Source organism: Dipteris shenzhenensis, chromosome 22 (assembly GCF_047967505.1).
Source record: "Dipteris shenzhenensis isolate YYH24624 ecotype China chromosome 22, Dip_SZ_1.0, whole genome shotgun sequence".
NCBI lineage: Eukaryota > Viridiplantae > Streptophyta > Polypodiopsida > Gleicheniales > Dipteridaceae > Dipteris > Dipteris shenzhenensis.
In genome coordinates, this window is record NC_141617.1 from 33,924,892 (window position 1) to 34,069,070 (window position 144,179).

Sequence of the window (144,179 nt, forward strand, 5' to 3'; positions counted from 1 at the left end):
TCACCTTGAGAGTGATTGGGCAAATCTTTATTGAGAAACTTTCATTATGTCAGGCCTAGTAGAAATGCCAAAGGGAAGAACTACCCCATACTGTCAGCTTTATGCAACCCATAACCTTGCACAACCAAGGGCAGAGTCAATTGTGGAGAACACTATGGCATGCCTTTGAGCAGATAAAAACTCAAATTATATTTATTGGGAAAGGCTCTTTTATGGACAGACCAATTTGGGTTCCTGCAATCAACACCTGGAAGATGGTGATTTTGCTAGAGCTGGTCAGTTATTTAAGAAGTGTATGTAGTGCTTAGATCAACTTTGGGATAAAGATAACCTGAGATGGAAAACACGGTTATAAATCATAAGGGAATTTAGGTTTTCCAATCATAATCAACCTTTGATCATGAGTAGATTACAGCTTTTAAACAATGAGATAATGTGGAAGGGAGGGAGAGTCTTGATCTACTCTAGAGAGTTTAGTTGGGTAGGTAGCCCTCACTTCCTACCAATTCCCACTTCCTCTGACAATATTGAGGGAGGGAGAGTCTTGATCTAGTTGGGTAGGCAGCTCTCAATTCCTACCAATTCCCACTCCGTGACAATATTGAGGAAGTAACATGCATTTTGAATTCCAGATTGAAGCTCTCAGATAACAAACACAAATGGAGGTCCAAGTTCCTTTTAATCCAGGACAAAAGGATACCAAAGAAAATGTCTACCTTGCTCTGGCTACTGTTACACAAAGCTGTCTGGAGAAACTACAGGGGGCTTAAAATAGGAAAGGGTGATGGATTATGTAAAAGATGCCCATGGCTCAAGGAAGACATTGTTCACCTCTTCATCACTTGTCCTAGTGCCAGCAAGTTTGGAAATTCATTCAGTCCAAAATGGGAGAACTAGTCAACTGGAAATCTATTTTGTTGGGAGATGATATCAAAACCCCCTATGCCTTGTGGGTAGTGGTGAGAGCACATCCCTTATGGTTTATCTAGCCTTTCAAAAATACTTTTCCATTTAAAGATGAGTACCTCAGTGCAGAGTAGTTGTTCTCTAACTGGTTTTTAAAAAATGCTTCTTTCTTTAAAAGCTAACATTTATGTTTATGCCTTAGGCTAGATTTCTGCTCAACTAGGACATATACAACTACAATGAGTACATTTATCAGCTGCAGGATGAAGCCTAGGAGCACTTGGCCTCTTACTCTGGTTGTCCCGATATCCCCTAGGATCTACAAATTCAAGCTATACATATTCTTCCTTCTTTGGTGCCAGTCAAAGAAGAACCTTAGTTATTGTACAAATTATCTTGAAGGATTTAATAAAAGTTCCCCTTTTTTTCCCCAAAAAAAAAAAAGAATTTGCAAATTGACTGCTTGATGTAGGCTAACATAACTTGATCTAGTTTGACCAATCCAATGCAAAATATTTTCCAAAGAGGCACTTGATCCGATATGCATTCCTCTTTCATGTTGCTCACACTGTGCAATTTGTAGCAATGCAATAGTCATGTCCCCAACAGAAGCATGATACGTAATATTTGTCTTATGTAACCCTCCGATGCCAACTAGCTTCCATGTTAGATTCTAACAAGTGTGGCATGTTGGCGAGTCCTCGAATTCCATCACCTACAAAAGAAGCCAATGTCAAATGCATTGCAAACCAAAAGAAGACAAACCTCACATGCAAATACATGTTACTTTCTTGAACCATCATGAAGTTACCCCAATGAGCTATCCTATCCTCCCACGAAGACATCCACTGGTCCGAGAATGGAATGTCACTTGATTGGGCATGGTTGTCTCTCCAATATGCTCTAACAATACATGACCGTTCTTTTGCCTCCTCCCTGGTTTTTGCATTTCTCCAAGCTCTAGAATGTTCCAAGTGTGTTTGTCAATGTCTTTGGTATATATGTTTGCTTGCGACTCTTTGCAATCCTTGTTCCCAATGTAAAACACATGATCATTCTTATCCTTCAATGACATTTTTTGGCCCTCCATTAAACACAGTCCACACTACTCGCCAATCACTTGGGCCTCATCTGCCCCACAAACCCATGAAATTTGGGTGGATTGAATCCAAGTTTTTGGACAACTTCATTGGTGGTATGCCAAAAAAACACTTGTGATTCTATGTCGTCTTTCTTGAACTGACATGTGGCAATTGTTAGTAACTCTCACATGCTACAAATAAGAAGTTCACCATTAGAAGATTTTGCAATGCTCAAGCAAGGTAGCAACACTATTTGATAGTCTAGCCTCATACCTTGGGTCATAAACATGGGCTACCATTGTAGTCCATCCATGAACATGGTCAAAGTGCACCCATGTTTTTTCCAAGTCATTTATTGGATGCAGCATTCTATTTACAAGATCAGGTCTTGATCCTTTTTCCTTGGTTGACATTTTCATAACATAACATGGTTGAGAGTCATCAAGGGCTTGACCAATGAATAAACATCCTTAGAAGAAGTCATGACGCAAATGTTCTTTCAAGTAAATAATGGCATCCAATGATTCCCTACTTGGATGCAATCAGTCTAATGCTTCACAAATCCAGTGCCTAGACCTAACAATATTGTATTTGCTAATCAATAAATATTTTCAATAAATATTTGCTAATCACAATAAATATTTTCACTCTAGTAAGAGATTAATATCACATTAGAATCACATGATGCAAACTTACCTCATTAGTTGATGCTTGTAGTTGATGGAAAATGTCCTCCGTCATTTTTGTAGACATTGGATTGGATGTTTAGTCAATCCTTATATCAAATAATAAATTCTTAGAGATGATTTCCTTGGCCAACTCCTCCTCTAATTTTATTGGGCCAAGATTAGGCATTTCCAACAACTTTCATTGACCAATTTTCTTGCAATTACCAATTCCTATCTGCTCTCCACTATGCCAATTGGATGTTCATGGCTATCCAACATGAATGGCCGACCTTGTGAATCTAATATTTGTTGGCTCACAATAATATAGCTTTGCCTGACATCAACCTACATAGGATGGTTGATCTCCAAAATACATGCATTCCAAGCTTACATCTTGAGCTTGAAGCTCACCAATTTCTGGAACATTTAGAATTCTACCTCTCTGTGCTTTGTCATTTGCCATATCATGCCTCAAATAGTAGCCACATAGTGGGTTTGTGCATACAAAATATCCCCCATAGTGACTTAATATGACACTTACAATAATTTCAATGTCGTAATTGAAGTAGAATTTGTTCTAGACCAAGTATGATGATTGTACATATGTTGCATGCCATCCATCCCACTCATGTTAACAACAACTAGTGGCAATTCAAATAATATTTCCATTATAGTAATTGGGCAACTTGTCTACGCAATGATGCTCATCTACTTCTATACAATAATAGAAATAGATGCAAGTTTAAGAACTTTCTCCTTAGACTATTCTCCTCAATGTCTGCAAACATTGGAGTCTCAATATCCTCAACTTATTAGGAAGGTTTTGGCTCATTTCCATCTACTTCTACATTGTCAATTTCACACATCCTTCTATTTTCTATTCTTTTCTTTTCACTTAGCATGATAATTTCGACAAAGCGACCATAGCCCACATCAAGATAGAAAATGCACTCACTATTAAATAACATTGTCATTTGCACCTTTCTATCTTCTATGCACTTTTGGCCTTCAATAATCATTTGGAAAATCTCAAACCCACCATGGGAAATGCCAAAGTGACAACACGATTTTGCCTCTGGCATAATGCAATGTCCATCACAAACTTTTAGTTGCAATCTCTCCTCGAAGCTTTTACCAAAGAATGTGATGTAGCTAGAATACATAGGTGGAATTAAGGCCATTATAGAAACTCGGTACATTGCATGCAACAGTGCTTGTAGTGGAGGAGGCTCCCTTGCAATGTGTCTCTTAATACTTGGAGATAGAAACACCAACTTTGCAAGTGGAGTTTGTGTACCTAAATGCCAAAGGCATACATTGCTTGAGTAGAATGGAAGCCATGTTTGAGTGAATAGAAGCCTGTTAAACTATGTGTGGCACCGCATATAGTAGAAGAGCCACTAGTTGTAAATGACAACGCAGTGTAGAGAGTTTGCTTGAGTAGAACAGGCCATGGAAAGGCCGTGCTTGATTGAAAATCGTCCCATTAAACTACTTGCGGTGCCATTATTTGGAGGTAACGTCGAGTATGCCATGCACGAGTAATGACTTGATGTGCTTTGAATTTCACGGCATAGCGAGTAGTAAAAGACACCATTCGGTTGGTTTAAGCCTCATTTGAGTAAACTACATCAAAGTTAGATCTTCATAGTAGTTTGTAAATTTCTAGTACACCCTAGCTTCTGACCTCGTGGATAGTAGATGATTGAATCGAATTGTTGTTGCTCAATGTATGGTTCTTTGAACTTGAGTTTGCAAGGAATACAAATAGTCATGTTGATCAAGTATTGAGCAATTGCTACCTCTGTCGTGTTGAGCAATCACTTGATAGAAATGTTGGTGCTATAGTTTGTACGGAGTACACATGTTTGGCAAGGAGGTATCATTTGCTATGATGAATTCATGAGATATCATTTGTTGATTCTGTGTGTGGCGCGGCATACACTTGAAGGGGGTCATTGTTCTTCTGTTGTTTCGTTTGCTTGCTTGCTCTCTGGATGCTTCCCCTCTAATTTCAATCTCAAAAGCAAGCACAAGCATGGATAGGTAGAGTTTTGAAGCTGAATGGTTCTAAAAACTTGGTGTGTAAATAAATCCTACAAATTCCAGGAAGGAGAGGAGGACCTCCTTCTAGTGTGTGCAACGCAACACAGTGGTTGGGGACCCCCATCGACTATGCATGGTTGTGAGTTTGTTGGCTCCTTTACCGTCAAACGAGTTGTTAGCTGGAGTAAAGTATAGGAAGGACTATCTACAAACCAAGGGCCTCTCCTGGAGTAAGAGAGACAAAGACAAAGCATGATGAAAGGAGATGAGGCCCCCATTTTTAGAAATTAATAGAACACTGAGGCTCCATTAAGACATAAGTAGGGAGTCGCCTAAGGCCCGTAGCTTTTGTAGTCCCTTTGTGGTATTTAGAATGTAAGGAGAAGGGGCGATGGCTGTCATCCTCAAGAATAGAGTATCATACTATGGTCATAAAACTTGCACACAAATCTTGAATCTTTCATTTTTTGTTTAAATCTTCTTTCTATTGCATTCTAAATCTCAATATAGTTACTAATCCACATAAACTTGTGTTGTTTGATAATGTGAACTTAGAAAATGGTATTGAGAAGGTCCTTGCTAGCCAAATCATCAGCTGAGTTGTCTGAGCCTTATACACCTCCATCTTAAAGAAGGACAAACACCAATCGTCATTGTGGGATGGCTGATTTGGAAATGGGTGTTGAGGAAGAGCATGTTTCAATAGCAAATGCAAAATGTGTTAAAATTACCAAGCTGGCCTCAGCTTCAAAAATAAAGAACAGATAGAGTTTTCCCAAGAGATTTTACAGAGCAAGTTTGAGAAGATTTGACTAGTGAGAAATAGTCCTCCACCTAATGTTCCTCTATGTATAATCCTTACAAATCCACGGATTAGAACCAAAGAAATAAAGAGAGCTTGGATTCAATCTGAGGAGAGATGGATATATTTAGGAGAAAGGAATTTTCATTGTGGCTATGAATACAATGGAGGGCATGTCATTACTAGTGAGAGAGAGGAGAAGGCTTCATGGGATCCCATTTGGAGGGAAAGTAATGATGAGTTTGAGAATTAACTAGACAACACTGAGGAGTGGAATGACATGACTGGGAAAATGTTCATCTGTTGGGATGGAAACCATAGAGTGGTGGGTTGGAAAAAGGATATTGAAGAGAATGTTTTTTGAAAAAGGATATTGAAGGATATTGGAAAAAGGATATGGAAACCACAGAGTGGTGGGTTGGAAAAGGATATTGAATTAACTAGACAACACTGAGGAGTGGAATGACATGACTGGGAAAATGTTCATCTGTTGGGATGGAAACCACAGAGTGGTGGGTTGGAAAAAGGATATTGGTGAGAGCTTCCTTCATTGCACCAACCAGAGATGATGAGTGTCCTCCTTGACCCTTTGTTTGATTGTTTCATGTGCTTGTGGTTATGCATTCCATCTGCTTTATGGTTATACATGAAGGTATGTGAACATGCTAATGGAGAATTGTGTACTCTCAAAGAGACCGAAAATGATAGCAACATGGAGAGACATTGGCAATGATGCAAAAACAATGTACCCTTCCATAGGTAAGTTGGAGTGTGCTGACTATTTGAGTTTCTTTATCTATGGGAGATATGAGCATGACATCAAAAATTGGTTCATGAAGGGAATCTTAATAGCCCACATGGTCCTTGCAAATGGGAGATTGAAAGCTGCCCATGGTGGCTAGGCCCTTATCCCAAAAATGAGAAATAGATGTACATGAGACATAAAGAGGATTTGGAGAAATTCACCAAGGCCTCTAAAGGCAAAGGCCTCAATAAGCCATAGAAAGGAAGAATTGACAGTTTGGGTGGTGAGAAAAAGTGGCTAGGAGGCAAGAGTCCACATACACTTAGGGTATGTTTGGTGAACCTAATTGCATGGGTGATGATTGTTTTTCCAGAGATAGTGTATGTTTGTTCAAATCAAAGTAATTATTGTCTTACTAGCATTACATGGTTTTTGTTAGATAATTTTGGTGAACAAACGATGCCCAAACCTAGTTCCGTAAATTTGATGGAAAATGTGAGAGTTGTATTTGGTGATGTACAAGAGATTAGCAAAGATTTATAGAACAAGAATATGAATGCTGCTTTCAAGTTCATTATAGAGTAATTCTATTCAACAAACATAACAAAGGGAGGATTGAAAGGAAAGCCAAGAACATGGGGTGTGGATTTTGCTATGTTGGACAAGTACCAGGCTTTGGTAGCTCCATATCATTAGGGAATACACTTCCACCGAAGCTTGTGAATGATGCCTTTGTTGTGGCTGATCTTATTATCTATGAAAGTGGTCATGTTATTATATTCCACACGTAGATAATGCACAAGCAAGTTCATGCAATAGCAACTATGAAGGGCCATGAGTTGAGTCTACATGTATACATTTATTGCAATGAGCCTATTGGATTTGTACTAGGGGCCATGTTTGGCAAGGAGGTAATGAATTCATGTTTCCTATTTTCTAATAAATGTTTTTGGTGTTGGTCATTTCATTTTGCTAATGAGATTGTCATAAATTGTTCAAGGTGCATATGGCTCAGATGTTTGTTTATCATCATAAGGGTTATGCACCATTTTCAATCATGCACAAGATGCATGGCCATCCATTCATGAATTTTACACATGAATGCATCGGACACTCCTTTCCTGCAAAATGTAGGTAGTCTTATGATGATGGAAGGCCATGTCATGGTAAGTAATTATTGTAAAAATGTAACTAAATTTTTTTAAGGATCCCATTACTAATAAGTATAATTGGTAGGTGGATTTGAAAAGAAAAGGGGAGTAATAAGTATGGTTGATATGTCAAAACGTGATTCAAATATTTTTAAGGCTACCATCGATAGTAATAAGTATGATTGGTAGGTGGACTTGAAAAGAGTCCTCACATCATGGCAACTTTGGTTGAGGCAATGACATCACCATCAGGTCTTGTGCCCATCAGGTCTTGTGCTGGACTGATGATGGGTTGTGGTGGAACATTGGATGCATATGTTTCAAGTGGATGAAGAGTAATGGGCATGAAAATTATGAGAAAAGCATAGTTTGGGTTTGTTGAGGCAATGCTACATACTCATGATGATGACATGCATACACAAGATGTTGGAAGTGAATTAATTTGACTTGGAAGGAATGTAATGTGGTCTATTGAAGACTTGGCTTTCACTTTTTTTAGCAAATTTTTTGGTATTACTACAAATATTTGTTAATGAATTACTCTCTCTCTCTCTCTCTCTCTCTCTCTCTCTCTCTCTCTCTCTCTCCCTCTCTCTCTCTCTCCCCCCTCTCTCTCTCTCTCTCTCTCTCTCTCTCTCTCTCTCTCCTTCTCTCTCTCTCTCTCTCTCTCTCTCTCTCTCTCTCTCTCCCTCTCTCTCGCTCTCCCTCCCTCCCTCTCTCTCTCTCTCTCTCTCTCTCTCTCTCCCCCCCCTCCCTCCCTCCCTCCCTCTCTCTCTCTCTCTCTCTCTCTCTCTCTCTCTCTCTCTCTCCCCCCTCCCTCTCTCTCTCTCTCTCTCTCTCTCTCTCTCTCTTCCGCCCCCCCTCTCTCTCTCTCTCTTTCTCTCTAAGCTCCATGGATTGAGAGTAATTAGACGACCCTGCGACAAAGCTCTGTCCGCTTCAACAACGCAACTTCTACAACTACGTCCTTGCATCCAAATCACCACAAACCAATCAACAACCCATCCAAGGCGACTTTGATCGCTTCAACATTGTGCCTCCATCAACGAGGCAACAAACCTTCGATGGCTCACCACCTCTCCAACAGGAAGCAACAGGGCTAATTGACCGACTGGCTCACCACCTCAATTGACTAGCTTAACTAACCTTTCCAACAATGACTAGCTCCCTCCAACATAGCTCCACGAATCGTAGTGCAACTCGCATGGCAATGCCTTCTATCCTCCATCACCTCGTCATCCCTTCTCTGCATGCTCCTTATCTCACTAGTCTATCTCCATCTCTCTCTCACTACCTCACATTCAACCACATGCCCTATAGGGGCTAACCAAGGTTAGTAGGTGCAGTTTGCCATTGCTTCTTTTTCATCACTTGATGATATTACTTCTGCCATTCAGGGCCTCTATATTTCAAAGAAGCACAAAAGGTGTAGTATTAGCTTAATTACACATGCCTTGCAGGTAAGGGGTCTAGTTGACCCTAGGTTCAGTGTGTGGTTAGATTTCGGCCATGTGGCCATCTTATCCTCAAAACCACATCATCTACCCACGTGGCACCTCTACTGGGTGTGTTTTTCTTTTAGTAGGCATCCACAAGCAACCCTAATCACCCCATATCTAGCAATCCGTGCTCCAAGTAAGCAACTCTTCCCTTCCTCTCCTTTTAGTTTATGTCATGTCTTATATTGGCCCTTTGCAATGCTTTAAGCATTAGCAAATGAGATGGGTGTAGGATATTTCTCTTTTTTGCATTCCCCTCTCCATCCCTCTTCTCTTTCCCACTCTATCCCTCTTTCCCTCCTTTCTTTTTTTCTCTTTCTTTTTTCTTCTCTCTTTTCATCTCTTTCCTTCCCTCTCTTTTATGCTCTTTCTTTTTCTCTTTCCTTGCCTCTCTCTCCCTTCTCTTTTCTTTTCTTCTCTCTTTTCTTCTCTTTCCTTCCTCTCTTTTCCTTCTCTTTCCTTCCCTCTCTTTCCCTTCTTTTTTCTACATCCTTTTCTTCTCAATTCTTCTATTTCCCTTCCCTTTTTTACATCCTTTCCTTCTCTTTTCTTCTCCAAGAAGCTCTTTCCTTCCCTCTGTTTTCTTCTCTTCTCCTCTCTTGTCTTATCCTTCCCTCTCATTTCTTCACCCTTCTCTTTTCTTCTCTTCCTTCCCTCTTTTTCCCTTCTCTTTCTTTTCTACATCCTTTTCTTCTCCCAAAAACTATTTTCTTCCCTTTTCTTCCCTGTCTGTTCTTCTCTTTCCTTCTCTATTCTTCTCCTTGCATCACTTTTCTACTTCCTATTCTTCTCTTTTCTTCTCCAAAAAACTATTTTCTTCTCTTTCCTTCCCTTGCTTTTCTTCTTCCTACCTCTCTTTTCTTCTCTTTCCTTCCCTTCTTTTGTTCTTCTTCTCCCTCTTTTCTTGTCTCTTTTTGTCTCTTTCCCACATCCCTTCTCTATTCTACATCCCCTCTCTTCTCTTTTCTACATCCCTTCTCTTCTTCTTCCTCTCTTTTCTTCTCTTTTCTTCAGTTTTCCTCTCTTTTGTTCTCTTTTCTTCTCTTTCCTTCCCTGTCTTATGTTGTCCTTCCGTATTTCCACAAAGTTTCTACATTTCTCTTTCTCATTCCAACTTTTTCAGCATTCCTTTCCACATCACTCTTCTCTTCTCTTTCTGTGTTCTGCATTCCACATTCCCTCTTCTCTTCTTTCTCTGCACTATGCGTTTCTTCTTCTTTTCTCTTTTCACATTTTGTCTTTTTTTTGCATTCCACATTATGCATTCCATCCCTATTTCCACATTCCCTCTTTTCTTTTTCCAAACTCCGCATTTTGCATTCCCTCTCTTCTTTTCAGACTCCATCCCTATTTCTGCATTCCATCTGTTTTTCACATTCCCTCTGCTCTCCTCTTTCTGCATTCTTCATTTCAGGCATTGACCATTTTGCAAAAATAAATTAATCAAAAGTTGTTTTTCATCCAATATCTCACTAGGCAGCTAATCTCTCTTAGTAGCATTAAGATCAAGTCTACGGGCAAGGGGATAATCATTTCTTAAGTATGAAGAAAAGAAAACTTCAATGAGATCCTGAGGTATTTTAGCTAATGGTCATATTATTGCTTTGTATTTTTGCATGTAGATATTAACCAATAAAAAGGAAGTAGCAAATAGTGGACAATTGCACAATTGATTTTAGGAAAAAAATCTTAATATATTGGTGAAGTATTTGGAAGGAAGCCATCACATAATGTGATAGATAAACTAGCCTTGAACATAAATTCATGCACTTTCATGGTTATATAAGAAAAATCTTATTGGTGGATAGTTTTTAGGGGTTTGCCAACCCTAGTACAATGGCCAAAATTAATGGAAAGAAAGTGCAAATATATATAATTTATGAGTTGTAGGGAAAATCCTACTAGAAGTCTAGGTATCATTTTACTCATAGGTAGGCCAACTTCTTATGCCTTAAAAATCTAATAAGATCATTGGGAGGTGTATATATATCATGAAGGCTTGGTGCTATTGAGAGAATTCTAGTTTTGAATTTATTATATATAAATAACTCAAAAGAGTAGACAAACCTAAGTCCCATTCTTTGTCTACTCAAAAGAGTAGACAAACCCAAATCCCATACATTGCTTGCAATCATGAAAGAAATATAAAGAAGTGAGAAGTTGTTGCTTGCTACCTAAAATTTATTGTTGCAACGTTAAAAAAGGAGCATGATTGATCCATAAGGTTTGAATGATCAGTATGCCACATTTTCACATGTCCTCTAAGTATCCTACATAGACTTTTTTGAGCCTTGATTTCACAATTCTTAGGTTCTTGATATCACAATTAGATGTACCAAGTGAACTTTGTTAATCTCTTCACATACTATGTAGATGACTCCTTAGGTTTAATAGCCTTGGTTGGGCTTGCATCAAAGTCCGATATCTAGAAATCTTAATAGTTAAGGAAGGAAGATGTCATGCTATGTAAGCTCTTCATAGTAAGATGTTATTACACATAGGCATGCTAGTTATGTCAATGTATTAAGAGTGAAGAGAGACTATTATTCATGAGTAGACGATTTATGAATCTTATATTTAGAATTTTACTTGTCTCATATTGCATGGACGATCAACTCAAATCTAAGCTTGTAGTTTCCTCATGTTTTTTATGCATGTCATTTGCTCCTAAGTTCATTTCTAATAGTACTAAGGAGGGAGGAGGAGGAGGAAGGAGGGAGGAGGAGGAGGAGGGGGGAGGAGGAGAGGGAGAGGGAGGAGGAGGAGGGGGGAGGAGGAGAGAGAGAGAGGGGGGGGGAAGAGAGAAAGAGGAGGGAGGGGGGTGGAGGGGAGGGGGAGGGGGTGTGTGTGGAGAGGGATGGGGGTGGAGGGGGGGGGGGGATGGAGGGGGTGATAGAGAAGGTGGGGCGGGGGGGGGGAGGGGAGGAGATGGAGGTGGTGGTGGAGAGGGGGGTTTGGGGTGGTGGAGGGGATTGAGAGGGTGGAGGGGATGGAGGCGATGGGTGTGGACGGGGAGGGTTGGAGGGGGTGGGGGGGTGGGATGGAAGGAGAACAAAGCAAGGCAAAGGAGAAACAACAAGCTTTATTTCTTGGACCAAAATTAAATCAGGTGACCTCTTACCAAAAGGTTAGTACAAGCTTTTCTTTTGGTATGGCATTAAAAGCTCTTAAAATTTGAGCTTCAATTATAATTTTGCCATGCAAAATCTAGCATTTGAAGCATTAAAGGTGAGGTTCATAGGCATAGGTAGAAGAAAGAACCAATCAACTCCACTAGCTCCATTGGAGAAAAACACATTGCATCAGTGAGGTTATTGCCATGTCTTTTGGTATTTTGACATCTTATTCAAGACAATAAAGACTTGTCAAGGGAATGGAACCTTGCAAATAATGGAAACAGAATCATATTTTAGTCAAGAAATGCCAACCTCAGCTTTATCTCCCTTTTTCTTGTCTTCATTCTGACAGGTATTCATTAGCCTAACATTACTCAACATCTAAAAGTTGGTGATGAAGATTTATTCTTATGAACATTCATCCACTCATTGGAGGAATATCTTGGCTTGATTTGATGAAGAAGACTTGCGCAGTTGAGTGGCCTCAATCTCCAAGCTAGATCCAATCAAGACATTATTTCATGCTTTCTCCAAATGAGTTGCAATCATTGGTGGATCATCTGCAATAGGATAAGCAGTTGCTTCCTTCTTCGATGGGAGGGATAGTTTCTTGCATAGTGTCCTCAACCACTATCAAAGAATGGGCCAAACCCTACTTTAATAGATGACCAACATCTAGGATGATAAGCATAAATGTGATCAAGAAGCTCCTTGGCCTATTCCCATAGGATCCAAGTCCTCTTCAACCTCCAAGCATTGGAGCAATTGTAGAGCTTGTTAGAACCTTACCCAAAGAGGAAATTATCCAATTTAGAAAGAATATCACTCAAAGAGAGGATGGTTGAGGAAAGAAAACATTACAAGGCATTTTGAAAAGATAAACTCTTTGGGGGAGAAGGATGAATTCTAAGATATTAGCAACACCCCCCAAAGGCTAGTGATTTGTGACATAGAACCTCCCTCACTTTCTTTGGTACTACTATTGCAAAGTAAAATACGTTCAAAGGTACGCAAACCATCTCTCTCTATTCTAAAAAGATGGAATAATACCAAAAAAGAAGAGAGAAATTTCAATGCTAGCCTAATCGCATCACCCTTTGATCTCTCAGAGGGGAAACCTACCACAATTGAATATTTCTTTACAAGGGAGTCCAATTTAATGCTCTAAGATATTATCTACACTTCATATCAAGCATAATTAACTTCACAAGCTTACGTATATGAATCTCCTTCCATTGACTATGGGTAAGAGATATTATATATTACACTAAGCTACTATTTTATAAATCCTATCATGTATGTATGTGGCATGTAAGTCCCCCTATTAAAAAATTAGCCCTCTATGCACTAATGGGCTATGTTACATGTTTATGAGTGACCTCCATAAGAAGGGTAGATACCTGTGTGTATATGCACAAATGTTTATATGTGTGTATACATGGATTACAGGGCTAAAAGAACCTCTAATTGTCCTAAGCTAGTATGAATAGTCTATATGGTCTTAGGGGAACACACATTTTGGGTATGTTATATATTATATCATGTCCATTTTGAATGGTGGAGAAGGTACATGTTATATAACACATGATGGCTATTTCTTCTCTCTTACATCGTTGTTGCTTTATGTAGGGCTAAGTGGATGTAAAGTTAGTGATCACATGCTTCATTTCAACTGGTATGAGAGGCCATGTAGGGATACGTGGATGTGAGTTTAGAGATCACATGCTTCTCAATGCATTGCTAAGTAAGCGTGTACTTAGATTAGTAGCAAGTAGGTTCATCTTGTGAGGGTGAGAGATTCTATATCTCCTCCGAGTTTTCTTAGGATTGTGTGTCAAGCTTGGAACGTGAGAAGGATTAATATTTTTTATGGGCTATGTGCTTTAAGTGTGTTAATCTTGGAACGTGAGAAGTTGTTTGTTCTCTAGTGGGAGAGAGACAAGGATGTAATTTCTCCATGTTGAAACTTGGATAGAACATGAAATCAAAGCAAACAATGCCAACAATCTAATGCAAAGAAAAAAGGACCTACAAAGACCAAGGCCAAGAAATTTATGCACATTAAATAGATGTAAAAAACATTTGGCTTCCCATTAATGAAATTGCAAGATGGTTCTGTCTAACCCAAGGAGAATGCTTTTAGAGGGTTAGATAAAGATGATATATCGCATAATATGTGTTGAAACATTTATAAAGGGCCAATAGAGCTAGTATCTCTATACAAAAATACAAGGTGCCCAAAGAGAGCCCTTCTTGTGGAGATATGGTAGGAAAAGATGGATAGTTTGAATATAAAATTGGCTTGTGGAGGTTTAGATATGACATGATTCTCCCATTTTCTATTCCAAAGGGCCAAAGTCTCTTATGTGATTCTCCCATTTGTGGCCTCGCCTTGCCTATAACATTTTTGAAGTGTGGCCTTACCTTCCCTATCACATTTTTGAAGTGTAATCAAACTTGTAAACCAAGACTTGAACAAAACCTCTTGAAATCAAACCCTCCCATCTACCTACTACCTTCTTCCATATCCCACGTTCACCGTCCCTATCCCTCACTATTGGGTGTCCTTTCACCTCTTCCTCTCCAAAGCCTTAATTTTGAGCGTCTGATTTCTTTTGAGTGGAAACCTTCTTTATTTGTCCCTTGCCACCTTTGGATGGACTTTTCTTCCAATTCTTTATTTTGGCCGTGAGTACCTGCCTCTCCATTTTTATTATTTTTTAAAATTCAATAATTTCTAAGCGAGATTTGAGCTACTTAAGTTCCAAGTGTATATTCTTCATAACCTCACCATTGCTTCTCTCATCTATGTTTCCATCTCTTTCTCAAAGTGTTTGGATCAAGATTCACAAGATCTTTGAGGTTCTTTCTCTGGGTTTGTTGCATGGTCAATGTGACTATAGGGAATAATGATTCAGCATGCCTCTAGCTTAGAGGAGTCACTTGAACAAAATTCTTTGAAAGCCAATGGAAAGAGTATTGATCTTCAAAACCCAAACTTATGAGAATCCTCCTTTCATCCATATTTTGACCTTCATAGCATTTGTGTTGCTTCCATGGTTCTATCTTTGGTTTGGTATGAGCATTCCTATTCATTACATTTCAAATACATTTTGGTGGATAGAACAAGTATCTACAAGAATGAGTATGATATTTCCACTAGTTAGTTATAGTGAAAAAAAGGAATCCCTACTTTTCATTTGTAATAATCTCTTTTTAGATTGACAAAGATTTGGATGAACATTTACACTTTACTTTTTCTTATTTGATATGAAAATTGATTCAAATTACTTTCAAAATGTTTTTTAGTAATAAATTTGTTTGTAGGCGAGTTTCACAGAGAAGAGTGGAGTATAACCAAGAAGGAAAGCTTCCTCATAGGGGTCACTACTTCAAAAAAGTATATATCACGTGCCTTCAAGGGTAATTACTAAGCCTCAACTCTTTGTATGTCATAAGTGAAGGATACAAATTTGTCTTTAGACTTAAGAGAGTTAGGCCTATGTTGTGATTTATCATGGGACCCTCTTTGAATAATGGGATGAAATGTTAGAAATGGCATATTGTTGGGTTTGCAAAAGATGAAAGACTTTAAAGGTGAGAATCAAGCTTACCTATACAACTACATGGAGTTGAATCCCATAGCTCAACCTCACATTACTTCAAACTAAGTTTTTGTGTGAATTCTAGGAGTTTATGCTCTCCAATTTATTTTATTATCTTTACATTTTGTGGTCTTTATAGCTATAATTTTTCCATTCTTACTATTATTGTCTCATTATACTTAACATATTTTTACTTATCATTAATTTGTCATCTTTTAGACTGAATATCTTCTATTGAAGTAGAAAAGATAGCCATAAAAAAGTCTCACAAGAGATTTTGGGTTTACCATATAGAAATTGGGGAGTTCTTGTAGGTGGAGTCCTATGCTAAGACTTGCATAGCTACAACAAATGAAGTCATGACCACGATGGGATAGCTTAATAGTTTTATTCTAAGTAAGGAAGACATCAAATTGTAAGCTTGCCTTCCATGACTAATTCAAGAAAAAATAAAAAATTGGTGAACAACATCGGTATATGTAATGATGAGAATATATATGTGCTTGTGAGAATGCTAATTGGTAGCACAAAAGAGTTTGTATCTAGAGAATAGAATGGCACATTAGGGAAGGCTCAAAAGATCTATCCAAGAGGTGAAATGGTATCATATATCCATGAAGTATACCAAGTTGTGCATTTGACCTTCAACGCAAGGAATGCACCATCATTTTGCATGACATTGTCAATTAGAGGCATGATAAGGTGGGATACATAATAATAATGATAATGGTTGGGAAAGGATTTGTGTATGCAAGATTATGATTTTGGGGTTGAGAAAGGGCTTTGGTACATTAATGACCACTGATGGATCCTACAGTAGCCATAGTTCACCTCCAAAGCAAGATAAAGATAAGCCAAAATGGTTGCCAAATGCCAAACCCTATAAGGGGATGGCCTATACGGATCCCACAAAATGGCTACTCTTGCAGAGAAAAGCAAATGACCTATATGGTCATTGTTAAAAGTTATGCATTAACTTGTGATAGACATAACTAAATTGAAAACAAGCCTAAAATTCTAGTTGAAAACTAGAGAGAAAATTTTCAAGAGCATTTAAATAAAATTATGTTCATAAAATCTCACTTATGAAAGATGCTATGCCCGATTGATGCTCACTTTTGAAAGAGAGAGCTAGCATAATGCATTTAATTGCACACAAAGCAATCTTGGTTGAGAGCAATCTTGTAATGTGATGATGTCTCATGTTACCAAGCATTTGGACTTTAGGCAAAAACACATGGTCTCTTCAAGACATGCACTTAAAAGGAATTGATAATTCATAAAATGATTAGTCATGTACTTGTACACAAATATATTTGTGTCATTTTTATTTGCAATTTAACATTATACCAATACTTGATATTGCCAAGCATTTTGACTAGGTTGGCTACTAAGCCAAGATTTAGTGAAATGCTAAGGGATACTTTTATGAGTTTGGCGAAAAAGCAAAAAGACTATTTGCAATGTCCTAACTAATGATAGAGGATGATGCTCATTTAGGCATCACGATGAACTAGCTAATTTCTATTATATAAATCACACAGAGACACGTGAGAGGGTGAGTAGACCCAGAATGAGTAGACCCAGAATGAGCTCTTATACTCATACGAGAGCCTTTAAGCTATGATTAGGGCTAGTAATCCTAACATCTAGTAAATGCTAGATAGTAAAACTCAATAAGTGTGATGATGAAAAGGTGGCTAGAATTGCTAATTAGGACAATAGTGCTAGAGCCATCCACAATAACCTATCAAGGTACTGATTGTGATGATTGCATATGAATCATTAGCAAATACTAAGGCCTGGTAGTTGGGTATAGTGTTAAAGAAGTGGGAGATAATGTTATACGATTCATATGCAAATCTTGGCCATGGGTCAAGGTTAGTATAATGTAAATTGGATCAGGCATCTTTATTCTATTGATTTGTTGGTATGTGGACCATACGCAACTAGTATGGCATTCTCAAGCTCACTTGGAAGGAAATATTAGAGTTAATAAAACCCACTCATGTGAAATCACAACATAAGCGAGGTAGTTTTAAGATGGTTAAGCAAATAAGGCTTGTCTCTTTTACAACTTACAAGATAGTGAGTTTTTGACAAAGTTGGGGTAGTGTGGTAGGTAGTAAAGGCCTTATGTCATGGGACCTAAAAATGTTGGAAATCGACCATTTTGATATGCCTTGTAGTCCGGCCTTTTGAAATATGGAAGAAATACATTTGAAAGTCCCTCCCTTTGTCTGAATTATACTATTAAGAACTTGAGACCTTATGTGCTCTCTCGCTTGCTTTTTTCCCTCTCTTGTTATGTCATTGCCTATGCCATTTGGGATGCTTTTTTATTCCCTAATGAAGAGAAGCCCATTATTTGCCAAGGGAGCCCAACTACTAGAGTTTGTAAGAACATGGCAACAAAGATAAAGTTTCTAAGTCAAACTCACAAATTAAAAGGAATGCAAATTTGCAACTCATAAGACCTCACTATGAATCAACTGAAACAAAGATTCTTGGCCAAAATCCTTGGAATCCTAGAAGGAGGGAGACCCAACAAAGTAGCTAAGAAAAGGGACTAAAAAATAGGACATCGTAGAAAAATTGCCTCCTATTGGTTCCGAGCCGAAAGAAAGACTTGAAAGGGAAGCAAGCTTGGTATAAAAGGGATATAAATAAAAGGGCGAGTAAATTGTTGCTTGTTTTTCTGGTCCTGATTTTTTCGTTGAAGCAAAGGCAGATGCAGCTGCAGCTCGCTAGGTCTCTGATCTGAGTTGCCATCGCCCTTCCCAATCTCCTCTCATGGCCCTTTCCATCAGCGAGGCTGATATCTTCGATGACGCGAATGATGAATTGGCTTCCATGTCCACCGATGACCTAACTCGCGGTAGCCGCCTCCTCGACCACGAAATTCGCATACTCAAGGTATTTTTTTGTGAATCTCTTTTCTTGCAGAGCATTTGTCGTCCTTTTGCCTGCCTTCTGTCGTCGTCATAACGTATTCTGTCGCCTGTGTGCAGGATGAGAGCCAACGCCTCACCTTGGAGCTAGATGCTATCCGAGAGAAGACTAAAGAGAACCAGGAAAAGATAAAGCTTAATAAACAACTTCCTTATCTTGTTGGCAATGTCGTGGAGGTAATTGATCCCAAACCTGTTTATAGGACGGTTCGTACACGATGCTTTATGTGCAAGCGTAACATTTTCACGGTGGCCTGTTTTTTCTTGCTCATCAGATTCTGGACGTGAGTCCCGAAGATGAAGCAGAGGAGGATGGTGCAAACGTCGATCTTGATTCTCAGAGGAAAGGCAAATGTGTAGTGCTGAAAACTTCGACACGTCAAGTAATGACTGCTTTCCCTGAACTGATCATTAGCATATTTAACGTGTATAAAAATCATTCAACTAAGGATTTAAGAAGTATTTCTGGGTATATCGCTCAAGTTGTCAAGATGATTGACCAGTCCAAGCCATGCTCTCATTTTATCACTTTTAAGTCGAATGTGTTTGAAAGCCTATGATGCATCTAAATTCCAGGTGCTTGATTTTTTTGTGTGAGCTTGGTCGTGTGCGTTCATGTCGTTTACTGAATGTAATCTTCCTCTAAATGGTCTTTTTTTGCCTTTACTTTCCTTTAATGTAACTGAAATGCCATTCAAGTGCACTGAATTGCTAAGCTTCTTGAACAATGATCATCCCAACATCTTATAGGTACTTTCCATTGATGTAACTGAAATGCCATTCAAGTTGCACTGAAGTTGCTAAGCTTCTTGAACCATGATTATCTCGAACATTTTTAGCCACTTTACATTGATGTAAATGAAATGCCATTCAAGTGCAGTGAAATTGCTAAGTATCTTGAACCATTATCATCCCCAACATTTTTTAGCTACAAAGGTGGGGGATATTATTGCAAAAAAGGTTTAGCCGAGAAAATAAATTGGGACACATTGCGTAAATCTTTCATTGTAGTGGTCCCAAGTGGAGCCCGATTAACCCTTTATGAGGTGAGGCAAAAGGAGACCGAGTCTTCGAGAGACTATATTGCCTGGATTAAACATATGAACTCGCGATGTGAACCCCACGAGAGGATGAGTGATGCGCAGCTTCTACCACACTTCCTCATAGGGCTAGGGGATGCTAAGTTGAATGATCATTGTTTGCTATAAATCCCACCTCATTCGAGCTATGTAGCAAGACGGCAATACACCTTGGGGATAACATGAGGGAGAAGCTCCAAAAGGAAAAATCCTTAGCTTCTTCTGATATGTCCCAACGACAAAGGATTCAACCTTAGAGGTAACTAAGGATGGAAGCATGATGCCCGAGGTGCTAAACATGGAAGAGTTGGCCACCGATCTATGAAACAAGTTGGGCCAGCAATGGAACACAAAAGCATCAAAACAGGCTTCTAGCAACCCCCATCTATTTCCACATAGCGGATTGACTCCAAGTTAGCTTCTCCAAACTGAAGTACGTTTTTAAATTGTTAAAAGGAAAATTTGAGCATCACAGCTTCATAATTGAAAAAAGACATGATATTCGTACTAGCGAGCAATCTCACATATCTCTAGGGTTTATCGGTGGATACTTCATATTGACAAAATAATCTTGACCTTTTGCAAGTTGAGCTGTAACAATGTAAAGAAAAATATTTGTTTGGATTACTTTATTTTTTTACTGTCCTCAAATAAGTAAAGATTTTAATTATGTATCCAAAGATACATGCTAATGTGCTGAAGGACTCATAATCGTGTCAGAAAAGACCCAACAGAGGGTTTGTACAGCAGAAGACTCATAGTAATGCCAGGAGCTCACACACTGTGGTGTGGGGTGTGTGGAATCACAAACTTCTTTACTTAATGTGCATAAAATAGGTGTGCAGACTCATCAATAGACAATGAACCAGCCAGATAGAGAAACCACCAAAATATATATTTCCGTCCAAAACTATGACAGAATACAAAAGAGATAGATCCAGAGTCCCACCAATGGTGTGGTCCTCTGATCTTACCACAAGGTCCTTCTCCTATCAGCTGGCTATCTCTAGACTCGAGCCCGCGTGCTCCACCTCGAGCGTAAGTAGACTTTCGGTCCAAAGATCTCAGCACCTTGCTGCCCTAGTAGACAGCCTAGGCTCAGCCCCAAGTGAGCTCAGCCTGCAGCAACTCTGGCCCTGCTTTGCCTCCTGGATGTAGGCCCAAAGATCAGGCTTCTGCTGCTCCTGCTGCTCCTCTGTTTGCTGACTTGCTGGATGCTGAAATGAGGCCAAGAGCCTCTCCTTATATAGGCCCTAAGGCCTGCTGAGAAAACTGACCAGCCAGCCTCATACTGGGTGATCAGTCTGCTGCTGGTCCAGCCCTTTAAGGGCTCACAAAACTAGGCCTTTATGGCCCACACTTTTAGGGCTTTTGGCCCTCCAATCTAGGCAAGGGCCCAGCCCCTAGGTCAGCCCTATATAAGGCCTGGTTGGCTGCATCAAAGCAGCCCAACCAGCCTCTCTCCTGGCCGACCCATGTGCTGCTCTGTCCCGCCTCTGCTGCGCCACTCTGATCTGCCCACTTCCAGGCCCACTCCATCATTTGGATGCCCCGCCATCTGCACTGTAGTTCGCGCCATCTGTTGCAGCCTTCTTCTCTTGTGAGGTGCTGCCCATGTGGCAGCCCCCTCTCTTCTCTGGGCATCTTCTGCCCTAGGTCTCCCTCCCCCACGCTCTCCTCATTTGGGGGCTTACATATGGGGAGGCGACCTTTCCAACAAATCGGATATGCGTAGTACTTATTGAGCATAATGAAGTAAAACTTGTCATTACTTATGGATGATATAAGACATGATTAACTCGTGACACGTGGAGTGTATTTCCTTCAATATTTTCAGCTTGGCACTAGAAACACCTACATGAAGGGTGTTTTTAAACATGATTTACTTTTTCTTGGTCTCACACACATGGTCATGGACATCCATGCATGTGAATACTCTCATTTTTAATGCTATCTTCTGCTCATTCTCCCTTTTCTCTCCCTTCCTTTGAACTACTTTCTCGGAACCTTGCCATCTTGTCCTATACCTTCTTAAGGCATTCATTTTTTGTCATGGCTTGTTTTTCAGTATAATGATCAAAGTGATGAATGTTTTTCATGTCATGCGGTCTTGTTCAACTTGAGCTAACAACTTGGTGGGTGTTTGCAGACTATATTTCTACCAGTGGTTGGTCTTGTGGACCCCGATACTCTAAAGCCTGGGGATTTGGTTGGGGTGAATAAGGATAGCTACTTAATCTTAGATACTCTACCTTCCGAGTATGATTCACGAGTGAAAGCTATGGAAGTTGATGAAAAGCCTACAGAGGATTATGGTGATATTGGAGGTCTTGATAAGCAGGTATCTGTTGGTTTGTGTCATTCATATAGTTTGTGTTTGCTTGTTTATCGGTATTTCGTTTATAAGGCTATGTTTGAAACCCCTCTTGTGATGTTTTGGTATATCCTTCAGTTTATAGCATTTGAATGACATAACTCCTTGCCCTCTTCCCTTGTTAAAATGCACAAAAAATTCTTCAATAGAGAACTTCAAAACCTTGGATGGTTTAGAGGATAGATATACATGCATCTAGGTTGTGGCTTTTGGTAATGTGGTGGGTCACGTGATTGAGAGCTAGGGTAATGGATTTATGTGCACACTTAGTTTTTTTTGCTTTAACTTTTTCCACACGTCTATGTTTTGGATCGTTAATCACATTGTATGTCATTTCCATTTTTGGGATAAATTATCAAAAAATAAATATATGTGTCGATAAAAAATGTGGGAATGGTACAATTACTATTTGTAGGGGCATTTTAAGTCATTGGATGCCCTCACTCTTCACCTAAAAGTGCTGCAAGAGTTAGGATGTTCGTGACTAATTTAATCACGTATTAAAGTGTGAAGGTAGTCTGCTTTTGCTATGCATGTTTGTCCCGTGTGCTTTTGTAGGCTGGTAATAGTAACTTTACTTTTTTGTTAAGTTAAAAATGTGTGGAATAAGTAATATTATACATATTTTTTTGGGGCCATGGGTGCTAACTCAGGGTAACCAATTTGAGTAAGAACATCTTACATTGTATTTTTTTCCCGTCAGGGTCCTAAGTTTGAGCCTTGGGTTGACCACTTTCAAGAATTTGTTCACTCTTTGTCATAACGTGTAACAATGGAAACTTTAAAATAAGGAAACCTTCAACCAAGGATACACTTTGTCATACACCTATACGGGGAACCAAATTGGTGGATAATTATAAATGCAAGGGGTGCCCTAAAGAGTCCTTTTCTTGGAATAGCCTTCCTTTTCCAAGAGAATCCCTCTTGGAAGGATCTAGACGGTCCATGCTAGCTCTAGTCCAAACATTGTGTTGTTGCCATCGCTTGGCTAGACTGCATTTGAATTCTTAGATCAATATGGAGTCAAGATTCTTCCGGCCTCAACCCTAAGCCCTACTCGTCTATGTGTCTAGATAAATCCAAGAGCATGCCCAAACTCATCCTCTGAAAACACAAGATAGTGCAGTTTCAGGGTTGAAAACTATAGCATGGACTAGCTACTATGGCATCCCCATCAACGTCATCAATGCCAAAGGGTGGGTGTAGACCACATAAAAAAGATACAGATAATACACCCACTCCATCTTGAACATCCATTTGTGCATATATCTTTGAGCTGAGTTTCTGTCAGTAATCTGGACCTGAAGGCAAATAGTGTTACATCTCGAGTTAGCCATAGGCATTCGGTGTAGGAGTGGGCTGTTTTGGAGCATGGTTTGGGTGGCATTCCTAGCCCAAAGTCACGATTTTTGGTTAGAATATCCCTATCCCCATGCACCCGTAAAAGTAAATATTGGAATTGCTCACTTTTGTCAGATCAACATGGACTTGCATATTTTTGTTCCAAAAAAGTAGCCTTTGCTTGTCATCCAAGCTATTCCATAGCTCCTCACTACAAAAGGCAAGTCACAATTTTAAAACAAAATGTGACCTGGAAACCTAGCTATGACAAGCTTTTGGCTACATGTTTGCTTGCAACCTAAATGAGATAGCTTGGTCATCTAATGAAACATTGCAGCACAAAATTGCAAATCTGAACATGCGGCAATGGCTGCCATGCTATTGGATTAACAAATTGAACCCAAGGCCAATCCATGATTTCCACCCAGCTTTCGGAGATGCTTGTGCAAGCTTCGAGCCCTTAAGTAGCCTTTTGTGATGTGTCCACTTGTCCCAACTCAAGTTGGCACGTGGACATCAATTTTTGTGCAAAATCCAACAAATTCATTGTAGTTGCCAGTTTATTCTTGGAGACACAAACATATCGCTTATATCCGTCAATGTTTTGTCTTTGCAAGATTATACGTCCCAGCTGATCTCCAGTAATGTATTCTCTGCTTATGCTCCATCATATCCAGTACATCCTCTAAATTGAGGGAATTATTGAGTTGTGGGATCAGAACAGTGAGTCTGGAAACCAGTCGAGAAGGCAAGTATTCATTGATTCAGACCCTAGGATGGAGGGAGAAATAGTTGACGACTAAATTAGGGCTGGTGGCATTTCAATGTTGGGATTGGGATCAGTAGTAGGAGAGCAGGCTGAAGCTTCAGTGCTTGAGGGCAACAATCAGGTTTCATCAAGATCAGATTCAGTCAAGTCAGGAGGAGTTAATTTGAAGTTGTTTGGGCCCTATGCTTCAAGAATTTAGGGATTTGGCTAATTAAATCAAGCTCAATGGATCAAACTATGAACAAAGGGCTTGATCATCTTAAGAGAGGCCAAATTCAACAAGGGAAGAGAGCCATAGAGATTGAAGAGACCCATAGAGACTGCCCTTGAAGCAGCTCCTGATTCAGATGATAAATTTGAGCATCTGCCCAATCCTGAGGGATTTAAGGCATCTGCTATTAGGGCTCACTATATATATGGAGAGAGAGTTAATAAAGTGAACGATCCTCCACAGGGAGCAGTTCAAAAATTACGAGTCTTGAAATTGAAGTTCTATGTCAGAGATCTAATGAGTACAAAGGGCTGCCTATTGATTTAATGAGTCCTGAAATTGAAATTCTATGTCAGAGATTTAATGAGTACAAAGGGCTGCCTATTGAAACCGGCCTTCAGTTAACTAAAGGGCAGTAAACCATGACTATCTTAGCATTCCCACCTTCTACAGCCATGTTGCATCATTCCCAATCACTTCATTAATTAACTGCCACCGAAAAACACTTAGAAATAAACTGAAAATAACTGAATGGAGGCTAGAATGCCCTTGCTCAACGAAACATCACACGAGACACCCACTGGCCCCAAATGCCTTGGCGCCACTTTCGGTATTTATTTAATTCTTCTGAGAATGGAAATTGCTTTACAACAAGGGCGCACCCTTATACTGTTCTGCTTGCATTTTTCCACTACCAGAGTCAACACTTGGCCTCAGCCTGCATCCAGTTCCATTGCACCACTGGTACCCCAATGCCAGGGTCAAGGCTAAGGCATAACTCAACAACTGTGTCACTTGACTGTGACAAAGGCATCAGTGCAAATCCCCAGAATTGCTCAAATTACTTCAAGGCACCAATCTGTTCCCCTAGCACCAACCAGGCATACCCTCTGTGACTGGGTATCTACTTACAGTGTGTCATGCCCAGAAAGAACTCCAAACAACAAAATGCAAAGCAATAAGCTTCCATCAAGACCTCTACTCTGCTGAGCCTGAATGAGCCTGTGCCATAGTGGGCTCGAGCTGAAATGCTTCCAGGTAGAGTTGCAATACCCTAGGTGAATCTGCCAGTTCACCTTCCTCCATCCACTTGGCATCGAGTGCTGAGTAGTTTTGAAATTTGACTAGATACCTTCTGGAAACTCTACCTCTGACTGTCCTTTTACGGTGTGCCAGAATCTGTTCCGGAACCAAAATCTCATCAAGTTCCTCCACTTCAGGCTGTTTCTCATCAAGCGTATCTTTTGGCACATCTCCCTGGAAAGGCTTCAACAAACTCACATGAAAGGCATTGTGAATTGTCCAATGGTGTGGTAGCTTCAGCATGTAAGCTACATCATTTATCTTTTGCAAGACTTGGAAAGAGCCATAGTGCCGCATTTTCAGTTTTGTGTATACCTTATCCTTGCCTTTCATCCGCCTAAGTTTTGCTTTCTGAAAACACAGAAACATCCAATCATCGTTTTTAAAGACTAATGCACGTTGGTGCTTATGTATAAACGATGCCGACTAGGGATTGGCGGATGTTACTTCGATGACTCCGCCAGCACCTTATGAGAAATCAAAGTTTTTGGGTTCCGGGGGGAGTATAGTCAGCAAGGCAGTTGCAAAATCCAAGAGATCCAGCGGGTACTTTGGGATCCCGGTAGGGGACCAAACCGGGGAGCAAAGGAAAAGAGAAAAAAGTGAAAAAGTTTAAGGGAAAACTTTGCCCTCGTGACAGCTGCTCTTTAATGCTTCTCCTGACTTTTATGGAGGGCTGTTTTTACCTTTTGATAGGCTGCATCTAAGCTTTCCACAAATCTGTGCGCTTCGAAGATCTTCTCTTTGGTTGCAAAATGGGTGGTACCTTTCGTCAGCCTTCCACAATTTCAAAGGATGCTTTCCTTGTGGAAGAATGCACGGTATTGTTGTAGGCAACTCAATCAGTGGCAAAAATTGCTCCCATTTTGTTTGCTGATCTGAAACATAACATTTGAGAAGATCAAGGGCAGTAGAGTTTGCCTCTTCTGACTGTCCATCTGACTGGGGGTGGAAAGAAGATGAAAAATTCAGCGTAGTGCCCATGTTCTCAAACAAACCTCTCTAGAAAAGGCTGGTCATACGGGTGTTGTGATCACTGACAATAGAATAGATTGAGGCATCCTGTTGTAACTGGCCTTAGAACACTAAGGGCAGTGTATCTGTCTCTACTATCTCACAAAGATGAAAATACAGCCAACTTAATTGATTGCCTTTGTTCACAAACAAAACTCAAAACATAGAACTTCACTGCGCTGCATCATGGAACCATTCAAGCCAAGGGAGGCTAGAATGCTGCCCCTACTTAGAAACATAGAGAGTGACACCTGTTGGCCCCAACACTTGACGCCCCTTGCGTTATTTATTTAAACTGGTTAGCTCAAAGATACAAAGGGACTCCCTTCAAGAGCTCACCCGCAGGTGCAACCGAGTACAACGCCAACCCGTGGCTGTGCTAGTGACCAACTCCCAGTGCTATTACCTTGGTTCCTTTCAGTAGACATGCATAATCACAAGTAGACCAGTGAGAGCTGCAGAAATCCGCCATGAAGAGAATGAGGCTGCTCTCATAGGGGTGAAGTCTCAAAATAGAAAGGAAAGACAAGGAAGGGATCCAGGGCCTTCCAGGGGCTTCCAGGGGTGACACAAGGCAAGCAGATAGGCCACCAGCAGACACCTAGGCAAAATGAGGCGTGGGATTTTTAATGCACCTAGGGGGTCAGATGGCACACCATGACCCTAGTGCAAAGGAACCAATGACCCTATTTTGAAGGATCTCTAGGGGGTCAGTTTTTAAAGGATGACCCCACTGAACCAAACCAATGACCTTAGAAAATGAAACCACTCTAATAGCACCAAGAGTTGCACTTGTTGCACATAAAATCATAGGTACCTTTTGGGCATTAACTAAGCCCCCTAGCCTCGTACCCTAGGCCAAATTCAGTGACAGTTAGTTTAGACACTTCACCATCACCACCACTTCCCCGTGACACCTGTGGTGCTTGAAAATATGAGACATAAATAATCTCACCATCTGATCTGCTGTAATTTTCTTCCGCACTGGAATAAAGTGGGCCTGCTTGCTGAATCTGCAAATTATGGTCCAAATTCCATCATGTCCTGATGGTGTACGAGGTAGATCGAAAATGAAGTCCATTGCAATGCTTTGCCAGGGTCTATCCGGAATGGGCAATGCTGTTAGCTTTTGCCTATCATACTTTACTTTCTGGCAAGTGATGCATGTCTTGACATAAGCCTCTACATCCTTTCTCAAAGTGGGTCAATAGAAGAAGTGCTGCACACTTTTGATTGTGGCTTCAATGCCTCGATGTCCTGCATATGGTGGGGCATGACTCTCCATCAAAACCTTTGGGCTCAATTCCTTTGTGACACAAAGTCATCATCAGAAATCCATCCTTAAGCGTATAGTGCTCATGTTGAGCTCCCTCAACGAGCTGATCTAAATCCTTGCAAAATCATCATCATTGGCATACTGATCCTTCATGGCATCAAGTTCATTGTGGTATGCAATGGTGACAGCTGAAACTTGCAGTTTCTTTGACACTGCATCAGGAGTGGACTTCCTGGAAAGTGCATCTGCAACGACATTCTTCTTGCCAGGCACATGCACAATCTGAAAATGAAACATCGAAAGGAAGTTTGCCCACCGCATGTGCTTTTATGACAGCTTTCTCTAAGTGAGAAAATACCTCAAGGATTGGTAATCCGTCTAGACATAAAAATCAGCACCTAAGAGGTAATGCTTCCAAGTAGATAGAGCATGTATGACAGCTCCCGTATGGCCTCCACTTTGGCAAGATCCATCCTGACTCCATCCTTAGAGATTATGTGCCCCAAAAAGTGGATCTCGTGCATGAAAAATTCACTCTTCTTGGCATTAATCAGCAACTTATGCTTCCTGAGCTTTGCAAAAACAATTGTGAAGTGCTCTTTGTGCTCCGCCTCGTTCTTAGAAAACACTATGATGTCATCAAAGAATGTCCCGACAAAAGCTCTATGCTCTCTGGAGATTGTGTCCATCGTCCGATTGAAGGTGGTAGGTGCATTAGTCAACCCAAATGGAATCACAAGAAATTCATACAAGTCAAATGTGGTCCTTAAAGCTGTCTTATGCACATCCTTAGGTCGTATCCTGATTTGATGGTTGCCACTCTTCAACTCTATGCAACTGAACATACCCCTCCAACCTATCCAAGATATCATCAATCCTGGGTATCGGGAATCTGTTCTTAATGGTTATCTTATTCAGAGCCCTATAATCTATGCACATTCTCCATGAGGCATCCTTCTTTTGCACAAGCAAGACCGGGGAACAATATGACGAGGAATTGGGCTGAATTAACCCCTTCTCCAGGAGATCCTTTACTTGATTCATTATCTCCTCCTGCTAGGCTGCATCAACCCTATAAGGAGGCTTGTTTGGTGGGCTGCTACCTGGAATTACATCTATGGCATGGTACTTAGGTCGTTCTGAGGGTAATTCTTGTGGTAGGGAGTCGGAAAAACATTCATGAAACTGAAAAAGGAAATCTGTCCCCTCTTTATCCAGCTTAGAAAAATTACGATTTTCTTTTGCTTGCTGTTTTTCGGTTGCAAAAACCAAGTACGTAGAAATATGTTTTTTCATTACATTTGAAATGGCCAAAGCCGATACAACTGCAATGGATTCTCCCTTCAATTTAGCATCCAAAACATGAGGCTTCCCTCGGTGAGTCAACGTTGGGCAAGCCATATTTGCGTCACATAGCGGCCCCATCTCATTTGCCCTTATGCCCAATTTTCCAGCCATCTTTGGCGATAGAAAATTGGCTCGCGTGCCTGGATCAAAGAAGAATAAAGCGGTCTGGTCACATATTTTACCCCACGCTTTGCATAACTCCGTGGCATCCACATCCTGTATGGCTCCAGTGACATCTGGAAAACCAGCAATAGGTTTGGGCTTCTTACCTGCTGGTCATCCCTCTTTTCTCCTTTGTTCTCACTCTGATCTGACGAAGGAAACTTTCTCTTTCAGTGTGGGCATTCATGTGCTCGGTGGCCCTCTTCCTTGCATATGAAACATTTGTTAGCATCATAGAGGGCCTTCTTTTCTTCCTCTGACAATTTCTTTCGAGGCGATCCTTGCCTCTGTCGTGCAACAAATCTAGACTTGACGGGCTGTTCAAATCTTTGGAAATGCTTGTGACCTCCCTGCTTGCTGCCCCTAAACTTTTGTGCTTCCTGTTGGCTGCCCTTGAAGCCCGAAGTCTTCCCCTGTAAGAGGGCATAAGCTGTTGTGGCATTTTCTATCAATTGGGACATATTGGAGACTCTGGTTTTGGTGGAGTAGTCCCAAATTTCCTTTGGCAGCCCACAACAATACTTCTCGATGTGTTCGAACAGCTCCACACGCCTATAAGAACTCACGGGCAGCAAGGCTTCCCAAAACTTTTTATTGTACTCTTTGAGGTTCTTACAGTTCGCGGCATCCAGCTTATGCCATGCTGTCATTATATCCACTTCAAAAGTGGTGGTGAGCCAAGCAGATGAGAAAACTTGCTTGAACTCAACCCAAGTGTTAGGGGCTTTACCCTGCAAGAGCAACCATTGAAGTGCATCGCCCTTGAGGAATGTGGCTTCCTTCTTGACCTTGGACTGTGAAGTTCCCACCGGCATAGGTAGCATCAAATTGTTGCACAAAAGTCAATGCTTTCAGCTTGTTCCAAGTCCCATTGAATGTCTCAAATTTTACAGCAGCCCCACCCTCTTTGTAGTCTTTCAATTTGCCCTCGGGTGCAGTGTTGTCATACACAGGTAGCTGCAAATAAGGAGGTGGCATCATCTGGCCCAAACTCTGTGCATTACTGCCAACTCCCATAGCTGGATTGACCATTCTAGGCCCTATTCCTTGCATCTGTGGCATATTCTAAAGATATGACACCTATGACTGTCTTAAGACAGTCTTAGGTGAAAAACCTAATCCTAATAAAACCTATGAGTTTGTGGTGTGGCTCAACACTTCACACCCACATCTTTTGTGTCACCCCTCTCTCTCACTCTCTCTCTCCGTTCTTCTTCTCCCTCATTCTTTCCCTCTCAACTGGTATCAGAGCCTTCACCTCTCCCTCTCCACTCCTGTCTACCTCTCCCTCTACCCCTCCCTATCCCCTCGGGCCTCGAGCCCTCAGCAGCGAGCTCACAGCGGGGCAGCGCAGCGGGTAGCGCAGGCAGAGCATGCGGGTGAGCAGGGCAGCGCGCGCGGGCAGCAGCGGGGCAGCGCGCGGGCTGCAGCGGGGCAGCACGCGGGCTGCAGCGGGGCAGCGCGCAGGCATAGCAAGCAGCGCGGGGCAGTTTTAGCCGCAGCAGCAGCTAGCTGCGCGTGCGCAGCCAGTGTACCTTCGTACAGCCGTTGTACAGGCGTACGGCCGTCCGTACCGTTGTACGGACACCGTACAGGCGGCCGTATTGTACGGACGCCACCGTACGGACTGCGTCGGGAAGCCTGCGTCAGGGAGGTCGCTGCGTCAGGGAAGGTGCATTTCGAATTTCTTTTTTGGGATTTGTACCCTGCAGAGGTACAGCAGGTACAGCAGGTACATCAGGCATTTTTTCTTTACGGGGAAGAAGAAAAAGAGAGAGCACTCTGCTCTTCACATTCCCGAGTGTTCAGTTCTCAAAACTGTGTGTTGAAGGTACAGCAAGTACCCTCGTGTCCCTCGTGCTTGAGGTGACTAGTACCACAGTGTGTGGTGGTTGCACAGTTATCTTGTTTCGGGAAGGTCAAATGCCTTGATTTTGCAGAGGGCTTTTATGCTTTTGCTGAGTGCAAATCTCAGCTTTTGGGTGACATTTTCAAAGGGCTTTTGCCTGGAAGTTCATGCAGTGTATGCCTTGAGGCAGTGTGGAGCCAGGGTGCCCACATTGGTCTTGTTTCCGCAGTGTATTCAGTGACATTTCTGCAGGTCACATTTTGTGTACGACACCTTGAAAAATCTCAGTTGAGCCACGCTTGGCCAGGGCGCATCGAGCTTACTCGGTCCCTAACTGTCCATCGTTGATAGTGCTCAAAAGATTTTCTCTTCAGTGTTTGTACGTTGCGATCTGTGTTGTTACTGTGTACACAGGGCTGTTTATGCATCACATTGTCAGGTGAAAGTACCAGGAAAGCGCTGTATTTTGTATGCTACCTCAGTGTTGAGGTGTTTTTCACTTGGTACAGGTGTCAAATCAAGGGGCTTTTGCCCAGATTTTGCTTGAGTTACTGTTTGAGACCTTCAGATGCCTTTTATCCCCTTGGCAGAAGGGTGATTGCTTGGGATTTGTCCCATTTTCTGTTGCAGGTTTGTGACAGGCTGAAGTGTCTGGAGCCTCTTTTCAATGAACAAAACAGTGTATGACAAGTGGTTTATGCATATAAAATCAGTGCAATACCTCATCTGAGGTGGGAGAAGTGTCCAGGACAGCAGTGTTTTGTGCTTCGTCAGCTGATGATGCACTGATAAAGCACTTGTGGAACAGCTGCAGCATTCTGAAATTACTGTTTTATGCCTATTTGAGCACGGTACAGTGTGTCAGAAGGCACAGTAACTGGAGGGAAATTTTCTGTTTTGCTGCAGATTTTTTTTTGACAGTAAGAACAGCACTATTGTGAGTGCTCCTGGCTCTTGATAGAGCAGGTTTTTCTGAGAAATCAGAATTTTATTCAGTCATTTTTTGACTTACAGGGAGTCAGGTACTTTCCTTATCTGATATGGCATCAGGGGGAAGTGAATCATCAATTCTGAACATAAAGAAATTGGAAGGGGCACACAATTATGCATTATGGGCAGAACAGTGTTTGAATGTACTTCTGCTAAAGAAGATTTCTAAGCCCATCAGGGTGAAGGGTGTCAAGCCATCTGGGATGTCAGATGATGAGTGGGAGGAGCTAGATTTGTCCGCGAGGGCTGCTATTATGCTTACTCTCAGTGATTCTCTTGTGTTCAATGTTCAGGCTGAAAAGACCTCTTATGGCCTATGGCAGAGGCTAGCAGAGTTGTATGCCCAAAAGAGTTCAGCCAGTAAGGTTTATTGGTTGAAGAAGCTGGTTGATCTTCGCATGAAGGAAGGTACAGCTATGACCTCACACTTGAGTGAGTTCAATGCCATCTTTACACAGCTGATTGCATAGGGGTTGAACCTTGATGAGGAGTTCAAGGCTACTTTCTTGTTGTGTACCCTCCCTGAGAGTTGGGACACTTTCAAGACCACCCTGTCTAATTCAAATGTCACTCTTATATATGCTGATGTGGAGAGCTCTCTTGGAGGAGATGAGCAGAAAGAATAATGCGGGCAGCAAGTCTTCAAATGCTTTGCAGGTACAAGAAAGAGGCATGACTCAGCAGAAGGGGAGATCTGCTAGCAAGTCCAAATCCCGCAGTCAGTCCCGTGGCAAAAAGGATATTGAATGCTTTTGCTGTGGCAAGAAGGGACATGTGAAGTCTAAGTGCTTCAAGTTTATACGGGATCAGAAAGCCAAGAAGGCTGAGGCAAAGGATGCAGGCAGTGGAAGCAAAGGAAAAGGCAAGGCCAAGGCAGATGATTTGGATGCAGTGAATGTTGCAGTAGAAGACAGTGAAAGTGACAGGCATGATGTTTTATGCTCTTCTGCTGTAATTGCACATACATTGGTTATTGACGGCCATGACATGCACACCTGGCTCTTGGATTCAGGTGCTTCTTTTCATGTTACTCCTCATAGGGAGTGGTTTACTTCCTACACAGGTACTCATGGAGTTGTTCACCTTGGGAACAACTATGCATGTCAGATTGCAGGGATTGGCAGTATACAGATAGTATTCCCTAATGGACGCATATTTATGCTTGATGGTGTTCGCCATGTGCCGCAAATCAAGAAAAATTTGATTAGCACTGGCTTGTTGGATGACATTGGTTACCACACCACATTTGGGGATTCCAAATGGGTGATTACTGATGGCCAGGTTGTAGTGGCTGAGGGTTATAAGAGTGATACCTTGTACCCTCTTTATGTTTCCAGTGTAGGTAATCATGTTGTTGCCATAACCGAGCTGCCAAAGGTTTCATTGTGGCATAGCCGGTTGGGACACATGTCTGTTAAAGGAATGCAAGAACTGTCACGTTTGGGTTATCTGCCGTCTCTTTCATTTTCAGATTTGCCTACTTGTGATCATTGCATATTTGGCAAGCATTCTATGACTCCTCATAAGAGGAGAACTCCCCAAAATAGAGCACCGCTTGATCTAGTGCACACTGATTTGTGTGAGATGCCACAGCTATCACTAGGGGGTGCAGCACCGCTTGATCTAGTGCACACTGATTTGTGTGAGATGCCACAGCTATCACTAGGGGGTGCAAAGTATTTCATTACTTTTATTGATGATGCCACACGCAAAGTGTGGGTCTATTTCTTGAAGCATAAGAGCGATGCCTTAGATGCTTTCAAGAAGTTTGTCGCTCAGGTTGAGAATCGGACAGGTTGCAGGCTGAAATGCCTCAGATCCGATAATGGGGGTGAGTATGTGTCACATGCTTTTGTACAGTTTTGCGAAGCTAAGGGCATTAAACAGGAACTCACAGCCCCTCATAATGCATCTCAAAATGGTGTGAGTGAGCGGATGAATCGAACTATTCAGGAGAAGGTTCGATGTATGTTGTCTTATGCTGCATTGCCCCATGGCTTTTGGGCAGAAGCCGTGCAAACAGCAGTTCACATAATTAACAGGTCGCCAAACAAGGTTTTGGAGTTGAAAGTGCCAGAGGAGGTGTGGTCTGGCAAGCCACCTTCATATAAGCACTTACGTGTGTTTGGCTGCGAGTGCTTTGCTCATATACGCAAAGAACTGCGCACCAAACTGGAGCCAAAGTCTTCCAGATGCATCTTTATGGGTTATGGTGACGAAGGTGAAATGGGGTACAGGTTATGGGATCCCGTTAAACGGAAGATTATACGCAGCAATGATGTCATCTTAAAAGAGGATAGTGTACACAAAGAACCCGTGCAACCTGTGGAATACAGGAGGGTTGTTTATGATGATGTCGGACAGCAAAGAATGCCCATTAATATGCAGCAGCAGGCTGCTGTAGATAACCCTGTTCAAGAGGGTATACAGGCTGAAAATCAGCCAGATAATTTTGCCAATGATGCACCACTGGATATGCCAGCAAATGGGGCTGTAGAACAGCCGAATATGGTGGTACAGCCACCCGTCATGCATGAGGAACAGGCTAGACAGCAGCCTAATCCAGAACATTTTGTTAGGAGAAGCACTCGTGTACAACGGCCTCCTGACAGGTTTGTTCCAGGAGCCAATAATGTGGCTGATTTTATCATGCTGACAGATTGTGGTGAGCCTTCCAGCTTCAAGGAAGCTATGGGAAGAACAGAGAAAAGGAAGTGGGAGAAAGCCATGCAATCTGAAATGGACTCCCTACTTCAAAATGATACATGGGACTTGGTGCAGCTACCTGCAGGTAGAAAGGTTTTGCCATGCAAGTGGGTTTACAAAGTCAAAGTGGATTCAAATGCTTTACCTTGCCAAGGGATTTAAGCAGGAGAAGGGCATTGACTTTGATGAGATCTTTTCCCCTGTAGTCAAGATGACTACTTTGAGAGCAGTGTTAGCTCTTGTTGCTCATGAGGACATGGATTTATGTCCTCATGAGCAAATTTCACCTTGTGAAGTTTTTGTCCAAGTTGCGGCCTGCTGGTATTGTGATAATTCTTTCTATCTTAAATGGTGCGTTGCCCTATCAGCTAGATTTAGATTTAGATGCTCGTTGAGGAGAGACTAAAATGAAAATGTTTAGACTTCACAAGCAGTTGTAGCTTGAATGAAGAGATTTTGGACTACCTTTTGATTAGCCTTCTCCTTTAGTGCTAGCCTTCATCATGGCTGAGTCTGCCCTTCACCTCCGGAGTGCCGACAGAAACTCAGTACGAAGACTTTGTATAAATGGATGCTCAAGTATGTGTGGGTGTGTGGATTTGTATGTGTGAGAGCATATTTTTATACTATGGTCTACACCCACTGTTGGGCGCTGATGACGTCAGTGGGGATGTCATAGTAGCTAGTCCCTGCTATGCATGATGGAGTTTATGGTTTTCAACCTTGTGAGTGACTCTCATGAGATTGAAACTGCACTATGTCGTGTTTTTAGAGGATGAGTTTGGGAATGTTCCTGGATTCATCTAGGTATATGCTTCTGCCGTATTAGCGGACATGCAAATTTCACCTTGTGAAGTTTTCGTCCAAGTTGCGGCCTGCTGGTATTGTGATAATTCTTTCTATCTTAAATGGTGCGTTGCCCTATCAGCTAGATTTAGATTTAGATGCTCGTTGAGGAGAGACTAAAATGAAAATGTTTAGACTTCACAAGCAGTTGTAGCTTGAATGAAGAGATTTTGGACTACCTTTTGATTAGCCTTCTCCTTTAGTGCTAGCCTTCATCATGGCTGAGTCTGCCCTTCACCTCCGGAGTGCCGACAGAAACTCAGTACGAAGACTTTGTATAAATGGATGCTCAAGTATGTGTGGGTGTGTGGATTTGTATGTGTGAGAGCATATTTTTATACTATGGTCTACACCCACTGTTGGGCGCTGATGACGTCAGTGGGGATGTCATAGTAGCTAGTCCCTGCTATGCATGATGGAGTTTATGGTTTTCAACCTTGTGAGCGACTCTCATGAGATTGAAACTGCACTATGTCGTGTTTTTAGAGGATGAGTTTGGGAATGTTCCTGGATTCATCTAGGTATATATACATGGATTTATGTCAGATGGATGTGAAGACTGCTTTTCTTCACGGAGATCTCCATGATGAGATCTATATGAGTCAGCCAGAGGGATATGCTGTTGAAGGGAAAGAGCTTGTGTGTAAACTCAAGAGGAGCTTGTATGGACTCAAGCAGGCGCCAAGAGAATGGTACAAGAAGTTTTATGCCTTCATGCAGTCCCAAGGGTATCATAGGTGTGAGACCGATCATTGCTTGTACACCAAACGGGCAAAGGATGGGAGTTTGATGCTACTCATTCTATATGTGGATGACATGCTGATTGCCAGTAAATCTCAGCAGGAGATTAGTACTTTGAAGAAACAACTGCATAAGTCTTGTGACATGAAAGACTTGGGTGATGCAAACCATATTCTTGGCATGCGGACTACTCGTGACAGGTCCAAGGGACTTTTGTTTGTGTCACTGAAGGAGTACATTGACAAAGTACTGCAGAGGTTTAAAATGGAGGGGGGGAAGTCTATTAGTACCCCGTTGCCTCCACATTTAAAACTCAGCAGTAAGGACAGCCCCAGATCAGATGATGATAAGGCTGAAGTGGCCAAGGTTCCGTATGCATCTGCAGTTGGTTCTCTGATGTATGCCATGGTTGCCACCCGTCCGGATATTGCTTTTGCGGTGGGAGTCATCAGCAGGTATATGGCAAATCCAGGCAAGCGGCACCGGGAAGCAGTGAAAGGTGTCTTGAGGTATCTCAAGGGTACCAAAGACTTGTGCATATGCTATGGTAGGCAGGATGGATTGGTGCATAGTTTTACAGATTCAGACTATGCAGGGAATGCAGATAACCGGAAGTCTACTACCGGTTATATTTTCACATTTGCAGGAGGTGCTATATCATGGGTGTCTCGGTTGCAGAAATGCGTTGCACTGTCAACCACTGAAGCTGAATATGTTGCAGCCACTGAGGCTTGCAAGGAAGCAATATGGCTTACTCGACTGGTGGGAGATTTGGGCATTACAGGAGATATGCCAGTTTTGCATTGTGATAGTCAGAGTGCTATCATGTTGGCAAAGAATCCGGTCTTTCATCAAAAGACCAAGCACATAGATGTGAAATACCATTTCATCAGGGAAGTACTGGAAGACAAGCGACTTGAGCTTGTGAAGGTGCATACTGATGATAATCCTGCAGATTTGCTCACTAAGAGCTTGCCTACAGAGCGGTTTGCACATTGCCGCCACATCATGGGATTAGGATGAGACCATTCTTATTTTATGGTCTTGTATACAGTAACTGTATATTGCTGTAATTTTTATTCTTTTCTCCCCTTTAGGCACATTGGCTTTTAGGTGGGAGGTTGTTGGGGTAAAGGCACATTGCCACCCTTTTATTAAAGATATGACACCTATATGAGTTTGTGGTGTGGCTCAACACTTCACACCCACATCTTTTGTGTCACCCCTCTCTCTCACTCTCTCTCTCCGTTGTTCTTCTCCCTCATTCTTTCCCTCTCAGGACTTGCTGTCCTTGATTAGTTGAATGAAAATTATTGGCAATACCCGCCATAGGGGTGATTGTGGGCATCTCTGGTGGCTGTCCACTGAAAGATACATGCCTGTGACTCTTCTTATGCTTCTTTTACTTCTTCTGAGCTGTCTTTTTGCTTTGAGGAGGAGCAATATTAGTAGGAGGAGTTTGCATAATTTCTATGAAAGTATGTTGCAACTGTGACATGGCAATTTGCATTCGCACCTGAAAAAGGCATTGGGATCAAGCTCATCTACCTCATCCTGTGAGTCCTTAGTGGCATGTGCAGGAGACATAGGCTGTTCCCCACCCCGCTGATGCTATGGTCCTTCTCAAAACTCTCTGACGCCCTGTCGTCCTCTTGCTCTGAGATAGTCAAGGACCTCCCACGGTGTGACATGCTTGCTGTGTAATTGGGATGCAATGGGGTCTTTCTTCACCCAACCCTACCAGGGCTCACTCTGTAGGAAGATGGTGACGATCCCGGCAATGGAACCACTGAAACTAGTCTTCAGCTAACTAAAGGGCAGTAAACTGTAACTATCTTAGCATTCACACCTTCTACAAGCACGTTGCATCATTCCCAATCACTTCCATTAATTAAATGCCACTGAAAAACACTTAGAAATAAATCGAAAATAATTGAATGGAGGCTAGAATGCCCCTGCTCAATGAAACATCACACGAGACACCCACTGGCCCCAAATGCCTTGGTGCCCATTTCGGTGTTTATTTAATTCTTCTTAGAATGGAAATTGCTTTATAACGAGGGCGCAACCTTATACTGTTTTGCATGCATTTTTCCACTACCAGAGCCAACACTTGGCCTTTGCTTGCATCCAGTTCCAGTGCACCACTAGTGCCCCAATGCCAGGGTGCCCATCCATATACCACTCAACAAAACAGAAAGTTTGATCCTAAACAGTATAACATTGGCAAAATGAGGTTTGCAAACAGGCTGTTATCCTCAACAGGAAGTCTTGGCCAAATACACAATCAGTGCTGTCTTCAGTCCCCAAAGGTGTTGCATCCTACAAAAGCTATGTTGTGTTTCTAATAAAAACCTTCCCTCCTGAAAAGTCAAGGTTACCATTTCCTCTTTCAGGCCTCAAGATCAGTATATTGGTTTTGATTAAGGTTTGAACTATGTCTGCTGTGTGACCATTCAAGCCTTGAATATTTTTATGCTTGCTGTGTGACCGTTGAAGGCATGCACCTTTGAGAGGGTGAATAATTATTTGGAGTGGCTTTAATTATGACTTTTGATGATGCATCTTACCTAGATTCAAGAACTTGAGGAAGCGATTGTTTTACCGATGACACACAAGGAACGATTTCAAAGTCTTGGCATACGCCCGCCGAAAGGTGTACTTCTTTATGGCCCTCCTGGGACTGGCAAGACGTTGATGGCCCGTGCTTGTGCAGCCCAAACAGATGCGACATATCTGAAACTTGCTGGCCCTCAGCTTGTACAGGTAAGCCACTCATCCTTGATATTTAGAAATATGAATCTTTTGTTGGAATTCACTTTATCCTATATTTTTCAAGAAAGTTTTGAGTAAAGGCCACCTAAACTGGTATCTTCTTGCTGACAGATGTTCATTGGAGATGGTGCCAAGCTTGTTAGAGATGCATTTCAGCTTGCCAAAGAGAAGGCTCCTTGCATTATCTTTATTGATGAAGTTGACGCTATTGGAACTAAACGATTTGATAGGTACCATGATTGATTCTCGATTTCTCTTATTCAATGCACTCTTCTTGCCATGTGCAAAAGTCAATTAAGAAAGAAACCGTGCATGGTGAAACAGCCTTATTGGATCATCTGGATGTACTGTCTGTCTTTGAAGAGTGAAACAAATTTGTGCTGGTCTTTACCTTGTGTCATCCTTGTGAGAGCTGAAGATGCAGGAGATTATATGCTTGCATCGCCATCTCTCTCTGAAATTTTTGTGCCTTGAAGCATCACTCTCCCTCTCTAGATGGGTATTAGCATGGATGCCAATGAGTCTGTTTGTGCTCTGATTAAGTTTTAGACCCTTGATCTTAGCTTCAAAAGCATGGGCCAAGTGCCTTCATTCTGGCAGTTATTTTTGTACGATGATTCTGAGTTTTTGTATTTGTTACAGCGAAGTGAGTGGTGATAGAGAGGTGCAGCGAACCATGCTTGAACTTTTGAATCAGCTAGATGGCTTCAGCAGTGACGATCGAATTCGGGTATGTAAACAACAGTGTAGAATATTCTTGTAACCAGTGATAAAAGACAGAAAAAGTAACTTGAGTGTGTAACTAAGTAGGACAATCTTTAATAGTATTGACCCATGCTTCCCATGTGGGTACTAGTAGTACGGAATGGGTTCAATTTGTTTTTTCCATATTTCTATTAAAAAGTTAACTTAGAACATGTAGATAATTTGAACGTACAACACATATAAATTGAAAGAATATAGATCATTACATGAGATAATCCAAGGAAAATGATGAAAAAAGTACGCACAATCTTAGATATGAAGTCTTTTATCTATGGTGTTTCGGCCTTAGGTATGTTTAGAATGATTGAACATAAGTTGAAAACAAAAAGCGGGGAGCTGAATAGCCCGTTTTTCTTTTAGTTTCAAAAGAGAGTTTGATTGAGTATGCTTGTGCTTTCTAAGTAATTTTGCCTCTTTGTAGGAAGCGATACATAAGTGTAAAGGATCCATTTAGCTTTTTATGCTTTAAATGAGAGAGAAAGAAAGAAAGAAAGAAAGATATATTAACGTCCACGGGAGACCTCGCGGGCCTATGGGACAAAGTGCACGGAAAAGCGAACTCATACAAGCCTCAGTGGGCTGAAGCAAAGGGTACGCTAGGGCCCTTGCTGAGTATTAGTCTATGCTAACAGAATCAGAATCATAATCATAATCATAATCATATCAATGAATCTATCCAGGCGCTGGGACGAAACCGAAGCCTGGTACTCTCTGGTGGGCTGCAAAAATGTCTTGTATCTGCGTCTGTCGAGCTGTCTCGAGCTGCAGTGGGGGGCGCAGTCTCCTAGCTCGCTGGACTCTCTGGGCTATGTCTAGGGTGACCCCTCGTCTCTGTCAGTCTCCCCTGAGGAAAGCTGTGATAGGTCGGACCTCAATAGAGTGTACTCTGGGAGCTCTCTGTCGCACATGTGGCCTTTGCGCCGCTCTCTCGGTGGTACTGTGCTGGCTGCTCATCGAGGCTGCTCTCATATCGGCTAGCTCCTCTTCCTCCACTCCACTGTGTCCGGGGACTAACTCAAATGTATAGAAGTCTGTGATGTGCCGCTGTGCACGGTCACCCTCTGTGTCCTGTAGTGGTCTGACCATCCCCTGTTGCTCTCTGATCTGTCTTAGAAGCGCCTCTCTGTGTCGCGGCATCTCCATCAGATAAAGCCCAATATAGACCTGGTCATGGAAATGGATCAGTCGTGACAAAGGACCGAAGCCACTCCCCTCTAGGTAGAGATAGTGGTAGCGTCCCCGAATCTTGTAGTAGGCTAGGCAAACACAAAGAATTCCTCTATCTCAACCGCCCCGAGCGTACATAGCGTGCAGACCCCTTGCTCTCTAGGTATACCTGCTGCTCTCCCTGCCTCAATCCTCAGCTAATGGGATGAAACCCGCATCTGAACAATGGCAATCCTCAGTGCATGAGATACTCCTCTATCCTCGAGATACGGGGGTCTAATCCCTCCTTTGATACTCTCAGGAAGTGGTTGCGATAAAACTGGGTCTTGGTGGGTAGCTCCTGGTCCTTCCTCCAAGTCCGGGATGTGTGAAGCTGGAGGAGGTCTAACTGTATGATACGGTTGATCTCATCTCGCGGGATCGACTCAGGAGGTGCATCCATGCTGTACTGAAAGGGGGGAAGCCTATCCATCTGGATACCATGCCTGGCAAGCCATGTAGATATGCGTGCATACCATGTGTCTGCCCCGCTCTCTGCGAGTCGTCTAGATGACTCAAGGGCCAACCTCAAAAGTTTGCAATGGGGTAAGTCCCAGACTATGTGGGTGAAAGTCACTGTTTGAAAGATGGCATCAACCTGGAGAGGTGTCATGGCGAACTCTGCCTATACTATCTCATGTGGAATTGAGGGCTTACATCGGATCATCGTGGATCCCATCGTCACCTGTAGCCACTCGAAGCTCCTCCAATCTGTCCTCGGAAGATCGCACCCCTAGAAAGGTGCTGCATACATGACAGTCGGCCGCACTAGTTTGTTGAAAAGCTAGCCCTTCGTCGGTGGATCTTGAAAGTGCGCCTGGAAAAACTGCCGCTCTATCCTAGCCAAAGCACTACACCCTTGTGTGAGTCGTGCTGGGGCTGCATGTTTCATTGTGAAGATGGGTCCTGTGAAGGCTGCTCCCAAATATGTGTATGACTGCACTATCTCCATTGGTGCAACTTTTGTGCTGAGCCGCATCATGGGACATTTCAGAGATTGCAGGCTCACTTTTCTCGAACAAAGGGCTTTGGTATTGGCCCTTGTTCTCGTGTGCCAAAGGAGGTGTATGATGGCTTGAAGGCCTGGAAAGCTAAAATGCTAGGGATTCCAATTGATAGAGTCAATGCATGGGATGAGCTTGAATTAAATATCTCAGCTATTCCAGCATCAATGAGGGAGGAGAATGACATTTTGCAGATGTCGCAGTCTTCAGGCTCCATGCCCACAGCTAAAAGAAGTGCCCTTCCCGTGTTTAAGCGAGGAGATATGAAGGCAGCCATGCAAAAGGCAGCTATGAAGGAGGCAACTAGAGAGGTAACAAAGTTGTTTGTGCAATGTGCATTGTCTTTCAATATTACTCGAACCGCCCGTTGGAAGTCTACTATGCGAGCTATCTCGCGTATTGGGTGTGAGTGGGAGGGTCCGAGCTATGAGACATTGCGTACAAAACAGCTTCGCCATGAGAAAGAAGCATTGATGAGAGAGCTAGAGCCTCTGAATGGAACATGGCAGAAGTATGGTTGCACCTTGCTATGTGATGGCTGGTCAGATGTGAGGAAAAGAAATGTCTACAACATTCTAGTTTCCTCTTGCAAAGGAACTATGTTCCTTCGTGCTATAGATGCATCAGCTTCAGGGACAGTGGTGATAGGTGCATATGTATGGTCTCGTTTGCGCACAGCTATTCTTGAGATTGGTGTAGCAAATGTGGTGCAGGTGATCACAGATAATGGCTCCAATTGTGTGTCCATGGGAAGGATGCTTGAGGATGAGTTTCCCACTATTGTTTGGACACCATGTGCTTCTCATAGTTTGGATCTTGCCATTGAGGACATGGCAAAGTTGCCTTGGGTTTCTCATATATTTTCTAAAGCTTTGAGCTTAAATTTTGTAACCAAAAGACCCAAGGTCTTGAGCATGTTCAGGGAAAATAGTGACCTCGAACTTTTAAAGCCCTCAAAGACACGGTTTGCTTATATGTTTGTAATGTTGGAGAGGGTTGTTCAAGTGCGGCATGGCTTGCTGCGTATAGTTGTTTCCCGTGATTGGCAGCAATGGGGGGATAGGAATGCCCAAAGCAATTGGTTTCAGCCACATGGTCATGAGAGATGCATGGTGGGAGGAGGCTGCAGCTCTAGTGAAGACAATGAACCCCATGTACAGCGTTCTCCGATTGACAGATATGGAGGGGAGCACCATTGGGCTTCTCTATGAGTTCATGGACAAAGTGGGGGAAGCCCTTGATGCGTGTACTCACCTATCTGCAGACAGGTATCCCGTACGCATGAGTCATCCTTTGAAGTTTAGCATTTTTCCAATTAGCAAAGTGTCATGCTTAGAATTCCTTTTAATCTATGTTTTCATTTTTTCTAAACATTATTGGTTTTGCCTTTGATTCATAATTTCTTATGAAGGATTGAAGACCTTAAGGAGATCTGGAACACGCGTTGGGATTGGTTTAATAGGCCAATCCATACTGTTGCTCATATCCTTCATCCTCTATGGAGGAATGAGCAGCAATATCTCGATAGAGAATTAGAGGACGGGTGGTCAGCTTATATGAGCAAGATCGTGGGAGATGATGATGATCTGCTTTTGAAGCTGGAGGATGAGCGTCTTCTTTTCCGCAACCGAAGCGGTGTTTTTGGATCACGCAATGCACAGAGAGAGGAGACTCAGCTAGCAGCAGTTTCTTGGTGGGAAAAATATGGCATTGAGGCACCCCACTTGGTAATACTTAACCCTAGAGGCAATACTTTCTTATTACTTGAAAACATGTGGGTATAGCTCAGCAATTGGAAGCTGCCACTAAACTGTAAAGTCTGAGAATGTCTCTTGTTTTGTTTTAGAGACGCATACCGATGCGAGCTCTCACAAGACTGTAGCTCTGGACCTTGTGAGAGAAACTGGAGTACATGGGCCTTACTCCATACCAAGAAGAGGAACAGAAGAGAGGTTGGTCTTTTGCCACTGCAATCTACGATTGCTCGAGCAAACGAACTACCCCATTGAGCCTCGGCAGGTGAATCCCTACAAAATCAACATCACAAATTGCAAGGAGATGCCGGTGATTCCACCTGAGGAGGGGGATATCTACGCCATGTTGTATGAGGAGATCACGGCTTCATCTCACCACACCCAATCCTCCCAGGCAGCTGGTGCCAGTACTTCAATTGCACCTGCATCTCATGAGGATGCTTTTTATGAGTCTTCTGGGAGTTCCAGTAGCAGTGAGGAGGAGGCTGATGAGGACATGGATTTGGTTGAGGAGGAAGATGCTGACATTGATGATGAGGCTTGACTTTTGATTTGTGACTTTGTCACTTGTGACTTATTATTGATAGACAGTACTTTGAATTCCAGTTGTAGTTTGACCTTTTTACCTTCATGGTCCATCACCATGGAGGTCTTAGGAGGTTCATTGATGACTCTAGTTTTTATTATTATCAGTATTCAGTATGATCAAGATTCAATTATCAATATGTATGATCATTCAGTATGTATGTGTGAAGATGATCTTTGAGTACTCTAATATGTATAATGTTGATGGGATATCTCAAGGTGTATGCCTCAGGCACACCTTGGTTTCTATGTGTGAGTGCTAGAGGCACAGTTAGGTGCCCATAAGCATAGTTAGGTGGTGGAAAGCCACATAGGATGATTGAGAGAATCTAGGAGCAGATTGAGGAGATGATTGTGGAGCTCTGAAGTCATCAGTGATGTCAGTGAGCATGTATGAGGTGCCTACTTAAGGACCTCACTCTTCTTCATTCTATAATGCAAGTATTCTGAGTTTGTGTCCACTCTTTGCTTTCCTTTCAGTTTACCAACATGGTATCAGAGCCATTTGAGCCCCCTTGATCCATTTCTGCCACATCATCATCTTCTTCTTCATCTTCTTCTTCACCATCTCTTCCTCTTCTTCCCAAAGTTTGCTTAAGCTTGTTCTCCTCCGGTTCTCCACCATTTTCCACGCCCTTCCTGCTGGAGATCCACCTCGAAGGGGCGAACCCCTAGCTGAAAGGAATTGAAGAAAGACGCCCTCGTTTCGTCGCCATTACACGAAGTTCGTCGACTTTTGCTTCTGCGTTTTCTCTCAGCATACTTCATCTTCCTCTAATTCCTTTCAGGGGTAGATTCTCCATGCCTTGGGCTATCCTGTGCTGAAACCTGAGCAGCAATGGCTGCATATTCAAGGTAAAAACAGAGAAAAACCAGTCGTTTTTGAAGACGCTCCAGCCAGCAAAGTCGTGCGAAATCTCCTCAGACCTTTGCACCAGAAGTTCACCTTTATGTGAGCTTTCTTTTGCTTCAGAAAGCCCCTCTTTCTTTGCTCTGAAGAGTAAGCTACAAGCCCTCCAAGTTCAGTCTTTTGGTTTTGACAGTTTTGACAAGCTTTTTAAAGATGATGCTACATAAGATGCTATTCTAGCATTTCTGTTTTTTTTGAAACTTTCAATAACATTAGTACAACTGTGGCTTCAGTTTTGCTTTGAGTTGCTATACCTGGTTTTGATTGGAAAGCTTTCATCTTATACACCTCTGTGAAGCATGTAAGTGAAAGCATCATTGATTTGTACTATGAAATTTGGTCACAAGACTTTGCTACATTAAATGCTTATATTTTGAAGCATTTCAGTTGTTATTCTAAGCCCTGTAAGAGAGAAGACACTGCCCAATACCTGGGTTAGACCCTCTCATGGCTTGCTTATGCAAAATATGTGAAAAGCCTAAACATAAAGCAATGTCTTGTTATGCTACAAAGGAAGAAAATGCCAACATGGCTTCCTTGTTGAAGATTGCCAAAATAATGGTTGCCAAAAAGGAAGCAACTACAAAGACAGAGATCTACCCTCTCATGGCACCTTCATTTGACTCCAAGTACAAGAAAAAGATGAAGGTCAGATACCTAAGATATGCTTCTCTACACAACTATGGAGATGACAAGATAATTGTTCTCTTGAAGGATATGATTTTCAGATCCACTTGTTCTACTTCTTTTATCACGGTACCATCTTATAAGGCACTAGACACTGCCCATGTGGTAAGACCTTGCCTTGACATGGATATTTTGCCTCCACAAGATGAGGCATCCCATGAAGATTATGCTTTTTGAATCATCTCCATGTATGCTCCAGATCTCTCTTTTTATGTCAAGGTACTCAGCCTGGATAGTCCTCCAAAATGAATGAAATAAACTATTGTGTGTTTTGTAAACACCTCTGGTCACCTTATGATGTAGGCCATGTGTATGTTTTGCTCCATGGTACCTCCTGCAGACATTGTGTGCATGTACATGCAGGGGAGATAACCATTGGAAGGTCTTTTTATCCCTTTCTGTTTACCTTACACCCATGGGAACCCTTGCTAGCTTGAGATCCTAGCCATTGATAGATCCATGACCACCATGAGATGGCATGAGACACCTTGTGCTAGCTGTATCCTTGACATAGCCTGAGGCATTCCCTTGAGGGGGGGTTTGATGGGATATCTCAAGGTGTATGCCTCAGGCACACCTTGGTTTCTATGTGTGAGTGCTAGAGGCACAGTTAGGTGCCCATAAGCACAGTTAGGTGGTGGAAAGCCACATAGGATGATTGAGAGAATCTAGGAGTAGATTGAGGAGATGATTGTGGAGCTCTGAAGTCATCAGTGATGTCAGTGAGCATGTATGAGGTGCCTACTTAAGGACCTCACTCTTCTTCATTCTATAATGCAAGTATTCTGAGTTTGTGTCCACTCTTTGCTTTCCTTTCAGTTTACCAACAAATGTATGATCATTGATGACTAGCTTTTTGTAAAATTGTATGATCAGGACTGAGTATGTATGGTGCTTATACTTATATGTATGTTTTTTGTATCATGTATGCACTATGGAGTCACTTACAATCTTTATTTGCACATTTTTGTATATGGCATGATGCATACCCTAGGTATGAATGCACATATTTTCACATTCCGAATGAAACCCGTTTCATTCATTTTTCGAAACCCGTTTCAAACGTATGAAACCCGTTTGAAACCTCCCGTTTCAGAAACTCCTGGCAACTATGGTGTCAACGGTTGAAAGATCCTGTGTGCCTCATGTGGCGTCAGCTGACCCAAGGCTCGCTCCCATGTGAGGTGGGCTCGCAATCTCTCTGCATTCATCATCAAACCAGGGGTTTTGAGGCATCTTCCCATCTCGTACCCGTGAAGATTGGGTCGTAGGAAAGGATCTGGTGGTAGCATCCTGTATCAGTGTGACAAGGGTGGTTGAGGCGTGGGCGAGGTCTAAATAGCCTCACACATACACTGGATCAAGGGCATAGTCAAAGTGGGTCTGGGTCCGGGTAGCGGTAGGAACTCTCCTTGTGCCTGGTGTAGTAGCAAGAACATCGAAGGCCAGATATGAGTGGTCGGCTCCAAGTTTGGGGGGGGGGGTAATACGGGCGACACTTGCTTGAGTTGGGAGCTGTCCACGACCTCATCAACTTGTGGGATTCACATGCTTCCCACATGGAGGCGGGACCAGCACAGTGGACTACCTACTGGGCCCATTGGCTCTTGTCTCACAGATACATGAACACAAAAACGTGGAGATGTATAGAGAATGCAAGAGCTATGCTACAAGGAATGATCAAAATGAGGAATATACCCGCTCCAAACCTCCTAACTAGAAGGAAAACTGCCCTAAGGGTGTGTTCACACCGCACTACTCATAATCTAACACTTCCTGCAAAAGACAAGTCCATGTTCGCATGCACCCTAAGAAGCAATCCTGTATATGTGGAAGTTATGTCTGGTTTCCTATGTTCGCATGCATCCTAAGGAGCAATCCTGTATACGTGGAAGTCTGTCTGGTTTCCTATGTTCGCATGCACCTAACGAGCAATCGTGAATATGTGGAAGTCATATGTCTGGTTTCAATCTGTGAAGCTTGATGTGAATTTGAATCTAAATTGTAAGATTTTGAATCATGATTTATAAAATGGCGAGTCTACAAATTTCAAACCTGTGGTAAGACTAAGTGCCAACGTTTGTAGCTCTGGTGTCTTCTCCCTAGATTTCTTCCACCAAAACATTGGGAGAGAAGCCTCATGGTTTCTGACCATTGAATGGCCGGGAAGGCCCACCTCGTTTCGAAATGTGAAAAGATGGTCATATACAAGGTTGGCTTGTAACGTCGATCAACATATGCCAAGCAGCTCTTCAGTCATTTCTGCGTTTTGTTCTCCTCTCCAAAGTGGATGTAGAAGATGGGCTATACAATGGATGGACCTTCTTCCTGATGTGACTGAAATATGAGTTTCTTCCTAAATGATGGAGATCTAAAATCCCGCATGTGACATTCCCAAATACATATTGAAGAAACTATATGAAATCCAAATAGAGTCTTGACTAATAATAAATTGTAACAAACTCATTATGTAATACTCAAACCTGTCATGTCTCACAAGGTTCGGGTGTTGGTTTATCCAAGGCCTGTCCTTCACCTCATAAACTTGTATAAGAGACCCACACATGAGCCGTGGGGCTGGAAAACATTCAGTTTATGAGTGCTCAGCAGCAAATGTCCCCAGGTGCAGATCTGGTTGGCCGGACTGCTGGTCTGCAAGGACTGTAGACCCACATACTGGGTTGGCAATCTGTCAAGATCAGTTGGCGAAACTTAGGGGCATATAACCCTGCATGTGGGGAGGGGCCGCATGGTTCCAGCCACTGGAGGGTGCACACCAGGTCCAAGCAAAGGCAGACAGCAGGTTGCAGCAAGGGCGCCAGCAAGCAGCAGCCCCTGGTACATGTTCAGAGCTCAATCCCCAAGCAGAACTCAAAGGTGCTGACAAGGCATTTTTGGTTCATCCCTAAGGCACTGAAGATCTTGTTTGAGAGACACGTGGCAGAAGGAGAGATCAAGGGGTTGGGCAACATGTTTTGGTCTCAGGTCTTGCACTAGTGAGCAGCTGTGAAAGTGCAGCAGAAATGCGAGTAGAAACTGAGAGCAGAACAAGCAAACTGAGACAGGGACAGCTTAGTATTTGGGTGCTTGGGGACGAGATAGGTTTACAGTTTTCCATGTTGAAAGCTGCCAACAGCTCATGAACATGCTGCTGTTGGGGGGAAAACAAACCCCTCTGTGTCTGCCATATCTCCAAGCTCAAAAAGGAAAAGAGAAGACCCAAATTGTTGCGTCAAACTCTTGAGACCACAGCCTTTGTCATGGCAATATGCTCCATATGGCTGCTTGTCAAGATGAGATCATCAACATATAAGATGATGACGGTCACCAAACCTTTCTCCTGCAAGATATACAAGTTTGGATCAGCCACAAATCTCCGAAGCCCCTTCCGAAGAAAGGTTGCGTCAAATTTTTGCTTCCACGTCCAAGGTGCGTGCTTCAGGCCATACAATGCTTGCCTTAATTTGTAGCCCATCCCCTGTGAATTTGGAACTCGAACTCGGTCACCATTCAGAAAAGGTGGCTTAACGCCCATCTGATATATTGGCCATTTTTGATGAGATTGTAGCCATCCTTGCTGTTGGGGAAAAAATATCATTGTAATTGGTCCGTGGCCCTATGCATACCCTTTAACCACAAGTCTGCCTTTTTGTTTCTCCACAACTGCATCCAACATGTATATTGTCTTATAGACCCGCTTGACACTTATCACTGGCCTTCACAAGGGCCTTGGAACCAGCTCCCAAGCTCTGTTCCTCTCAATGGCCTCAAGCTCCACCTGCATGGCTCTCCTCCAAGTCTCCTGAGAGAGAGCTTCTTGGACCGAAGAAGGCTTCTTGTCTTGAAGGAACCAAGACATCGAAGTATGATTCACTTGCAGAGGTGCCTCCTTTGGGGCTTTGTCTTTACCTTGATGCGATCTACGTGGTTCCGTGAGCCATTGTGGAGAGATATGTGTGACTCGAGAATCCCAAAGTGTCTCTATCAACCAATTGGAAACATGATGAGAACCTTGAGCCGCCTCTTGCTGTGGGGGCTCATCGTGAACTTCTAGGTCATCTTCTGGTACCTAAGGGCACGAAGTTTTGGGTCATTGTTTGGTGCTTGCTCTGGCTTAGGGGCTGATCATGAATTTGAGAGGGAAAGAATGGGGGAGTGGAAGACGGAGGCAGAGAGAGAGAAGGGGAGACACAAAAGATGTGGGTGTGAAGTGTTGAGCCACACCACAAACTCATAGGTTTTATTAGGATTAGGCTTTCACCCTATGACTGTCTTAAGACAGTCATAGGTGTCATATCTTTAATAAAAGGGTGGCAATGTGCCTTTACCCCAACAACCTCCCACCTAAAGGCCAATGTGCCTAAAGGGGAGAAAAGAATAAAAATTACAGCAATATACAGTTACTGTATACAAGACCATAAAATAAGAATGGTCTCATTCTAATCCCATGATGTGGCGGCAATGTGCAAACCGCTCTGTAGACAAGCTCTTAGTGAGCAAATCTGTAGGATTATCATCAGTATGCACCTTCACAAGCTCAAGTCGCTTGTCTTCCAGTACCTCCCTGATGAAATGGTATTTCACATCTATGTGCTTGGTCTTTTGATGAAAGACCGGATTCTTTGCCAACATGATAGCACTCTGACTATCACAATGCAAAACTGGCATATCTCCTGTAATGCCCAAATCTCCCACCAACCGAGTAAGCCATATTGCTTCCTTGCAAGCCTCAAGGGCTGCAACATATTCAGCTTCAGTGGTTGACAGTGCAACGCATTTCTGCAACCGAGACACCCATGATATAGCACCTCCTGCAAATGTGAAAATATAACTGGTAGTAGACTTCCGGTTATCTGCATTCCTTGCATAGTCTGAATCTGTAAAACCATGCACCAATGCATCCTGCCTACCATAGCATATGCACAAGTCTTTGGTACCCTTGAGATACCTCAAGACACCTTTCACTGCTTCCCAGTGCCGCTTGCCTGGATTTGCCATATACCTGCTGATGACTCCCACCGCAAAAGCAATATCCGGACGAGTGGCAACCATGGCATACATCAAAGAACCAACTGCAGATGCATACGGAACCTTGGCCATTTCAGCCTTATCATCATCTGATCTGGGGCTGTCCTTACTGCTGAGTTTTAAATGTGGAGGCAACGGGGTACTAATAGACTTCCCCCTCTCCATTTTAAACCTCTGCAGTATTTTGTCAATGTACTCCTTCTGTGACAGAAACAAAAGTCCCTTGGAAATGTCACGAATAATCCGCATGCCAAGAATATGATTTGCATCACCCAAGTCTTTCATGTCAAAAGACTTATGCAGTTGTTTCTTCAAGGCACTAATCTCTTGCTGAGATTTACTGGCAATCAGCATGTCATCCACATATAGAATGAGTAGCATCAAACTGCCATCCTTTGCCCGTTTGGTGTACAAGCAATGATCGGTCTCACACCTATGATACCCTTGGGACTGCATGAAGGCATCAAACTTCTTGTACCATTCTCTTGGCGCCTGCTTGAGTCCATACAAGCTCCTCTTGAGCTTACACACAAGCTGCTCTTTCCCTTTAACAGCATATCCCTCTGGCTGACTCATATAGATCTCATCATGGAGATCTCCGTGAAGAAAAGCAGTCTTCACATCCATCTGACATAAATCCATGTCCTCATGAGCAACAAGAGCTAACACTGCTCTCAAAGTAGTCATCTTGACTACAGGGGAAAAGATCTCATCAAAGTCAATGCCCTTCTCCTGCTTAAATCCCTTGGCAACCAATCTGGCCTTATACCTCGGTAAAGCATTTGAATCCACTTTGACTTTGTAAACCCACTTGCATGGCAAAACCTTTCTGCCTGCAGGTAGCTGCACCAAGTCCCATGTATCATTTTGAAGTAGGGAGTCCATTTCTGACTGCATGGCTTTCTCCCACTTTCTTTTCTCTGTTCTTCCCATAGCTTCCTTGAAGCTGGAAGGCTCACCACAATCTGTCAGCATGATAAAATCAGCCACATTATTGGCTCCTGGAACAAACCTGTCAGGAGGCCGTTGTACACGGGTGCTCCTCCTAACAAAATGTTCCGGATTAGGCTGCTGTCTAGCCTGTTCGTCATGCATGACGGGTGGCTGTACCACCATATTTGGCTGTTCTACAGCCCCATTTGCTGGCATATCCAGTGGTGCATCATTGGCAAAAATGTCTGGCTGATTTTCAGCATGTATACCCTCTTGAACAGGGTTATCTACAGCAGCCTGCTGCTGCATATTGATGGGCATTCTTTGCTGTTCGACATCATCATAAACAACCCTCCTGTATTCCACAGGTTGCATGGGTTCTTTGTGTACACTATCCTCTTTTAAGATGACATCATTGCTGCGTATAATCTTCCGTTTGACGGGATCCCATAACCTGTACCCCATTTCACCTTCGTCACCATAACCCATAAAGATGCATCTGGAAGACTTTGGCTCCAGTTTGGTGCGCAGTTCTTTGTGTATATGAGCAAAGCACTCGCAGCCAAACACACGTAAGTGCTTATATGAAGGTGGCTTGCCAGACCACACCTCCTCTGGCACTTTCAACTCCAAAGCCTTGTTCGGCGACCTGTTAATTATGTGAACTGCTGTTTGCACGGCTTCTGCCCAAAAGCCATGGGGCAATGCAGCATAAGACAACATACATCGAACCTTCTCCTGAATAGTTCGATTCATCCGCTCACTCACACCATTTTGAGATGCATTATGAGGGGCTGTGAGTTCCTGTTTTATGCCCTTAGCTTTGCAAAACTGTACAAAAGCATGTGACACATACTCACCCCCATTATCGGATCTGAGGCATTTCAGCCTGCGACTTGTCCGATTCTCAACCTGAGCGACAAACTTCTTGAAAGCATCTAAGGCAACGCTTTTATGCTTCAAGAAATAGACCCACACTTTGCGTGTGGCATCATCAATAAAAGTAATGAAATACTTTGCACCCCCTAGTGATAGCTGTGGCATCTCACACAAATCAGTGTGCACTAGATCAAGCGGTGCTCTATTTTGGGGAGTTCTCCTCTTATGAGGAGTCATAGAATGCTTGCCAAATATGCAATGATCACAAGTAGGCAAATCTGAAAATGAAAGAGACGGCAGATAACCCAAACGTGACAGTTCTTGCATTCCTTTAACAGACATGTGTCCCAACCGGCTATGCCACAATGAAACCTTTGGCAGCTCGGTTATGGCAACAACATGATTACCTACACTGGAAACATAAAGAGGGTACAAGGTATCACTCTTATAACCCTCAGCCACTACAACCTGGCCATCAGTAATCACCCATTTGGAATCCCCAAATGTGGTGTGGTAACCAATGTCATCCAACAAGCCAGTGCTAATCAGATTTTTCTTGATTTGCGGCACATGGCGAACACCATCAAGCATAAATGTGCGTCCATCAGGGAATACTATCTGTATACTGCCAATCCCTGCAATCTGACATGCATAGTTGTTCCCAAGGTGAACAACTCCATGAGTACCTGTGTAGGAAGTAAACCACTCCCTATGAGGAGTAACATGAAAAGAAGCACCTGAATCCAAGAGCCAGGTGTGCATGTCATGGCCATCAATAACCAATGTATGTGCAATTACAGCAGAAGAGCATAAAACATCATGTCTGTCACTTTCACTGTCCTCTGCTGCAACATTCACTGCATCCAAGTCATCTGCCTTGGCCTTGCCTTTGCCTTTGCTTCCACTGCCTGCATCCTTTGTCTCAGCCTTCTTGGCTTTCTGATCCCGTATAAACTTGAAGCACTTAGACTTCACATGTCCCTTCTTGCCACAGTAAAAGCATTCAATATCCTTTTTGCCACGGGACTGACTGCGGGATTTGGACTTGCCAGCAGATCTCCCCTTCTGCTGAGTCCTGCCTCTTTCTTGTACCTGCAAAGCATTTGAAGACTTGCTGCCCGCATTATTCTTCCTGCTCATCTCCTCCATAAGGAGAGAGCTCTCTACATCAGCATACATAAGAGTGACATTTGAATTAGACAGGGTGGTCTTGAAAGCGTCCTAACTCTCAGGGAGGGTACACAACAAGAAAGTAGCCTTGAACTCCTCATCAAGGTTCAACCCCTGTGCAATCAGCTGTGTAAAGATGGCATTGAACTCACTCAAGTGTGAGGTCATAGCTGTACCTTCCTTCATGCGAAGATCAACCAGCTTCTTCAACCAATAAACCTTACTGGCTCAACTCTTTTGGGCATACAACTCTGCTAGCCTCTGCCATAGGCCATAAGAGGTCTTTTCAGCCTGAACATTGAACACAAGAGAATCACTGAGAGTAAGCATGATAGCAGCCCTAGCGGACAAATCTAGCTCCTCCCACTCATCATCTGACATCCCAGATGGCTTGACACCCTTCACCCTTATGGGCATAGAAATCTTCTTTAGCAGAAGTATATTCAAACACTGTTCTGCCCATAATGCATAATTGTGTGCCCCTTCCAATTTCTTTATGTTCAGAATTGATGATTCACTTCCCCCTGATGCCATATCAGATAAGGAAAGTACCTGACTCCCTGTAAGTTAAAAAAAGGACTAAATAAAATTCTGATTTCTCAGAAAAACCTGCTCTATCAAGAGCCAGGAGCACTCACAATAGTGCTGTTTTTACTGTCAAAAAAAAAATCTGCAGCAAAACAGAAAATTTTCCCTCCAGTTACTGTACCTTCTGACACACTGTACCGTGCTCAAATAGGCATAAAACAGTAATTTCAGAATGCTGCAGCAGAATTTCAGAATGCCTTTACCCCAACAGAATTTTTGGGTCATCGTCTGGTGCTTGCTTTGGCTCATGGTCACCAGGCTCTTCAAGAATTTGTGGCTTCTCACCCGTGAAAACTGGAACCTGCTCCTCAAAGATCACATCCCTTCTGACCACAATCTTATCCCTTAGAAGATTACATCCCTTCTGACCACAATCTCCCTCCTGAAGGGGGCATACAATGTGTAACCTGTTGACAGAGAGTTGTATCCTACAAAGAACATCTTTTGGGATTTGGAGTTCATCTTCCCCCTATGCTTCCTTGGAATGTGAATATAGGCAGTGAAGCTTGACACGCAGAAGTACATTTGGCTTCCTACCAAAGTATGTGTGGATAGGGGTTACCTTTGGGACATAGTCGTTGGTGAATGGTTAAGGATGTGGATTGCCATTGCGACTACCTCTCCCCAAGGAAGATCACGATTCTCTAGCATTGTCCGTGCAATCTCACTATGGTCCACTTCAATCTCGGAAGGAGTCCCTGTGTTTGCAAGATTCCTCATGATGCCTTTCTCCGCACAATAGCTTTCAAAAGCATGGGAACAAAATTCACCTCGTTCGTCAGCCCAAAGGGCTTTCATTGGTAATCCGGATTCCTACCAGAGCACACCAATCAAGGAATCAGACAAATGCTAGATCCTTTTGGGCCAAGAAGCACACCCAGGTGACTGTGCTGGAATCATCAATCAGAGAGGTCGTCTCTGCACAGGTCCACAAAGATTTGATCCTCTTGACATCAATCAGTGTCACGTGGCCCCTAAGTACAACCTATAGAGAGGAGTTAGATGCGCCAGCGATAGATCTCTGTCGGGTCCACATAGAGCTCAGATCATGCACCTCTGACATGACATGATAGATTCTACTCGCGACTTATAGAGGACTCTTAAAGCATATATTCACTCTAGGTTTTTGTGTATCGGTTCATCATTAGTTTTTTACTTGAAGGTATGCTAGACACCTCTAGCCCCCAATCTCACCCCCCCCCCCCCCCCATGGCATGTCTTTCTCATGATGGATTTTAGCATGTTTGTGGCTGCTCCTCTCTGGCTTTCTTTCCTTTCATTTTCTCACATGATTTATAGTCATATGGATGTGTGCACATCTTGAGTAAGATGATAGATCTAGAGTTCTCAGGGGTGATCCTGTGGATGATTCAATTTTTCACTGCGTGCTCTAACATGTTACTTGAAGCTACATGAAACCTTAGCCTACGCAACTCAGCGCTCATTCAATGAATGATTACTCTCACTCTCGCTTCCTCTCTTTGCAAACAGTTAGGGCCGAGGACAAACTGTTGGGCTGGACCCCCCGAAGGTTTTTTAATTCTTGAAGGATTAGAATACACAGAGAGTTCAGCGTGGAAGCTTAGTTCCAAAAATTCCAAACGTGAAGTATTACGTGAGCTCTCAGGCTCTCTTTTTGGGCAACATGCCACTTGTCAACTTTCCTAACTGAAAACTAGATACATGCCACTAAAGGGCAACTTCTGGAGTCCTCAATGCACTTGGTCACGCGAACGTTCTCCTAGATGCTTGTCAGGTTCCATAGGGCTTGGGCTTTCAACCCCACTTGATACGTGCAATAAATAACTAAAGCGCACAACCATGGCACCCATTAATGGTTAGTGCTTTTGCATGCAAATAATCTCTATACTAATTCTAGTCACTGTGGGCGTCCCCACTGAACACGTGTGCACATAACAAATATATATATATATATTCTCTGGTTGATCGGAGTCAATGCTCTTGATTATAATTAAGGGGGCTTTGACCAACGGTTGAGGCGCCTTAATTACGGCCAAGTCTCTCCAACCGAAGTTGGCACATCTCAGTTAACTGTAGTTAACCCTCTTGGCGCATGCCAAGTCTCATTGATCGAAGTCAACACTCTCTGACCGTAGTCAGCTCTGTGGTTCTCTGGTTAACCGCAGCTAACCCTCTTGGTAATAAACCAAGTCTCCCAGACCGAAATCAGGCTTACTTGACCAAAGTCAAGTATCTTTGACCGTAGTCAATTCTTTGACCATTAAAGGAACTCTTTGATCATAATAAACACAAATGGAAAACTCTTTAATTATGATAAAATAAATGGTCAACTCAATACTTTGACTTAGGATATTTACAGCTTGGTGACATCCCCTCGGCTTCTATTTAGCTGACCTCAACTGAAAAGCTTCCTTGTCTGGAGGTCTCGCACAAACTGATCAGCTGCAAATATATCATCTTTGGTCCTCATGATAGGTGGCAGAATCGCCTTCCCATAGATGACCTCAAAGGGGGCTTTCCTTGTATAGCTATGAACTGTATTATTGTAAGCGAACTCTACCAATGGTAGGTACTTTTTCCAGTTTGAACCTTGGTCACCCACGTATTTTCAGCATATCCAATGCTGTAGAATTTGCTACCTCACTTTGACCATCTGTCTGGGGATAGAAGGAAGAAGAAAAATTCAGATTCGTCCCCATATTATCAAATAAAGCTCTCTAGAATAGACTGGTTATTCTTTTTTTTTTGCCGAAAAAACAGTGCTAATTATATTACTTCGAGAACAAGATACAAGAGGTCAGCTTATAGCTGACGGGCTGCGTTCACAAACCGGACGCAGCCCAAAAGGTAGCATAATAAATCATACTCTCACGGAGGGATATGCTGAGTGTGAATGAACAGCCATCGGGGTGGTGAGTAGTGCCACCGAAGGCCCTGCGTAGTCTGCTCGAAGAAGAGGCTCTGTGTGTCCCAAGCCTGGAGGAAGCGTCTCTGCTTCTCCTGACCAGCCCGGGAGTCTCCCTGAATCTGGTCCCACTGGCCTCTGAGGGTATGAATAATCTCACTCCAGATCTCCGCCATGATCTGGGCAGTCGATAAGGAGGTGCCACCGAGGATCTGCGCGCAGCGCGAGGTCCAGATGTGCCATCCTGTAATGCTGCTGATAATCTCCCAGACTGGCTGCCTCTCCCGAACTCCTGTATCAGCCTCTGCTAGGTGCTGTGGGATACCCTCGAGCGGCCCCCACGTCCCCTGTGTGATAAGGAAAGTGGGGTCCTGCTGGCATGCCTCGAACAAGTGATGAAGACCAGGTGCGGTGCTGCACCAACAGAACGCGCCCCAAGTGATCACTCCTAGCTCTGGTGCTGCACGAGTAAGAAGCCCGAAAGTCCACCTCCACACTTCCTGGGCGCGCGTGCAGCTCCACAGGCAGTGTTTTGGTGACTCCTCATCCGCATGGCAAATCTGACAGCAACCGTCCTGGCCTATCTGCCTCAACCAGCTCCCCACTGGAAGACCTTTGTGGGTAAGAAGCCACAGGAAGTATGAGATCTTCCGCGGCCGCCAGCTCTCCCACAAGGCCTTCCAGAATGCCTGCAAAAAGAACCTGGAAATACCCTGTGCGTACCAGCTAGGACGCTGGGTGGGGGGGCGGCTCTGCATCCTCCCGAGAACTCGCCTGCCCAGAGTCGTGCTGTAAGCGAAGAAGGAAGTCGGCCCCTGTCCTGTCACAATCTCTGGCCACCACCACTCTCCTGGGTCCCACTCAAGCTCTGACAAGGCCCGCCCCTCCCAGAGTCAAAGACGCCAAAGCTGCAACTGGTCCTGCTCGATACTAGGGTCGGTATGCCAGACCTTCCCCAGAAGGCCTACGACCCTAACCCTCTGCCACGGGAGTAGGGGGTCGATGAGCGCATCCTCTCTCCTGAGTCGTCCATCCCCTGAAACCGCGAAGAAGGCGATAGAGGAGTCATCCAAACGTCCTGCGACCACCAGTGGGATGCCACGGGGGGTGAACTGTCCCAGCCAGTGGGTGTCTCCAGGCATGAGGACCTGAGGCTCAGGTGGAGCCAACCAAGCGGCTGGGATCGCACCGTCGATCTCCGTGCGTCTCGCCTGGACTCCGCGTGCACCTCCAGCTGCGTCTGCAAGATCGGCCATCTCCAGATGTCTGTACGTATCCCTCCAAACTCGAAGGGACCGGGCTGGCCCCCTCATCCAGCCGTCCCACCTGATATGTGATCTCTCCCCCAACTGAAGGCCCTCGGCGTCTCTGACCTGCCCATTCCAGACGAGCGGCTGGCGATCGATCTCCTCCTGACAGCTGGGCTGGGACTGAATGAGACTGAGACGGAGCCGCCTCCAAACCATGAGGAGGCTACGAACGAGTGGGGAGCGGGGCTGAGTGAGCGGGGCGGAAGTGAAGATCCACCTGAAGGACGGTAGCCACTCTCCACCTCGGCGCGGGACACAAGAGCCGACTCCCTGCTGAAGTAACATCTTCCACGTCTGCCCCCCTGGGGTCAAACCGCGGATGATAAGCTTGCCTAACAAGGCCTGACTCTGAAGCTCTGGATCAATGACCCCCAGACCACCCTCAGCCTGCGGAAGAATGACTGTCTGCCAAGCAACCCTGGCTCTGGTATCTCTATGTCCATCCTCCCCAGACCAAAGAAAGTTCCGAACCAACCTCCTGAGCTGTGCCACGCTGGATCTCGAGAAGCACCAACAGGAAGCCACATACCAAGCCGTGGCTAGAAGGACCTGGTTAACTACTAAAGCACGACCTGCAAGGGAAAGCTTAGCAGTGCTCCAGAAAGCCAGCTTCCGTCGGATGGAATCTAGCACCGGGAGAAACTGCTGAGCTGGCGTAATGTCTAGGCCAACCTGGAAGCCAAGGTATCTAGCTGTCTGTCCACGTGGAATCCATCTGAAGCCCAGAAATCGCCCCCACTGAGAACACGCCCCCGGGTCTGTGAGAAAACCAACTGATTTGTTCCAGTTGATTTTCGCACCAGCGGCCGAGCAGAAAACCTCCAGGGCCATCCGCACCCTCTCTAGCATCCTCTCATCGTCCTGGACATAAAGGGCTGTATCATCTGCGTACTCTGAGTCCAGAAGCTCCGTGTCCTCCCGGAGTGGAAGGCGAACACCCCTGAGCCCTGTGGACCTCGCCCGAAGGTAGTAAGTCATGGCCTCGGCGAAGAAGAGAAACAGATAAGGAGCCAGGGGACAGCCCTGACGTACTGATCTCTCCAAGCTGAATCGCTCACCCAGACTCTGCTAGACGCTGTCCTGTACAAAGCTGAGATACCCTGAATCCAGCCTGCCGGGAAACCTAGCTGCTCCAGAGTCCCCTCCAAAAAGGACCAATCCACGCGATCGTAGGCCTTCTCGAAGTCGAGAAGTAAAATGGCAAGGTGTGATCCGCTGTACTGAGCCCACTCCGCCGCCTCTGAAAAGGTGAAGACATTATCCAGGATACTGCGATCCTGGACAAAGCCTGTCTGAGTGTCATGGACGAGGTCTGGAAGTAGAGGTCGAACTCTGGCACTGATCATCTTGGCGAGGATTTTGTAGGCAGTGGTAAGGAGAGTGATCGGACGCCACTGGCGGATCTCCTGTCTATCTCCTCCCTTCGGGATGAGGCAAATCAGTCCCGAGGAAAGGCTCTCTGGCATCTGACCGCTGCTGAAAATCCCCTGCAGAGCTGCAAGGAGGGGCTGATGGATCTGGTCCCAGAAGGAGGTGAAGAAAGCTCGGGATAGCCCATCCTCACCTGGGCATTTCTGCCCATCAATAGCCATCAAGGCCTCCAACATCTCATCCGAGGTGAACGGCGCCAACAACGTCGCCTGCATGCTAGGCTGGACCAGGGATGGAATGTGCCTCCACACCTCCTCACGGTCACGACTAGCACGAGGGGCAAGTGGCTCCTGCTGGAAGAGGGTCCTGTAGAAGTCAGTGGCCAACCCCAGGACCTCCCCCGGGTCCGTAACAATGTGACCATCCGCTGTCCTGAGACTCCGTAGCTGATCACCTGCAGCTCTCTGGCCGTGTGTCCTGAAGAACTCCCTGCACATCCGGTCACCCTTCCGGGCCCAGAAGGAGAGAGAGGCGTGATAGGAGAACTCGGAGCGACGCTGGAGGGTCTCCTCCAAGAGGGCTCTGGCTCGAAGGGCCTGGATCCGAAGCTCCTCCGAGCCCGGGGAAGACTGCTGAAGTCGCTGAATGGAGGCGAGGTCCCTCCGAAGAGCTCTCTCTCTGCCCCACCAATCCTGTCGAACCTGTAGGGCTGCGAGCTGGCAGATCTGGCTGGACTCCTGCAGAGCCTGCGCGACCGAGTCTACCAGATCCACGCCCTCCCCCCAGTCTCTGTCCCAAAGACTGCAAATGCTGCTACGGACGTCCACCCTCGAGAAGATGGAATCGGGAATCCTGCATGATCGGGGGGGGAGAGACTGGTTATTCTGGGATCTCGATCACTGACAATGGACTTAGGCATACCATGGTGCTTAAAGATCTGTGCCATAAAAAGCTTAGCCATATGTTCTGCCTTTATGGTTTTGCGAACCGGAATGTAATGAGCTTGCTTGCTGAATCTATCAATGATAGTCCAAATCCCATCATTCCCTGACTTTGATCTTGGCAAATAAAAAATGAAGAACATTGCAGTACTTTCCCACGGTGCCTGAGGCACAGGAAGAGGCATAAGTAGGCCAGGTGCCTTTGTCTATCATACTTCACTTTCTGACAGATAAGGCATTCAGTTACAACTGATGTATATCTTTCTGCATCCCTGGCCAAAAGAAATACCTCTCTAATGCTTGAGTTGTTGCTGTAATTCCTCTATGCCTAGCATAGGGAGGTGCATGGCATTCTTCCAAAATCTTCTTCCTCATCTCTTGGGTGATGCATAGGCAGTCATCTTTCATTAGATACCCATCTTTCAGGGAATAGTGACTGGTGGACTGTCCCTCTTGCATTTGCTGTAAAATCTCACCAAAATCTGCATCCTTAACATATTGCTCTCTCATGTCTTCCAGGTCCTGATGATAAGCAATAGTCACATCGTTGACCTTGGGTCTTCGAGACAAGGCATTTGCCACTCTGTTCCGAACTCTTGGAGTATGGACAATCTGAAAATGATACATTGACAGCATGTTTGCCCATTTCATATGCTTCTCGGAGAGCTTGGTTTGAGTCAGAAAGTATCTCAGACTTTGGTGATCTGTTTTAACAGTAAAATCTGCACCCAAAAGATAATGCTTCCATGTATGGATGGCACTAATTACAGCCAGTAACTCTTTCTCATAGATTCCCAGATATCTCTCTGCATCCCAGAGTCTCTTGCTTTCATAGGCCACTACATGACCATTCTGATGCAATGCAGCTCCAACACACTCCCCACAAGCATCACAATCCACATCAAATGGCTGATACAATTATGGAACTATCAAGATTGGCTCTATGGTCAGCGCCTCTTTGAGTGTGGTGAATACTGTCTTTTGTGGAATTCCCCATCTGAAAGCTGCATTTTTCTTAGCAAGATCGTGGACTGGAGTGGCTATATCCACCCCAAAAGTAGTGCGGAATGCTGTCTTATGCACATCCTGAGGCTGTATCCTCACTTGATGATAGCCACTCTTTAGGTCTATCTTGCTGAAAACTGAAGCCCCATTTAATTGATCCAGCACATCATCAATGCGTGGAATAGGGAATCTATTCTTGTTTGTCATTTTGTTTAGTGCGCGGTAATGGACACACATATAGAATGAGCCATCTTTCTTCTGAACCAGCAGTACAGGGGAGCAAAAGGAGAAGAACTGGGCTGAATCAGCCCTTGGACAACAAGTCCTGCACCTGAGCCATAATCTCCTCTCGTTGAGCTGCACTAACTTTGTATGGGGGCCTATTGGGTGGCTCACTGCCAGAAATGAGTTCTATGCCATGATCCTCTCAGGGGGTAACTCCCCTGGCAAAGTGTCAGAAAAGCAATCTTTAAAATCTTCAAGAAACTGAAATTTATTTTGATCTGCCTCACTTATTTCAGCATGCATTTCAACATCTCTCTTTTTTACAAAAACCATGTAAGCTGAAACTGCAGACTTTATTTCTTTTCCAACAGAACTATTTGATACAATGGGAATAGTTTCCCCTCTATTCCTAGCAACCACATGATGTACTTTGCCCCTATGTACAAATTCCAGCACTCTTTCAACTTCACTGCCTTGCGATGGAACCAAGGCATACCCAAGACTACATCATGATGTTTCAGTGGAGAAATGAAGAAGTCTTCCAGATCCACATAACTCTGTACATGAAGACGGAGCTTCCCTATCAAGGGAGTGACTGTCACAGGGTTCCCACAGAACATCTGGTCGGCATCTAGAGCCGTGCCTCAGGGCTAAATCCTCTGATATAAAATTATTGGTAGCTCTTGGATCAAATAAAATCAGCGCTTGCTGGTCTTTGACTTTGCTCCATGATAGCAGCAATTCTCGTTCCTCTGTGTTTGAAACATGACCCAGTATGTCAGGAATTCCTCCTCGTGGCTTCTCTGCCTCTTTCCCCTTCGGAGTTGAAGGCTTTTCTAGGCACTGGACAGCCACATGCCCCTCTTTGCCGCATATGAAGCATCTACCCTCTTTCCTGAAAGTTTCAATCTGTTTAGGGGTAAAATGTGGTCTTCCCTTATAGGGCCTTTGTACCTGGTTTCCCCTCGGCTTCTGAGGCTGAAATCCCCTCTTTTGAGCCTTGGGAAACTCTCTTGTTTCAAACTTGGGGGTCGCTGGCTTTTTATCCCCTGGTATACCTGCTTGTAGTGAAGGCACACTAGTAGGATCCTGCATGTACATGAGGCTAGCCACATTGGCTGAATGCATAAGATCTGAAATTTCTTTGATATATTTAGTGTTCACTTGGGCCGGTATCTTTGGAGTGAGTCTTGCCCGGTACTTCATGAGTTGACTCTTGTCAGAGATTTTCTGGAAAGGTGAAACTATAAGTAGGAATCCCAAAATTTTCGTTGTAAGACTCACTGTATCTTGTGCTTCCATATGTATGCTCTCCCAACCAAGGAGCGCATGATCCCGAAACTGTTTGGGAATAAACTGTTTATAGAAAGCTTTCTTGAAGTCCTTCCATTTCTTGGGGGCTACATAGTTGGCTGTTTTAGTTATACACCATGCACTGGCTGTACTAGTCAAGTGCAAAACATGCTTTGCCTTTTTCTTCTTGGGAAGAGGACCTGCTCTTTTCCTCTTTTTGCTGTCCTTATGGTGAGACTTCTTACTCTTTCCCAATGTGTCATCTGTGGAAAGAGGAGTAGAACTCAAAGATCTCTTTTTGCCCACCACTTCTTCTTGATCTGCTCGAGAAGGAGGCTTCTCTGGCTTTTCCTCAAAAAGAGGTTGTACCATCCTGCGAAACAAGGGGTCTCTTGTTGCCTCTCCCAACTGAGTAATCAGCTCTCTGTAGGCGTTCTCTTTATTTATCTGTATAGCCTCCACCTACTGTACTCAGACTCTGCCATTCCCTCATGGGATGATTGGGGTTGTGTTTTTAGAGGATGAGTTTGGGAATGTTCTTGGATTCATCTAGGTATATGCTGCTGTGAAGCCATTACTGCAACCAAAATCTGAGAATTGCAACTCTCTCACACGCACCATGTATGCAACCGATGCACTGTGCCTTTTCTTTGCTGAGAGGAATACCTCAACAAGAGGTTATTGCATTCACAACTCGTGCTAGTGTCGAGCTGTCAACTCAAAGCATAAACCCACAAGGTTGCTAAAGCATCAACAACTGTGTTGCCCCTTTCCTGGCTGCTGCAAAAAGCACTCAGAATGCATCTGTTTTCCCTTCTTTGTGCACAAAGGCATGCGTTTCTTTACTTGTGCAAATCTCTGATTTTACTGATTTTCTGCTGTTTTTCTGACTGGTAGGTGGAAACTGATGGCAGGAACTGTCTCTGCAACTGTCCTTTTTTTTTTTTGGGGAGGGGGGACAATAACTGGATGAGTAACTGGCTGGTTACTCTAACCATACTAACTGGCTCTGGTCTGGTTAGTCTGTGATTGAACTCTAACCAGAGTAACTGGATTGGTTACAGTCTGGTTACACTAACCAGATTGGTTTGGTTGGGCCAGACTAACTGGAATTCTAACCAACTCACTAACTAGGATTAGGTTAGATTACCCCCCTCCTTGATTGGCCACGTCAGCAAATCTGCCATGTCAGCATGTGCCACGTGTCAGCCACGTCACGGCTGCCTGGCCTGCCACTGTCAGCACCTCCATATGCCACATCATCACGTGTGCCACATCAGCATTGCATGGACTCCCATGTGTCAATGTGCCACGTCGGCATGTGCCTCTTGTGCTGCCACGTCTGCAAGCCGTACAGACTCACGACGAGTAGGTGCCACGTCAAAGAAGACACACAGCGCGTTGCGGGAACACAAACCCGACAAAGGTGTCCGTCCATTGGCCGGAAGTTCGTTTGCTCACAATTTCGCTAGCGTTCACGAGAGCTGGGGCGCTGGTTGCGCTCATTCTTTTGCAAGCGGCAACAATTCCTCTTCGATGGCACCCTTCCTTGCAAACCATACGCTGGTAATCCCGCTTAGGATCACAAGGTATCATTGGAGTCACGCGTGTGTGCGCTGATCAAAAATTTGCATTGGCACTTCTCTTTTCCGTGACCGCTAGTACAAGTAGATGTAGACCCCCGATTTCCTTCACCACTCATGACACATTGATTCACAAAGGACTTCCCTCCGGCTCTGGATAACATTAATCACACGCGATTCATGAGTTTCGCCCATGTGCCCACTATCACCCTTTAACCTGTCAGTGCTTATACCAGCGCCAGTCGACTGGAGCTTCAAGGATGCAAATCTTTCCCCTTGTCAATCGTTGGCACGACCTGTCAACTACCCGGTTGTCATCTCGTGCTGTCCTTCCACCTTGCGCACGTGCTTGCAAAGTAATTGCAAGAACCATTCTTTCCCCTTGATCGCTCCCACCATGGATAACCTGGCTCTGATACCAATGAAACCTCAGCCTACGCAACTCAGCGCTCATTCAATGAACGATTACTCTCACTCTCGCTTCCTCTCTGTGCAAACAGCTAAGGCCCAGGACAAACTGTCAGGTTGGACCCCCCCGAAGGTTTTTTGAAGGATTTTAATACACAGAGAGTCCAACGTGGAAGCTTAGTTTCAAAAATTCCAAACGTGAAGTATTACCTGAGCTCTTAGGCTCTCTTTTTGAGCAACCTGCCACTTGTCAACTTTCCTAATTGAAAACTAGATGCATGGCAACTTTTGGAGTCCTCGATGCACTTGGTCATGCGAACGTCCTCCTAGATGCTTGTCAGGCTCCATAGCGCTTGGGCTTTCAATCACACTTGATACTTGCAATGAATAACTAAAGCGCACAACCATGGCATCCATTAATGGTTAGCGCTTTTGCATGCAAATAATCTCAAGACTAATTCTAGTCACTATGGGCGTCACCATTGAACACATGTGCGCACATAACAAATTTAAAAAAAAAAAAATGTATATCTATATATACATACATATACATACATATATATATATATACACATGTGTATATACATATATATGTATACATACGTATGTACATATACATACATACATACATATATACATATATATATATATATATATATATATATATATATATATGTATGTATGTGTATGTGTGTGTGTGTGTGTGTGTGTGTGTGTGTGTGTGTATGTATATATATATATGTGTGTGTGTGTGTGTGTATCTATGTATATATATATATCTATGTGTATCTATGTATATGTATTTATGTATCTATGTATATATATATGTATATATGTATCTATGTATATATATATATATATATATATATCTCTGTATATGTATATGTATGTATATATATCTATATATATATATATATATATATATATATATATATATATATATATGTATGTATGTATGTATGTATGTATGTATGTATGTATGTATGTGTGTGTGTGTGTCTGTGTGTGTGTATACGCGCGCTCTGGTTGTCCGGAGTCAACGCTCTTGATCTTAATTAAGGAGGTTTTGACCAATGGTCGAGGTGCCTTAATTATGGCCAAGTCTCTCCAACCGAAGTTGGCACAACTCGGTTAACTATAGTTAACCCTCTTGGCGCATGCCAAGTCTCGTTGATCGAAGTCAACACTCTCTGACCATAGTCAACTCTGTGGTATCTATGTATCTATGTATCTATGTATATATATATATGTATATATGTATCTATGTATATGTATCTATATATATATATATATATATATATCTATATATATATATATATATCTATATATATATATATATATCTATATATATATATCTCTATATATATATATATATATCTATATATACATATATATATGTATATGTATGTATATGTGTATGTATATGTATATGTATGTATATATATACATATATATATGTATGTATTTATGTGTGTGTGTGTGTGTGTATGTATGTATGTATGTATATGTATGTATATATGTACATGTATGTATATATGTGTGTGTGTGTGTGTGTGTGTGTTCTCTGGTTGTCCGGAGTCAATGCTCTTGATCATAATTAAGGAGGCTTTGACCAATGGTCGAGACGCCTTAATTACGGCCAAGTCTCTCCAACCAAAGTTGGCACAACTCGGTTAACTGTAGTTAATCCTCTTCGCGCATGCCAAGTCTCGTTGATCAAAGTCAACACTCTCTGACCGTAGTCAGCTCTGTGGTTCCTTGGTTAACTGCAGTTAACCCTCTTGGTAATAAACCAAGTCTCCCCGGCCGAAATCATGCTTACTTGAACAACATCAAGTATCATTGACCATTAAAGGAACTCTTTCACCATAATTAACACAAATGGAAAACTCTTTAATTATGATCAAATAAATGGTCAACTCAATACTTTGACTTAGGATATTTACAGCTTGGTGACACTAGAACTTGACCAAAGAGAGGACTCAAAATGTATGACTAATGGTGCATTGACAAACACACACTGCATGCTGTGGGGTGCTGCCCATTAGTGATGGAATTGATGCTACAAACTGTTGCCGTAATCTGCTGCTCGCTCCCTCTGCTCCGCACCATTCAATGAGGTCTTGAGTGGCTATAACGGATCCGAAAACTGTCTCACTATCAGCTCCCTTTCAACACCTATTGTTGGAACTATCGGGAGTCCTAGTGTGTGTGGTCCTAGAGTCCTAGGAGTGTCCTAGTGTGTGTGTGGTCCTAGGAGTGTCGTAGGAGTGTCCTAGTGTGTGTGGTCCTAGAGTCCTAGGAGTGTCCTACAGTTGTGTGAGTGTGAAGAGTCTTGAGGCCACTTGTGCCACCTCATGTGGTAGGTGTGATTCCTCCCCTAGATTATAGGATCTAGATTCTCTTGTGTGTGACCTCATCTATGAGGTGTCAGTGTGGGAAGATAAGGCTTGCCCAGCCCATAAATGAGGCCATGTACTTGCTATGATTCCGCTGGGACACTCTTCTGCCATCTCCACGTTGCTGTCCAGATGGCCGCTTCAGTTCTGCCCATTGCTGCTGCGGCCTCTCAGCTCTCCTCCTTCCGTCCCTGATTTGCGCAATCTCCAGCGCATTCTGCCCCAATGACCTGTGACAGCTCCTGCGAAGGCGTCGAGATCCGTGTCTTGTAATAAGTGCGATGATTTGGCGGCGTCTCGCATGTACCGGCGACTGACGACCTTGTGAGGGCCGTGGCCATCGACTCGCACGTCACAGCCTCACTGTTGAAGATCTTGAAGAAAGGACTTCACCAACATGAGCTTCACCGCCATCTTCAACTCCATTTTGACCAGATCTGCACCAAACAGCCGACTGTTTGTTGCTGATTCATTGTTGCGTATGGAGCTGATTTTTCGAAGCTGAAGATTGACAAAATGCTGCAGGAAAGCATGGTCGTTATTGCTGCTGAATGCGCCCTTTTCCTAGATGACCTGCATCTGAAATGAACTAATTCCAGCTCGTTTTTCTTACTGTTCAAGCTGTCACCAGCTCCAAAAACGCCGCCACATTTGGAGGGGATTCAGACCGACCTTGAAGCCCAGCATTTCTGCTCCATGACGACCTGAAGAGCGGCTTGTTCCAGCCCATTTCTGAGCCCAAAATCCTAAATTGCGATTTTCAAGAATTTTGCCTCACCGACCTTGAAGCCCAGCATTTCTGCTCCATGACGACCTGAAGAGCGGCTTGTTCCAGCCCATTTCTGAGCCCAAAATCCTAAATTGCGATTTTCAAGAATTTTGCCTCATTTTGGGTGAATTTGTTGGGGCTTTTATGATCTGAAGCTTCCCTAGTATTGCTAGAACACTATGCTCTAGGAAATTTTGAAAAGCCCCAATTTTCTGCAAACCCAAATTTTGCAGCAACCCTAACCCTAAAATTTAGGGCTTTTCTGTCTTGTGTCTTCCTTTGGCATAATTGAAGCTTCTACTATGTAAATCTTTTGGGGATTTTGCCAAATTCATGTAATCTCATCACCATTTGGTAATTGCTCAAACTTGAGATTCTTCTCCGACATTTGGTGACTCTCACTCTATCACTTTGAGAGTCATGGGCTGATTGTCCCATGTAGCTGCTCCCATGGCCGACATCGACATATCTTCCGGGCATTCCCGTCATGCGCTTCATCGACACTTCATTGATACGGGGGAATGTGCACACTCTTGAGCAAACAGCTACTTCGTGCTTATACGGGTTCTCTGCCCTTGCTATGCATAAAATGAATATATATTTTCTATATTCCTCATGTGTGTAAGGTACTCTGCCTTGGGTAGTCCCCCTAAAATGATGTAATAATTTGTCATTTTGTGTGCCTTGTCCTATAAAAGGCTCCACTTATTTCCATGTACCCAGTTAGGAGACATGGGGGTTGCTATGTCTTTCCTTTATCAGGCCTGGCCGAGTTCTAGGATGTTGGTGTACTCCCTAGACCTATGAGTTGGTCATGCATCCATGCTCAGATTTGAGTCTTTGATCATGTTGACACCTAAGCCATGAGAGTGCTTGGTTCAACCTTTGAATTATGCTCAGCTGTTAGCCTCTGAGATTGCCTGGGATGCACAGTCTGGATGATGTCATAGTTTCTCACCCTAGCTCCGAAGGGGGGTTTGTTGGAACTATCGGAGTCCTAGTGTGTGTGGTCCTAGAGTCCTAGGAGTGTCCTAGTGTGTGTGTGGTCCTAGAGTCCTAGGAGTGTCCTAGTGTGTGTGGTCCTAGAGTCCTAGGAGTGTCCTACAGTTGTGTGAGTGTGAAGAGTCTTGAGGCCACTTGTGCCACCTCATGTGGTAGGTTATAGGATCTAGATTCTCTTGTGTGTGACCTCATCTATGAGGTGTCAGTGTGGGAAGATAAGGCTTGCCCAGCCTATAAATGAGGCCATGTACTTGCTATGATTACACAATCTATCAACATTAGTTCGTGCCTCAGCTCTTGTCTCTAACCTGTGATTGAGTGTCTCTCACCCTCTCCCCATTTTCAACACCTGTGTGTTCTGCTCACTGGATGAGTCCTACACATATGCTAAGTTTTGTTGCTGGTGCTGGTGCATTTGCTGCACCCAGCAGCTGCCTCCGTCTCCACCTTCTCTAGTGCCCAGATGCACTCCTGAGGATATGGATCCACTTCCCCTTGCTGCTACATTTCTGCTGGCTTTCTGTAGTGACTTGGGTAGACTCTTGAGCACCTTGCGTGAAGCTTGCAATGGGCTCTGCTGAATAGTCATGTGTCCATTGCAAGCTTTCGAGAGAAACTCAGGACGAACACTTTGTATAAATGGATGCTCAAGTATGTGTGGGTGTGTGGATTTGTATGTGTGAGAGCATATTTTTATACTATGGTCTACACCCAATGTTGGCCGTGGGTGTGTGGATTTGTATGTGTGAGAGCATATTTTTATACTATGGTCTACACCCATTGTTGGCATGTCATAGTAGCTAGTCCCTGCTGTGCGTGATGGAGTTTATGGTTTTCAATCTTACAAGTGACTATTGTGAGATTGAAATTGCAATATGTTGTGCTTTTAGAGTATGAGTTTGGGAATGTTCCTGGATTCATCTAGGTCATTTACAGGGCTTGAATGGCCGACTAGGCCTAAACTTTGTTGACCTAGCAGTTTGTTGTACAGCCGACCAGAGGAGCATTTTGGTTGACCAGCCTAGTCTACCAGTCGACCAGGCCAAGCCTTGGAAACCTATAATGGTCCTCCTTATGTGCGCTTGTTTGGTCGGCTGAGCCTCATCATGGCTGCCTATAACCAAGGCTATGGTTGGGTAATTGTCATGTGCACGGATTGGTATCTAACATGTAATGGGGTACACAAGACTAGTTTAGGTAGCTTGGGGAGGCTTAGGGCTAGGCAGGCTTGATTCTCGGGTTGAGTGGCAAGGGTACGAACCAGCTAGAGGTCTTCGCTATTTTTGGTGCATTGGGCCTGAGTCTATATAAGGGGCCCAGAGGTTCAGTTCTTAGGGAGCCAATGGGAGCAAGTCTCGTTCCTAGGTGCTAGGTCTGATCTTGGATTGAGTCACGGACGCATGCTTGCATCTTAGCGTAGCCCAAGGCCCAGCAGCAAATCCAAGGCCTCTAGGCACCACCTGGTGGTTTGGGACACTAGGCTGGTTGGGAGTTCATGCGAGTAGCTCAGCTCGTGGCTCGGAGTGGACATCTAATGATTTGGGATCGCAAACCGTAGATGTCATGGTTGGGTGGTGAGCAACGTGCTCAGATTCCTCACGTTTGGTGTGTTCTTGTGTTTGCTTGCAGATCAGAGGTTTCAGGAGTGCTGGGGTCGTGTCAGCAATGCCACAGCCTACGACTCCTCCTTCCAGGCCCAGGGGCAGCCACATGGCAGCCCCATATGGATTGTATTGCTTGCTATGGGGAGCTCAATCCAATACAATATGAATGTTTGTGTTGCACCCTCTCTTTCCCTCTATCATACTACAGGTGTTACTTCTCCATGCTCTCCTCATTGGGGAACTTACATACGGGGAGTCGACTGACAGTTTCTGCAAAGGGATTACATATCCCATAATGAAGATTTTTAAGATGACTAGTCAACTATGTATATACCATTCTGTCTTCCTTCTGGTGGCGGCTTAACCTTGCTTTTGATGATTACTTTTCTGATGATGTACTAACCTGATTTCAGCACCTCTGCTCCTGCTGCCGCCCCCACAAACCAACCAACCAAAAAAAAATGGATAAAAAGATAATCTCTAAACAATAGGGAGTCGTAGCCTCCTACTTTTTACGCATGGGGCACTCCTTTGAGCTATATTTTGTACCTGAATGCTACAAATAGTAAGGAGATTGAGCCAAATTTCTGAGGTTGGTTTCTTCTAGGCCACTGGCACAATGCATTTAAGTTAAACTTTCACATGTGACATCATAGAAGGTGAATGTCTTGCAAACAAGACGACTAGATCATACCTCCCTGAGGTGTCGACCCTGAGGCCTCTTACAATCAGCCATGATTATTCCATATCATGAGTAATCAATTACGTGGACTTGAATTGGTGGAGCTCTATAAAAGATTGTGAAAAAGCATTGTAATTCTCTGCTGTATGGCTCACAATGCATCATTAGAGATGTCTACGTGTTTTGGAAGCTAACGGCTGAGGCCATTCCTAAAATTTTCCAGGTAATTGCAGCCACTAACCGTGCTGACATTCTAGATCCTGCTCTTATGAGATCTGGGCGTCTGGACCGTAAAATTGAGTTTCCACACCCTACAGAGGAGGCCCGCGCTCGCATCTTACAGGTTTTTCTTATGCCAGCATATGATATATGTTTGACAAATGTGTCTCATGTTCTGGGCCTTTGAAATTTTGATGATGTGTATGGTTGCAGATTCATTCTAGAAAAATGAATGTTAGGTCAGATGTCAATTTTGAAGAGCTGGCTCGATCTACTGATGACTTCAATGGGGCTCAGCTTAAGGCAGTTTGTGTGGAAGCTGGCATGCTTGCCCTAAGGCGTGATGCCAATGAGGTATCCTCCAAGTTGATTTTATGTCGATGTTGTTCTTGTAAGCCTCAAAAAGATAGATGGTCACAATTGGCAATATGCTGTTTGGTTAGGAGGCAGCAATTATCACTATAATGCCTTGGATGCATTTTGAACTCTCTCATGGATTTGCAGGTAACACATGAAGATTTCAACGAGGGTATCATACAAGTACAGGCAAAAAAGAAAGCGAGTTTGAATTACTATGCCTAGGCCTGGGTAAGGTCTGGGGACATTGTAACATGTAGAGCAGCCCCAATGCATTGAGAAGTTCTTTTTTTGTCGAAGGGAATGGTGCTCTCCAGAATTTAGCGGATATGTCAGTGTGCTGGGAAGAGAAAAGTAGTATCCCGTCACTGACGTTTGTTTGGATTGCTCACAGTCTTTGAATGGTGATTTGAGCAGAGTTTTTCCAGTCAACAGAGTGATTTTAAGGTTGATGATATTATAGAGTGTAACAGGGATGGTGCCTCATCCTTTCAAGGAAAAAAATTGTGGATCTCCTGCATGTTGATACGAAAGCAACAAGCAGAAAGCCTAAGCTTGTATATGCGATATCTGAGGGTAGAAGCTTGAAATAATTGTAGTGAAAATAGTTCACCATGACACTAGCATTGGGTACAAGCTGCTGGAAAACATGCTAAGCAAGTGTCTCAAAATTAGACACCATGTAGAAGACTAAATGACCTTGCATCACCAACTCTGAACACACGTCATCCTAATGCGGGAAATAGGTAGAACCACTTTATGTTACTTCAGAATGTGCATAAAAGTAGTGAAGAACATTCAGGTCTGACAAGACACCACACATTAGTACAGCCAAAAACTCATGTATAGATAAGACTCTCATGCCAACCCTAGTTGCTGGCATGGGTAGCCCATGTGGCAAGAAGGATGTACCTGCTACTCGTGGCAGCCTTCCGTTCAGCCCATGTGGCAGTCCTTTCCTCTGCCCGCACAGCTAAAGATATCAAGTGCCTGAGTCTCCCTGATTTGGGGGCTCACCCTACTAGCTCAAGATCCCCTCTCAATACACCCTGTGGTACTGGCAGTTCCATCCAATTGTCTCCCTCAGAATCTGGGAATATGCTGGATACTGTAAGCTCGCTGGAACCTGTATGGTGAGAACCTTGTGGCTGCTGCACATAGATTTCCACTAACTCGTCCCTTTCCAGAAGCTTCGGTGAGTAATTTTTTTAAAACACCACAATACTCATAATGGATTTACACACTGCTAGAGTCTCGCTCACGGTGGAAGGAGTAAAATCAGTGGTCTTTATCACAAATTTTACCATTCCGTTCTTGCTTGACAATTTTTGGCTAATAGCAGTAGACATGCAGCCCATGGGCATGGGGGCAGGCCAATGGATGCAGCAAACAGGGGTTGGTATGTAGTGAGGATGGAGACCACAGCAGGAACGAGCTCACTTAATTGCAGAATGAATAATGAAGTGAAGTTCAAACTCATAATGACTAACCCTAGTACTAGGTTTAGGACTAACAGTCCTAGGAGTCATACGTTGACTAATAGGACTAGGTGTCCCATGACTAACAGTTCTAGGCCTACAAAGGACTAGGTGTCCCATGACTAACAGTTCTAGGCCTACAAAGGCTATGTCTAACAAACCCACCTCCATCGTGTGGTTGAATTACTTTGGAAAGATCTCAAAGATAACTAGGAGTTATGCCATGGTTTCTCATGTTAATCCAAAGGGATATAGCAACCTATGGATGACAGTATCATGTAACAAATGAATCAAGTCGAAAAGCTTCAAAACTTGGGTCATGGAAGAATTGAATATTCTTTTCCGACAGTCTCTCTGATATAATGATAAATGTGCTTAGTCTGTGCATGAAACATTGGACTGTGTGCAATCGCTTAAGCACTCTTAAGTAGAAAGTGTTGGGAGATGTTTGACCAACATCAAGATCTGAAATAGTTTTAGAATCCAGACACATTTCCACCGTAGTTGTTAAAACTCTCTTGTACTCAGCTTCACAACTATAGGTAGTAAGTGTGGATGGTTGCTCTTGGTTGAACCAAAAAAATACATGAAGCTCCAAGCATAAAATAGTTTCCACTATGTGATACAAGTGTCATAACACCTAGCTCATTCATTGTCGATAAATGCGCGGAGAGTAAGGAGTTTTGATTATAGAAAAGGCCTGTGCTTTTCAAATACCCAAAGGCATGTTTCACTACCAGCCAATGTTGTGCACGGAGTCTATGCATGAATCTGTTCGACTTGAAAACAACGAATTGAAGATAAGGCTTTATGAATCATGCTTTATATTACATGATGTGTCACAAATACATCAAGCATCCAATAGCCTGATGATAGAGCGTGGCATTAAAAGGCTTAGTAGCATCATCCAAGGGAAAATAAAAGCTAGATTCCAAGGATGTAGAAATTGGTTTACAATCTTTAGATTGAAATCTGTGTAAGGGTTATCCAGTGTATTTGGACTCGCCGCATGATCAAACACATTAGTGGAGCTTGCTCAATGTTGCCATTAGCTCCCCCACTTGGTGCTACAATGGCTCTTTATTGCAAGCTTAGCAATCAATGCAACCTCCACCAAGTGTCCTTGCATTTGCTCTTGTGCGGTCAAACAAAAGCTCAGCTTGTTTGCTATCCTTTAATGTATCTAATACCATTTTTGTTTAGTCATTATAGCCCTCTCTTGGTTATTGCTTGTTCTCTAGTAGCCTAATCAATGTGGGGGAATTCAAGCTGAAAATCATAATCTTTTTATGGCTATTAGTCATGTGCTAGTGGTTGAGTCGGAGCCTCTATAGACTCATCAAAGTCTGAAGTAGACTTGAACAAGGACAACAATATTATAAAATCATCATCATGAGCAATGGTTGGCATCAACAAGAGCACAATAGAATTTAAAGCAAAGACAATAGTCTCATAACCAATCTATACGAATAATAATTTTCCTAGTGTTTGGTTGGTATAACTTGCGTCTAAATTTGAACCAATGAAGATGCATTTTGTGTTGGATTTGAGATGGAACATGCACATAAACATACCACCTCATGTGTGAAATGATTGGATTATGACTTGTCCAAGTCTCATTGGGAGTAAAAGTCTTCAATGCCAAGACAAATAATGGCATCCAAACTAGAATTTGTTAGGCAAAGACTTACCCTTCATCATGCATTGTGCCATCTCCATCAAAGTTCTATTTTTGTGTTTTGCAGCTCCACTTTATTGTGGTGTGTATGGCACAATAGATTGACCATGAGATGCTAAGAATTAGCAAACTCTTGGGACATACACTTGGTTTGCTTGTCAGTGTGGAGTGTGGCCAACTTGTGCCATTCTCATCTATTGAAATTGTTTGAAGCACGCAAAGACATTTGAGTTGGATTTTGATGGATAAGCCTAAGTATGATGGGTAAAGTCATCCACACACGTGAGAGTATAAGATATCCACCAATAGATGTTGATCGCATTGGGCGACATACATCATTGTGTACTAAACGCAACTTGTAGGTTGCACCAATAGTCCCAAATATGGAAGGTAAACAAGTCCCTCACAAACATGTTTGGATAATGCATGCGTCCGGAGATCAACCACCATATTTTGTAGATGTAACTTGACCAAACTACCATAGGTTAAGTGCTCAAAACGCTCATCCTACAAATGAGTGTTTGTAATAATAGAATTCTCTACTGCAAGTGCTTAGTGATTTGTCTCTGTCTCCCATAGGCATGAAGTTTGTAAAGACCTCTAGTCAATCTTCGAGTGATGACTATTTTATTGCCATTTTCAAATTATAAACGACTATTGGCATAAGTCACGGTGCTCCCCTTAGGTGCATCATTTAAAGAAAGAAATAACTTTTGCATGACATTAGGTGCTTGGATGCACCAATATTAATGCACCAAGTACAAAATGCATCAATGAAAGCCATGCATAAATCATCAACTAAAGGATTATATTGGCATGTGACGACAAAAGCTTGCAATCATGATGAGCAATATTTGTTGGTTCATCCTTTTCACATGATAAAGCATTAATAACTAAAGTCTAGATTGCTTATTTCTTCTATTCTAGTCACATCTTTTCTTTTTTTTTTTTCTACATTTTTATAGGTATCTGAATTTTTCTCATAATTATTCTTGGGTTTTCCACATGACTTGCTATGTTTCCATTACCCTATGATGCGTAGCACATGCTTGATCACCATTGATAGAGACATTTCGAATTTGCATGACAAGCTGATCAAAAGGTATAGTGGTTGAGATTGCCCATTATCACCAACCTCAAAGAGTTTGCAAACCCTTGATAGGAGTTAGGAAGTCCAATACCTATAATGGACCCAATTTGACTATCTAGCACAGCTTTGCAATGTTGGCCAACTATTTCTTGAGGTCGTTGACTTTGGTCAAATAAGCATCCATGCTTTCTCCATCATCCATTTTCAAGGTATCCAACTTCTTTTTCAAGTATGCAACTTTTGCCTCATAGTGGATCTGATATAATGATGCCAATTTATCCCAAGCATTTGATGTTTTGTATGAAGTGATGTAAGGATTGTTTCTAAACTAGAGGCAAAAGAGTAGTGGTGCTAGAAGATGCCACTCGTAGTGATAGGAGCCTTTGGAGGTACTTGTGGTGGAGGTCTAGCCTTAATACCTGCAATAATATTCAACAAGTCCTTGGCTACGAACACATGATGCATCATGTATAACCACATAGGGTAGTTGGTGCCATTAACTTGAACCATTCCAAAAGATCATAGTTTGCCATTGCAATTTGACGTAATGTTTGCCTTTGCAATTGAGATGAAATGTACAAATCCTAAAAAAAACTCACTGGTCCAAGCTCAAAATCACCTGCTTGCATAGCAAGCGATTGCCAATTTGGGCTAGTGATAGACTTGTTGGTGGTGGTTGGTCTATGAAAATGGTGACACAAGTACTGCCTACATCACTACTCAGCTTTGATTTGAGCAAATCCAGCTAGAAATAATGCAACATCTAGTAAAGATGAGACCCTGGAGAAAAATGGCACTTTTTCTTGAATGAATCAATGAGAATTTTGAAAGCTACCCTTGAGGAAGATGATGACTCTTTCTTGAAGGAATCGATGAGTTGTTTGAAAGCTGCTCTTAAGGAAGATAGAGAGATATGCCGGGCATAATCGATAAGTTGCTCTAATACCATTGTTGGTAAGTGTAACAAGGGTTAGGAGGCACTTTTTTCCTTTGCGTCTTTTGCCCCTAACCATAGTGGTTAGGTATGGTTAGGTTAGGGGCACAATTAATTTTGACTCACCCTAGGGTTTTAGGTTCTGTCATCTCTTGTACTTCATTTTGAAAATATCATTTCAGTGAGCTCCACGTTTTGGAGCTCTCCACCTCCACAAACTTGCATTGGTATCAGAGCAGGTTGCCCTTCGCTCCCACACACCTCCATAAACTCTCACATTTGGTATCAGAGCAAGCTTTGCCTTGCTCCCACACACCTCCCCTCAACTCTTGCACCCTTGGAGAGAATTTCTATTGTGAGGACCATCAATTTTGTCACAAGAAACCTCAGCAATCAGTTCATTTTTACCTCATCCACCCTCTTTTTCGTGCAGATGAATTTTGTTGGCTGGACCATTTTTCACTTATAAACCAATCAACTGCATGTAGGTCATTTTTTATTTATTGAGGTCTTGCATTGGGAGTTGTGTTTCTTTAAAAATAGACATTTTTAAGTTGATTTTATGACATTTATCTCATATTTTGAGGTGTGTTTGCTCCCTACATTAGGGATAATCACTAGGTAAGAGAGCAAAATTTTTTGCTTGCTTTTGGAGCTCTGTTTCCTTCTCCTTTGCTCACATTTTTTGGGCCTTGTGCCATTGGGGTTTGACTTTTTCAGCGCACAGAGTTTTCAGAGGGCTAAAGGGCACTTTTGGACCTTTATTTTCTTCTCCTTTGATCACATTTGTTGGTCCTTGTGCCACTGGGTTTTGCCTTTTTGGGTACATGCAGTTTTCAATGGGGTAAAGTGCATTTTTGAGCCAAACATTGGCCAGTTTGCATAGACATCTATGAGTGTGCAATACACTTCCCAATAATGAAATTTTGTGGATAGTTTCCTTTTGGGGTGCAATTGTCAGGGATGGCCTAGGCTAGGAGATGTTTTTGGTTTGCTTGTCCATCAGGATGGTTTGCATGGCACCAACTATTATGTAGAAATCTTTTGGTTGCTAAGGGACTTTTGGGACTTTGTCACTAGTGATGATGTCCGTCCCAATCCTATTGCCCTAGTAAGGGGGGGGTCGTGGTGCAGAATGTGGGCAATAGTTTGCATGGCACCAACTATTCTCAGCGGAGTTTTATGGTTATAAATCTTTTGGCTGCCAAGGGACATTGGGATTTTATCACTGGCGATGATGTCCATCCCAATCCTTTTGCCCTAGGCACTCCTTTGCAGCAAGGGGAGAGGGGTGGGTCGTGGTGTAGAATGTGAGCAATATGCTCCACCATAAGCACAAGCATAAGCATAAGCATAAGCACAATCACTCATTGCTATTATTCCAGACTAGAGAAGATGGGATGCACATGATGTGCAGGCTTTGCCTTTGATTTTCACTTTTGATGAAGAGATTAATCATACCTCACATTTGATCCTTCCGGCCTTTGAAAAGTTATTGGGATATCTTAGAAGCAATGTATCAAGCCCATAATGACGCAAGGGTTCTTTTTGAAAAGGGAGCTTGATTTGGTACAAATCAATGAAGGAGATTCAATGGCAAACCATGCCACCAATTTTTAGGACTTGTGAGCAACTTTTGAATATTGATGAAGTCATACCAGATACGCACCTTCTATCCACTACACCTAACGGAGTCTTATCCTTTTTTCCATATGTCACTCAGTTCGTCCATGAGTGGGAATTCCAATCCTCTCGCCTTTCAGCAGTTGGTGGGATTTTTGTTACAAGAAGAGGAAAGTAGAAAGAATATGTCAGTGAGTGCGTGTGGTGGGAGAGAAAGATTTTGCTATTAAATACCATAAGGGAGGAGGAAAATATTAGCAAAACATGATAGGGCCCATACTTTTGGGGTAAGGACATAAAGGATGATAAAAAAGCTAAAAGAAAAGGAAGATGCCATTATTATAAATGGCCATGTCATTTTATCATGAATGCCACAAGAGGAGTGACTCGAAAGCCTTTTTGAAGATAGGAAAAAAATCCATGGCAAGATCATCTTCTAGTGCTGCAACCAACCGTGTCACATACTGTTGTGGCACACACCCCACCATCTTCTTCAAACCAATAAACTCCGATTGAAATATGCATACTACTCGGAGGCCTTCATCAAATGCCTTACTGATCAAATACCCCCTCGGTGGGGTCACTCATCTTACGTAACCCTGTCACGTGAGTTCAACAGAAGGATATTTTTATTTTCTAAAATTTACAGAATTTAACTTACATAAGGGATTATTTAAAATGATTTTAGAAAAAAATTACAGATTTGTATAGAAAAAGGGTTTATTTTATTAATGAAAAATCTACAGATAAGGGATTTTACAAATAAGCCTTGAACGCACGTGATATAGAGAGTTTATACATAGTGACCCCCCCGAGAATACCCCTGTGAGCTCCAGTAGCTTCCTTCATCAAAGTAAGTGTCACAACGCTTAGTTGATGCTAATTGACCTGGGGCTACCAGCACGATCGGCCAAAAAACCTCCTCCAAAAACCCAAAGCTTAAGTGAACATGCGCATCCTCTATGATGATGTTGTAATCCTTGGCGTTCTAGGAGTCAATAATTTCTTTCGCCAACACTTCATCCCAAATTGCTCCCACGGTAGATTTGCAAGATTCAAGAGCTTATTGCTCCTCATAATTCCATTCACAATATTGTTGTCGAAGTCTTTGATTGAATGTGGAGGCAAAACATGAGAAGGTCCTTTGTGCCTCCTCTGGTGATTTTGCTCGATGCTTTGCACTCCTCCATAATCACGAACATGATAGAGTGCAACAAAAGGTAGTGACAATGGAAGGGGTAAGAAGGCATTCAGAGACGAAGAGAGCAAGAATGTAGTAAGAGAGTGTAAGAACAAATGATGAAGATGATGAAAAGGCAAAGTTAAGTGTAGGTGACCATGAACTAAAAATGGACATCCTATCACTTGAATGACTGCATGATTAAGTGGAACACCCCCTTCGTGGATATGGTCATCCTGAATTAATGCCCCCATAATGTTCAAACTACGACATGTTTGTGTATCCCTTCTTTTGTCACCAACAGCTGACTGGCATTCTTGTTGGCACAAAATCAACCAAGGCATTTTCAATCGAGTGATCCATATCTGATTTTTCTATGTGACCGAGGAACCTACTTCTTGGTAAGGCTTCACTTTGCTCCCATTATACAATTTGGGAAACACATTTTCTTTCAAATCCTTTAGCTATATTGCTCCATTAGGAAATATACAGGGTTAACAACTCCCCTGTACCGATTTGATTACCCATCCTCGGGTTATGGTTGTTTCTGCAGGCGATGTGCTACTACGGCAGTTGTCTTTACCCAATGAGTATGGTAAAGATGGCGGCGGTGATAGATGGAGCGAGCTTGTTGTCAATGTTGTTTGAGCATCTATTTGTTGATTTAGATTGAAGCTGAGGTTGGGCAAATGGTCATCAATGGTGAGGGACACCTCCAGGATGAATGCTAAGGCTTCATTGTATCTTGCACTTTCCTTAAGTGTTTTGTCATAATTGCCTTGCATAATTGATGCATGTCTGTCAAAGGCTTTGATGACTATTTCCTGGCTTGTCCATTTGATTTTAGAGTTTTTATTGATTAACAGCCAATTGCGAGGAGCATTTGCATTATCTGGATCATGATGATTGGCATCCCATCGGTAGCGACGGGGCACCGCATCAAATGTGGGATGCGTGCGAAAGGAAGATGGAGCCTGTATGTATTCAAGGAGGTACTTTTCATTGAGCAACTTTGGTCTATGCCAAGCAGGCATGCCAAGCAGGCTGTGGCTTCAATTTCATGTTGATGTCTGGAGCGATTTGTGCTTAGCGGATACTCATTGAAATTCGGGAGAGGTCCCATCCTCCTCTTGACTGCATGTTTGGGTATTGCCTCTAAAAGTCACCAATGGGATTACCGAGCATGGGAATCCTATCTATATCTTGTTGCAAGTCCTCTGTGGGTGTGCGAATTGGATTATCCAATTCTTGAAGCTCATTGATGGAATCATTAACGGTGTCTTCCATTGAAAACTCAAGGGAGATTGGAGGAACATGTGGTCTTGGGGGAGAGGAAGAGGTTATCGGGGAAAAGCTTGAGGTCGAAGCAAGTAGTGAATTTGAGAAGGTAGAAGTAGGGATGTTGATGGAAAGTGGGGAGAGAGCAGGGCAAATTGATTTAGCAACTTAATAATCCTGAAGGGATGGATTGTCAAGTGTTGGAAAAAAGCTAGGTGTAATTGGATGATAGGAGTTAGATTCTTGGATTAGGCGATAGTGCTGAGAGGCATGGCAAGGAATATACATTAGCGTGGCTTTCTAGAAAGGTATGGAGGATAGTACCGGAGTTAGGGAGGGATATGAGTAGATAAAATTAGAGAGTGGCAAGATAGGGGAGATTAGATTGAAGGTAGACCACATATTCCTCTGGCAGATCCTTGTCACTTCTCGTAGGCATCGACAACTTTAATTTTGGATTTTTTTGGGAGTTATATCCCATGGAAGTTGCTTGTGATTATTGCAGTAAAGGTAGGAGTCCAGCTACTACCCAAAGAGGGGGGCTTCCCATCAAACATTCATATAATAGTATTGCATCAGCCTTTAACTGTATGAGATTTGCATGTACTGAGAGACAGAGCACATTCTTCTCATCTTCATCCATATGCTAGCATAGATCTCGGAGAGTCTTGGTGTTTACTAGTCTAGTCTAATCAGGACTTGATACTGCATGTAACATTTTGATTTGCAAGTGTTTCCAGAGTATGCGTATTCTTCCTTCAAGGTGATCCTCTTGCTGTAGGATTGCAACAAGCTCTTGGTATAATGTAGCGATGCCTTGTAGCAGAAGATCTTGTGCTGACCCCTCTGCATCATCATCATCGGCTTGATGTAGTAGTTGAATTTCCAACTTGGAAATTATTGCCTTTTGATTTTGCCACTCCATGCACTTGTCTTTATACTTACCCAATGTGGAGGTGTATGCAAGCTTTAGACTATTGAATTGTTGAGCTGCTTTTGTATGCCTTAGAAATTGATCATTAAGCACGTGGAGTTGGAGTATCTCTTGCTCTTGAGCATCCAGTTCTGCTTTGGTGTGTACAAGTATCTCTCTTGATGCCATGCATTCCTTCACTAGTGCTTGAATTTAATGTTTACCCTCTTTGAGGATGTTCTGCAACTCATTGTTTGTGTCTAATGTGGCATAGACCTGATCCTCTTTAAGTAGTAAGTGCACCATTTCCTTCTTGATATCATCACAAGTGGTTTGCATATGGGAGAGGGATAACTCGACCTTTTCCTTTTGGTTCAAGGCATCAGATAGCTGTAGGTGTTTTTCTTGGAGAGAAACCGTGGCTTGTAGGACATCCTTTCTACTTTTTGCTAGAGCATTTTGTGCAAGGAGGTGTTGTTGCATTTGGTCTGCCATGCTTTCCTTGAGCTTAATAATTTCAGTCTTGGAACTTTGCAACTTGGTTTGGAGTGATGGGAGCATCTGTCTTTTCATTTCTCTTTCTTGCTCATCTGATGCCATGGTAGCAAATAATTGAGACCATTGTTGTAATTGTTGGCTGTGATGTTGTATGATTTGGAATGCGCTATGGCCTTGCTTGTATTGGACATACAATAAGACTGCCATGTGCCCATGTGGAATTTTGATCTATTTCTTGAACAGTAGTCTGTTGTATGGTGCCACTAGAGATAATTGGGGGTTGTGACTCTAGAGTCGTGGAGTCATCAACGTTGGTGACTTGTGATTCCTGGAGAGGCATGCTATTTGAATTTCTTGCAAATTCATTATGTGGCATGGTATCCTCTTGGATTTCCATGCTCGAGTCCTTTTGTTGCGGAAGCAAGATTGAACTAAGTTGTAGTATTCTTTGGCAGAGTTCCACATTGTCATTCTCTGGAATCTTTTCAGATTGTTGCCCATCCATGCTATCCGCATTGAGAGTAGGTGGAGGGTCTAATTTCCATTTTGGCGATAATATCAATGTTTCAAAGTCCTCTATATCTTGTGTTGAGAGGGGTGTAGAGTCATCCTCTTGCTCTATTGCAAACCCAATTATTATGGCCAATAGATGGGCAATGTAGCTTTTGCCATTATGTGTAGTGGATACATAATCGGTTAGTAGCAAGGATATGTGTTGAGCCCAATCTTGTAGTTTTTCTCTACCAAGGAGTGTAAGAGTTGATGGAGAGGAGGTCTTATCGGAGAGCAACAAAGAAAGGGAGAACACCAAAATTATGGGTGCTAACTCACCCAGATCAAGGTAAGCTCTTATTATGTATGTATGGTACAAAGGGGTATATACTAGGCCATTGGCCTTTACCCCAACAACCTCCCACTTAAAGGCCAATGCGCCTTTAAGGCGAAGATGGGCATCCTAATGTCATCTGACACCCATCAATACTCTGCAATGTGCAAACCGCTCTGAGGAAAGACTCTTTGTAAGAAGATCTGTAGGGTTCTCATTTGTATGAACCTTGACAAGTTGGATGCGCTTGTCCTCAATCACCTCTCTGATTAAGTGATACTTCACATCAATATGCTTTGTCTTCGCATGGAAGACTAGATTTCGTGCCAACTGGATGGTACTTTGACTATCACAGTGCAAAACTGGAACCTCTCCTGCAATGCTCAAGTCTCCCACTAGACGAGTAAGCCATATAGCTTCCTTGCATGCCTCAGTGGCTGCAACATACTTTGCCTCAGTGGTAGACAAAGCCGTACATGGCTGCAAATGAGAGACCCATGAAAATGCACCTCCAGTGAATGAGAAAACATATCCTGTAGTAGACTTCCTGGTGTCTACATTCCCTGCAAAATCAGCATCTGCATATCCAACAACAGATGTGTCCTTCCTCCCAAAGAAAATGCACATGTTCTTTGTACCATTCAAGTATCTCATGATACCTTTCACTACCTCCCAATGCTTCTTGCTAGGATTTGCCATATACCTGCTAACAACTCCCACTGCAAAAGAAATATCTGGACATGTAGCAACCACGGCATACATCAAGCTTCCTACTACGGATGCATAAGGTATCTTTGCCATTTCAGCTCGCTCCTCATTTGACTTAGGGCTGTCCGCTTGGCTGAGTTTCACATATGGAGGCAACGGAGTACTTATGGACTTCCCCCTCTCCATATTGAAATGCTCAAGTACCTTGCTAATGTACTCTTTTTGTGACAAATGAAGGAGTTTCTTGTTCCTATCCCGAACAATCCTCATGCCAAGTATGTGACTGGCATCACCCAAATCCTTCATGTTAAAGGTCTCATGCAACCTTTTCTTCAAGGCATCCACATCCAAAGTAGATTTCCCAGCAATAAGCATGTCATCAACATATAAAATCAAAATAAGAAGGCTGCTATCTGATGCCTTCTTTGTGTAGAGGCAATGATCTATCTCACTCCGTATGTACCCTTGGAATCGCATAAATGCATCAAACTTATGGTACCACTCCCTAGGAGCCTGCTTTAGCGCATAAAGACTTTTCTGAAGCTTGCATACCATCCGTTCTTTGCCCTACACAACAAACCCCTCTGGCTGCTGCATATAGATGTTCTCATAAAGATCTCCATGTAGAAAAGCTATTTTTACGTCCATTTGGACAAGCTCCATGTCCTCTTTGGCAACCAATGCAAGCACTATACGAAGGGTAGTCATCTTCACCACTGGGAAAAAGATCTCATCAAAGTCAATACTTTTTTCCTACTTAAAACCCTTGGCTACCAACCTTGCCTTATACTTAGGCAATGCATCTGTTGGAGACATCTTCAGCTTGTAAACCCATTTGCGTGGAAATGCATGCTTTCCTTTGGGCAAATAAACCAAATCGTAGCATTCTTCATCAAAGAATCCATCTCTGACTGCATAGCCTTCTCCCACTTATGCTTGTCATTCCTAGACATAGCATCCTCAAAGCATGAAGGCTCACCACAATCTGTCAACATGACATAATCTAGAGATGTTGGAGCATATCTCTGTGGAGGTTGTGAGACTCTAGTGGAACGTCTCAACACTTGCTCACCATGAGCATCTAGCTATCCCAACTGATTTTCCTGCATAACTGAGGTTTTCCACCTAGATGTGGCTCTCCCACCTCACGATCGATGGGCTGTCCATGCCCAGCATCATGTGGAACAGGTTGTGCATGTTTCTCATATGGTGGTTGTCCATCCTCTTGAAACACCACTTTGCATATCTCAACAGTATTTTCTAGCTTCTTGTCCTCATTAAAGATAATATCATGGCTGCGTACTATCTTCCTGGCTTTTGGATCCCACAATCAGTATCCCATCTCGCTTGAATCACCACATCCAAGAAAAATGCACTTCCTTGACTTTGGATCAAGCTTGCTACGTTTTTCCTTAGGGATATGAACATAAGCTTCACATCCAAATACACGAAGATGCCCATAAGATGGTGGCTTGCCTGACCAAACCTCTTTTGGCACTTTCCCATCTAGTGCCTTGCTAGGTGATCTATTGATAAGATATACTGCTGTCTTGATAGACTTAGCCCAAAAGCTATGAGGTAGACCGGCATTAGAAAGCATGTTTATATTCCTTTCTTGAATAGTTCTATTCATCTTCTCAGCAACCCCATTCTGAGAAGGATTCTCAAGAGTAGTCAACTCCCACTTGATGCCAGGTAGCTCACAAAAATTCGTAAATGCATGAGAGGTATACTCTCCTCCATTATTAGTGCGCAAGCATTTGAACTTCTTGCCCGACTGATTTTCAGCAAATGCTAAGAACTTTTGAAATGCATCAAAGACATCACTCTTCTTTCGAAGAGGATAGACCCACACTTTCTGTGTAGCAGCATTAGTGAAAGTAGCAAAGTAAGAAGCACCACCCAATGAGACAATAGGCATAGGTCCACACACATCACTGTGAACCAACTCCAATGGTTCAAGCCTTTTTTTGCCCAAAGATTTTTTTATGTGAAGACCGTGTTTGCTTCCCATATATGCAATGCTCACACATGCTAAAATCTAAAAAAGTAAACATGGGAACATACTGCAAACTAGAAAGTATCTTCATTCCTGTCATGCTCATGTGTCCCAATTGACGATGCCACAAAGAGATGGATGGCTGCTCGGTCACATTGATTACATTATCTCTTATGCCTGACACATGCATTGAGTACAACGTTCCATGCTTGGAACCTCTAGCAATCACAAGTGACCCTTTGCTAATTTTCCATGTATTGTTGCCAAAAAACACATGATAGCCATCATCATCAAGCTGTCCCATACTTATCAAGCTCTTTTTCAGATTTGGAACATGCCTAAATTCTTAAGTACAAATGTAGAACCATTAGGAAGAGACAAGTGGATATCTCCCACTCCAACAATGTCACAAGGATAATCATTTCCAAGTCTCACGGTTCCTTTCCTTCTTGCATCATAAATGGTAAGCCACTCCCTATGTGCAGTGACTTGGAAAGATGCTCCTGAGTCTAGTATCCAATTCTGTGACAATGCATCATCACTAGTCACAAGAAAAGCATGCTCAAACATAGAGGCATAAAGAATGTCACCCTCATCACTATTGTTACTTATGGCATTCACTTCCTCTATATTGACCGTGGATTTCTCTTCCTTCTTGGGCTACACATTAGCTTTGCCTTTGCCTTTATCGTTCTTCCATTTGTAGCAATCCTTTTTGAAATGGCCGTTCTTCCCACAATAGAAGCATTCCAAATCCTTTTTGGCATGGGATTTTCCTCTGGATTTGCTTCTAGACTTGCTTGTATTTCTGTCGTGGTATTTCCCCTTGGAATATGACCTCCCTCTCACATTGAGAGCACTTGAACTTTTAGTTCCAGCATTGTTCTTTCTATTTACCTCCTCAGTGAGAGGCTACTCTCAACATCACTGCTTGTCAGCTTGTCAGGCCTCTTGCACGGGCTGAATTTCTTATAGCAGTCCTAAAAGTGTCCCAACTTTCAGGAAGGGTGACCAATAAGAACATTGCCTTAACTGAGTCATCAAGGGCAATTTTTTGAGCTGAAAGTTGACTGAAAATTGTGTTAAACTCATTTAAATGGCTAGACATTGAAGTCCCTTCTTCCATGCGAAGATCTATGAGTTTCTTCAGCCAATACACCTGACAAGCAGCACTCTGCTTCTCATAAAGGTCATGCAACTTTGTCCACACACCATAGGCACCACCTGCAGTATCTTTCACATTGAAATACACCAATTTTGAAAGTGTGAGCATGATCGTGGAGCGTGCAAGCTCATTCAATTCCTTCCACTCTTCATCATTTTCCCAATCCTTTGGCTTTATGCCTTTGCATTTTATAGGCTTTACTTGCTTCTTTTGCACCAGAACATTGTAAATTTGCTCCTTCCAATAGGAGAAGTTTGTGCCATCCAACTTCTCAATGTTAAACAATGCATTCTTTGATGCCGAAGCCATCATAATGGATGATAGAACAACCAGGATACATTGCACCAATGTACCAAACTCAAGCCCAAAAAATATCAACTGCAATGACAACAACCACGCTGTCACTGTCACAAATACATGTTCTGCTGTAAGTGACCTCCTCAGGGCATCCCAATACTAGCGAATAGCTTTTGCACGGTAGCTCCGATGCAAGAAGTGTAAACAGAATAAATGTAGCTTGTAGAAAACTCTACAACTTCTCAGTTTACAGCAAGTCCAAAAGCCTTACATATTTCCTTATATCTACTGTTGGAAACCACCACCTGCAAACTTTTACTGCTGTAATAACACTCTACAACAGTTTTGGCCTGTCTTGAACTGTAAATATCTTCCCAACTGTAACTCAGTTGCCTTTGCTATAAACACCAAAGTTGTAGATGACCACTAGATATTCACTGCTGAAGGCAGCCCCCTGCTCACTTTTTCCAGCTGCTGTCGTAAACTGTCAAAATTTTAATTTAAGGCCATACCAGGCATTATAAATTTTTCTTTAAATCTCGAATTGAAACGCTCTCAAAAATAAGATTGTAGATTGTCCAAAGAACTAAAACTTCTTAGTTCAACTCAGAAGACAATTCCTCATGGATTCTCTGATATTCACTTCTGAAAACAACCACTTGCTCACTTTTTACTGTTGTCACAAGACTGCAAACTGCCAATCACCAACTTTTCCTGAAGCATATGAGGCATAAACTCCAATGAAATAGCCCAACAATTCTGAAAATTGTTGTCCAAAAAATTCCCTTAGTGGGAAGAGTATTGCACTCACAAAAAATAATCCCTTCCTGGGATACAAGACAGCTTCAGAAAAACACTGCTCACTTATGCTCACTTTCTCAACTAAACAAAGGCTCAAAATGCATCAATTATAAGCAATCACTTTCAACCAACCTTTGGCTTGATATGCATCAACTTGAAGGCATAAACCCAACTGAAATCTGAATGTACCAGCCACCTTTGATCAACTGGAATCTGCCCGTTTTTGCTTTCGGGCCCCAAAAAAGCAACTTCCAATGGCTGGAATTGCAGAGCAGCAAGTTGTTTTTGACCGTGGATGGATAATATTCCTTCTCCCCTGCTTAAACAAGGCAATAGATTGCAGGAACAGTCGAGGCAACTTGATATATAAGGTTGAAACAGTAAAAACGAGCTAGTATATATCAAAATACAGCTCCCAGGGGCAGCCCACGGGCAGTAGGAGACTCTATGCGACAAGTTCGGGCTCTTGGCATAGCAACACCGCAATGCTATAGTCTCCTTGTTGGCTTCGCTCAACCAAGCTCTGATAGCAGTTGATGGAGAGGAGGTCTTATCGGAGAGCAACAAAGAAAGGGAGAACACCGAAGTTGTGGGTGCTAACTCACCCAGATCAAGGTAAGCTCTTATTATGTATGTATGGTACAAAGGGGTATATACTAGGCCATTGGCCTCTACCCCAACAAGAGTTTTTACTTACATATAGTTTTTCTCACTCCTGTATGATTGAAAATGTCAGCCAAAAACTTAGCTGCCTCTTTGCATATGGGATCTAGAATCATATCATGGCGTATTCCCGTGCTTTATGACTTTGTGTTAGGTGGGAATAATCCTGAATTTCAGAGAATCTTGCATCTAAATGTTTCTTTGGACATTCTTCTTGTGCCTCTGGAAATGAGAAAGCCTCCTGCATAGTGGATCTACTGAGGTAGATATGTAAGGTCTTTTCTTTATATGTTACTGTGCCATATTTATCTTTCTCCAACTCTCTGCTTTTATATGATGTTATGAATTGAAAAGTACAATTCAACCACTTTGGTCTACATTCTTTTGAATTGGTTGAAGTGCTCTATCTTGGCCTTTTGGTGCTGTACACCCTCCTTTTTTTTTTCCTGGACCAATTGCTATTGGATTGTGTTGGAGGGTCGATCTTGGGGTATTCAATGGCCATGAGTGCTTGTAGGATTGCCAAGTCATTGCCAAATACTTGGCCTTCCAAGGTTGCATTATCAGCTTCTGTTTCCATATCCCACTCTATGTCGGCACCGTAGCCTTTTATTATGGACTCTTCAAGGTCACTGTCCCATTCGATGCCTGTCATGAAGACTGGCATTTCCACTACTTCTGATTCATCAATCCATTTTTATAACAAATACTAGCTTGCCATCTGTACAATGAAAGAGAAATTCAGTAAGGATATAGAAATCAAAAGAAATAAAGTTGAATGTGAAGAGGGAATTTATCTTACCTTCTTCTCTCATCCCATAGAATTTGACCATGGCTCTCTGCAAATTCTTTACATCCATGTAAACATTATTGCAAGCATTCATCTCAAACGTTTGGATGCCAGATTTCTTTTTACTCTTCCAAGTCATTGTGCCACTTACACAATGGTATCCTCCAAGCTTTTCTCTAACACATTGGTTTGTTTCTTGATGTGCAAGCCTTATAGACCACGGTGTTGGCAATGGCATTGGAGATATCTTATACTTTTCCTCCATAGCAGACTTGAAAATTTTAAAAATAGAGTTGTAAGCTTCACGACTTACACCAGCAGCATCACAAGCTCCAAGCACCTCCTTTGCTTGGACGAGGCCCTTGAAATCCTTCATTACCTCTCTAGCAACTTGTTTACGTAGCCCTTTTTGTCTAGGGTCCTTCAACACTTCCATGACATCACTTGGCTTTATTAAACTTCTAAGAACATATGAAGGATCACTATCATCCATTTCCATTGTTCCCATCACATCCTCCATGAAATTCTTAAAGTAGAGTACAAATGAGTCTTAGTGGAAAGAATGCAACACCACAAATATTTTGGAGTAAGAAATTTCATTGAAAATTTGGGGAACTAACCTTGCAGCCCGTATTCTCCTCTTTTGGGCAACACTATTGGTTGACAATGCATCCATAGATTGCAATTGTCTTTTCCTCTCCTTCAGTCCCAAAGGTGTTCCCTTCATTTTTTGTACTCATTATATCAACTTCTCTCGTTCCTTCTCCACAACACGTTGAACTTGGCCATAGATAGACCTTTCCAAATCTTGTTTACTTTCAGCAAGCTTCTGGATTGATTCTTCCAATTCATGTCGCTCCAAGTCCAGTGCATGTGCTTTGCCACTGAGTTCTTTGTTTTGCAATTGGAGATCCTACATACTATTATGCATTGCCACAATAGTAATATTTCCCAAATGTGCAAGTTCTTCTGCTTGGGCTCTCTGCACCTCGCTTGCTTGCATAGCCAATGTCTGAGAATGGTTCAATCGATTGCAATAACCAAGTAATCCAACATGTTCCTTGCCAACAAACTGAACAACATCATGCACTGTATGAAAAGGAGGACTCTTTTGGGTGGCAGGGTCTAAAGGATACAAGTTTTCATCCACCCAAAGGTCAAGATGCTTCTTCCCTTGCAATCAAAGACTGTGGAGCACACTTTGAGAAGTTCCACTATATCCCAAAGAGCACGTGCTTGCATATTCTACCTCCAGTTGTAGGTTCACATGGTACTTGTTGGATATGTCCTCGAATGGTGCCATGAGTACTCAGAGGTATCAGTGATGCAGGCTAAAATGTAGGGGAGAGCTGGCAAAGATGGAGCAGTGAGAGGGAGAGAGTAGCAAGGAAGAGGGAGGAGGAGAAGCAGATGAGGGCAAGAGGAAGAGGAGGAGGAGAGTAGGGCGATAGGTGTAGAAGGGAGGGAAGGAGCTGCTGTAGAAGGGAGGAGGAGGGGAGAGGTGCTACAGGAGGGAGGAGGAGGGGAGAGATTCTGCAGGAGGGAGGAGCAGAGGAGAGGGAGCCTGGGCAGCTGGAGAAGGAGGGGAGAGGAAGGAGGGAGGAGGAGCTAGAAGGAGGAGGAGGAGGGGAGAGGGAGGAGGGAGGAGGAGGAGCAAGACGGAGGAGGGGAGAGGAGGAGGGAGGGGGAGGGAGGGAGAGCGAGAGGGAGGAGGAGGAGGGAGGGAGGGAGGGAGGGAGGGAGGAGGGAGGGAGAGAGAGGGAGGGAGGGAGAGAGAGAGAGAGAGAGGGAGGGAGGGAGATTTGAAATTTGAAATTCAAATTTCAAAAAGTGGCCCCCTCCCCTCATTGATGGGGGGAGAGGTGGGTTCAAATGTGGGCTTAACTCACCTAGGTTGGTTCGTTAGGCTTCTTTGGGACCCTCCAAGCCCCTTGCATTAGCCCACTAAGCATTCCCTAATCCATTTCTTATGAGGCCCTTTTGAGACCCCAATTCTCCCCTAATGGGAGAGGGAGAGGGAGAGGGAGAGGGCGAACAGAGCGCAATGCAAGGGAGACGGAGAGCGAGAGGGAGGGAGGGTTGAGGGAGAGGGAGAGGGAGAGAGGAAGGGAGGGGGCCATGATGGGGGTGAGAGTAGAAGGAAGGATGTGATTCAAAACGAGTCGCGGGAGAGGTGAGAGTCAATATAATGCCCTCAAGGAATTCAAACTTCCTACTCTAGAATTCAAACTTTCCGCTCCTCCTTCTCTCCCCCCCCCCACACCTCTCTCCCTCTCTCTCTCCCCCTTTCCCTTCCCCGCCCCCTTTTTACCTTCCCCCCACCTCCCTTCTTCCCCTCCCCCCCCGCTTCCCCCTCCCCCACCCTTCTCCCTCCCTTCTCCCCCTCTCTCCCTTCTCCCCCTCCCTTCTCCCCCTCTCTCCCTCCCTCCCTTCTCCCCCTCTCTCCCTTCTCCCCTCCCCCCCTTCTCTCCCTTCTCCCCCCCTCTCTCCCTCCTCCCCTCCCATTTCCCCCCTCCCCCCCCCCTTTCCCCTCGTCCCCCCTTTTCCCCTCCCTTCCCTCCCCTCCCCCCCCCCTCTCCCTTTCCTCCCCCCCCTTTCCTCTCCTCCATTCCGTTAATTCCATTTTTTTCCTACCTCCCCAAGGTAAATTTTCAAGTGCGAATATTTTCCTAAAGACGGATTTAGGAGCTTCTCCAAACTAGTGTGGCTAATATTTCAATCTTAAAATTTGATAAATTCGCCCAAAAATTAATATAACTTTCTCGTATGAGGTTCAAATTTAGCCCTCGAAGTACTCAAATCGATCGGCATAAGTCATCTAAACTCATCTATATGGTTAGAATTTTCAAATTTCAGCTTATTAAAACCTATGAATGAAGTTTAATTATACTTAAACCCATTGAAGCCTTAAAAATGGTAGCATGGCTAATATTTGTAACTCTACCCCATACCCTAAATCCTAAACCCTGATCCCTATAGCCTAAACTCAAATTCCTATATCATAAACCCTATTTCCTATAACTTAAACCCTAAAATCTATATCCTAAATCATATACCCTAAACCCTGAACCCTATATCCTAAACCTTAAGCCAAAAAATAGTATTTGAGGTGTGTTATTCTACGGCACACATTACCGATGGGCACAATCTTTTGCACATGCATCAATAAAATATATGTTAAAGCTTGTGCAAAGTATCAGCTCCATCAAATATGCTTTTGATGGTCAAAGTCCCCACAAATCCCATTTTTCACCAAGTGTTATGCACAACCGTCAAAAAATAGTATTTGAGGTGTGTCATTCAAACGTGCACATAACCGATGGGCATGATACTCTCTACACATGTGAATACAACCTAAGTTAATGCATGTACAAATTATCGTACCTATCGTATATGCTTTGGATGGTCAAAGTCGCCACAAACCCCATTTTCCATCAAGTGTTATGCACAACTGTCAAAAAATAGTATTTGAGGTGTGTTATCTAAACACACACATACATGATGGGTACAACACTCTTCACTCATGTTAATCCAACCTATGTTGAGGCTTGTACAAAGTATCATGCCCATCGAATATGCTTTGGATGGTTAAACTTTCCACAAACCCCATTTGCAACCACCAAAAAACATGCTCTGAGGTGTGTTATTTGAACGTGCACATACCCGATGGGCATGATACTTTGTATGTGTATAAATGCAACCTATTTTTAGTTGTCTACAAAGTATCGTGCCTGTCAAATATGCTCTGGATGGTCAAAGTCACCACAAACCCCCGTTTTACACCAAGTGTTATGTACAACCACAGAAAAAAACTATCTAAGGTGTCTTATTCGAATGCGCTCATACCCAATGGTCACGATAATTTTCACATACATTAATACAACTTATGTTGAGGCGTATGAAAAATAGCATGCCCATCGGATATGCTTTGGATGGTCAAACGGGCCATAAACACCGTTTTTCACCAAGTGCTATGTACAACAACTGCCAAGAAATAGTACCTGAGGTGTATTATTCGAATGTGCTCATGCCCAAACGGTATGATGCTTTGCACAAGTGTAAATATAAAATATTTTGAGATGTGTGCAAAATATCTTGCCCATCGGATATGCATTGGATGGTCAAACGCACCACAAACCTCATTTTTCTCCAAGTGTTGTGCACAACTGCCAAAGAATAGTATTTGAGGTGTGTTATTCAGATGTGCTTATACTCGATGGGCATGATAGTTTGCATGTGCATCAATACAACCTATTTGAGTTGTGTGCAAAGTATCATGCCCATAAGGTTATGCTTTGGATGGTGAAAGTCACCACAAACCACGTTATTCATCAAGTGTTATGCACAACCACCAAAAAATAGAGTTTAGGGTGTGTTATTTGAATGAGCACATACTGGAGTACTTTGCATTCGTGTCAATCCAACCTATTTTGAGGTCTGTGCAAAGTATCGTTCCCATCGAATATGCTTTGGATGGTCAAATGCGCCACAAACTCCATTCTTCAATAAGTGTCATGCACAACCACAAAAAAACACGCTTTGAGGTGTGTTATTTGAACGTGCACATACCCGATGGGCATGATACTTTGCAAGTTCATCAATACAACCAATTTTGAGCCATGTGCAAGAATCGTGCCCACATTGAATATGCTCTGGATGGTCAAGTTGCCACAAATCGCGTTTTCCATCAAGTGTTATGCACAACTGCCAAAAAATAGTATTTGAGGTGTGTTATTCGAACATGCATGTAAACGATCGACACGATACTCTTGACACAAGCCAATATAATAGATTTTGAGGCTTGTGGAATGTATTGTGCTCATCAGATATGCTTTGGATGGTCAAACTCGCCACAAACCTCAATTTTCACCAAGTGTTATGTAAAACCCTCCAAAAAACATGCTCTCAGGTGTGTTATTCAACGCGCACATACCCGATGGGCATGATACTTTGCACGTGCATCAATACAACCTATGTTGATCTGTATGCAAAGTATCGTGCCCATCAGATATGCTCTAGATGGTCAAGGAAGCCAGCTTGGCTTGTGCTGATAGAACCTCAGCTCTTTCTCTTCCCCTTCTCCTCTTGTCTCTCCCTCCCTTTCTTCCCCACCCTTTCCTACTTTTCTCCCATGCCTCCCCACCCTCATTTTGTTGCCGCGGTACGGCAAGGGGTAGTGGTGGCAAAAAAAAAAATCATTTCTCCCCTCCCCTTTCCTCTCCCATCCCCCTTTCTCCTTTTTTGTGTTAAAATTCTTCCTTCCGCGGTAGTGCAAGAGACCTCTCCTCCCTTCTCTCCTCCTCTTTCCCTTTCCTCCCCTCTCTCTTCCCCCTCCCCTCCCCCCCTCTCTCTCTCCTCCCCTTCCATCTCCCCCCCCCCCTCTCTCTCTCTCTCTCTCTCGTGAGAGCTACCCTACCCTCCCTTCCCTCTCCTCTCCCTCTCCCCTTCCCCTCCTCTCCCCTTCCCCCCCCCTTCTCTCTCTCTCTCTCTCTCTCTCTCTCTCTCCTTTCGCGAGAGCTACCCTACACTCCCTTCCCTCTCTCTCTCTCTCTCTCTCTCTCTCTCTCTCTCTCGCTCTTCCCCTTCCCTTCTTTGCTTCCCCGCGGCAATGCAAGGGGTTGCGTAAAATAAAAATAAAAATTAAAAATGTTACCGCGGCAGCGCGACCCCTTCCCCTCCCCCCCTTCCCTCTCCTATTATCTAATTAAATTTGTTTAAAAAAAATCATTTCTCTCCTCCCCTTTCTCTCCCATCCTCCTTCCTCTTTTTTTGTGTTAAAATTCTTGTTGCCGTGGCGGCGCAAGAGACCTCTCCTCCCTTCTCTCCTCCCCTTTTCTCTCCCCCTTTGCCTTTCCTCTTCTCTCTCTTCCCCTTCCCTTCCCCTCCCCCCCCCCCCTCTCTCTCTCTCTCTCTCTCTCTTCCTTTCGCGAGAGCTACCCTACCCTCCCTTCCCTCTTCCTCTCCCCTCCCCTCCCCTCCCTCCCTCCCTCCCCTTCCCTCCCCTCTCTCTCCCTCCCTCCCTCCCCTTCCCTCCCCTTCCCTCCTCCCTCCCTCCCTCCCTCCCTCCCTCCTCCCCCCCCCTCTCTCTCTCTGTGTCTCTCTCTCTCTCCTCTCCTCGCTCTTCCCTTACCTTCTTTCCTTCCTAGAGGCTTCCCTCTCTCTTTCCCACTCCATTCCATGTCTCTCCCCCTTCCCTTCCCTTTTCCTTCTTTCCCTCTTTAGATGGCCCAAATTCATGTCGCAAGAGCCAAGATAACCTTTCTGAATCTCTTCTTTTCGGATTTTCTCCATCAAGATGCGTTATTTAAAGACGTGTGCTTCACTCAGTGCAAACACGTCTTAAAAAACCTTTGTAACTATTGCAAGGTGTTTATAAAGTTCTTTGAGATTATACCGATGTTGCTTTCTGAAACTTTGGAGGGTGTTTATTGGCACCATTATTAAGTCTTGGCAACCAAAACTCTAAAAGGTGCTTATTAACACCGTTATTAAGTCTTGGAGATTTTAGAAGACTCTAATGGTAAATTAATCCCATGCATGGACCTTAACTATATAAATATAAATATAGATATAAATAAATAAATAAATATTATATATATATATATAATTTTCATGGTTTTTTGTATATTTAAATTATTAGTAAGTTAATAAAAAGTTAGTTCTTAAAAAAATAAATATTTGTACTAGGATTTTTGCAATCTAGAGTAAGGTGCAAATTATGTTTGTAAGTTTTTGCATTATTAGTCCAAAATAATAGTGTGAGTAAATATAATTTTTATTGAGAAAGGATGGTGTGAAAAAGTAAAGTTTTGATTTGGGAGGGATAACCAAAACTCGCCCAAGATGGCCCACCTCCTCTTGAATGCTATTTGGGGTTGATGTGGGGAAGGTGCACATGGGTTAGGGGAGGGGGGGGGGGGGTGGATGGTTTGGGTGGTCCTTAGTGGGTCTTAGCATGGGAAGGTGACACAAAAAGCACTGTTCGGGACATTTACTGCTTTTAGTGGTATAGGATACCTATTTCAAACCTTAAAAAATTATTGCAATGATAAAATGTGCTTTTTGACTCTTACAATATTGTAAGTTCATTAAACAACATTGATATTAAAAAAAATTCATATATTAAGGTACATAATTTGTGCTATAAGTAGTGTGCTATGTGCTTTCATAAAGCACAAAAAACATGTCACCTAACCATACTTAGACCCTACTGTAAGAGGAACAACCAAAAAGGGCTCTTTCCAAGACTTCCCACCCTCCACCTCAACATACCATTGTCCCACACCTTGGAGCACTCTCATTGGTACATCTCAAATCCCTCCCTAATATCCTTGAAATTAGGAAACATTGATTGAAGGCTCTTTTGAGACCCCATTCCTCCCCTAATGATGTGAAAATGACAATGCCAGAAAGTAAACTTTTGATTCTTGAATGACATTTTCATAAAGTAAACTTTTCAAGTGTTAAGGATAGAATCATATCTACCTTGTGTCATAGGCATATCAACTATAAAGTCCATGAAAATGCCCTCCCATCTACCTGATAGTATCTCTAAGGTTACAAAAGGCCAGGTGGCTTCACCCACCCTGCCTTAATCCCCTCTCAATTAATTGACACGAGAAACAATGTGTCATACACTCATGAATACACTTTCCATTTTTTGCCAAAAGAAATCTTACTTCACAAGATTGTACAGTTTCTTGATACGTAAATATCCCGCACATGGGCTATTATGGCACCATCGAATGACCCTCTACCTTGTCACTACATTTTAGCATATCATTCGCTATGGTATATCTTGCTTAAATATGGCCTTTTCTAAATGCGAGGTTATCTATTATCTCAGGTTTATCAACAATAGCCTTAAGCTAAAGGCTCTCGATAAATTCATCAACTTCATAAGTTTCCCTTATCTTGACCATTAGAGCACTCTATAATATCTTGAAACTCTTGTTCTGCATAATGCGTGACAATCAATCAGCAACCTTATTCTCCTTTCCTCTTCGATACCGAATTTTTACATTAAATTCATGCATGAGCTCTGCCCACCTAGCTTGATGGCCACCCAAGTCGAGCTATTTACAAAAATATTGCAAAGATCTATAAAGGGTAATAGAAATGGATCCCTAATGATGGCGATGTTAAGCTTATGGTAATTCTCGCAAACTTGCAACTTGTCGTTCTTCTTAGAAACAATCACTATAGGAGACTGCAATGCCAATTTGCATCGATTTCTATGAAGATTTATCTTTAGGAATCAACAATTTTTAACACCAGACCTAAGACCACTACCTTCTTTAGGGTGTTAAAACTCTCTTTGTCCCCATACAAACGGTATTTTATTTGAGGTTAGCTTAGTCAAAGGTGACAATATCTCAGAATATCATTTGATACGCCTTGAATAAAATTAGATAAATCATAAGAATGATCACACCGCGGTCACATTCTGAGATATTGGTCACAGTGATATTATAGCCACCTTCTTAAGATCCATTTCAATCCCTTTATGAGTAATAATGAATCCCAAATACTCAAGTCTAACTATATCAACATGGTTTTCTTTCTAATAACAAATAGACTAAGCTTTCTCAAAGTACTGTACGCTTTCCTTAAGTGCTCTCGATTCTCAACAATATTTTTATTGTGATTAAGAATATCATCAATAAAGTATACTATGCCCTTCTCGATATACAAGTGTAGTACATCATTCATATAAATGAAAAATGTTAGCCGAAGCATTAATAAGTCTAAATGGCATTACTAAAAACTCGTAATGTCCAACCTTGCTGTTTAAAGCAATTTTACACACAAGCTCAACTCTAATCCAAATTGGATACTAACTACTCTTAAGATTTATCTTGCTAAAATTATGACTGCTTCTAATGCATCTATCAAATCGTCAATCCAAGCCATAGAATACCAATGCTCAATAGTGATATGTTCAATTCTTTGTAGTCTATACAAAGACAAAAGATATCATCATTTTTTCCTTTTGAATATCACTCGCAAAGCAAAAGGTGAGAAACTAGGTTGAGTCCATCGCCTCGGCTTGAGGTATTCTTCCAATTTTCTTTGCACCTCAGCTTCTTTTGCAAAGCTTAAGCTCTAGGGAGGCCTATTTATAGGTTCTGCTCTCGTGATAAGTTCAACCTTGTATTGAACATTCTCCTCTGGACATAACCGATGAGGTAACTCATCCCTCAAACAATCAAATAACTCCTTTACAATTGATCAACCAAGTTTGCCATTTCCCTATCTTGGATAACCTCAATGTTAATCACTACATTAGCAATGCGACAATGTGTAAAGAAACAAAAACTCTTTTGTAATTTTTCAAACTTTCACAACAAGGACTTAGAATCCTTGAGGTAAATTCTTTTCACCTCACAAAACGAATTAGACATCATTCATTTGGACCTGATAAATATTTTTCAATCATTAGAATACCATGAATTTTCCAAGGCTGTAAACTCACGATAAATAAACCAAATTACCTTTCCCTATACCAAGTAAATACCTGCAACCCTAAATAATTGTAGTTCCAAAGCAACACAAACTACACTTTGAATAAAACTATATTCGAAAAAAAAAAAGAGCTAAGCTAAATTGTTTTGATTCCACCAAACGTGCAACAAATTGTGAATGGCCTTACTAACAATTGCTTTGTTGCCCAAGCTAATTTTCTAGTGAATGTGCGCCAAATATATCCAACACAAGTTCCATGAACCACGCCAACCAATTCACATTAACCCATTGAAATGATTTGACTAAACTTGATTACACTTCACACATGCACTTCACACATGCATCACTTGATTACATAGCTCGAACCCGCTTGGTACAATAGGACAAACCTCTCTAATACCAAATTGAAAGGATAAAAACAAGCTGATGTACCACAACCAAAAACATTACGAATGATTGCATTTGAATCTCCTTCCTATATCAACTCACGAGTTTCTTTCTACAAAGCCCCCAATTCCCCAGAAGTCTAGATGCCACGTGTCCGTTGTTTAAAGCCCTATTTCGATGTCCCCTTCTACCCCTTCTTTAAGTTGTTTTGCCCCGAGCAAAATTCACAAATAGGGACACATAGGCCTTTGGCCTTAGACCCATCTAATCCATGCTAATAACCCTCACCGACGACCTTGACATTCAAACCCGTTGCATAAAGCATAATACAAATTCTTTCAAGAAACTTTTCTTGGACGAGGAATATTTTCAAGGTACTCCATCAATGTTCAATTGGACCCTACAAAGGTCAATGAGATCATGATCAAGAGGTGCCCAAAAATGTAAAGGAGATCCACATGTTCACGAGAATTTGCAAAGCGAACAAAAAAGGACATCAAAGACCCAGCTAGCCAAGATTGCAATAGCAATCACCAATCACTTATAGGGGATAAAGATCAAGATGCAAGCCATCCACTTTACTCTCAAGGCACTTGGACCATACTTGTTGGAGGAAGCAATTACAACAAACCCTTGCTTGGTATTGGCTCAATTTGACATATCATTAGATGTGAAGACTGATGCTAACAACTACACAATCAAAGCAATCCTAAATGAGCATGTCACCTCGTCTCATTTGAAGGACACAAGCTAACCCCCATCAAGATCAAATGCTATACCACAAGGAGCTTTTTGCAATCATTCATGAAGACATGGAAGGATTTTTTGTTTAAGCAACAATCTACAAGACGAACAAATAATCAAGTGTTGCAATGACTTCAAATGATGCCTACCGCCCAATGGTCCAACCAACAAGTATCGATGGAACCAAACCAAAGGCATGCCAAAGTATGTCCCAAATGAGAGAATGTGGTTACAAATGCTCTCAACAAGAAGGGCATGGTAGCCTCCCGTTTCCATTGGATGAGTCCACGCTCCTACACAAAAATCGCTCCCAAAGACAAAAAACCGATACCACAGCACTCCTAAGTTTGGACTCACTAGTACAAAGTGATCTTGGACAATCAGCCCCACAATTACGTCATACATGACGCATGGTTGTTCTACAACAAATGCATGTGTGTTCTTTACATGCTACTTAGTGTGATTACATAGTTGGACACAAGGGTGTACAAGGCACCCTTGAGAAGTCATCCTTATGACTCGATGCCGGTTTGACAATAGGATCTCAAGAAGCACGCTCAGTCAACAAGGATTTCTTAAGTGATTATCCTCCCCTCCTTGCACAACATACAAGGAACTTTTTAGTTCCAACTTCAACAAAAGGTGGATGTCAAGTTCAAGCATCAAGGAAACCCACAAGGCAACCTGCAAGGCACCATCTGTCAACGAGGGCTTCTTATCAGATAATCCTCGCGTCAACATACAAGGAGGCCTTCTTCCCTAATTTGAACTTCAACATAAGGGGATTCCAGGGCATCTGCCAACCCATAGCCATGACTATCTCTACATGGCAGCCATGCACTCCAGAAGTAGCCAGAACAATACTCCAGGGCAAGGCAGAACCAGCAGCAAAGGATAGGGCCCAGCCAGCGTGTGGATTTACAAACTCTGCTAATTCAGTGGATTTACAGACTCAATCATGGAACAAACTCAAATGCCCTAAAATCTACATAAAGAGCCTTCCCCTCATTCTTGCATCAGCTCCTAAAGCAAGCTAGTCTACAGCAACAGCCTACAGCGGGACCAGCAGAGCCTGATCTTCAGTACCTAGATGAATCCAGGAACATGCCCAGACTTATCCTTTGAAAACACAACAAATAGTCCAGTTTCAATCTCATGATAGTTAGGTAACCATCACCCCTTACAGTTTTATATACCTAGATGAATCCAGGAACATGCCCAAACTCATCCTTTGAAAACACAACAAATAGGTTACTCATGAGGTTGAAATACGTAAACTCTACCACGCACAGCAGGGACTGCTGGCTATTATAACATCCCCACCAATGTCATCAGCGCCCAACGGTGTGTGTAGACCCAAGTATAAACAAATGCTCTTATCCACACACCCATCCACACTTGAGCATCTGTTTACACAAAAGTCTTTGTACTTTGTTTCTGTCAACACTCCAGAGGTGAAGGGCAGACTCAGCTGTGACAAAGGCTAGCACTATAGAAGAAGGCTAATAAAAAAAATGGTCCTCATTCTCTACATTCAAGCTACAACTGTTTGTGAAGAATATAGTATTTCATGTTAGTCTCTCTCTCTCTCTCTCTCTCTTTTCAGAGCATGTGTTGGACAAGCAAGTAGGGTAAAATTTATGGCATGCACATGTGAGAGAAAGCTGGGGGATACAGTTAAAAATCCTTAGCTGCTCCATAAACCTCTTGAACAGATGAGAGCAAGGTGAAGTTTGCCGTGCTGAAATGATGTACCCAGGAAAGCTGCAAACAATCACCAACCAGTATAAGATCTATTTTTCTGATACTCGTAACTGAAAAGAAATGAGATTTCCTAAAGACCACCATCAAACTGTTACCCAAGGCTGTATGCTACAAAGAATGATGTTTAAGATACACTACCTGTTTAGTATCCTGAGATTCACAAAACCAGACGTCAGAGGCGAGCACAATCAACCTTGGAGCTCCAAGAGCCTCCTGTTCTTCAACTGTCTACTGCCCTCTTGCTCATCTTTTGTTTTTCCTACTTTTGCCTCTGGCTCCAGAGTGTTGAAAATGACCAGGACTTGAATCAACTTTTCTTTGGAGCGTGTCCTTTACCTGCCCTCTTTTTAAAGTTTTACCTTGAGCTTGCTTTTTGCTCTGACCGTCACATTCATCATTCTCACTGTCACTCCAATGAAATAAATGCTCTGTGCCCGTGCCTGAAGCAGACTTTGGCACTTTGGATCTACCTTCAGCCGATTCGGAAGAAACGCTTCCCACACCTACTTTTTTCTTGCTTGTTACTGTTGACTGTCCCAGTTTATACTTTCCAGCTGTGCACTTTCTTTGGGAATCCTCAAAACTTTCCCTGTCAGTATAAGCCTGTTTGGATGAAGCCTTGCCTCTGGAAGGCTTTGATGCCCAAGTTGTCGCCTTTTGTTTGCCTTCTTTTTCATTTTCAGCCCACTTAAATGAAGCTTTTGAGATCCTATGTCTTTTGGACCTCCATGAAGCCTGGGCAAGTGCTTCATCCTCTTCATCACTGAAATCAATGTCACTTTCAGTGTCTTGCATTTCCGATAAGTCAGATTCGAGGTTAGAATATTCGCCATCCTCGTCCGAAGCCTTATAATCCTTTTCAGCATCCTTCTTCATGGTTACCTCTCTTTTGGTCAAATTAGGCTTCCAAATCTTGCTGGCCTTTGGCCTATCGTGGCCCTGAGAAAGAGCTAGTGCTTTCGATGACATTTCTCTCTTAGATCTGGAGGATGGTGCTTTGTTGCATTTACCTTCAGTCTCCTCTATACTATGATCTTCAGGGAGGCGCTCACCACCAGACCATGCGACTTTAGTAGGACGTTCAGTTTGACATTCACGACAGGCTATGTTTTTGTTGAAATTCAAATACCTGCATCTGCAGAGCCAGACAAGATAGAGCACCATAAGATTATACGGTACAAGAAAGATGTTTTTAGGGGAAAAAAAGTAGAACATTAAAGCAATTTGGCTTACTTGGGACACTCCCAATCACCAAGAAGAATCTCCTGCTCTTGCCGTGGGCGGGGAACACCACATTCCAGACACCTTTTGTTTCGATTAAAATTCATAAAATCACAACTGCAACCCAGAAGAACAATGTTTACAGCTTAAAAACAGAAATAAACAAAACTTGCCACATCAAAATGTATTAAAATTTTCAAGTGCAGATGACACGGAATTCTCATTTCACACTCGGAAACAAAACAAGAGCAGATTCCACTCCATGGAAAAGTGGATTTCCCAACAACCTTCAACAGCACTCAAGTGCTGCAACTGCTTAAGGTTGTGGCAGCCTTCAAAATTGAAAAGGGAACTTACTTGGGGCACACCCAGTCACCTAGCTTATCAGGAATTGTAAATGTAAACTTCTTCCTCTTTGTGGAGGGGCTCCTTAGGCTTGAATCACTTTCAGAATCGTCGTAACGGGGGGGCTTCTCAAACTGTGATCCTCTAGGAAGCTCTTTAGGAAAAGCGGGATCCCTGGGAATCGCACTGAGGGTAAGAATCTCTTTCAATAATGAACGAACTGACAACTCCACCTCCTTGGGGTATGTGGTGGATGACTCTGCATTAGGCGAAGCATTTGCAGCAAAACTTAAAATGGCACGAACCACATCAAGTGTCCCTGCCGGATAATTTGCTTTCTTAGATGGCAAAAGAAATGCTCTGGGACAGTTCATTTTCATTTTGCATCTCTGGCAAACCTGATCCACATCATCTCAAGCCAACATTAGGAACATGCACAAGATACACACAATGTGCAGAACGAGACTCAAATAGCCGCTTCAGTTACACATATACCTCTCCTTCCACAATATCAAGATGTGCTCTCAGACGCTTGCAAGAGTTCGTTGCTTTCCTCTCTAAGTCTGGACAACCAAAATTGGCAAGCACCCTTAGATCCTTCCGTGAAAGAGACCTAAGATTTGAAAGAAAAGCAAAGTGTTATCGCGAGTAGCACCAACTTAGAGAGCTAAGAGGAGGGAGGTGCTCGAGTCATAGTTGCAACATTGAACATTCTGCAGACGAGTTTGAACTGATACCTAAAGATGTCGTTGCGTTCGCGGCCGAAATTAACAATTGCATGTTTTATGGAACCACGAGTCTCCAAGATGGATTTACCCTCCTCAGCCCACTGCTCTGACCCTTCAAAGAAATTCTCTGCATACAGATACTGTACCAATCCGACCCATTCAGGCCAAGGGTGATCACACCTAGGGTTCTCACCTGCATCTGCCTCTGTTACAGTTTCAATTTCGGAAGAGCTGTGCTCATCCTCCATGACCTTGATGAATTGCCGTGCAACATGGTCATTGTTACTGGAGACCTGCTTGTTTCTCTTGACAAAATCCTTGTACCCAGCAACCTCTGCTAAAATATTCGCAGCTTCCAATGCAGCTTTCTTCATCTCCTCAGGGGAGGCACGAACTTGCTGCCCAGGCTTTTCAGACACAACGTCTCTGAGCTCATTCTCCTTCTTCGCTTTATAACTTTTATCGGTACCCCTCTGCTGCTGCTTTCCAGTGATGCTAGTTTGCTGCCCATTTTTGCTGTCGGAGCCTAAGAGCTCGTCATCCTTCACCGTGCCAATTTTTTCCGTATTCCTCTTCTGCTTTTGAGACGACGTATTTCGCAGTCCTCTCTTAGTGTCTGAGTCTATCAGCTCGTCGTCCTTCGCGGTATCATTTATATCGGTACTCCTCGTCTGTTTTCGAGCTGTAGTTATTTGCTGCTCTCTCTTAGTGTCTGAGTCATTGTTCTTCGCCGTGTCCATTTTCACCGCCCTCCCGGATCTCTTACTGTCTGAGTCTATGTGCTCATCATCCTTCGGCGTTTCATTCTTTTCGGTATTCCTATTTTGCTTTCGAGCGGTGGTGATCCGCCCTCCCTTTCTATCTGAGGCTTCGAGCGGTGGTGATCTGCCCTCCCTTTCGAGCTCGTTCTGCTTCGGCGTGTCATTGTTTTGGGTTCCCCGGTTCTGCTTTCTACCGATGGGAGTCCGCTGACCTGTGGTACGGTCTGTCACTGTCGTCAGGGGATCCTCCAGCTCGACACCATCATCTCTGAAACCTAAACTTTCTAGAGTCAGCTGCTTGAGACTGGAGCCGCTACTGACGCCTTTGTCATCGGCACCGTTTTGAGGAACCCCAAGAACTTCTCGTGAAGGTCTCTTCAGGTTCTTTCTTATAGAAGAAGAAGAAGAATCCTTGGAGACTCCTTCCCCGTGCTGCAATTTCGCTTGCCCGGTCGGACTGGCATCAACACCGTTCTCTAGCCCATTTGCAACGCCACTCCCCAAGGCGTTTCGATTGAGGGGTTGGCTCTCCTCGACGCTCGAGAGAACCGCAGACGTGCTGCAGCTTCTCGCAAAGGAGCCGTGCAATGTGCACAATCGAGTAGAAAACGGGCGTTTCCCAACGTGAGAGCAAAATGTGGTGGCAATCAGAGAAAATGCAACGACATTCGGTCCTGTCTCCGTAGCCAGATTCAACCCGCACATCATTGGAAGCGCGAAATCGGCACAGAAGTGTTTTGGGAGAGCAAAGGGCGATCGCAAACGAGCGGACGCTTTGAAAGTGTGGAGGAAGAAGGTAGCAGCCATGGTGAGGCGCTACTGGTGAAGCGGAAGACGCATTGAGTGGAAGAAACAGAGATGATGCAACGAAAAACCGAATTTGTATCGAAAAACAGAAGCGAATTCTTGGATTGATGATGATTCTGTCGATCGAGGAGACAAGTTCAGGGAAGAAGAAACGCCATAGCGTGATAATCAACTCTGATAAGCCAGCCCATTTCAAAGCTCTGGGGTTTAGGGTTTAAGACCCCCTATCTTCTCTTCTCTATCTCTATTCTATTCAAATTTCATATTCTCACATAGAGACCTCGTTCTTGCTTTTGGTCACCCATACCACCCCACGCATCCATCTCGGTTTCTCCTATTGAGCACGCACCACCTCACCCGGTGGTTTGCAACGTCCCCATGCTTTTCTCGGTTTCGGAGGTTGCTAGGTTGCTACTTGAGCACCTGCTCTCGAGCATCAGATTACTCTGCTCATTGGTCAACCTTGATAGCATTAGGGTGGTTATGAATAGGCAAACAGTCGATTTTGATGCGTAATTCACAATGTTTTATATTAACATGAAGCAAGCATGTCTAGAATATTTGAATTGTTGTTAAATCAATGCATAACTGATAATTTTAATGCTAGAAAGAATGAAAACCCTATAACAGAATTAGAAATTGTATTTTTAGTAAGATGTTATTTAATTTCATGTACATGATTGCACAAAGAAATTACAAAAATGAATAATAAACAATATGAATTGTATTTCGAATGTTTGAAAATGAAGTCACATAAATGATATTATAATTTAAATCAAGTTGTTCCGCTTCAAGTAGTAATACTTTTTCTAGCTCGCAGGGTTTCCTTTTATGTTATTGTAACCCTTTGAGCTTGAGGTTGTGTCCATTTGTGCAATATACTGACGTTCTAAGTTATTCGCTTCGATTTTATTGAGAGTTGATGCTAGGATCTCCATCTTGAAGTGTTTGTCAAACGGTGTGTACCTATGGACATCGTTTAGCATTTTAAATGGTGGGTTAGTTTTGTGTCGATTCAAACGTCTTTCAATGTCTATAGTTTGGCCAATATATTATTTGTCGTTCCGTAGACAAGTGATGCAATAGATAAAATTCATTACCGATGTGCCATTTTTGCTTGACATGCCAGGCTCTGTACTTGTGTTGACCGTGCATACAATTGAATAAAGTATGAGAGAAAGTTAAAGTAATCATATGACGAAATATAATGAGAAAGAATCTTTTAATTTGGGTAGGGTTATACCTTGAGTTGTCTGCTTTTTTGGTTCGGGAAAGATTATTGTTGATGGTCCATAGTATTTCTCCGCGAATTCTGGGTCCACTTGGTATGTTGTCAATGTTTATTGGCCATTGGCCTTGTTGTAGATCATATGCATCCTTGAATTATTGTAATATGCTGTCGACAAGCTCTTCAGGTTCAACGTTGAACCCAAAGTGTAAAATTGTTATGCAAAAGGCTGATATTCCCTTTGTAAATTTATAAAGTAATACTTGTGCTTTTGTGCGGGGCAACAACTCATCTATGGACTCTTGTCCATTAGATATTTTTTGTATAATGTGCTTTATTAACCCATCTGCGAGTTCATTGCTTCCTCTTGGTAAATTTGCGTTACTTTAGCCATCAAGGGATGATATTGCTTGTATGAATCAAATCCAAAGATATATTCTTGTGGCCGTATGCTTGCTACGTTTGCTCTTCTCATTTGGTTATCATTGAAAAAATAAATTGCTCTCTTTTTTCTGTTTCTTTAGGGTGCGCTCTTCCTCATCGATTTTTTGTATAGCTTTTTGTTTGAATTGTTGGAAGAGCTAGAAATGAAAATGAATGTATGAATGAAATTGTAGAATGAAGTTAAATAGACTGAATATTTGAGAAAAAAGATTAATGCATGTATACATACCTCTTTTGTGTTGGCCATTTTTGTAAAAAGAGGCGCTTTTCGCATGGTCTGAAAAAGCCGAGTTATACAATGAAGAAATTTAGTATTTTTGGTTTACTTTATAGCCTAGGTTTGAGAATAGTTTTTTGAATTGTATAATTAGCCGCATAGTTATTAAAATTATTGTATCGAGTAATGGATGGCGTATGGATATTACCTTTATTTAATTACATTGTGGGCATAGTATATGAGGCATGGGCACGAAGTCAGTTGGTTTTATGCTACGCAAGATACGAAGATGTTATCAATGCGTCACTCGAGAGAGCATGACATACGTCAATCTTGAAGCAAACGATTCATGTATGACGATCAATTGTGTTACCTGTGGTGTCAAGCCTTGTGACTTGTGTCCAGTTATCGCATATGCAAGCGCGATTGGAAATGTTGTCTTGTAGTGCCACGTCTCGTTCAGGACCTTGCGTGTATGTTTGAGCATCTGAGTTAAATATTTGGTAATATGCATGTTTGAGCTCGCATGTGGAAGAGTTGATGGCATGAATATTTGTTAATATGCATGTTGTTTCGTGCCACTCGAGGCTGCTGCTCTGTTAGGAAAAAAGGGAGTTCATTTTGGGACCCTGAGAGAAATTCACAATTTCTTCATTTTTTTCTCTCTAAAACACTAAAATACGACATAACTCCACTGACGCGTGGTGTGGAATTCTGTACTTTTGACATCATTGACGTGTCCGGAGTGGGCCAAAACCCCTGGAATGACATTTGGAACACTGAAAATGGGCACCCGGAGGCCCGAAAAAGGCCAAAAAGGTCCCCAAAAAAAAGTGTACTAAAGAAGGCGATTTGGCAAGTTGGCCAATACCTTTTTGGCCTTTTTTAGGTCTCTGGGTACCCATTTTTAGTGTTCCGTGGCTAGCCTGTCAAATCGCCTTCTTTAGTACACTTTTTTTGCGGGGCCTTTTTGACATTTTTCGAGCCTCCGGTGCCTGTTTTCAGTGTTTCAAATGTCGTTATGAGGGTTCGGACACGTCGGTGATGTCAGAAGTACCAAATTATGCACCATGCATAAGATATAATAAAGTAGCTCAAGTATCTTCATTGAATGCAAACTTGACAAATTTCTTTTTTCTTCCTTTTTTATATTTTTTCAACGTTACGTTGGCCCTCCTTTGATTGGTGGAGGGCTATTTTCCTTCTAGGCTAAAAGGCCCCGAAATGAGTTTCCTTTTTTCCTAATGTATTGTCAAATAGATATTTTTATATTAACATGATTCTAGCACCAATCGCCACATGCTAAAGCTTGTGGAAAGTTGGGTCGATTATCCAATCTTGTAACTCTAGAATGGTATTTGCATTCGATATGACCTGTGCTGGCATCATCTGTCAAAGGCTGGGAACTATGATCTTAGTAGATTGTCGTTATATCACTATGCATCCTCCCTGTGTGTGCACAAAATAGTGGTCTTTGTGTCGATGAAATTTTGTGTGTCCTCGTCTATGATGATCATCTCACCGAGATAATGATGGATCTGATCTATCGGTGTTGTAGTGCGAATGATGTTCACGAAGATGGTGAAATTTGGATCTTCTAAGTGCAGAATTGAGGCCTGCATATAGTAAAATCTAGCCATTCTCTAGAAAGGTGAGTCGCTAATGTGACATTTATGACAATAGTCCTTCGGAGCAACTCTACATTTGCATACTGGTAGGAGTTGCTGTATGTCGCCAAAAAGAATTACCTTCTTAGAGTGGAATGGATCTAGGGTATTGTTGTTGCAGACCTCGCATAGCTGTTGGACCAATAGATGCATCATTTGGCATGTCATCATAGATATCTCATCGATGATGATGGTGTTTGCAGCGAGCAATGCAGAATAGCGGTCATCCGATTTGGAAAGTGTGCTACGAAACATCTCGTTCTTCTTCGCCAACTGTGCGAAGTGATGATGGACTATTGTCGTAAGGCGACTCAAGCATAGTGCTGCAATGCCAGTCATCGCTAACAGAACTATAGAGTTCCCATGTAGGACTTGATTATAAGTTATGTACTTGATCATGAATGTCTTTCCTGACCCAGGTGTTTCGCAACCAATATGGAGTCCTGCTATTGTCTCAACAATATTATTGTAAATAGCCCTTTGATCTTCAGCCAAGGTCGAGTTCTCCATCTCCTTGAACTCGTCTAGCAATTGCAAGATTCTTATGCAACTGATTTCAAGTGTGTTGTCGCTTAGATCTTCGCAAATGGTGAGGGAAGTATTCTTTAGTGCTCGTAAAGGACTCTTCTGCAATATCATGTTAGTCAATTGTTGTTGTTTTTCATCGACTAGCATATGAATCTTACAGTAACGTGAGACGAGCGTCTCGATGTCCTACTTTGTTTGGACGATTCCACGGATGTGACATTCGAGAAAGTATGATCCTGCTCGATTGTATGAGAGATCAATTCATGCTCATTTTTGAAAGGGATCCTTTTTAGTAGCTCATTGATAAAGAAGCCCTCAAAGTGGTGAGATGGACGGTAATTAGTGAAATGCACGAGTCGTACGCTTGGATATATATAGTTATTGAATGAGTCCATCATTGTGTGTTGCATTGTATTGCACTTTCATGCTGTGAATGACTTCCAATATTCCCCAAAACGTGAGCTTCTCCAATATGTATCGATAGGATGGATTAATGTGACACAGTAGTTTCGCAAGTACCTTTATCGAAGCTCGGCCACCCGTGAGAAGTCGATCGAGTATACAACCTCATGCAATGAATAGTGGGTACTTGCAAACACATCAATGTCTCCTCAGTCGGTGACGTTGGTTTGGATAACAGGTATGAGGAAATCATCTTCAGCTTACTAGTGGGTCAAGTGTCTAAAGGCCCAATCATTTGGCATCTTCCAAATTCAAGTTTAGATTCCCTACAGGCTCTGTCTTCATGGCGTACTTTGGCAAGTAGTATGAGAGACTAGTAGTTTAGATTCCCTACGGGCTCTGTCTTCATGGCATACTTTAGCAAGTAGTATGAGAAACCAGTGTTTGTGATCAATTGAATGTTCATGTGTCCTTGCCACAATAGCAACACTACAACATGGTACGACATGATGTTCCAGTGTTGTTGGCTTGGTCGGTAGTGCATCCATCGATGCGTCTACGGAATTAGAGATGGCTTCGTCTTTGTATGGTTTTCGAAAGTGCTAGAAATCCGTGGATCGATCTTGCAAGCGTTGCTGCATCTATGCATCTGCTTTCTTTGCACAAGCTTGAGCAACTTCATCTCCAACAAATGATGTGAAAGTTGTGAAGCTCGGTCTTCTTTGAATGGGACATGAGCATCTATTTTGTTTGTTACTCGCTCAACGTCATCATCATGTAACCATAGCATAATGTGTGCATGAAGCGACCCGTGACTCTGCACTTCATATTTGACTAAGTAATGCTTTACCCTTCCCAACAAGCCGTTGTCACTTAAGATGTATTGTTGTAGAAACTTTTGAAGTCTAAGGTGGAAAATCATCACACACTCGACGGGACAGTCTTGCCAAGTGAATTGTGGACTATATTGCTTGACGAGCTGTTCTAGGTCATCAAACTCTAACCATCGTGTATCCATCGTGACCTCATCAATTGTCAGCGTTAAGAATATGTGAGGTAGGCCCCACTCATCAACCATTGTCATTAGATCCTTTAAGTTCTTGTGATGCCAAGAGGGCGAACCTGGGATCTCATTAACTCCTCACTTGTCATGTTTGGTATTTCATGACGCTTTCGATCGATACCTCTTTGTAGAATAGCGGTTTGTGTCCCATGCGCTATCACAAATGCTTCGCGGACTTGGTACATTAGCAATAGGTATGGCTTGTATAGTGTGAATAGCGAGAAGAATGTCAAAATTCTCATTTTTAAGTACTCATGGAAGAAGAATTGGCCATCGTGTCCACCATGACCAAAAGAGAATAGAAATGGAAAAAGCACGCTCTCAATTGTCAACTCCTCGCTTTGTATCATGCCATTTTGTGTTGCAACGACTTCCCGTTCCATCAAATTTGTCTCTATATGTATCATGATTGTTCCAACTTCTCTCATCGCCAGCCTGGAAAATTTTGACTTATTTGGGATGTGGTCAACATGCTCTAGTATTGGCAAAGAGTTCTTGTCATGAGCACTACCCAGTGCCTCAAAGCCAGAGTGTTTTTCTATAATTTTTGAGATAACATTGTTGAGGAACCATCTCAACGTCATATTTTCGATATGTGCATAATACTAACCCAACAGAGTGCTATAAAGGAAAGGGTAAGAAACCCTAACCCTAACCCTAAAGGGGTTTGTATATATTTTACATTTTCAGCTAAATCTAGTGTACAATTAGTCATTTGTGGTGTGCTCTCTAGCTATGCCCTCTCTCCTCATCTCCACTCTTCTCCTCTCCTCTCTCGATATTTGTTCATGGTATCAGAGCTCCCTTGCCTTCTGCTGAGGCATTGCGATCTACGTGAGAGAGTGTGATAGATTGAGAGATCAAGAGATCGAGAGTTCTTGAGTGTTCTTTGTGAGGATTCTCTTCCGCTGAGAGAATTTCCATTCATCATGAGTTCATTGCTAGAGTGATTCTTGAGAGATTTCTTGCTTGAGCGATAGAGAGCTTTTGAAGCTCTATTTTATAGGGACAGAGAGAGGGAGACACCTCTTGAGAGGGAGACATCTCTTGAAAGGAATAGTCTCTGAGAACTACCCCTGACCCAGCACTACCTAAGCTTCTACAAGGCTCTATAGCTAGCACGCCAAGCACTCTCTACATAGAGAGAGATATATATATATAAGGAGCTGACTCCTATCTCTGATGCACAAGCAAGCAACAAGCTTCATACGGCGCGCCATCAACTCTGCTCCTACTTAGTCGCCATCAACACCTTCAATGCTCCATCTACATCAATCAACCGCCAGCTCAATGACTCTTAGCACCAATTGCAATAACTACCTACAAGCTCACCAACTTGGTAGTGCCTTTGCAACGCATCAACGAGCATCAACCAAATTCCACGAGTAGCGCCACAACAAATAAGGCTCTTAGCACCCAGGCTACCTACAACAACGTTCCTCGGCAAAGCTAACACGGATCCAACACAAACAAAGCCAACGCTGAACCCGAACATCTGCAAATGGCCCTCAGCAACTTTTTGCATGGCTAGCAGCTACATCACCAACAGTCCGCTATACAATGAAGGCAGAGACGTCTCTCAAATGATGACTCGACTGCCAAGCACCTCCAACAACGCATCAACAGCGAGCACCGAGCTTCCACAATGAGCTACGCTAGTCCCAATGACTCGATTTGCTAGGCAAGTACGACCAATGAGTGACGTAACCATCCACATAAGCTCTATCAGCAGCAGCAACCTATAGTGCACGGAATCCAGGAAATGAGTGACTATGATCGCAGACCCAGCTTCAAATGACGCCTCCACAATGACAGATTTTTGCCCATCGCTTGACAAAATCTTTGAAAGATTCCATCAGATATTCACATCAGCTGACACATCACACTTTTCCTCCATGTCACTAGCCACAGCATCAGGCCATGTCAGCATACCAGTTAAACTGGCCACATCATTTGACCAGTGCCATGTCATCTTGTTGACACCAACTACCATGTCATCATTAACTGCCACCTCAACATTGCCACGTGGCAATCCCCTATCAAGCACACACAGTCACTCCATATGCACATAGGTGCCACCTAATCGGTGCCCCAGAGGCACACCCCTTGGCAGGAACACTTCTGCATGTGACTCACCCTACCACGTCATCATTATGAATTTCACCCTTTTTGACCCCTCCACTTAGATCAAGTCGTATCTCTTGATCTAAGAAGAATTTGAGGGTGATCCAAAAAGGAAATGCTTGATTTTTGGTGCTCTACATGCTCCTCACATCACGCTTACATTTTGGTACAAGTATCACACACTTTTATGCCTCGATGACAAATCCACATCTCTTGCATGCACATTAGCCTCTACATCAACGCATCTGACCTAACACCTAAAACAAACAAAGAAAATGAATTATTTGCTGTATTTTTATCACTCAACAGTTGGTCTAGATCTAGATCAAAGTACATTAGATCATCCATAGTGGAGAGAACTCCAAAGCAGCCAATCAAAGCCATGCCCAAAAATTGCTAAATAGTTCCTCTCGGAGTCAGTCCCTTCGCTCACATGAGGTTTCACATCATCACATTTCTTGAAACTCGACGTTACACAGTTCAATGAGTAGACTTTAGAGTTTTTAGAGGCATTGACCTATTGATCATCAGTGGGTGGGTAGATTGCACATTTGTTCATTTTACACACACATGCCACTATTATAAAAATGATGATTTTTAAACTTGTTGTGCACAGAGGGATCCATTGTGAGAGGGGATTGAAGTTGCAGGAGGGGATGGAACTTGCAAGATGGCTGAGTGCAAGGGAGTATAATTGCAAAGAGTGTCCTAGGGAGTAAGATGGTTGACTGTAAGAGGTTATGCAAAAGGGTGGCATCAATTTAAGTAAAATGCACCACCGGGCGTGCATGCAGAGTAAGTAGCCGGCTGGCATGCATTGGATGCAAGGGGGAGTGTGCAAGGGTAGTGTCACTTTAAGAAGATAACAAATCACAATTTAATAATGTAATGATGATTGGAATTGAAATCACGATGACAACCATCGGGCTTACATGCAAAGTAGAGTGAGTAGCTATGACAACCATCGGGGAGCCACTGGGCTTGCACGCAAACACCACCAGGCTTACATGCATAGTAAATAGAGCGAGCTATTACCAATCCTCATGATGGAAACCATCTGGCTTGCATGCAAAGTAAGTAGAGTGAGCACCTATGAAAAGACAACTACCGTGCTTGCATGCAAGCACCACCATGCTCACATGCAGGATAAGTAGAGTGAGCCATTATTAGTCACGATGACAACCACCGGGCTTACATGCAGAGTAAGTAGAGTGTGTCATCACTCTAGCTTGCATGCACAATAAGTAGAGTGAGCCATTACCAGTCATATGCTAAGTTGCATTAATTCACACATTTTTTTTAAATTCGAAAAAATGCTTAAATTTGCATTTTTTACAATTTAAAATGTTTCAAACGTTTTTTCCCACTTTATTCATACGAATAAGCTATTTGTATGAATAACACAGTTTATTCGTACGAATAAAAGTAGTATAAAAAAACAACCACTCTCATTTTTGGTATTCGTACAAATACAATCACTTGCCTACCTTGCTACCTTAGCTACTTGCTTGCCAGCCCTGCTACCTCCTACTTACTTATGGTACCTACTAGCTCAGCCACCTTTCATAGGTACCTTCTTCACCCTTGTTTGTGACTGACACTCATCTCTCTTGCGAGAGACGTGTGTTGCAGTCTTTCGTTATTAATTAATGTTTGTTTTGTTTTGTTTTGTGTTTTGGACTAGCACTCATCTCTCTTACGAGAGTTGTGTGCTTTTTATATTAATTAATGTTTGTTTTGTATTGTATTTTAGTGTCTAGACTGGCACTCATCTCTCTATTTTTGTTAATTAATGTTTTTTTAAATTGTAATCTTTTTAATGTTTGTTTTGATTTATGTTTGAGACTGACACTCATCTCTCCTACGAGAGTTGTGTGTTGCAGTTTCAATTTTTATATAAATAATTATTTTTTATCTGAGGCTGGCACTCATCAAGTTGTGTGTTGCAGTCTTAGGTTGTATAGACATGTTTGTTTGTAGAAACTCTTGGGCTAGCAGTCATCTCTCTTAAGAGAGTTGTGTGTTGCAGTCTAAGCTTAGTGATGTTTTCATAGATGCTTACTATGGCACTCATCTCTCCCTTGAGAGTTGTGTGTTGCACTCTAATTTTAGAGATGTTTTCAAGCACACTTATTCTAGCACTCATCTCTCTCTTGAGAGTAGTGTGATGTAGTCTAAGTTTGATATCACGCGATCTGCTCATAGACACTTAGTCTGGCACTCAGCTATCCCTTGATAGTTGTATGTTGCACTTGAAGCCTAGTGTTATATGTGAAGACCATGGTTAGTCAAGGTTACACACTTATTTTTTGTGTTTTGATTTTCTGTAGTCTGTTACATGAGTTGAACTTGAGTTGAGACATTATACCTAGGTCATTTTTGAAACTTCTTGCATTGTTAATTGTTATGGCTTAATCAGTTTTTTATCGCACCTGGCATTGAATTATTTTTTGAATTCTGTGTTTGTAGCTTATTGCATATTAGATGGCTCACGCCGGTGAGAAGAGGAAGTCTCAACATCTTGATCTCAGTAAGACTCAGAGGAAGGTGCTAAAAAATGAGAATGTACACTTCTTAATGAATGTTAATCAGGACATCATTAAGACAACTTTCAACAATGGTGAAAGCGGTGTACAAAATCTGGCTAGGACAATGGTAGAGCATGGAGTGAGGACCTTGCGTGAACGATATCTAGATGTATTTCCATTAGAGTCTATAGATCAATTCATGCACCACTTCACCTTGGAGAGTCAACGATGCCTGGGTCAAATAGATGAGACATCACCTCCTATGACACGAAGTGGGAGGGTCCTGCTGTAGAAGCTAGGGTCACATACATTAAGAATGCATGGCGAGGTTTCAAAGGTAAAGGAACTGCCTTGTCCTCCCTTCCATCAATGCACCCACGCCCCCAAGCACAACCGTAGCCATAAGCATCAATGCATCCACCATAGTCACAAGCTGCATTGCATCCACCGTAGCCACAAGCACCACTGCAGCCATAAGCATCACTGCAGCCACGCCACACATATGCACCAATGCATCCACCACAGCCTGTCTCCCCCCGATCCCTTTTCCCCAAGTTCATCCATACCCACAAGCAGTTCCTCCACCGGTCCACGTCTCCCACACATGCACGCCCACATTTTGCAACTTCTTTTGCATCTCCGTTTGTGCTTCTTGCCACACACGTTGACCAATTTCCATCTCCTTCATACTCACCTGCACCAAGAATGCACAATCTATCTGCACAAGCTAACCAATTTCCATCTCCTTCATTCTCGCCTGCACAAGCACCACTCGCATCACATGTCCTGAATGAACGTGCACCAGTGGCAAGACCCATGCGACCCATACTACTTCAGCTACGTGATGTTCGATTCACACTTAATGCAGTTGTGGGCACAGGCACACGAGGAACTATCAGCATGTACAATATTTTTGTCGTTCCATTTGATCCACACACAATTTATGCATGTAAGGTGCTGAAACATTCTGTGCCTACCAATGTATTGAAGGTCAGAGCCTTGGAGGAAGCCATGTGCCTGCGCGATGTCGTACATCTGGGCATCATTCAAGCTATAGGTCTAGTCCATGATGATAGTCCAATGGTAATATTTCCGTTCTGGGATGGAAATCATTTGAAAAGATGGTTGACCTACCTTGGACATGATGGTGTGGGGGTTAAAGGTCACTGTGCCTTTACCCGGGTTATGTACAATACTCAACCATATATATAAATGAATGAAAAAGAAGATTAGGGTGTTCTGCACGCACCAAAAACTTGTGTGGCTCTCTGTTTCTCTCTCTCTCTCTTCCGTTCTACTTCCATTGAGAGCACTCTCAACTGGTATTAGAGCCCGGGTGATCTAGCTGAGCGTGTGTGAATGCGTGGAAGCTCAGCAGCTCTGTGGGAGGAAGGAGAAGCTCTATGGGAAACTTTGTGTTGAGAAATCAAGCTTCGTTGTGCATTTATGTCACCGACTTGTTAACTGCAGATGCGGTTGGTACACCGCCCATGAATGACAGCTATCTTTATGTACTCTAGTTCATGGCTCAGTTAATATGCCACCTTAGTTAGCTGAGTTTGGTTTGAGACCCACATATAGGGTTCATCTATTCCTTTGTACTAGAGTTCTTTTGGATTTCACAACTAAGAAGAGGAAAACTGTTTTTTAGCCTCCACCTTTGTGTGTATTCCCCCATTGTGTATGTGAGAAAGCCGCAAGTGAGACTCCTTCCTTCTCTCCCACTCTCTTTACCTGGTATCAGAGCCTGGTTCGTGGTAAGGAGCTCAAGAAAGCAAACCAAGTTCGCGGTGTCCTAGTAAGAGGACCAGTGTTGCTTTCCTTTTTTGAGTTTGGGAGCAAATCTCTGCAGGTAGCACAGCCGAAAAGTGTAAGAGTGCATTGTCTCAGATTGGGACGCCCTTCGCGGTGTGGCGAGAGGGCAGTATATGCTGCGGGTAAGGGTGAAGCCCTTGGGGACTTTATTTTTTTGATTCGAGGCCATTTCGGGCCCCGTTTTGGAGGCGGAAGTTTTCTGCAGGCACTCAGAAAAGCGCCCTATTTTTCCTGTGCGACCACTGTTCTACAGGTCGGTGAAAAGTTGCCGCAAAATTGCATTGTATGCCTGTGTGCAGAGATATTGGGAGTGACAGAATCATTCTTATTGCCTGTTGATGCAAAATCGTCACTAGGAAGTGACTGTGTGGTCAAATACCACTTTCGTCAGTTTTGCAGATTTGCCCTTGTGAGGCAGAAGCTGTGTTTTTTTGCAGTGACAGAATATTTTGCAGTGTCCTGTAATGGCGTCTGATTCTCTTTCACAGATTGTCACTCAAAAGCTTGACAAGAAGAACTTCCAAGCATTGAAGTTTAGAATGACGAATTTCCTTATGGGAAAAGGCTATTGGGAGCTCATTATAGGAAATGAAGAAGAACCAGTTCTTCCTAATGTTCCCAATCAATAGGAAATGCAGGCATTTAAAGGCTGGCATGAGAGAGCCAGAAAAGTTATGTACTGGCTGTCTATTAGTATTTCAGATTCTATGATTGTGCATATTCAGGATGCAAGCACGCCAAAGTAGGCGTGGGATACTTTGGCAAAAATGTATAGCACAAATACGCAAGCCAGGAAAATGCAGCTAAAGTAGGAGTTGCATAATGTGCAGAGAGAAAATATGAGCATCAATGACTACCACATGAAGGTGAAGAAGATTGCAGATGCACTTGCTTCCATTGGGTCGCCAGTGGAAGATGATGATTTAGTTTCTGTTACCTTGAATTGTCTAGGGAAGGATTATGCACAGTTCCAGACATCCATTGCCGTCTGTGAGAATTTTCCTGATTTTGAGGAGTTGATTGCTCTTCTAATTTCTGAAGAGCAGAGAAATGGTGGTGCATCTTCTTCATGAGGAACTTCAAAAGAAACTTTCTTCTACTCAAATGCTGGAAGACGTAGAGGCAGAGCTAGAGGAGGCCGATCTGGAGGCCGTGGTAGAAATCAGAATATGCAACAACTTCAAGAAAACCAGTCCTATGGAGGAGGACGTTGTAACTTTAGAGGCAGGGGGAGCCAAAGAGGTCATGGTGGATGGCAGAGAGGCCAAAATGCAAACAGCAATGTTGAATGCTACTACTGTGGTAAAATGGGTCATATGGTTAAAGACTGCTATAAAAAGCAGAATGACATCATGACTAGAAAATTGCAGCAAGGCAATTATGCATCCTCTAGTAGACAAGGTGATGACAGAAATGAGCATCTGTTTATGGTGCATCACATGATCAATTATGTGAAAAGTGCAGAAGAAAGCAATGATGTTGGTATGTTGACTCAGGTGCATCAAACCACATGACAGGTCATGCAGAATGGATGCAGGATGCAAGGAAAATGGAAAGACCAGGATTTGTGGAGACTGGTGATGATACTGCACATCCTATTGTGCAGATTGGTAAAATTCCTTTGTCTATGCAGGGTGGGAAAAAGAAATACGTGTCTGATGTATTTCATGTCCTGAATATCACCAAGAACCTGGTTTTTGTTGGTCAAACGGTTGAGCAGGGCTTGCAAGTCATATTTAATCCTCATGGATGCTTTGTTGAGGATATGAAAAATAAAGGTCGCTTGATAGCAAAAGGAAAGAAGAAGGGCAGGATGTTTACGTTGGATGCGGCCATGCCTGAATTGAGTGCAGCAATGTTTGCACATGGGACCGGTGTAGTTGCGGATATTGATATCTGGCATAAACGCATTGGTCATGTTAATGTACAGCGACTTAAATTAATGCAAGCCCAAAATATTGTTGCAGGATTGCCTAAGTTCAAGGTTGCAGAAATGCATAAGATATGTGAAGAGAGTAAGAAGCCATTGGAATTAATCCACTCTGATGTGTGGACTACTAAAGCTGCATCTATTGGAGGCTGTCATTATTTTCTCACCTTTATTGATGACTACAGCAGAAAAGTTTGGGTGTATTTTATGAAGAAGAAAAGTGAAGTGTTTGGGCATTTCAAACCTTTTAAGGCTATGGTTGAAAAAGAAGCAGGCCTGCAAATAAAATGCCTAAGGTCAGATGGAGGGGGAGAGTACCTCTCAAATGAGTTTGCAAGTTTCCTGCAGGAGCATGGCATAAAGCAGCAATATTCATGCAGTCATACCCCACAGCAAAATGGACTTGCAGAAAGGAAAAACAGGCATATTGGAGAGGTATCTCGTGCCATGCTAAATGAAAAAGACCTACCAGATTATTATTGGGCTGAAGTAGTTGCTATAGTAGTCTACATAATGAACAGTACTCCCACTGCAGCAATACATGGCATGACGCCAGAGGAGATGTATAATGGTAGGAAACCAAATATTTCTCATTTGAATTGGTTGCATTGCCTATGTTCATGTGCCAGATGAGTTGAGATTCAAGTTGGATCCAAAAGCTGAGAAGTCCATCTTTATTGGTTATTCTCTGTAGCAGAAAGGGTATAGATGCTATAACCCTTCTACTCGTAAGTTTACAGTGAGCAGAGATGTTGTTTTTGATGAGATGAGCAGCTGGAATAAACCAGTAAATGTGATTGATGATGTAGATGCACAAAATGGTAATGTTGCACAGAATTCACAGGCAGAATGAGATCACGAGAATCTCCTCAAAAAAATGCAGATAGTGGTATGCAGGTATCACGAAAAGGGAAAGAGAAAGTAGATCAGCCCATGGTTGATGTGAATGCAGGTCACTCTTATGTGGATGGTGAATCCAGTGGGTCAGAATAGAGCATTGATGATGAGTTGGGTATTCAATCTGTTGTTACACCTGGAGTAAGGAAGACCAGAGATGTTTTGAGAGCACCTGGTAGTGAGCCTACTTTGCGCAGGTCTACCAGAGCTAGGTATCCTATGGATAGGCTGAAATGTGATGGATTTACAGCCATTCACTATGCCTATATGGTCAAAGTGATTCAAGAACCAAAACCCACTTCTTTTGAGCAAGCCATGGGAAAAGAAAAATGCGAGAAAGCATGGATGCCTTGGAAGCAAATGCTACATGGGAATTGGTGCCTTTGCCTAAAGACAAGAATGCAATTGGCTGCAAGTGGGTTTATAAGGTGAAGCACAATGCAGATGGTTCAGTGAACAGATACAAGGCAAGATTAGTTGTCAAGGGGTATGCACAGACATATGGAATTGATTATGAAGAAACATTCAGTCCAGTTGCAAGGATGGCAACCGTAAGAGCAGTCATTGCTATGGCTGCATCAAAGGGATGGTCTTTACATCAGATGGATGTAAAGAATGCCTTCTTGCATGGTGATTTGCAAGAAGAGGTCTATATGGAGTAGCCACTAGGTTATGTTCATGCTGTTCATCCTGAGTTTGTTTGCAGGTTGAAGAAAGCCTTGTATGGCTTGAAGCAAGCACCCAGAGCATGGTTTGACAAGATAGGACACTATCTTGTCACTATTGGCTTTCAAATTTCCAAGGCAGATTTCTCACTTTATGTGAGAAAAACAGAGAAAGGTATTATGCTGCTTGTCATTTATGTTGATGATTTGATCATCACAGGTGATAGTGATGAAGATATCCTTCATGTGAAAATGCTATTGAAGTAGAAGTTTGAGATGAAGGATTTGGGAGAGCTGCATTACTTCTTGGGCATTGAGGTGATTAGATCACCAAGTGGGATATGGCTCTTGCAGAGGCAGTATGGATTGGACATGTTGTCCAAATATGGGATGATAGGTTGTAAGCCTATTTCAGTTCCTTTGGAGCAGAATGTGAAGCTGAGCATAGATGCATGTGAGCTTCTGGAAGACCCTACAGACGCATAGTAGGAAGTTTGATTTATATGACTATTACCAGGCCAGATTTTGACCTATGCTGTTGGATTGGTAAGTCAATTTATGCAGGCTCCAAGGAAACCGCATTTGGATGCGACTAGACGCATACTCAGGTATGTGAAGTCCACATTGCAGTATGGACTATTTTATGAGACTGGGGTTCATATACAATTGCATGGATACACTGATGCTGATTTGGCTGGTAGTATTTCTGATAGACGATCTACCAGTGGATATGTGTTCTCTTTTGGGAGTGCTGCAGTCACTTGGAGCAGCAAGAAACAGCCTACAGTTGCCTTGTCGAGCACAGAGGCTGAGTACAGGGGTGCAGCAATGGCTGCATGTGAGGTAGCTTGGTTGCATAAGCTACTTTATGATATGCATCAGTCTATAGATGGGCCATTGTCATTTATTGTGACAACATGAGTAGTCTACACTTGGCAAATAACCCAGTCTATCATGCTAGAACAAAGCACATTGAGGTGCATTATCACTATGTGCGGGAGAAGGTTTTACTAGGTCTTATTGACCTAGTTTATGTCAGCACAGAGGATCAGGTGGCTGACATATTCACGAAGGCATTGGGCATAGAGAAGCTGCGCAAGTTCAGAGACCTGCTTGGTGTGTAGGAATTGGGATTGAGCTCGAGAGGGAGTGTTGAGATATCAAGCTCCACTCGTGATATGCTAGGGTGACCGTTGTTTATTTATGTCACCGATTTGTTAGGTGCAGATGCGGTTGGTACACCGCCCATGAATAATAGCTGGATGACAGCTATCTTTATGTACTCTAGTTCGTGGCTCAGTTAGTATGTCACCGTAGTTAGTTGAGTTTGGTTTGAGACCCACATATAGGGTTCATCTATTCCTTTGTACTAGAGTTCTTTTGGCTTTCACAACTAAGAAGAGGAAAAATGTTTTTCAGCCTCCACCTTTGTGTGTATTCCCCCATTGTGTATGTGAGAAAGCCGCAAGTGAGACTCCTTTCTTCTCTCCCACTCTCTTTACACTTTGCGGGTGACTTTACTTGCATTTGAGTGCGTAGAGTCCTTGAAGGAACCTTTGGAAAAGTCACTTTGGTTTTACGAAGTGGTTTTGAGAGCCTGTTAAGTGTTTTCAAAGAAAAAGTCGTTTTTTAAGCTTTTCCCTGTTCCGTTCGACAACAAAGACTCCGTATTGACTTGTAGAGGCAATCATTGCCTGCTTTTGGTGTCCATTTCACTTCAGGAGCTTGGAAACACCTTCATTCTTGAATTTGGCATCATTTCGTTGGATTTTTGACTCACTGTGTTAGTTTCAATGTTTTTCCGCCCGGGTGTTGGAACTCAAGTTTGGAGCAACCATTTGCAAATCTGTCAGTTTTGGTGGACTCAGGAGGTCTTAAAACTTCTATGTTGCTCATCATTCGCACTCCGATGGAGTTTACAAACAGTTCAATTTCCAAAAACGTTTCTTAGTCCATGTGTTGGACCCAGTGATTGGGACCACGGTTTCCAAAACCGTATGTCCCATTGCGTTCTGGATGCCTAAAAACCCCTATCTGTCAGTTCTTGCATGATTCGGTGGAGTATTTTTAGAGTTATAGATCTCTGTGTATTTGATTTCATCTCTCTGTTATGCATTTTTCATTCTAAGGTTTTGAAACCTTAGATTTATGCCACATGGCAGTGGATAAGTGTTGACTCCCATTTCTCACTCATCGGTTGGGATTTTGGAGATCCAGCAAAAGAGAGATATTTGCAAATTGTCTTGCTGAGTCTGATTATGTGATGGCGCCCATGTTTTGAGGCATCTCAGGTTCTATTTTCAGTATCGGTCATTGCCATGGGACCATGATTTCTTGGGCATACCTTATGCAGATCACTCTGGTTGCAGTTTAAGCCATGTGCGCTCATTTGTGGTGTGCATTGGGTTGTAGTGAATGATTTATAGGCCATTTGGATGCATTGCAATCCGTATTAGATGCGTTAATAGGCCCAGATTGCCTTGTGGGATGCTATTTTTTATGGACGCTTTGCACATGGATGCTATTTTATGTTGAGGGACAGCTTTGACACATTGCAGTTGATGCACTGATAGTGTTATGCTCTCTTGGATGAGATATTGTTGATGCATATGCCCATGGATGGTGTTTATGCTTGAGCCATTTGGCACTTATTGGCATTTTGGATTGCCATTGCAGTTGGCATTTTCTTTTGGGCCAGATTTGCTCATATGGATGCATAGTACATGCACATGAGTCAGCTGTATCTTTTGATGCTTTGAGCTTTGAGTTTTGGTGATATTTCACTCTATTGTGGCATACACATTTGGGTGCACCTGGTATTTGGTTTGATTCTCTCTTGCAGGCACTAGCATTTGGGATTTTGCTTTATTGGCATCATGGCATCCGCTTCCATGTCTGAAAAGGAGTTTTTCAGCATTAAAAAGTTTGATGTGACAAACTTTTCTTTGTGGAAAGAACAGATAAGGGATGTGCTTATTCAAAAGAAGTAGATAAAACCCTTGCAAGGGATTGCAGCTAAGCCTGCAGCTATGTCCATAGATGAATGGAATGAGTTGGATGCATTGGCAAAGTCTACCATTAGACTTCATCTTGGGGAGATAGTTTATTTCACAGTACTCACTGAAAAGACTACAGAAGCTTTATGGAAAAAGTTGTGTGTTACATATGAGAAAGAGACTGCCTCAAACAAAGTCTATCTCATGGAGAGATTGTTTGAGCTGCACATGAAGGAGGGAGTATCCATAGCTTTGTAGTTGAATGAATTTAATATCATTTTCAGTCAGCTTCAAGCTCAAAAGCTGAATTTTGATGTGGAAATGAGGGCAATATTTATCTTATGCTCATTACCATCCTCATGGGATACTTTCCGTACTGCTATCAGTAACTCTGCACTTGGTGGAGTATTAAACTTTGATGATGTGGTTGGTAGCTTGTTGGCCGAGGAGATTAGACGGAAGTCAATGGAAGGCAACAAGCAGGATGCAGCCATGATGCAGCCTTAAATGTGCAAAGGGGCAGATCACAGTCTAGGGGGAAGTTTCAAGAAAGAGGGAAGTCCCGTACCAAGCCCAGGGCACAGAACATTAAGTGTCACTATTGTGGCAAGAAGGGCCACATGAAAAAGGATTGCTACAAGCTTAAAAGAGAGCAAAAGGATAAGGAAAAGAATACAAATTGGGGTGCAAATCAGAAGGAAGAGAGTCCAAGGGAGGACAAAGAAAAAGTGAAGATCGAGGAGATCAATGCAGTCACACATGATAATGACAATGACATTCTCTTCATGTCTAGTTTATCTGTAGAGTTGCTTACCACTTCAAATGATGCATATTCCCAGGATTAGATTTTGGATTCTGGTGCTTCATTCCATGTTACTCCCCATAGGGAATGGTTCTCCACTTATGACAGTGGAAAGACAGGTTGTGTGCATCTTGGAAATGGGTATGCATGTGACATAGTGGGAGTAGGTGACAAAGTTTTCTTTTGCAAATGGGTCTGCATTTATTTTGAAAAATGTGAGACATGTGCCTAAGCTGACCAAGAGTCTCATTTCAACGGGTTAGCTAGATGATGCTCGTTTTCAGACCATCTTTGGTTCTGGGAGTTAGAAAATTCAGAAGGGCTCTATGCTTTTGGCCAAGGTTGCCAAGTGTGGAACTTTGTATCCCTTACATGTATCAGGGGTGTTTGATCATGTTGTTGCAATAACCGAGCAGCCAAGCACTTCTTTATGGCATTGCCGGTTGGGCCATATGAGCCAAAATGGGATGAAACTCTTATGCTGTTTGGGTTATGTACCGCATTTAAGTTTCTCTAATTTTGAATTTTATGAGCACTGTCTCTATGGGAAGCAGACTAAATCAGCCCATAAAAGAAGGGGAAAGAAAGAGTTTGAAAAGCTTGATTTGGTGCATTTAGATGTATGTGGTCCCATGCCTACACGATCATTAGGCGGGGTTGAATACTATGTGACATTCATTGATGATGCAACTAGGAAAGTGTGGGCTTATGCTATAGCTCGGAAGAGTGATGTGTTCCAGGTATTTCAGAAATGGCTGGCCTTGGTTGAGAATCAGTCAGGTAGAACGCTTAAATGCCTATGGACTGACAATGGTGGAGAGTATCTCTCTCATGACTTTGAACATTTCTGTGATACATGTGGGATTAAGAGGGAGCTCACATCCCCTCGTACTCCAGAGCAAAATCTAGTTACAAAAAAGATGAACCGTACCATTCAAGAAAGGTTGCAATGCATGCTCTCCAATGCAAGTCTTTCTGGTGGTTTTTGGGCTGAGGCAATGAAGACTGCAGTGCATGTGATCAATAGATCACCTAGTAAGAGTTTGGATGGTGGTATTCCTGAAGAGGCATGGAGTGGCAAGAAGCCCTCTTACTCTCATTTGCATATATTTGGGTGTGAGGCATATGCACCTGTGCCAAAAGAGCTTCGAAAGAAGCTAGATCCTAAGTCTAGGAAATGCATCTTTCTGGGTTATGGTGTAAGTGGAGAGATGGGCTATCGTCTCTGGGATCGAGAAGCAAAGAAGATCATATGCAGCCATGATGTAGCCTTCAATGAGAAGAAGATGCATAAGGCACCCATGAGGGATGTGGAAATGAGGAGAATCACTTTCCAGGACATGAATCCACCTGCATATGTTGATAGACAGCAAGCTGTCCATGCACCAAATGTGCAAGAAATGGTACCACCAAGTACTCCCACAGGTATACAATCAAGGGTAGATGATGGATCATCTATTGGTGGAAATAATGAGCCAAATGTGGCTGATATGCAGGTGGGACAGCAAGCTGAAATGCCCTTGAGAAGATCGTCTAGAGTGTTTAGACCACCTGATAGGTTTGCTATGTGATGCTTACTGATTGCGGGGAGCCTTCTTGCTACAGAGAGGCTATGATGAGCGAGGATCAATGCAAGTGGGAGTATGCTATGCAATCAGAGATGAGTTCACTTATGAAGAATAAGACTTGGGACTTGGTTTCTTTGCCATGTAAATGGGTCTACAAGATGAAGGTCACAGGTGATGATGTGCCTAGGTACAAGGCCCGTTTGGTCGCTAAAGGGTTCAAGCAAGAGAAGGGTGTGGACTTTGATGAGATATTCTCTCCGGTTGTGAAGATGACCACACTTAGATGCATGCTTGGACTAGTGGCATCAGAGGATATGGAGCTTATGCAGATGGCTGTTAAGACAGCTTTCTTGCATGGGGATCTGCATGAGGAAATTTACATGGTGTAGCCGGAAGGCTTTGAAGAAAAGGGCAAAGAGCATTTAGTTTGCAAGCTGAAGAAGAGTCTCTATGGTCTTAAGCAAGCGCCTAGAGAATGGTATCAGAAGTTTCATGCTTTCATTCAGTCCCAGGGTTTTAGAAGGAGTGAAATTGATCACTGCCTCTACTAGCACTATATGTGGATGATATGCTATTGGCTAGCAAGAATACTTATGAGCTAGATGCATTATAGGACAAGTTGCATGAGGCCTTTGATATGAAGGATTTGGGACTTGCAGGTCATATTCTTGGTATGCGCATAACGCTTGATCGGAGTAGGAAACTCCTTTGGCTTTTACAGAAGGAGTATGTTACAAAAGTATTGCAGCATTTCAATATGGAGGGGGGGAAGGAACTGAGTACTCCATTGCCTCCATATGTGAAACTGAGTCATACAGATAGTCCCAAATCAGATGAGGAGAGGGCCATGATGGCCAAGATTCCTTACGCATCAGCGGTTGGGAGTCTTATGTATGCTATGATAGCTGCTAGACCAGACATTGCATTTGCAGTGGGCGTTGTTAGCCGGTATATGGCTAATCCAGGAAAGAGGCATTGGGAGGCAGTTAAGTGCATCATGAGGTACATGAAGGGTACCAAGGAGATGTGCATCTGCTTTGGTAGAGGAGACATGCGTGTACTTGGGTACACAGATTTAGACTATGCAGGGCATGTGGATAGTAGAAGATCCACTTCTGGTTATGTGTTCACCTTTGCAGGTGGTGCAGTGTCGTGGATGTCTCGTGCACAGAAGTGCGTTGCTTTGTCTACCACAGAGGCTAAGTATGTTGCAGCCACAAAGGGTTGCAAGGAGGCTATATGGCTTGATCGGCTAGTGGGAGATTTGGGGATTCATACAGGTGTACAGACATTGCATAGTGATTCCATGAGTGCTATTCAGCTAGCTCGGAATCCGGTCTTTCATGCAAAGATCAAACGCACTGAGGTTAGGTACCATTTCATCAGGGAAGTACTTGAGGACAAGCGCATAGAGCTTGTCAAGGTTCATACAGATGATAACCCTGCAGATATGCTGATGAAGAGTCTACCTAGTCAGCGGTTTGAGTATTATCGTGTATTGATGGGCATTGGATAGTATGCTCACTGGTTGTTCTCCCTTAAAGGCACATTGTCCTTTAAGTGGGAGGTTGTGGGGGTTAAAGGTCACTGTGCCTTTACCCCGGCTATGTACAATACTCAAACACACATATAAATGAATGAAAAAGAAGATTAGGGTGTTCTGCACCCACCAAAAACTTGTATGGCTCTCTGTTTCTCTCTCTCCCTCTTCTGTTCTCTGCTTCCGTTGAGAGCACTCTTAGACGGAAAGCGACCATCTCCGGTGGGACACAGAGATGATGCGAAAATGCATGCTAGAGCTCCACGGGTCCGTCAACATGTATTTGATATTTTAAGTGCACTTGTTCACACTATTCATTACGTGCACCAACACAATGTTCTATATAATGATTTGCATGCGCAAAACATTATGCTACATTTCTTCGAGTCATCCGAGGAAGTGTATTCAGGCATTTGTGATTGGGGAATGATAACACCGACAAGCACTATCCAACATTACCCAGTGATAGCCCCAACATTGTGCGGAGTTCCTGTCTAAGATTCCGCCACATCGCTCCAGAGTGCATGTGCACCAATCCCTCACCTTTCGATGTTGCACAAGATGTGTAGGCAATGTCTCATCACATCTTGAAGATCATAGACATTTGTGCAACATCAACTAGTACTGGATCTACAGAAGCTCTAATTGGGCACCGACAATGATTTGTGGTTCAGGGAAAGTTTGCACAATCTCATTTGTGCCTCAAGAGGCTGATTTAGCAGACTAGCTAAATCATGCCGAGGCTCAAGCTATCTTGCAGGCACAAAGAGAGATGTTGGGAAGGGAGGGGCTGGGTATTTTTGCCACTGGTCCAGTGGATGACCACACCATGCAAGGCGACCCACTCTCTCTTCGGCAAGTACAAAGGCTTTGTCCATCGGAGTTCGTAAGAAATACCTTGTTTCTTCGATTTAGAAATGCTAGAAACAAATATGCACACCCCAAGTTGTCAGGCTTACAAAACCCTTGCCCACGTCCTTCTCCAGTGATTCATAGAGGTGGAAGGGAGCTTATCCCCAACAAATAATAGATACCCATGTTCTTCATTCAGCAGGTGTATGTCCGCGACGTCTTGCATCGACGTGTGGATTGGAACGACAAGCATCACTTGTCAGGAATAGGAAAGGGACGTCCTGCAGAGCACAAGCGAGCAAGAATAGAGAACAGAGAGCCCATGTCTCTGAGGCCTCACATGCTAACTCCCCAGGCACATAGTGACCTTGTTGACTTGGCAACATCTGCCATACCTCTCCATCAACAGGGTGTCATTGCTAAGGAGTTACAAGCTTGTCTTGCAACTCAAGCCAAAGAGATTGAGGACTTGCAAGCACGCATACACACGTTGGAGGCTGAGCTTGCACGCTATAGAGATACTTTTGGAGACTTGGATGCTACTGTAGATATTGACACATTTGATTTTGAGGACCTCACCAATATAGATTCGCAGGCTGTAGGACCATGTGCATAACCATGTAAACTTCATACATAACTTTGTAATATTCTTCTTCGAATATAATGATCCAGATTAAGTGCATAATGTGGATTGATGTGGATTAAGTGGTTAGAATTGATTAAGTGGTTTAAAAGTGGGTTAAGTGATTTAATGTGAATTAAGTAGACTAAGTGGAGCTAATGTAAAGTTTAATGTGGATTAAGTGGACTAAGTGGTTTAAGTGGTATAAGTGAATGAAGTGGTATAAGTGGACTAAGTGGTTTAAGTGGTAGAAGTGAATGAAGTGGTTTAAGTGGACTAAGTGGTTTAAGTGAGCTACATGGTTTAAGTGGTTCAAGTGGACTACATGGTTTAAGTGGTTAGAATTGATTAATTGAGTTAAGTGGATTAGGTGGACTTGTAAAGTTAATGCTAAAATGTTGAAATATATCCACGTGAATTAGTACACATGATAGGTTGATCATGCTAAAATGTTGAAATATATCCACGTGAATTAGTACACATGATAGGTAGATCAACCCTTGTGAGTTGAAAATATAAACTTCGATTGCGCATATTTGATTATTCTCCCCTTTTTCTTGATGTTGCCTTGAAAGTATTTGCAAGTCACAAGGTTGGCTCTAGCTATTATGTATACCAAATCATCCACAATCTGAATAATTACAACACAACAACATAACTCATAGTCCATAAGGTTCTATCTTTCAAGTACAAAATGAGATGAGATGGATACGAGCATATGCGCTCTTCCATTGCTTGACATATTCTCCCATCCATCCCTTCACATACAACATACCATCCTACATATTTAGAGCTTCATCCACCGTTTCCAAGTACAAAATGGGATGAGATGGATATGGGCATATGGCTCTTCCATCACCTAACATATTCTCCTATCCATCCCCTCATGTGTAACATACAACACTCTATATTGCATTTAACATAGCTACGATATCGTCTATCTCTTCGACTTCACTGTTGTCACTGAGTAGCCCAAGCTCATGTTCTTCTTTGCTAAATGCACCCTCGGCAACTATTTTTGTAGTCAATTGTTGCCCAACAATTCTCATTATAGCGGCTTTGCTTGTTGCCCGAGCTGCAACATTAAACCATTTCAACAATCTTAGATTCCAAAAGCAAAAAACTAAATCTGCAACTCTTGATGGCTTTAAACAATTGCGTCTCTTAGAATGAATAAAATTGTATGCACTCCAATTTCGCTCACATGCACCCGATGATGCAACAACAGAGAGCACACGAGTTGCAACATGTTGTAACTCCAATGTCTCTCCACCATATTCCTTCCACCAAGTAGGTGCAATTGTTATCTTAATAGCATCAAGATTCCAAGGACCTCCAAAAGAGCCTTCACGGTTTGTATACCTCACTCGTTGTTGGTAGGCCAATTTGCCTTGATCTCCTGTAAGCAAGTTAAACCTCTCAAAAGTTACTTGTGACTTTTGGATTCTGTGATTGAGCATGCATTTGATATTGTAAATGTATCGCAAACGCAGCTCCATGCAAAGGAGTGTGCATTTTCTTCCATCCCTTATCGGCCAAATATACCACTTGTTGCTTTTCCCTAGGTGCAAAGTGCACGAATTCTTTAACCTGTCGTATTGCTTTAGACATCTTCCAATACACTTTACCCATAACAAATGCATCAGCATCAACCATCCTTAACACTATCACAAATGGCCCCACACCTTCTTTTATTCTTTCTACATTTTTCTAGAATATTGATGATTGTACAAGATGTACACATTTACTGCCTTGTATTGTGTACTGCATCTTTTTCTCGAGCCAATTCACCCATCGTCTAATCAGCAAAAGTCTCGACTAAAGCTTGGCACACTTCCAACAATCTAGCAAGAACTAGAAAATAAGTGGCAAATCTAGTTTGACAAAATTGCCTTAGTTGCTTCACAAAGTGCTCTTTGAATACTGCATGCAAGTATTGATGGCTCTTTATAAAACTCACTATAGTGTTAGCATCTTGTAGCACTGGTTGCATAAATGGCAATTGTCCAATATCTTTCAACAATAAGTTGAGAGTATGAGTGCCACATGGCACCCATGTCAGAATGGGATACTTTGCCATGATCCTCTCACCTGTGGTCTTATAATTTGATGCATTATCTGTTACTAATGCAGTAACATTTTCACTACCACCAACTTTATGAATTGCTCAAGTTTTGTATATTTTTACAATATATGCTGAAGTTTTTTCTTTTAGAGACGTATCAATACTCTCTAAAAACATTGTTCCCTTGGGGGTAATGCACATTACATTTATCAAGGGTTTGGCTTGCTTGCTAGTCCATCCATCAAAAGAAAGAGTGCACCCATATGTAGGAATAAAATCCAATATCTTTTTTTTCAAGCAGTCCGCCACAGTCTGTTTAACTCTATCAAGATGATTCGTATGAATTTTATTATAATCCGACAAAACAAATCTTGGTCTAGCACATGACTTCAAGGGATTACGAAACGTCTCCTCTCTCATGACATGGAATGGTATTCCATTTTTTACAAATGCTTCTGTCCATCTTAAGTGCTCTTCATGCACTTGTTGTCGAAGAAAACCATCCTCATAGATGATTGTTCTTCCCTTTTTCTCTTCTTTACTTGTCAGACATTAGTCGCATCAAAACTCACCTGAGACCCGCTTGCTAGCAAATCTACATCACCTTCATGTATTGATACACCCCTCACATTTATTGGTGCTTCTCCTTGAACAGTCTCATCAACCTCAGCACTCACATTAGGACTTGGACGATTCCTAATTAGGGTCAGATTAACCACCTTTTTCACTTTCTCTAAATATGATTTGCATAACGGAAGAACATTAGATGGAGTGCATGAGCAAGCTTCAACATCATTGCCAATGCTGAGAAAATGTTACTTGATGTGAGTAGAACCGCCCGTGAACTTGTGTCCACAATATTTACATTGCACGAAAGAGACTGAAGCATGCACTTTTTGTATCTCTGTCACATATGACCAAATCTTGCTGCGCACCATGCTTTTGAAGTTACAAAAAAATAAAATCCAAAAATATTAATTTTTGTATGCAATAGAAACATACTGCAATACACATGTTGTCGAAAGCAACACATATACTTTAAAAAACACTTTCAAGAATGCAAAATATTAATTGTCATTCATTAAAATATCATTATCAAAAAACAAGATTATTTTCATTCATCAATAATTATATTTCATTCAAATTAGATTATATCCTCACTAGAATATGATAATTCATTTTTAAACATTTTTTAAAAGAATATAAAATATTCTTTCAAAAAAAAATGTAAATGCAAATTGTATTTCATTCATTCACAAACATGGACTCATATTCTGTTGAAAGAATATACTCAAATTGTAAATGGTTCATTCACATTCTATTGAAGAATATTACATATTCATTTAAAAGAAAATGTAAGAATGAGTAATGAAAATTGAGAGACTAGGATTCATATTCTTTTGAAAGAATATACTCAAACTGTAAATCATTCATTCACATTCTATTGAAAAAATATTAAATATTTATTCAAAAGAAAGTGTAAGAATGAGTAATGAAAATGGAGAGACATGGATTCATTTCTATTGAAAGAATATACTCAAACTGTAAATCATTCATTCACATTCTATTGAAAGAATATTACATATTCATTCAAAAGAAAGTGTAAGAATGAGTAATGAAAATTGAGAGACATGGATTCATTTTTATTCAAAGAATATACTCAAATTGGAAATCATTCATTCACAGTCTATTGAAAGAATATTAAATATTCATTCAAAAGAAAGTGTAAGAATGAGACAAGTGTTCTAATAACCTTTAAAACTCTAAAGTCATAAAAACCTTTAAAACTCTTTGTATTCTTTCACATTCTATTGAAAGAATATAAAATATTCATTCAAAGAAAGTGTGAGAATGAGACTCTAGGTGTTCTATTAAACTAAGACACAAAGAAACAAATTTACTTTAGACAAACACAATACAAAATCATATTTCTCACAAGAGATCTAAGGGACTCAACAAGGAGATCCTAGAATCCCACAAACAAATTTCATGGACACAAAAACACCAAAAGCACATTTCTCATAAGAGATCGAAGGCACTCAACAAAGAGAATCTAGAACTCCCACAAACAAAGACACAAAGACCAAAACCACAATTCTCACAAGAGACCATCTTAGATTGCTTTCGCAACCTTGAAGGGCCTTTCTTCTTTTTTTTCCTTGTTTGATCTCTTATGCTTGGCTAGGGAACCAAGCGTGAGATAAGAGAAACTGGAAAACTGTGAGCTTAAACACAGGAAAAAAGCCACATAATCGTCTTAATATAGGTTTATTCATACGAATAAGTTATTCGTACGAATACGTATTCATACGAATAAAACTTATTTGTATGAATATGAATGGATGATGTGTCGATTTATGGAAAAAACATGGATGTGTCACCACTTTTTTGCCTGATGTTTTCCTCCCTTTGAATCCTACATTTTTCGAATCACGAATTTGAATTTTTCTACTTAGGTCACATAATCAGAACCACCACCAAAGTAAGTGGAGAGAGCCATTATCAGCCACCATAAAAACCACCAAGTTTGCATGTAGAGTAATAAACTAAGCCACCACTCTAGATTTCATGCGGAGTAAGTAGAGTGAATAACTAATTACCAGTCACCAAGGCTTAATTTGGCAACCCAACAATTGGGAATGGAGACACTTGGTTGGTATGCATTAGATGCAAGTATATGGCTCGAATTGAGTTTGCACAAGGGTGGCATTGATTTAAGAATGCCATTATGATTCAAACTATAGCCATGATGTCAACCACTGGACTGACATGCACCATCAGGCTTGCATGTAGAGTAAGCAGTTAATCACCAGTCACTGAGACATAATTTGGCATTGTGAACTAATCCAATTGGCTAGCATGCATTGGGTGCATGATTGATGATTAATTGGACATGCCACTGGGATGTCATATGACTAATTTGAAGGCCAATTTAATTATTTTAATGCCATTGATGATTTTTTGGACATGCCATATTCTTAGATGCAAACACAAAAGAGCACCCTCATCTTCATGCATTTAAAGATAGCATCTAACACTATTTCTCCACTCCTCATTAGCTCCCGTGTTTTCTCCCCTGTTTGCCATCCAGTACTCCATCTCTCCACTAGTGCTATTTCTCCATTATTTCCCACTTCTCATTGGCTCCCTGGTCACCATACACAATTTGATTTCTCCACTACTCATCTCCTATTTCTTCGGCTCCCCTATTTGTCATGTCTTCTCTTGCGTTGACACCTACTATTATCAATGTTCCTTATACCACCATCATACCTATTCTATCGTCTTCTTCCTTCAAGGTGGTTGTGTTGCATTGCTCCAATATTTTAATGCCATGTGTGGTGTTCATGCTTCATGTTTAACAAAGATTTCCAATTGGTCTCTAGATCGAGGAGTTGAAACAGATAAATGCATATGGCTTGTACTTAGCTCTTTTCTATGGATCCCATGCAGATGTCGATGAAGGAGTTTGCATTCTCTTTTGGAATAGCTTTCTTGTTTTTCCCCCTATGCTCGTTAGCATCCCTATTCTATTTATGTTTGATATACTTCAATGTTCAAAGGCTTGCATGGCAGGGCAATACTTTATTCCCTCCAAAGTGGAGTTCCACTTGTGGCCTTGTTTATGTCCAACCTCCTTCAAAGGCTTGTAAGGTGAGGTAATATTCCTTTTGAACTGGAGGTGTCCTATTTTATGTTAGACCTCCTTCAGGATGCACAAAGGGATGCAAATGGCCCAAATTTAATATATAGGGCTCAAGGCTACACCTCAGGATGCAAATGGCTAATTGTAAATAAGGCCCAAGGTGGCCAAAATTTTGTAATATTTACAAATTTTGTAATAATACAAAGACGTTAGTCTCTTTTCTCATATTCTCTCAACACATGCCAAATGGTGAATCTGCTTAGATAGTTTTAATAAAACATTTATAGTAGACTGGGCACAAGGCTACCAAAATTTTATAATATTTACAAATTTTGTATTTCTCTTTTCTCATATTCTCTCAACAAGTGCCAAATGGTGAATGTGCTTAGACTGTTGTAATAAAATTTCTATAATAGGCTTAGACCAAGGTTGAAAAATTTTATAATATTTACAAATTTTGTACTAATACAAACACGTTTCTCTTTTCTCATATGCTCTCAACAAGTGCCAAATGGTAAATCTGCTTACACTGTTATTATAAAATTTTCATAGTAGATTGTCATTATGTAGTAGAGGATGCCACTGTTGGGTGCTAAGGGATTTCTCTTATAGCCTTGAAGCATGCGATACTCTAGTTTTTGATATAAAATATGAGTATCACTATACGACCATTTTTTTTGCTTTGTATTAGTGTCTGTGTGATCATGAGAATTTCTCTAAAAGAGATAAAAGAGCTCACTAATCAAACAGTGTTGAAAGTGCATTCTAGTGACCATCATGGTGGGGGTGCCACTTGGGCTGCTAGATTGGCATATTTGCTAGCCCTTCTAGTGGTCAGTGAGATCTGATCCCATGATTATCTGCTATGCCAATTCGCACATTGGAGGCCCTCAAGCCAGCATTTAGCTTTATAATTTTTGTTTTATGCAATGGGGCACACAATTTTTTGCAAGATAAAAATGATGGTTTACTTCTTTGCACCAAAATAGCTATTAACAAAAGCTCTCAAGACCACCATGCTGGTTTTAAATAGCCTTAATGCTAAAATATCTCTCTTGTTGAATAAGCACGATGGTTGTTGTAAGCTAGTGTGGAAAAGCAAGGTAAAAGCTGACACACCTAATTGAAATAAATTCATACAGTGCTTCACATCACAAAGCACAAAAAGAAACTATCACAAGCACATGCAGTGCATGACATCACAAAGGGACTAGAGCATAAAAGTGACAAGCAATATCCATTATGCTATAAATCCAATGTGCTTGGAAGCATTGATAGATCTTCTTGAAAGCACCATGATTTTCAATATCCACATGATGTTGAAAAGCAAGATGAATTGTGGTTAGCACAAACGGATCTACAAAATAGATGTGCTTGAAAGTTCATAACATTGTGGTTGAGAGATCAATTAAAATTTCTTTGAAGCAATTCTTGATAGCACGAACAAATTAAAAGCATGGGTTGATGTGCTCAATGGCGATTTTCACTATCCACATGCTAAAAGATCAAAAGATATAATTTCTATCACATATTCTGGTGTAGAATAGAACACCAACATAGCTCAAAAACCATACATAAACACATACTTGAGGATGTCTCTATTCATCTATAGCACAATTCAGTGTGCTATTAAGCACAACAAACTCAAAAGCAAGGGGGATCACCTGGTAGTATGGTACAATGAAATAACTTGAACAATGAAATTGAAAGTTCTATGTGAAGAGAGTGGGAGAGAAGGAAGGAGTCTCACTTGCGGCTTTCTCACATACACAATGGGGGAATACACACAAAGGTGGAGGCTAAAAACAGTTTTCCTCTTCTTAGTTGTGAAAGCAAAAAGAACTCTTGTACAAAAGGATAGATGAACCCTATATGTGGGTCTCAAACCAAACTCAACTAACTAAGGTGGCATACTAACTGAGCCACTAACTAGAGTACATAAAGATAGCTGTCATCCAGCTATTATTCATGGGTGGTGTACCAACCGCATCTGCAGCTAACAAGTCGGTGACATAAATGCACAATGGTCACCCTAGCATATCACGAGTGGAGCTCGATATCTCAACACTCCCCCTCGAGCTCAATCCCAATTCCTGCACACCAAGCAGGTCTCTGAACTTGTGCAACTTCTCTGTGCCCAATGCCTTCATGAATATGTCAGCTACCTGATCCTCTGTGCTGACATAAACTAGGTCAATAAGACCTAGTAAAACCTTCTCCCGCACATAGTGATAATGCACCTCAATGTGCTTTGTTCTAGCATGATAGACTGGGTTATTTGCCAAGTGTATACTGCTCATGTTGTCACAATAAATGACAACTGGCCCATATGTAGACTGATGCATATAATAAATTAGCTTATGCAACCAAGCTACCTCACATGCAGCCGTTGCTGCACCCCTGTACTCAACCTCTGTGCTCGACAAGGCAATTGTAGGCTGTTTCTTGCTGCTCCAAGTGACTACAGCACTCCCAAAAGAGAACACATATCCATTGGTAGACTGTCTATTAGAAATACTACTAGCCCAATCAGCATCAGTGTATCCATGCAACTGTATTTGAACCCGAGTCTCATAAAATAGTCCATACTGCAATGTGGGCTTCACATACCTCAGTATGCCTCTAGCCGCATCCAAATGCGGTTTCCTTGGAGCCTGCATAAACCGACTTACCAATCAAACAACATAGCTCAAATCTCGCCTGGTAATAGTCATATAAATCAAACTTCCTACTATGCATCTATACATAGTAGGGTCTTCCAGAAGCTCACCTGCATCTGCGCTCAGCTTCACATTCTGCTCTAAAGGAACTGAAATAGGCTTACAGCCTATCATCCCATATTTGGACAGCATGTCCAATCCATACTGCGTCTGCAAGAGCCATATCCCACTTGGTGATCTAATCACCTCAATGCCCAAGAAGTAACGTAGCTCTCCCAAATCCTTCATCTCAAACTTCTGCTTCAATAGCATTTTCACATGAAGGATATCTTCATCACTATCACCTGTGATGATCAAATCATCAACATAAATAACAAGCAGCATAATACCTTTCTTTGTTTTTCTCACATAAAGTGAGAAATCTGCCTTGGAAATTTGAAAGCCAATAGTGACAAGATATTGTCCTATCTTGTCAGATCATGCTCTGGGTGCTTGCTTCAAGCCATACAAGGCTTTCTTCAACCTGCAAACAAACTCAGGATGAATAGCATGAACATAACCTTGTGGCTGCTCCATATAGACCTCTTCTTGCAAATCACCATGCAAGAAAGCATTCTTTACATCCATGTGATGTAAAGACCATCCCTTTGATGCAGCCATAGCAATGACTGCTCTTACGTTTGCCATCCTTGCAACCGGATTGAATGTTTCTTCATAATCAATGCCATATGTCTGTGCATATCCCTTGACAACTAATCTTGCCTTGTATCTGTTCACAGAACCATCTGCATTGTGCTTCACCTGATAAACCCACTTGCATTCTTATCTTTAGGCAATGGCACCAATTCCCATGTAGCATTTGCTTCCAAGGCATCCATTTCTTCATCCATGGCTTTCTCCCATTTTTCTTTTCCCATGGCTTGCTCAAAAGAAGTGGGTTCTGGTTCCTGAATCACTTTGACCATATAGGCATAGTGAATGGCTGTAAATCCATCATATTTTAGCCTATCCATAGGATACCTAGCTCTGGTAGACCTGTGCAAAATAGGCTCACTACTAGGTGCTCTCAAAACATCCCTGGTCTTCCTTACTCCAGGTGTAACAACAGAAGGAATACCTTACTCATCATCAATGCTCTATTCTGAGCCACTGGATTCACCATCCACATAAGAGTGACCTGCATTCACATCAACCATGGGCTGATCTACTTTCTCTTTTCCTTTTCATGAAACTTGCATACCACTATCTCAATTGCTTTGAGGAGATTCTCCTGATCTCAATCTGCCTGTCATGGTGAAGTATGTGAACCACTGCTAGAGGACACTACAGGTCCATTAATATTTTGTGATTGCTGCTGTGAATTCTGTGCAACATTACCATTTTGTGCATCTACATCATCAATCACATTTACTGGTCTATACCAGGTGCTCATCTCATAAAAAACAACATCTCTGCTCACTGTAAACTTATGAGTAGAAGGGTTATAGCATCTATACCCTTTCTGCTGTAGAGAATAACCAATAAAGATGCACTTCTCAACTTTTGGAACCAACTTGGATCTCAACTGATCTGGCACATGAACATAGGCAATGCAACCAAAAACTTTGAAATGAGAAATATCTGGTTTCCTACCAGTATACCTCTTCTCTGGCATCATGCCATGTATTGCTGCAGTGGGAGTCCTGTTCATTATGTAGACTGCTATTGCAACTGCTTCAGCCCAATAATAATCTGGGAGGTCTTTTTCATTGAGCATGGCACGAGATACCTCTCCAATATGCCTGTTTTTCCTTTCTGCAAGTCCATTTTGCTGTGGGGTATGACTGTATGAATATTGTTGCTTTATGCCATGCTCCTGCAAGAAACTTGCAAACTCATTTGAGAGGTACTCTCCCCCTCCATATGACCTTAGGCATTTTATTTGCAGGCTTGTTTCTTTTTCAACCATAGCTTTAAAAGCTTTGAAATGCCCAAACACTTCACTTTTCTTTTTCATAAAATACACCCAAATTTTTCTGCCAGTCATCAATAAAAGTGAGAAAATGATGACAGCCTCCAATAGATGTAGCTTTAGTAGTCCACACACCAGAGTGGATTAATTCTAATGGCTTCTTACTCTCTTGAACATGTCTAGGAAATGGTTTCCTTGCCTGTTTTCCAAATTGACAGGCTTCACATACCTTATGCATTTCTGCAACCTTGAACTTAGGCAATCCTGCAATAATATTTTGGGCCTGCATTAATTTAAGTCGCTGTACATTAACATAACCAATGCGTTTATGCCAGATATCAATATCTACAACTACACTGGTCCCATGTGCAAACATTGCTGCACTCAATTCAGGCATGTCCGCATCCAACGTAAACATCCTGCCTTTATTTCCATCAAGCGACCTTTATTTTTCATATCCTCAACAAAGCATCCATGAGGATTAAATCTGACCTGCAAGCCCTGCTCAACCATTTGACCAACAGAAACCAGGTTCTTGGTGATATTCGGGACATGAAATACATCAGACAGGTATTTCTTTTTCCCATCCTGCATAGACAAAGGAATTTTACCAATCTGCACAATAGGATGTGCAGTATCATCACCAGTCTCCACAAATCCTGGCCTTTTCATTTTCCTTGCATCCTGCATCCATTTTGCATGACCTGTCATGTGGTTTGACACACCTGAGTCAACACACCACACATCATTGCTTTCTTCTCTGCACTTGTCACAGAATTGGTCATGTGCTGCACCATAAAAAAATGCTCATTTCTGTCATCACCCTGTCTACTAGAGGATGCATAATTGCCTTGCTACAATTTTCCAGTCATGATGTCATTCTGCTTTTTATAGCAATCTTTAGCCATATGACCCATTTTACCACCGTAGTAGCATTCAACATTGCTGTTTGCATTTTGGCCTCTCTGCCATCCACCATGACCTCTTTGGCTCCCCCTGCCTCTAAAGTTACCACGTCCTCCTCCATAGGACTGGTTTTCTTGAATTTGTTGCATATTCTAATTTCTGCCACGGCCTCCAGATCGGCCTCCTCTACCTTTGCCTCTACCTTTTCTAGCATTTGAGTAGAAGACAGTTTCTTTTGAAGTTCCTCATGAAGAAGATGCACCACCATTTCTCTGCTCTTTAGAAATTAGAAGAGCAATCAACTCCTCAAAATTAGGAAAATTCTCACGGATGGAAATGGATGTCCGGAACTGTGCATAATCCTTCCCTAGACCATTCAAGGTAACAGGAACTAAATCATCATCTTCCACTAGCAACCCAATGGAAGCAAGTGCATCTGCAATCTTCTTCACCTTCATGTGGTAGTCATTGATGCTCATATTTTCTCTCTGCACATTATGCAACTCCTGCTTGAGCTGCATTTTCCTGGCTTGCGTATTTGTGCTATACATTTTTGCCAAAGTATCCCATGCCTCCTTCGGCGTGCTTGCATCCTGAATATGCACAATCATAGAATCTGAAATACTGATAGACAGCCAGTACATAACTTTTCTAGCTCTCTCATGCCAGCCTTTAAATGCCTGCATTTTTTGTTGATTGGGAATATTAGGAAGAACAAGTTCTTCTTCATTTCTAGTAATGAACTCCCAATAGCCTTTTCCCATAAGGAAATTCATCATTCTAAACTTCCATGCTTGGAAGTTGTTCTTATCAAGCTTTTCAGTGACAATCTGTGAAAGAGAATCAGACGCCATTATAGAACACTGCAAAATATTCTATCACTGCAAAAAACACAACTTATGCCTCACAAAGGTAAATCTGCAAAACTGACGAAAGTGGTATTTGACCACACAATCACTTCCTAGTGATGATTTTGCATCAACAGGCAATAAGAATGATTCTGTCACTCCCAATATCTCTGCACACAGGCATATGATGCAATTTCTGCGGCAACTTTTCTCCGACCTGCACAACAGTGGTCGCACAGCAAAAACAGGGCACTTTTCTGAGTGCCTGCGGAAAACTTCCGCCACCAAAACAGGCCCCGAAATGGCCTCAAATCAAAAAAATATATGTAGCATATATTGCCCTCTCGCCACACCGCGAAGGGCTTTCCAATATGAGACAATGCACTCTTGCACTTTCCGGCTGTGCTACCTGCAAAGATTTGCTCCCAAACTCGAAAAAGGAAAGCAACACTGATCCTCGTACCAAGACACCGCGAACTTGGTTTGCTTTTTTGAGCTCCTTACCACGAACCAGGCTCTGATACCATGTGAAGAGAGTGGGAGAGAAGGAAGGAGTCTCACTTGTGGCTTTCTTACATACACAATGGGGGAATACACACAAAGGTGGAGGCTGAAAACAGTTTTCCTCTTCTTAGTTGTGAAAGCCAAAAGAACTCTTGTACAAAAGGATAGATGAACCCTATATGTGGGTCTCAAACCAAACTCAGCTAACTAAGGTGGCATACTAATTGAGCCACTAAGTAACTAGAGTACATAAAGATAGTTGTCATCCAGCTATTATTCATGGGCAGTGTATCAATCGCATCTGCAGCTAACAAGTCGGTGACATAAATGCACAACGGTCACCCTGGCATATCACGAGTGGAGCTCAATATCTCAACAAACTATTTATAAGGTTATGTAACAAAGGCAATGTCCATATGGAAATGGAAACTTACCTTGGCATCCACTGCTCTCCTCTTACATTCTACAATGTTTGTGTCACTGATGAAGGACTCACACTTAGAAAGAATGCCATCACCAACTGTTGCACCTGTATCTTTACGTTGCCATAGTGTCGCTTGAATCTCAAACAGATCCAAGGCCATCTCCATCATCACTTTGTTTTTATGTAGTACTTGTGTAGCCTCTTCAACCATTTCAAAAGCCTCTTTTGATTCCTTCTACGTGTGCAAGCCTTGTTGCAGCCAACTTGACCATGTTGAAAAAAGTACAGCCAACTTGACCATGTCGAAAAAAGTAGGCCCATCTGTTTTCCCAGTGTCTGAATGCTAATATGTTTCTCCTCATGGGGTCGCCTTAGACACGGTATCTCGAGTGTTAACATTGAAGGAGTGTATGAAGGAGTGCATGGTGGACACCCTACTCTTGATT

The 144,179-nt window shown here is 42.5% G+C and overlaps 2 protein-coding genes and 1 pseudogene across 2 annotated transcripts; 2 read left to right on the forward strand and 1 right to left on the reverse strand.

Annotated features, from left to right (window-relative positions):
* Nucleotides 1–18,272: 18,272 nt before the first annotated feature.
* LOC147888030 (26S proteasome regulatory subunit 6A homolog B) lies at nt 18,273–73,259 on the forward strand. The gene is made up of 10 exons (XM_087393196.1): nt 18,273–18,536; nt 18,632–18,748; nt 18,847–18,954; nt 21,800–21,991; nt 38,934–39,125; nt 39,246–39,364; nt 39,777–39,864; nt 72,346–72,465; nt 72,555–72,695; nt 72,846–73,259. The coding sequence occupies exons 1-10, from the start codon at nt 18,414–18,416 to the stop codon at nt 72,921–72,923; spliced, it is 1,278 nt and encodes a 425-aa protein (XP_087249322.1). The 5' UTR covers nt 18,273–18,413; the 3' UTR covers nt 72,924–73,259.
* Nucleotides 42,370–44,407, forward strand: LOC147888031 (uncharacterized; annotated as a pseudogene).
* A 29,462-nt stretch (nt 73,260–102,721) lies between the features above and the next one.
* On the reverse strand, nt 102,722–107,047 carry LOC147888032 (uncharacterized). Its single transcript, XM_087393971.1, has 6 exons — nt 105,283–107,047; nt 105,041–105,158; nt 104,558–104,943; nt 104,213–104,317; nt 103,118–104,114; nt 102,722–102,979 (listed from the first exon to the last, which is right to left on the reverse strand). The coding sequence occupies exons 1-5, from the start codon at nt 106,839–106,841 to the stop codon at nt 103,223–103,225; spliced, it is 3,060 nt and encodes a 1,019-aa protein (XP_087250097.1). The 5' UTR covers nt 106,842–107,047; the 3' UTR covers nt 102,722–102,979; nt 103,118–103,222.
* Nucleotides 107,048–144,179: the final 37,132 nt, after the last annotated feature.

What these genes read in the sequence shown, in the direction of transcription:
- LOC147888030 (XM_087393196.1), top strand. Translation starts at nt 18,414, where the DNA reads ATGGCCCTTTCCATCAGCGAGGCTGATATCTTCGATGACGCGAATGAT. An exon ending in TGAAAACTTCGACACGTCAA is followed by an intron (nt 18,955 to 21,799) that starts GTAATGACTGCT and finishes GGGTGTTTGCAG; the next exon opens with ACTATATTTCTACCAGTGGT. An exon ending in TTGGAGGTCTTGATAAGCAG is followed by an intron (nt 21,992 to 38,933) that starts GTATCTGTTGGT and finishes CATCTTACCTAG; the next exon opens with ATTCAAGAACTTGAGGAAGC.
- LOC147888032 (XM_087393971.1), bottom strand. Translation starts at nt 106,841, where the DNA reads ATGGCTGCTACCTTCTTCCTCCACACTTTCAAAGCGTCCGCTCGTTTG. An exon ending in TTGATATTGTGGAAGGAGAG is followed by an intron (nt 104,944 to 105,040) that starts GTATATGTGTAA and finishes GATGTGGATCAG; the next exon opens with GTTTGCCAGAGATGCAAAAT. An exon ending in GGTGACTGGGTGTGCCCCAA is followed by an intron (nt 104,318 to 104,557) that starts GTAAGTTCCCTT and finishes TCTGGGTTGCAG; the next exon opens with TTGTGATTTTATGAATTTTA.